Source organism: Mauremys reevesii, linkage group 3, assembly GCF_016161935.1.
Source record: "Mauremys reevesii isolate NIE-2019 linkage group 3, ASM1616193v1, whole genome shotgun sequence".
Taxonomy (NCBI): domain Eukaryota; kingdom Metazoa; phylum Chordata; order Testudines; family Geoemydidae; genus Mauremys; species Mauremys reevesii.
The window spans coordinates 146645958-146790136 of NC_052625.1; the positions used below are offsets into that span (position 1 = coordinate 146645958).

Sequence of the window (144179 nt, forward strand, 5' to 3'; positions counted from 1 at the left end):
AATTGAACCTGGATCTCCAAAGTGCCAGGCCAGTGCCCTAAGCTCTCCTAAGGAAACCTGATTCAAAATAGACTCTCTGATCCATTTGATAACTACTCCTGGGGGAATTCAGCACCACTACACATGTGGAGAATTCATGTCCCCCACAGATTCTCACCCCCACCCCCTGCCTGCAGAAAGTTTTACATAAACTCCCTCAGTCTATGGGTTGTGCTTTCTGAAGGCTAATCCATCCTCATATAGTCAGGGGGACAAAAAAAGGCAGTGGCTATGTATCTAATACTTAAGGTGGATGGAAATCATCTTTTTGTTCTTAGTAACATTTCTCATTCTGGTTCAATTCAATTGGTTTTTGTATTTTGTGTATTTGTATGTGTGGAGGCTGCTAGGGGCAGTGTGCTGGGAGAAAAGCTGAGCCCTGTTTAGGGGGCGGGGCTTGTCTGCTTAGGGGTCCTATAAAAGTAGCCAGCCAGTCAGGCAGCGGCATAGACAGCTGCAGCGGCACAGCAGCTAGCAAACAGAGCTGTAAACAGGGGAGTTTCAGTGGGGAAGGTTGCAGGGGAGACGTAGAGACCGAGGCAAAGGAACTGACAGGCTAGTGAAGGGAGTGGGTGGCGGTCTGCCAGTGTACTGGTGCCTGTTAGGGGTTTGGTTTGTTTTGTATTTCTTGGACTAACAGGTTTTAGGTGGGAGGGCTATGACCGATACAGAGGCAGCAGTGAAAGACACAATGAGGATGACTGAATGTGGAAGCTGCAGCATGTACATGATCCTGGAGGGGGTACCTGAAAAGAGTTTTGTCTGCTTGAAGTGCCGCCTGATAGAGCTGATGGAAGAAAAGATCCGGGGACTGGAGATGCAGGTGGAAACTCTGGTAGAGTTTAGAAGGGGGTTTGAGCAGATGATGGAGCAAAGACATGAGGAGGCTGAAGGGACAAGCTCAGACTTGCAGATGGCAGCAGGACCAAAGAATTCTGAGGGGAGACTACTGGGTGAGGAAAGTGGACGGTGGAAGCATGTGACTAAGAGAACCAGACAGAGGAAAAGATGGGCCAGTGAAGGAGAAATAGAGCTCAGGAATAGGTTTGCAGAGTTGGAAAATGAAGAAGGGGCACAGCAGGTGATCGCTGAAGGTGAGAGGGCAAGGAAAAAGAGAAGAGCTGCTAGTCCTACAGGAAGAGGGGAAGAGTCAATGGAGACAACACCAAATATGAGCCCCAGGAGGATACGGGATGGGTTGCGGATGATTGCAAGGGCGAATAGGAATCGAGAGGACTTGCAGCCAGTGGGAGCAGGGGACAGACCGGAGAATCACACTGTCACCAGGAAAAGGCAGGTCTACGTGATTGGGGACTCCTTACTGAGAAGAATAGACAGGCCTGTAACTAGAGCTGATCCAGAGACAGAAGGGTGTGCTGTCTGCTGGGTGCTAAGATACGGGATGTAGACCTGAGGCTGAAAAGGATCCTAACGGGAGCAGGAAAGAATCCGTTGATTGTCCTTCATGTGGGAACGAATGATACGGCTAGATTCTCGCTGGAACGTATCAAAGGAGACTATGCCAGACTGGGGAAGATGCTTAAGGAAATTGAGGCTCAGGTGATCTTCAGTGGGATTCTGCCAGTTCCTAGAGAAGGGCAACAAAGGTGTGACAAGATTATGGCTATCAACAGATGGCTCAGGCAGTGGTGCTATAAGGAGGGCTTTGGGATGTACGGCCACTGGGAAGCATTCATGGACAGAAGACTGTTCTCTTGGGATGGACTTCACCTGAGTAAGGAGGGAAATAGACTTCTAGGATGGAGGCTGGCACAACTGATTAAGAGAGCTTTAAACTAGGAATTTGGGGGAGATGGTTGGGAGATGTCCAGGTAATCTCCACGCCGGAATTCAACATTGAGAGGGAAGAAAACAAAGTAAGAGATGATACAGCCGGGGGCAGAAGAATGGACATAAGGAGGAAGGGTAGTTTAGATACCAGTCTAAAAGGTGATGCTGGTGGTAGAATGTCTGTGCCTAACCGGGTAAAGAATGTCAGTGAAGCCAAACGGCAAAAATTAATATGTCTGTACACTAATGCGAGGTGCCTAGGTAACAAAATGGAGGAACTAGAGCTACTGGTACAGGAAGTGAAACCAGATATTATAGGGATAACAGAAACATGATGGAATAGTAGTCATGACTGGAGTACAGGTATTGAAGGCTATGTGCTGTTTAGGAAAGACAGAAATAAAGGCAAAGGTGGTGGAGTAGCATTGTATATCAATGATGAGGTTAACTGTAAAGAAATAAAAAGTGATGGAATGGATAAGACAGAGTCTGTCTGGGCAAAAATCACACTAGGAAAGAAAGCTACTAGAGCCTCCCCTGAGATAGTGCTTGGGGTGTGCTACAGACCACCAGGATCTGATTTAGATATGGATAGAGACCTCTTTAATGTTTTTAATGAAGTAAACACTATTGGGAATTGTGGGATCATGGGAGACTTTAACTTCCCAGATATAGACTGGAGGACAAGTGCTAGCAACAATAATAGGGCTCAGATTTTTCTGGATGTGATAGTTGATGGATTTCTTCACCAAGTAGTTGAAGAACCAACAAGAGGGGATGCCATTTTAGATTTGGTTTTGGTGAGTAGTGAGGACCTCATAGAAGAAATGGCTGTAGGGGACAACTTTGGTTCGAGTGATCATGAGCTAATTCAGTTCAAACTAGATGGAAGGATAAACAAAAATAGATCCGGGACTAGGATGTTTGATTTCAAAAGGGCTAACTTTAAAGAATTAAGGAAATTAGTTAGGGAAGTGGATTGGACTGAAGAACTTGTGGATCGTACTGAAGGGTGAACTGTCAGGCTGGAAGGAGGTTACTAGTGGAGTTCCTCAGGGATCAGTTTTGGGACCAATCTTATTTAACCTTTTTATTACTGACCTTGGCACAAAAAGCAGGAATGTGCTAATAAAGTTTGTGGATGACACAAAGCTGGGAGGTATTGCTAATACAGAGAAGGACCGGGATATCATACAGGAAGATGTGGATGATCTTGTAAACTGGAGTAATAGTAATAGGATGAAATTTAATAGTGAAAATCCCAACATTTAGGGATTAATATGAATTTTAGTTATAAATTGGGGACACATCAGTTGCAATTAACAGAGGAGGAGAAGGACCTCGGAGTATTGGTTGATCACAGGATGACTATGAGCCGCCAATGTGACATGGCCATTAAAAAATCTAATGCAGTTTTAGGATGCATCAGGCGAGGTATTTCCAGCAAAGATAAGGAGGTGTTAGTACCGTTATATAAGGCACTGGTGAGACCTCATCTGGAATACTGTGTGCAGTTCCGGTCTCCCATGTTTAAGAAGGATGAATTCAAACTGGAACAGATTCAGAGAAGGGCTACTAGGATGATCCGAGGAATGGAAAACCTGTTTTATGAAAGGAGACTCAAAGAGCTTGGCTTGTTTAGCCTAACCAAAAGAAGGTTGAGAGGGGATATGATTGCTCTTTACAAATATATCAGAGGGATTAATATTAGGGAGGGAGAGGAATTATTTAAGCTTAGTACCAATGTGGACACAAGAACAAATGGATATAAACTGGACACTAGGAAGTTTAGACTTGAAATTAGATGAAGGTTTCTAACCATTAGAGGAGTGAAGTTCTGGAACAGCCTTCCAAGGGGAGTAGTGGGGGCAAAAGACATATCTGGCTTTAAAACTAAGCTTGATAAGTTTATGGAAGGGATGGTATGATGGGATAGCCTAATCTTGGCAATTAATTTTGGCAATTGATCTTTGATTATCAGCAGGTAAGTATGCTCAGTGGTCTGTGATGGGATGGGATCTGAGTTACTACAGAGAATTCTTTCCTGGGTGCTGGCAGGTGAGTCTTGCCCACATGCTCAGGGTTTAACTGATCGTCATATTTGGGGTCGGGAAGGAATTTTCCTCCAGGGCAGATTGGCAGAGGCCCTGGAGGTTTTTCACCTTCCTCTGCAGCGTGGGGCATGGGTCACTTGCTGGAGGATTCTCTGCAGCTTGAGGTCTTCAAACCACAATTTGAAGACTTCAGTAACTCAGACATAGGTTAGGGTTTTTTTTATAGAAGTGGATGGGTAAGATTCTGTGGCCTGCATTGTGCAGGAGGTCAGACTAGATGATCATAATGGTCCCTTCTGACCTTAAAGTCTATGAGTCTATAATTCAGCTGCATGGTGGACTGGCTGAGCTGATCCAAATTCTTCCAAGGAAAGGGCCCCTAAAGGTAAAAGTATTCGAGCAGATCCCCCAAAACTGGGAATCCCTGTTGTAGAGCTGTTCACAACAAAATTCAGTGACAGGTGCTCCATTTATTTATTTGGGGCATGTATTCGTACTTTGCTGTGTTGGCAGTTGCCACTTCATAGAACTTTCTGTTGGACTGTGCAATTCCTGCCCTCCTGTTAATAGGAAGGTCCTAAATAACTCTGCTCTAACTGCCCCAGACAGGCTAAGTTGGCCATGGACTTGGAGTAAACATCCCCGTCATTGCAGCGAGACTTACTTCAGAAGGGTTCAGAAATGTTCCCAGACTCTAAGTCTCTTGGTAGTTTATGATGGGAGTACTTCTGAAGCCTACCCAGAAAAAAGAATATTGCTTTTGCTTGCTCTTGGGAGTCGGGGGGCCTTGCCCATGCTCCACCCATGCTCTGTCCCAGGCATCTCTCACACTATGCCCCCTCCCCCAAGGCTCCCCCGCCTGCTGAGTATCTCCTCTCCTCCACCCCCACTTCCCCATGACCGCCTCTCCCACCACTTGCTGAGTCCCTCCTCTCCTCTACCCTCCCTCCCCCAAGACCTGCTGCTCACCGAGTCCATCAACCCCCGCCCCTCCCTTGACGCTCGCCGAGTCCCTCCTCCACCCTCCCTCCCCAGAGACTCACCACCCTCCAAGTCCCTCTCCACCCGCCAGGTCTTTCCACCCACCTCCCTCAAGACCCTGCTGCTTGCTGAGTCCCTCCATTCTCCCTCCCGCCATGGCCAGGGGGCCCAAGGCGGGTGGAGGGACTCAGTGAGTGGTGGACATTAGGGACCTTGGGGGTGGAATGGAGGAAAGGAGGGGGTTGGGACTTCGCAAGCAGGAAAGCCCGGGCAAATAGGGGTAGAGGAGGGGAGGGAGTTGGGACTTGGCATGTGGCGGGGGCCTCAGTGGTGGGGGGAGCAGGGATGAGAAGAGGCAGAGCATGGGTGGGGCCATGGGGGAAAAAGTGGGAGGGGGCCTCAGGGGCAGAGCACAGGCAGGGCCACCACAGCCCAGGCATCCGCACTCTCAAGACAGCGGGTCCGTGGCTATGCTGCAGGGTAGGCTTAGCTGCCCCTGGCCTATTGTACCTGCCGCCTATGTCTATATGGAACTCAATAACCTGTTTCATTGGCTAAGAGGGGAGGTTTGTTAGAATAAAAGAGAGATTCTCTATAGAGCGGGGGAGGTATTTTACTAATACAGGAAGATTTCTGTGGGGCACGTGACAAGCTTATAAATAAACTGTAGATTTGATTTTATTAATACTTTTTTTGTGTGTGTGTGTTTAGGGTTTTTTGCATTGGCCAAGTACAAGTGGTGTTTTGCAGAGGATTGCTGGTGTTACAGTGATTCTTCCTCTATCTCTTTTTTGCAATGGGAGCTTCAGATTATTTCATCTGGCTCTTGCTCTTTTGAAGACCATAAAACAAAAAGATCAGCTAGATTCATGAGCTATTTGTTTAGTTTTAGCAGAAGGCAAGGCTACAGTTGATTAACTTTGCTCTCAGCAGAGAATATTACTGTTGCCAATAAGAATTATTACTTAAGGTTCCTCAGAACATTGATAATAATTAGGCCAGCAAAAGTGCATAAACAGAAATGAGAGGAGAAATTAGACACCTACTGCAGCTAAAAGTAGGGTTGCCAACTTTCTAATTCCAGAAAACCAAATGCCCTGCCTTGCCCCTTCCCTGAGGCTCCACTCTGTCTCTTCCTGAGACCCCACCCTCTGCTCACTCCATCCCCCCTCCTTCCATCACTTGCTCTCCCCCACCCTCACTCACATGCTCATTTTAATTGCAAGGCCCAAACAGTCATATTTATTGTTTTGACAGATGTATTATGCAAAGTTCAGGTTTTATTTGTTACAGGATGCTAGAGTTGGCAGCAAAATAGTCAAAGGGTAATTTAAAAAAAAAATGAAATATCAAAGGTTTTCATGATTCTTTCCCTCCCCTCTTCCCATTTTTTGTAACCAGCTCCATGTTTTTTGTTCACTAAAGTTATTGTAATTTTATGTGTGTGTAAGCAGAGTCAGGAACATCTGTGGGGTACACAGAGAGAGGGCAGCAAAATTTAGGAATGTGCATTTGCATTGGGTAAACCCACACACCTAGCATAACACACAGCAGCATGGGAAGGTTATTTTCACACGGTGGAATCCCCAGTGGGGGGGGAAGGAAGGAGGGGGCTTTTTTTTTGTGAATGTGAATGATGAGACTGCTTTATGACAGAGATGATGAATCAAACCAACCTACATTACTGCTAGACAAGGGACAGAGGACAGGGTTCCCCAAAAAGTGGAGAGAGAGAGAGGCTGGGTGTGTGTGTGTGATGGTATGGGCCCCCTTTTGAGGGCCTGGACACCATTGCACTTCCTCTCCTCTCTCCACTGTTAAGAGCAGAGCTAATTTTGAACCATAGGCTGCTGACCTGCCTGAATTGTTGGGCCATGTGGTGGGGGGGCTCTCCTACTACAAGTTGAAATCACTAGGCTGAAAATCACTAAAGAGCTAAAGCTTACTAAGCTGAGAGAGCCTGCAGATCTATCAGCAGAGAGCAGCAGGAGAGCAGGAGCAGCAGCAGGCAGAGAGCAGCCATGGAACAGTGAGCAGTGTGTGGAGCAGTGTGGGTGACAGCTGGCGTGGTCTGACGGGGCTGCTGGAGGAGCTGAGCTGGAGGGGTGGAGCCAGTGCAGTGGAAGGCAGAGCAGAGCAAGCAGCGGGGCAGGCGGGCAGTCGGCCCTGGCCCCTAGGTGTGTGTGCCCTGTGTGTGTGACCCCCCCCCCCCCCACCCCAGGGGGGGGGGGGGGCAGATAAAAAACTTGTGAACTGGGGTGGCACTGACCGGAGACTGAGACTTTGGGTTGTTTGTTGTTGGGGGTTGGTGGATTGAAGAACCTAAGGACAGACAGTGCCCTTGGAGGAGGTTTTTTTTGTTTTTGGTTGTGTATAGTCTGTGTGTGTGGTGTCTTCCAACGTAATGCCACATTGTTTCCTCCCTTTTTAAAAATTTTTTTTTGCTAGACTTCAGACTTCTTGCAGCAAAAGAATTGCCTCCTAGCCGCGCCGGGGGGGGGGGGGTTGGTCCAGGTCACACTGGGGGGGGGCTCCGGTTTTTTTTTGTGTTGTTATTGAAACGGAACCCCTGGATACTGAACCCGGCCCTTGTTGCTGCCAACTCAGAGGGGCAGAAGGGTTACATGTGGAATTAGGACCACATGTTATCACAGCTGCAATGGGTCCATTAAAGGCCCACTCCTGAAGCCTAAATACAAATCCATAGAACACAACCACAGACACCTATATAATTCAATCTGTAGAAACTGACTCCTACACCTACATGCAGATACACATGTGTACACATCTAGCATGCACTAACACACATACTTCCACATTATTTATTATTACAATTTGTTTTTAGGGCCTAGAGACCTCAACTAAGATCAGGGCTCTAGGATGGTAGGTGCTGGACATACACATAAAAAGAGAGAGTCTGCAACAAAGAGTTTATAATATAGCTAGACAAAGGTGGGGAGAAATGTATGATACATTGGCTCTTCTGCAATTACTAGTCAACAACATTCACTTTTTAAGAATTACATATCTCTTAGAGTTCCCTTCTCTTATCAATGAAATCAATTTGCTTGTGTGCAAGCCAGCAAAAGGAATAAAGAGTTAGGTTTCAAATTTTATTCACACAGGTATATACACATGTGGCAATATACGCACCTCCCTACACAAAGGCACACAGTCTCTTCTACACATACAATGCATGCATGCACACACTTGCCTACAGAGACACTTTTCCAGGGACTGCCTAAATCACCCAGCCAGGAAGGGAGGAGGATGGGCTGGAGGGGAAAAGATGAGGGGGTGGGGAAATGGGGATTGAGGAGAGAGGATAGAGCGGGAAAGAGGTCAAGGAGGAGGGCAGTGAGGAAGATGGGGATGCAGGGGAGTTGGATGCAATAATGGAGGATGGGGATGCTGGGGGGATTGGGATGGGGAGGGATGCAATGATTGGGGGATGGGCATGCAGGCCCCATTCCCAGCACTTGGAGATGGGGATACACATCTCCAACTCCTGGATGCCAGTGATGGGGCAACAGACTGAAGTTTGCCACAGGGCATACGCCGCAGCTCTAGCACAGCCACACAAGAAGCATGAGGAGAAGAGGGCCAGGCAATAGCGGGAGAGGCATGTGCCACACGACCTCTCAATAGCCACCTGCTGAGCACTTGAGTGGCGCTAATTCCACCTTTCCTGCCCTGACTCAGCCAATGGGACCTGTGTGTGGGGGAGGGGGGTAGGGGGGGCAGCACATGGACACACACACACACACCGGTAGACTGTAAGGCTAGGAGCTGGACATGCTGGTTGCTTCCCAACCTGGGATCCGCGTGGTCTACGGCATAGCAGCTAGCAGGGAGCCTGCCAGCCCCGCTGTGGCACCGTGTGAACCGGACTTTTAACCACCTGGCCAGCAGTGCTGACGGGAGCCACCTGGATCTCTTTTGGACCTGGTGTTACAGTCCAAAACAGGACACCTGGTCACCCTAACTAAAAGGGAAAAAATTACTTTGAGATGTAGACCAGGGCTGATTCTAAGGGTGGGTGAGTGGGGTGGTCACCCTGGGTACCAAGTTCCAGGAGGTGCTGCCATTATGCTTTTGGGGATTTTTTTTGTTGTTGCTGTGCTCTGATTGGGCAGAGGTACCCAAAATGGTAGAGCTCTTCCTGATGTTGACTGAACCTTTCAATTAGGAATTGATAAAGTAATTGTCATTACTTTTTCCTTCATTCATTTCAGAAACTTATTCTGAGACTGCCCCAATAATGACAAAATTACAGGACAATTTTTTTCTCACCTTAAGTCAGGTGACTTAGCCCCCATCTTTTTATCTCCTCCTCCTCCCTAAATTTGCTCTAGCATATAGGCTGCAGAACTATATCTCAGAGCTGCTCTAAATGATTCTTGGTGGCTGTGGTCCTTGGGTACAGCTTTAGATGGCTGGAGTGTTGCAGCATTCTAGCTATGTCCTCAACCTGCTCCTCTGCCACAGGCCTCAAGGGAGGGGGGCAGAAGAGGCATCTGTCAAATCCTCATTTGACAGATGCACCAGATTTATGGCCCCTTTGTATTGGCAGATGGGTGCAAGGGGATTATGAACATGAGAGAGAATTTGGCCCAATATTAGTGAGAGAAGCTGTTCAATGTCTACCTTTCCTTCATGGGCAAGAATCTGTTAGATGTGACTGTTCAGAGACAGAGCAGTGTAAAACCAACAGGTGGAAACGTTTGAAAAGAAGCTGGTATAGAGGGGATATTTTCACTCTCTGATGTAAGCAGGTACACAGTAATACTAAATCATATGGTACTTGTAGTTTACTGGATAGATGATAAATCTTTGACAGTATGCAATATATAAATAAAACATTGGTTTTGATTCTTTGTGTTTTTAGTCATCTGATCAAATGCTCAGCTTTCATTCCTGTTTTTATTAAAAACAATCACAATGAAAAAAACTTCAGAGTCTAACACATCACCTCATTCTCTGTCAAGTAAGGGTGGTGTGACAAAGTTCCTCCTCTACCTTGGTGGGTCCTGTGCTTATTGGCAGACTTGCTCACCTCAGTGATCTTCCCCCACAGTCTGGATCAACTCCTCCTGTGTCTGATCAGGAGTTGGGAGTTTTGGGGGGAACCCAGGCCCACCCTCTACTCCAGGTTCCAGCCCAGGGCCCTGTGGATTGCAGCTGTCTATAGTGCCTCTTGTAACAGCTGCATGACAACTACAACTCCCTGGGCTACTTCCCCATGGCCTCCTCCCAACACCTTTATCCTCACCACAGGACCTTCCTCCTGGTGTCTGATAACACTTGTATTCCTCAGTCCTCCAGCAGCACGCCCTCTCACTCTCAGCTCCTTGTGCCTCTTGCTCCCAGCTCCTCACACACACTTCCTCTCCTCCTCACCTGACTGGAGTGAGCTCCTTTTTAAACCCAGGTGCCCTTATTAGCCTGCCTTGATTGGCTGCAGGTGATCTAATCAGCCTGTCTGCCTTAATTGGTTCTAGCGGGTTCCTGATTGCTCTAGGGCAGCCCCTGCTCTGGTCACCCAGGGAACAGAAAACTACTCATCCAGTGACCAGTATATTTGCCCTCTACCAGACTCCTGTATCCCACTGGTCTGGGTCTGTCACAGTGGGTAAAGACCAAGTTGTTAGTCTTTTGTGATGACACACAAAACTAATATCCTACTTGATGCTCCTATTGTAAAAAACACCCAAGGATCATAAAGGGGCAGTAAAAATGTTTTTCCTTTGCTTGTTTGCCTTTAAGTACTATAAATTCCTTAGGCATGGATATACATGTTAGGGGGCTTATTCCTTCACCCTCTCACTTCCCTGGTCCTTCTCGCATGAACAGAGAGCAACAATAGCCGAAGTCCAAAGGCGCAAACAATTTCATGTTTATTGGGGTAAACTTCCAGCAAGCATGATTCCAGTTTCCTTCCTTAGTGTCCCCCTTCCCAGCTCTGACACCACAGAGCCTTGCCTGTGTCCCTGTTCCTGTTCCCATCTTCCCCTTTTAGCAAGACATGATTTTGATTCCCCCATCCCCGGTCCCTGTTCCCATTCTTCCCCCCCACCACCTCCTGATTGACTGCAGACTATATAGTAAAACCTGATTTTTGCTTAGCTATTCCTTAACCAATCATTTTACTGAAATTTAACTAACCAATCCTAACATATTGTAACATGGTTATTTAATCAATTATACCCCACTACCTTCATTGGTTTACACCCAACAAAATTAGTTATACAGCAGACAGAAACAATCACAGAACCAGACAGAGACCATGCAAATAAACGTACAAAACAATACAGACGTGAGGATTTCACAACTACATCTATACAGACATAAGGGTTTTCCAGCTGTGTCTATTGATAAAGTGAGTTCTTGGCAGACAGGATGCTATCAAACTAAGTTTCCTTTTAGATCATCTAGGCTCTTCCCTCTCTCTGGAGGTGATAGGAATATCAGGACAGGATTGTATTCCTAACAGCCCAATAGCACCTTATTTCAATGTGACTAGTTTGGAATGTGAGGATGTGACCGTTCACTTCCCAGTTTATGGCTGCCTAACTACATCTTAGCTGAAGGCCTTAGCCTGTCACAGTAAGAGAAGGCCATTACACAGATAGTGATCTTTGATTCTTTCTTTTATACCTCTATAACTAGCTATGTGATAAGAATACACCTACATTCTTAAAGTATAGGCCTTTGCAGACAGGCCTGAATATCTATATCCTAACAATACACACACTAGTGGGTGAGAGTCTGGCTGTGCCGCTAAGGGTATGTCTACATTGCAATTAAAAACCCATGGCTACCCCAGGCCAGCTGACTCAGGTTCACAGGGCTTGAGCTAAGGGGCTGTTTAATTATGGTGTAGATATTTTGGCTCAGGCCCGAGCCCTGGGATCCTATCAGCAGCATGATCCTGAACATCTATACCACAATTAAACAGCCCCTGAGCCCAAGTCAGCTGACCTGGGCCAGCCATGGGTGTCTAATTGCGGTATAGATCTATACCAAGTACGGTATCACAAAACTCGCAGCTTGAGGAGAGAGTGGAGGCTATGGTAGCTTTGATTCATACTTGTGCCTTCCTGAGCCTTATTTTTTTCAGTAGTTGGAGGTGCTCCCAGCATATTTAGGCAGCCCCGAAGGACCACTCAAATTGTGGCAGCCTTTCCAGTCTCCCCAGTTGACCACCAGTGCTGCCAGGAATCTCAATGGCACTCTGCTATGGCCACACCCTGTAGGGCGGGGCTTGTGATAGGATCTGCAGGAGGCAGATTTATGGCTACCTTCCACAGTGAAGCATAAAAGGGCCAAAGGGCTGATGAGGATCTCACCCAAAAATGTTATAAGCATAACTCAAATGTGTTGGATCTCCAACCTCCCCATCCTAACTTTGCAGACTCTCTATGTCATGAGCTATTGTGCAGATCCTCCAGCATTTGAAGATTTTTGCTGTCATGGAGATCTCAAAATATTATCTTGCCAGTGAAAGTCTTCTGATAAAATGTTCCCTCTTCCTCCCTCCATTGTTTTCCAGATGTTATTTGCACTCTAAATCAATATTTTGACAATTATCCTCCCAGGTCATATGGAAAAGACCCAGAATCTACAGTCTTGTCATGGTCACCCCCATCTGTGCATGCACACACAAATAAACTTTGAAAGCTAATTAAACCTCTCTGAACTGAATTTTTCTCTCCAAATGGATGATAAATACACTGGTTTCCTCAGCCTGAAGATTCTCTTTCTTCAGCTTTGTTGTTGAGGGGAGTATCCTTAAGAGTTTAAATTACAGAATTGGTGCAGAAAGAAAAGCTCGTCAGGGGAGAGAATGTTTTTCCTATGAGATAATTAAAAAACCGTGCATTATAAAACTCAAAGTTTTGAGAAGAAAGTGCCCCACATACGTCTCAAACTGAAAAAAGCAGTTCATCTGCTCCAAACTAGCAGACTTATTACTAACCTCAAATACAAATCTGTACAGAGTGCTGTTTGGAATGGCCAATTAAAGTGACAGTAGGGTGACTTATTGGCTTTTCCACTCCATTGTTTATCATTCTTTCTCAAAGGCTTAAAAATAATCTTTTTTTTCCATACCAATTATGTCCTTTTCCATTTGAAAAACAGTGATTTACACACACAGCTCAAATTAACCTGTTTCAGCTGTTTCTGTTTTGTAACAAGTACTGATGTATCACCTTATCACATCAAAATCTCTCTGAACCAAACTATATCATCCTAGTTCTGGGAACAGTATTCATTAGTTAACTCTTTTGCAAAGAAAGCATAAAACATTGGGCTTTTGTGGGAAACCTACAAACTAGAGGCAATTAAAGTAAGTCTCTAACAATCACGGTAGTACCTTTCCATTAAAAGATTCTAACAACTGTAAATGAGATAAAACTTCTGCATGTAAACAAACTGCCACTAGCTTGTTTGCTGCCACATCTAGATTCCGAGGCACCTAAAACGTATCCCAGCAAGGTCTGAGGTACTTCTTGGTCTCATTTTTCATCTGGTCTGCTCAGTGCATGGTCTTTATAGTCATTCTCCTTTTTGTTATTGCTTACTACAGTGTAACATGCTGTATACTGGGCTGTGAGCAAGTACTGAGGATTCAGTCCAGCTCTTCAAAGAACTGACATGTGTTTTCCTTCTATGTATTACTATTACCCCAAGTCTTACTGTACTCATCCTTAGTGTAAATTGCTTGATTTTTTCACAGCACTACTTGCCTCTCCAAGTGATGACTATCTCAGCTAGTCACTTGAATTCCTCACCATACAAAAAAAGAATTGCTTATGATTGAATTCAGCTGTGCTTTGATCTCCTCATGATGGTCATCAGTGTTCACAGGACAGCTGCCAACACACCCATAGGAAGGCCACCTCTGAGAAATGTTATTGTCTGAAGCAAAAGAAGTTGATCATTGGGAAAACAGTATAAAAATGAACTCCACAGAGTGTGCATGATTTATACCCGCATGATTTATCCAGGTAAATGACTTCTGGCAAATGTGACCTTTGTGCAGTGGAATACAGAAGGCAGACCACACGGGCAGAGGTGCTGACTTTGTGGGTGCTCTGGGGCTGGAGCACCCATGGGGAAAAATTAGTGGGTGCGCCGCACTCTCTGACAGCCAAGATCCCCTCACCCCCCTGCCCCACCTTCTCCTCCTCCTCCCCTGAGCGTGCGCGTCCGCGCTCCTTTGCCTACCTCCCAGCGCTTCCTGCCCAGCCGCCACCAAACAGCTGTTTGGCAGTGTTAGCGTGCTCCAGGAGGGTGGGGGAGGAGGTGGGGAAGAGGAGGAGGCGGAGATTTGGGGAAGGAGTTGTTGGTGTCACTAGGCATAAATCTAGGTAACTTGGAAGGATGGCTCTGGGCCTATGTGAACCAAAGTACCTCTATGTGAAGCACTTCTGTTAGCCTTACTAAACTTTTGTAACCTCCCATGCTATGTGCTGACTATTAGCAGCTGCAAGGCCGGTTGGCACTAGATGCAGCCAATACTAGATAAGATAGGCGGAAAGCAGCTGCTGTAATCAAGGTTATATGCATGAGAAAGTAGCCCTCACGGTGGGAAAGTACAGATAAAAAAAAACAAAACAAGGGGGTATAAATATTGGGACCCCACCTGCGTGCGGGTGTGCAGGATTTGAGATTGCTATTTCTCCCTTGCACCTTATTTGGGCTCAAATAAACTTGGTTTGCTTCTCCACCCTGGTGTGTTAATTAGCGTGACACACACCGGGCAACGAACCCCACTGTTGCCCCCCTCGGGCCCTCTGGGCCGGCAACAGAGTTGGAATAGGGGCAGGGACTTTGGGGAAGGAGTTGAATGGGGGTGGGGCAAGGGTGGGGCCTCATGGAAGGGGTGAGGTAGGGGCTGGTCTGGGGATGGGGTGGGGGGTGTCAAGCACCCATGGGAAAGTGGGGAAGTCGGCGCCTATGCACACAGGCCACATTAGCAGGGTCAGATAACACAGTGGTAAAAATCCTTGTGCTTACACAACTGGTAGCATTGGTAGAGTTGCAAGTGTCAGGTTACCTATACAAATAATATAACACCCCACCCTGGATCTTATGTGTGAGCTATTGTTTACGTGATTAACATCTTCATCAGCAATTAGCAAGGTTAGAAGACAACACAATTGTAAAAACACATGCACCCTGTTTGTTTACACTTTAGCTGCCACTGTTAGTCTCCAATAACTTCAAACAAACAAAACCCAACAAATCTCTTTTTCGGTGGTGGGGTGGGGTGGGGAGGGTCTGACTCGTGATTTTGGATCTTTGAGGTTGGCAATGTGCTGCTTCTCCTCCTGTACATTAAAGCAGGCTCTCCTGGGAGCAGGGTGGCATCTCCCCGTCCCTAGAAAAGTCCTGCCGGTGCCCATGGCACCTACAGCAATGAAACGTCTGTATGCTACTTATGTGCACTGAGCATGCACAGTTCATTTGAGCATGCTCAGTACATCTGCTGAAGCCACTGCTCTTCACCCTGCCCTTATGGCCATAGGATTCTGCTGACTGCTTTTGACAGGGGTTAAAAAGGGGCAAAGGGGGTGAATTGGAGCAGGGGGGGCGTGGCCACTGTCTGAGCAGGGGGTGGAAATTTACTGGTCTGGGGATCAAGCAGCTGAAGGCAGCAGTAGGAGAGAGGCTAAAGGGAAAATCAGGAAGGGGGAGGAGGCAGACTTAAGACCAGGAGGGAGGCGCTGGCAGAGGGTGTCAGAGGGCAAAACCCAGCACAGGCAGGAGAGCAGGGGGTAACAGTTATCCCAGTGGCACTGAGACACCACTGCTTTGCAAAATAGTTTGTTTGGGGGGCAAGGCTTTTTTATTTGAGCAAACTGTTTTTTTGGTATGTTCACATGAACTGGGCATGCTTAGTAACAATTGCTGAAGCCACTGCCCTTCACCCTGCCCTTATTAGCCGTAAAAATCTGCTGACTGCTATTTACAGGGGTTAAAAAGTGGCAAAGGGGGCGAAAACTTTATCTGAATGCATAGAGTCTCTGAGCAGTTTCCCAAGTTGTCTTTGCTGCTGCTGGGTTTCCCTGAATTTTTAATTCTATTTTTTTCTTCTTATTTTTAGAGCAGATGTTTATTCTGTTGGATCATCTGACTTCCACTCTGATTGAATTTCTGGCCTATTGTCAAAACTTTGTTTTGAGTCAATCTACCAGTGGTGTAAATATTGGTGGTCAGACCAATAGTCCGCCTAATCTAGCATCCTGTCTTGTGACAGTGGTCAACGCCAGGTACTTCTACGGGAATGATCAGACCAGGCAATGACTCAGTGAACCATCCCATTGTCCACTCCCACCATCTGGCAATCAAAGAATGTTTTAGGGACATGCAGAGCATGGGCCTGCATCCCTGATTATCTTGGCTAATAGCCAATCTATTTATCCTGAGGGACTGATCTAATTCTTTGTTCAACCCATTCATAATTTTTCCTTTTAATATAATGAACACATATCTGCAACCTCAAGATAATATGAAGATACACCTATCTCATAGAACTGGAAAGGACCCTGAAAGGTCATCAAGTCCAGCCCCCTGCCTTCACTAGCAGGCCCAAGTACCGATTTTGCCCCAGATACCTAAGTGGCCCCCTCAAGGATTGAATTTACAACCCTGGGTTTAGCAGGCCAATGCTCAAACCACTGAGCCTATCTCCCCCAAAACCTTTATAACCACAAGAATTCTAAAATCATGAGTTATACACCCTCGAGTCAAGACATTTTAATAAATAAATGATATTTTTGTGCCTCTTTGATCCTGAGCCTGTAGGGGGCAGTAAGGCCAGTTCCAGTGCCTTGAGCCTAAACACCTGAATGAATCTTAGTCTGCCCTCATATGCCCAAACATTTTATATACCTAAGGCCATATCTACAGTTTAAGTGTGGGTTGACTCAAGTTATGTCACCATAGAGCTACTACCGTTACTATGTCACTTTTCTGCATGCCTTCTGGACTCCTTGCCTCAGCAGTCAGGGTACTCACTAGAAGCACTTGTATAGATTCAAAGTGAGGTGCACCATGAATAGATATCCCACTGTTCACCCACTGTATTTTGGGAAGCTTTGGTTTGGCAGTGTATGCTGGGTACCAAACAGGTCAGACTTCTTATAATGCATTGTTAACCATCCACTGAACTAATTTAATGAGGTTACAACAAGGTTTTGCAAAATGGAGTAAGCATTTTAAAATGGGGTTTTAGTTACAATATGGAATCTTATTAAAACAAGTGTAATGAACAATTTAAAATGTTGGGCGGCAAACAGGAGTTACAATGTTAGAACAGTCAAGTTTGGTTTGTTCATTTGATAGTAATTAAAGAAAAGAAACAATTTCATTCTTCAGCTCTACATTGACCTGCAAATGATCCTTCAATCCAGAGATATTGAATGGGTCACACTTTATGTAATTGTCTCAAGACTATATAATTTTTTTGAAACAATCTGAGCTGGTGGTTTCAGCATCTAGCAGAATATACTACACATTACAATTAACATTAAACTTATCAGAATAATGAAAAGAATAATTGGGGGCCCATCCTTTAAGAATATCATACCAATGATGTGTTATAATTTGTTCTGCTTGTGCAGATACTCTCTATATTTTAGATCCCTTACGTAAAATAGCCAAACTGCGTGTCTGAACTTGGGCCTGTGTAATTTCAGTCAGTTGGATAATTTGGTTATTTTTCTTCATTAGTTAGTACAGACTTGTCCAATTGACCCACAAAGAAAAGTTAACCTTTAGAATATTACTGGTATCCAGTGCGTTAGTTCTTTTATCCTCATGAATTGGGAAGTAATGGGTTAAGGTGGGAGTTTTTAACATAGTTTATATTACACATCCATTGCTGTACTGGTGGTTCTTGCCACAAAAGCTCCTCTAATCCAATGGCACTGTAGCGAGGTCGAGACTCACCAACCTCCTGTTGGTCGTCTCGGGAATTAGCTCTCCAGCGTACAGATAGCCTCCTACTGGCCAGTGTCTCATCTGCCGTGGGCACCCATGTCCCTGCCGGACCCTAGTGTCCTTTACCTTGGGGCGCTGCCCCCGCAGTAACCCCTTATTCTGGGTTTCCCCTCCCAGGGGAACCCCCAACCCTCTAAACCCACCTTGCCTCAGTGGCTACTGCCTGTCATCATCTAGCCCCCACTCACTGGGGAAGACTGCAGTGTAATGGCCACTCATCATTGGCAAGGGGTTATGACCTGCTGCCATTGTAGCTGATTCCTACAGAGAGCAGTCTAACATGCTGATGGTGTGAGAAACTGCTGCCTGTAGGAATTAGCTTTTTCACATTGCAGTGTTACCGGTAGCACATCCCTATAGTTTGCAATTTCATAGACAAGTGTGTGTATGAAACTGCAATCTGTAGGACCATGCTACTCGCAGCAGCGACAGGTCCAACTTTGCTAAAAAAGGTATTTCAAGCAGTCTCACATGTAAAACACAACCTGATAGCGTTCTTTATCAGTGTAACAAGCCTACAAGCAGTAGATGTGGTATACCTTGCCTTTAGTAAGGCTTTTGATACTGTCTCCCATGACCTTCTCATAAACAAACTATGGAAATGAAACCTAGATAGACATAATGATAAATAAGATGGGCATAACAAGTGGGGTTCTCCAGGGATCAGTTCTGGATATGTTTCTAGTCAAAATCTTAATGACTGAGATAATGGCATAGGATTGAGATAATGGCATAGAAATATGACAACAGTTTTCAAGCATGTACAAATAAAGTAGGATCTATTAAAAATCTTAATGATTGAGATTATGGCATATAAATATAACAGTTTTCAAGCATGTACAAATAAATTAGGATCTCTTTACTCTAATCAAAATCTTAATGATTAAGATAACAGTTTTCAAGCATTGTCATAAATATAAAGGGAAGGGTAACAACCTTCCTGTATACAGTACTATAAAATCCCTCCTGGCCACAGGCACAAAATCCTTTTACCTGTAAAGGGTTAAGAAGCTCAGGTAACCTAGCTGGCACCTGACCAAAAGGACAAATAAGGGGACAAGATACTTTCAAATCTGGGTGTGTGGGGTGGGAAGGCTTTGTTTTTGTCTGTTCTTTGTCTGTCTGTTCTGTGTGCTTGCCGGAGACAGATCAAGAAAGCAAGCTATCCAACTCCATTAGCGAAGGAATGCGTTAGCTTACTTTTATTTTGGCTTGTGATTTCCTTTGTCTAAGAGGGAGGTTTATACCTGGTTTTGTAACTTTAAGGTTTTGCCTAGAGGGGAGATCCTCTGTGTTCTTGAGTCTTTTGTTATTCTGTAAAGTACTTACCATCCTGATTTTACAGAGGTGATTCTTTTACCTTTTCTTTAATTAAACTTCTTCTTTTAAGAACCTGATTGGTTTTTCATTGTTGTAAGATCCAAGGATTTGGGTCTGTATTCACCTGTACCAATTGGTGAGGATATTATTCTCAAGCCTGCCCAGGAAAAGGGGTGTAGTGGCTTGGGGGGATATCTGGGGAAGGTAGGGCTCCAAGTGGCCCTCCTTAAATGTTTGTTTAAATCACTTGGTGGTGGCAGCATTACCTAATCCAAGGTACAAGGAAGGATTTGTGCCTTGGGGAGTTTTAAACCTAAGCTGGTAGAAATAAGTTCAGAGTGGGGAGGGAACCCTGACATGGTGGCAGAGTGGCGGGATCATTTTGAACCAGAGATCATTTTGAACCAAAAGCCCAGTAGGATTTTTAAAGAACATTTTTTTTTTTCCTTTTTAGCAGCTTAGAAAGCAGGAGCTCAGGGCAGATAGAGATCTTATCTCTCTTTGCCTGGAGGCAAAGGTATCAGGTCCTTGTAACAAAGGGATGTTTTTAAGCTGTGAGCAGCTGGAGATTTTTGTCTTCTAACTGAGGGCAGGGTAGTTAACTTTCTACAAGGGAATTCACAAGCAGTTTTTTTTTTTCTTCTTACTCCCGGGATTAGCTAGGATTACAGAAAGTGACGTCCAGAAAAAACTGGAATTAGCTAGATTTGAGGCTGATGAGAAACAAAAAGAACATAATAGACAGATGGCCAGAGAAGAAGCTGCCCACAAGAGGGCTAGGGAGGCCTAGAAGCATGAACTGGAGTTAAAGAGGATAACGGCTAAGCAGAATGTACCAGACAACCCTAGCAATCCTTCTCCAGGTACCACTTTCCATCCCAGAAAGTTCCCCACCTACAAGGGAGGCGATGATATAGACATCTTCTTAGAAAATTTCGAAAGGGCCTGCCTTGGGTACAACATCTCTACAGACCAGTATATGGTGGAGCTGAGACCGCAGCTCAGTGGACCCTTAGCAGAGGTGGCAGCTGAAATGCCTAAGGAACACATGAACTTTTTAAAAACAAGGCCAGAATTAGAATGGGGCTAACACCCAAGCATGCCCGTGGGCAGTTCCCTAAGGTGGAAACCAGACATGTCATTTACCTGACACTCCTACCACATTGTGAAAAATTGGGATGCCTGGATATCTGGAGCAAGTGTTAAATCTCTGGAAGAGTTGCCCTTCCTAATGCAAAAGGAGCAGTTCTTAGAGAGTGTTCCTGAGGAAATAGAAAGGTACATCCTAGATGAGAAGCCCAAAACTGTAACTGAGGCGGGGGAGATTGGAGCCAAATGGTGGAGGTGGCAGAAAAGAAAAAATCTAGTAGCAGTTGGAGCGAATATCAGAAGGGGCAACCTGAAACAAAACCCTACCCCCGGGGGCAGCCCAAGGCCCTACCTACATCACAAGGAAAACCCCAAACCCCTTATCATCCCACCACACCAGTCTCTAGCAACCCACCTTGCCCCAGTGACCAGTCAGCTGGGCGATGTTTTAAATGTAATGAGCTGGGGCATATAAAGGCCAACTGCCCCAAGAACCCCAACAGATGCAGTTCATTACACCAGAATCACACCAAAGGTCCCCAGGCCCAGATGCCTCCCAGATACCCTCAGAGTGAAGGGAAACCGTGAGTGTGGGCAGGAAGAAAGTTATTGTGCGGAGGGACACTGGCGCACAAGTGTCAGCTATACACCAATCCTGTACCAATTGGTGAGGATATTATTCTCAAGCCTGCCCAGGAAAAGGGGTGTACAGGCTAGGGGGATATTTGGGGAAGGTAGGGCTCCAAGTGACCTTCCCTAAATGTTTGTTTAAATCACTTGGTGGTGGCAGTGTTACCTAAGGATTTGTGCCTTGGGGAGTTTTTAATCTAAGTTGGTAGAAATAAGCTTAGGGGGTCTTCATGCAGGTCCCCACGTCTGTACCCTAAAGTTCAGAGTGGGGAGGGAACCCTGACAAGCATGTACAAATAAAGTAGCATGTTTTTATAGAAGGTGCTTCTTACAATCTATACTAGGGGTAGGCAACCTTTGGCACGCGAGCTGATTTTCAGTGGCACTCACACTGCCCGGGTCCTGGCGGCTCTGCATTTTAATTTAATTTTAAATGAAGCTTCTTAAACATTTTAAAAACCGTATATAACTAAAAATTTGTTGAATGTAAAGTAAATATTATAGACTTATAGAAAGAGACCTTCTAAAAACGTTAAAATGTATTACTGGCACACAAAACCTTAAATCAGACTGAATAAATGAAGACTCGGCACATCACTTCTGAAAGGTTGCTGACCCCTGATCTACACGTATCAGTGCTACAGATAGCACATTGCTACACATAGCAATTTCGAATACAGCATAAGAAACTGCTACCTGTAGGCATTTGCTACATCAGGACGCAGCTTAATACAATAGCCGCTTCTAACAAGCTATAGGTAGCGGAAAGTGCTACCGGGGGCACATTCCTTCGAGGAGCACAGCAGGGCGGTCAAAGCGCGCTGCCCAGCCCTGCACCGCCACGCGCACCCAGCCCCGGTGCCCGCCCCCGACCCCTCGGGCCAGTCACTCCTGGCTCCCGGCTCGAAGGCGCTGGCCAGAGCGGTGGCTACAGTCAGCCAATAGGCGTGCGGGATACACAGCGCTCCCGCCAATCCCGTGCGCTCTTGTTTCGGTGTGGGCACTCAGCAGCCGTTCCCTGTCCTGCCCCCGGCTCTGGGCTGTAGCCGTGGCCGCCGCTTCGCACGAGCGGCCTGAGCCGTCTGGCAGCCTGGCCCCGAGTGGGAGTCACTGAGGATGAGTCCCCGCGCCGCGCAGCGCGCGTCCCGCCGACCCTGTCCGAGCCCTGTCATCTAGCGACTGGTGAGGCGGGGCAGAGTCCTGCCGATGCGGCCGGCGGGGACCGGTTCCCGGGGCGGGCGGGCGCGGGGCAGAGAACAAGGCGAGAGGCAGCCAGTGGGCGGAGCTGGCCCGGAGGCGGAGAGGGGGCCCGAGGGGAACGGGACGCGAACTCCCCCAGGAGACAGAGTCATAGGCGGGTGTGAGGGGACGAGACTCGGGGGAGGACGGAGAGCCAGCGGTAGGGAGGGGCGGGAGGAGAGCAGTGCGAGCTCTCCCCTGGCAACCCCCTCGCCACAGGAGCCTGAGAGGGGAGTTGCGTGCCCCGTGTCCCAGACACATACCCCTGCCTGGCACGGACGCTTTGAAACCCCTTAAAGCGACCAGAGAAGGGATCTGGGCAGCTGATCTTATCCCGACAGACAAACAGCCTTGAAAGTCCTCTTCCTTTCATGGGCTCTCGCGTTATTTATTCTAGACCTTTTGGCAGTGGCCTCCAGTGATGTTGGCTTCAAACCCGGTGTACAGAAACATTCTTGGCGAAGTACCAAAGCGATGAAACTTTTTAATAGAGTTCAAAGAACCGGTGACCTTTCTGGCTTGTCGTGGTGCTCCACCACCTTTTCTTTAGTGTGGTCTCACTCCTCTTTCCACTGAGGAGATTGGCATAGCTGCCAGTCTTGATACAAATCACCCACCTTTTTAAATAATAATGCATTTCAGATAAAAGTTTCCTAATAACAGATATTTGGCAGCACGTGTACTGAATCTATTTATGAAATGCACACTTTAAGTGGTAAATCCACCAAATAATTTTAAATTCAATGAAATGTTGAAAAAAGTATTGTTGGTTCACCAGAATATATTATAAGCTGTGAACATTGTTTGACACACAGAGCTAAATCAAGGATCCAGCATATGGTTCCAGTAGGGGGAAGGTGTGTGTGTGTTTGAATACACAATATTAAGTCTGAATAATTTTGACCATTTCCAAATGCACCACATGCAACATTCCTTTTTATATTTAAAAGGCTTCAGCATCTGTATTTTATTAGTTCTGACAAATGGATTCAATTTGTGTAAAATGGAGTCATTTCAAGATACTTTGGTAAAGTCAATTAAATAATTGTGCTCCATTTTGATGTTTTATTTTGTTATGAATTAAGTACAGACCTTTCTCTTTACGGTATTCATTAACAGTGATGAGATTAACAGCGTGACTAATGAACATTGAACAAGTGGGCTAGAGCTGCTGGATTTCCTTCCCTCCTCCCTCCCTTCTGCAGCAGTAAAGACAGAGGAAGGAGAAGTTATGTCAAATTAGTTGCATGGTGCCAAGAACTAATTGCAGCATGTTATCCTGGTGTTTATGTGTTTGGGTTATGATTTATTTATATGTGATAGCTTTGAGTTAGAGCAGCTCTACATCATGATAAAAATGTTCCAATGTAATGTCAGGACATGCACTGTGATTATTTTTTTATTTCTTTTATTTATTTTTGTGCCTGTTTGCAACTCTGTTCATTTACAAATGGGGTCTCTAATTTTTCCCCAGATTTGGTGTCCTTTTTTTGAGGAAGTTTCAATAGCTACATGTGTAATGTTCATGTTACTTGATGTTGTTTGAACAACCACTTATACTACCCTAAAGAGACCGTCAGGACAACACTTCTGTGTAATGAAGTAGTTTGATGGCAATCATACTATTATAATATGGAAGACAATTTTAAAGATTATGCAAACACTTTTTAATATTAAAAATGAGCTAAACATTAAGACCTTTTCTTTGGACCAGAGAGTATCAAAATATGTTCATTTTGAAATCATTTTATTTGAGCCTGAATTATTCACTGGAATAATTATTACTTTGGAAAGAGTTTACAATTATAGTGAAATACTAGAAAATGTTTTGAGAACTAAAACCTAGCTAAATTAAATAATAATAATAATTATTAGAATTTTAGAAGTCTAAGACACTTAAATAAAAAAGCAAATTGATGGGAGTCTGGACTCATGAAGAATGAGATTTAGGTCTGGGTCTTGATCTCTTGCTCCTTAGGTTGGTAGGGATTTGGAACATTGCAGAGGCTATCAAGGAGAAGAGCAACATGCTGCTGTTCCTTTCCTTGAGGCTAGATGTTCTGCCTCTACAGCATGCCCAGTGTTTGCCAAAATAAGAGAGAGAAATTTAACTACAAAATAATTAAATGCCAAAACATTTCATTAGTGTCTAGCCCAAAGTGTAATGATCTTAATCTTTAGTATACTGAAATGTTTCTCAAGTATCGGGGTAGCTGTGTTAGTCTGGATCCACAAAAACAACAAGGAGTCCGGTGGCACCTTAAAGACTAACAGATTTATTTGGGCATAAGCTTTCGTGGGTAAAAAACACTTCTTCAGATGCAATGTGAGATGTTTCTGCCATCTTCCAAATTATAACAGGTGTGCTCTCTATCCAAATTGCTTCAACTTTTTCTTCCTTCTCTAATGTTAAATTATAAATGACTTTCACCACTTTGCATGAACAGGAAGAATTTGAAGAGATACTGTTTATCTACATGTAAGTTATTAATATTTTCTTTAATCATGATAACTCTTAGGTTAGTTCCGAAAGTCATCTTGAATGTCAGACCTGAAGAAGAGCACTTTGAAAGCTTGTCTATTTCACCAACAGAAGTTGGTCCAATAAAAGCTATTTCCTCACCCACTTTGTCTCTGTAATATTCTGGGACTAACAGAGCTACAATAATACTGCAAACAGAGCTTCAAACCTCATTTTCTGTTCAAGAATTCTAGTGCATTCATTGAAATATTGTTTTAAATGTTTCATCTATGTACTGTGTGGCTTGTTAGATGCCCTGCAGATCATAAATGATACTGTAACTTGTGCCTAACATAAAACAGAACTTATAATATTTACCTGACACTGCTACCCCAAGAACTAAATTGTCTAGCTAATCTCTCACTCTCTCTTTTTTTTGTTTTTTTTAAACATATAGTGCTCATTGCTGTGTTATTTAAGCATTTATTAGCTAGGGTGAAAAATAATTGTGCCACAGTGCTCCCAAAACCATCTCCCTGCAATTCAAGAGAACAAAAGTTTGGTGATATTTGTAATATTGTCAATCACTTTTCTGATTAATACACTCATGGTGTTATGCTTTCTTGCTTCACTTCACATGGTCCTTTCTCCCCTCCCCCCCCCAATGTAGACAGCACAATGTCGATAGGAGAATTTCTCCCACTGACATAGCTACCGCCTCCCGGGGAGATGGATTAACTACACTGATGGGAGAAGTTTTATTAGACGTGTGAAGACAAGTCCTCAGAGTCTTTGCTGTGGGTGAGGATTTAGAAACAGTCCCGCAGTATAAACTATAAAACATCTTCATGATACTCTTGCTACTTATTCTTTTTAAGTCCTCCTCTCTTTGCTGCAAGCTATTTTCTGTAATGAAAGAGTATGTTAAAATTGGAAGTAGTTCTTCAAAAAGAGTTAACACTGACAATCCAGGCCTTTTGTAACAACAAAATGTTTTTTTTTTAAAAAGGCATGGGGTTTTAGTTTTTATTGAAAGAATAAAAAGCTCAATAATTGCAGGTTTAAAAAAGGCTAATGTTATAACACAAATTAAAATAAGGGTTAATAATGATCAAAAGAGAAATATAGGCAGACGTCATAGGACAGAAAGAGAAATAGACCATGGCTTCTGCACTATACAAAAACAGAATTACAAAACAACACCACACACTTGTGCTACTTCCCTGCCCTCTCTGTCCATTTCCGATATGTTTTCTGTTTAGATTCTGATCCTCTGACTGGGAATCTATGTGGGTAGACTCCTACATCTGTGCAGAGTCCCATTGCAGTCAATAGTGTTTCACATAGGCATGAGGATCAGTTGCTGTATTGGGGCCTTAATTTATAAACTCTTTGGCTTGGGGACCTGTTATGTTTTAAAAAAAAATTCTGTAGAATTCCTAACCTGTTTTTGAGCACTATAATAATATAACTGTTTGCTTTTATTGATCTATTAATATTTGCCTTGGAGATGTATACAATCTTGTGCCTCATAAAACACCCAAGAGGTATATTAATGCACTAATAGTGCATGCAGCCCTGTTTGTAATGCTGTAATAAAGGAGAGATGAACTGACTTGCATGAAAATAATTCTGTAGTGTCAAAATTCTGCACTTTTGCAGCAAATGTAATCTGAATAGAATTAGTTTAATGGTTTCAGAGTAGCAGTGTGTTAGTCTGTTTAGTAACTCACTGTTTGTCTCTTGGTTTCTTGTTATGCAATGTTGTACATGGCTTCCTAGCCATGTAGTTTTGCTTTCCTTTTTTAATACCTGGTCTGTCCACAGTAAGGCTGTATCTGTCTCTGTTGATTTTTCTGCCCCCTCTTCCCTCCCCCCCCTTTTTTTTTTTAAATAAAAATTTGGCATCTTTTCCTGTTTTCCTTACCCTATGTGCTTTCTTATCTCAGGAGTATCTCCAACAAAAGTGTCTTTGCAATTGGTGCTATTTGAAATGTGCTTGGTCATAGATCTTTCCATATGTGGGCTGTAATATAAAAGCTGGCAATGACATTATAGTTTGTCAATTTTGTATTAATGCCATCATATGGCATGCAATGCTGTGTACAGTCATAGCACTAATTATAAACTTTGAAGAATTCTTTGGAGCGTAGTGAAGGAGAGGGAAAATGCAGGGTTATCATAGTCATGTCAGAGCTAAAGCTTTTTATATGTATATTTTTTCCCTTTATCATTTTTGAACCAAGGTCCAATATTAAAGTATGACATTAATTATAATACTTAGCTTTTCTATAATTCATTTCATCTGTAGAACTCAAAATGCTTTATAAAGGAAAGTAAGTATTCATAAGAGAGCACTTATTTCTGTATCTGTGCAGGGTGTAGTTTCATATTTCTAGTATATCATTTTTGGCAGCTGTCATGGTTCTCAAACACCTCTTCCACTTCCTTGGAATAAGGAGGTAGGCTGGTGCCCATTGAATGAAGACTTCCTTATCAATATCTAATACTGGGTCAGTTCTCTTATGCATATCATTCTAGAAAGAGCGACTGTGACACACTCCCATATCAAAGAGGAGGATAAGGGGTGAGTTGATCACACCCTATAAGTACTTATATGAGGAACAAATATTTGATAATTGACACTTTAGTCTAGCACAGCGGTCCACAACCTTTTTGAATGGTGGGTGCCAGACGAAGGACCGTGGCGGCGGTCGAGCATCCGCCGAAATTCGGCGGCATTTTGGCGGATGCTCGACTGCTGGTCAGGACTGCCATGGCGCCCGCAGGCACCACATTGGGGACTGCTGGTCTAGCAGATAGATGTATAACATGATCCAGTGGCTGGAAGTTGAAGCTAGACAAACTCAGACTGAAAATAAGGTCTGCATATTTTGACAGTGAAGATAACTAACCATTGGAACAATTAACCCAAGACTGTGGTGGATTCTCCCTTACTGGCAATTTTAAAATAAAGATTGTGTGTTTTTCTGAAAGATGTAATGTAGTTCAAATAGTCTGTGTTATACAGGAGGTCAGACTAGATGATCACAATGGTTCCTTCTGGGCTTGGAATCTCTGAATATCTAGTGCAGAACTGAATTTGTCTGCACCTCAGGTCTAGCACTGGGTCTGTTTGTCGAATGTCCATATAGTGTGGCATATAGATGATGGTGAACAAATGTAAATTGGATTGCTGCAATTTCTTTTGATTTATGAAATATTTCTGAATGTTACTGTTAAATAGAGCAGAGTGAATAATTCATAGTGAATAACTTACCAAAAATGTACTCCGTTCTTGAATTTTCCACAAGTAGTTTATTTTTATTAAAATTACTTGCTATTTGAAATTATTTAGCAAATATGCTCTGTACAAGTTTGGTCTGTAGATTAGTTTATTTCCCATAAATTTGTTGTATTTAATATTTGAGGGATTATTTAACTTTGGGCACATTTCTCATGAGATCGTTTGGATTAATACTGTTTATTTAGAATCATGTTTCTGCTGCAAGTCACATTTGAGCTCAGAATTCATTTTTTGCAAATGTTCTATAACAATTGCCTCCTGTGAGTATTTCTGCCAGTAAGATGATGAAGAGGGATAAGGACAAGGATTGGGAATCGGGATATCTGTGTTCTGTTCCAGGTTCTTCCACAGTGTTCCTGTGTTGATGTTGGGCAAAAGATTTAACCTTTTTCCTGTCTGTAAAGTGGTGATATTACTTCCCTACCTCACAAAGTGATGGGCAGCTAAGTTAGTTAATGTTCTGGGATATGCAGAGCTGTGATGAATGCTATAGCTCAGTGCTTCTCAAAGCCGGGCTGCTGCTTGTTCAGGGAAGGCCCCTGGCAGTCTGTCAGTTTGTTTACCTGCCACGTCCACAGGTTCGGCTGATTGCGGCTCCCACTGGCCGTGGTTCACCGCTCCAGGCCAGTGGGGGCTGCAGCTGGCCCATGCCACTTCCCGCAGCCCCCATTGGCCTGGAGCGGCAAACTGCAGCCAGTGGGAGCCGTGATCGGCTGACTCTGCGGACACCGCAGGTAAACAAACCGGCCCAGACTGCCAGGGGCTTTCCCTGAACAAGCGGCGGATTGGCTTTGAGAAGCACTGCTATAGTTTATGAGGTGCTAACACAGCTACTTTAAGTTTGTTTCATATTTGAGTTAATATTCACAGGACTCATTGATGTATTATTAACCCAGTTCTAGTGAAAACATTGTACTGGTCCTTTTGGGATATACCACTCACATTTCTAGGGGATTTTCAAACCCAGGTTTCATTCATAAGCTAAAAAGTTGTAAATCCTAGATGTAGAGGGCCAAACACCATTCACTTCTGTCACCCTGTTAAAATGAGGGAGTTGCACACATGAAGCTGGCTCAGAATGTGACGTTTATGCTGGAGAAGGTTGATGTTTTAAAGTTTGTATTTTGTGTTTTTTTTTTTGTTTGTTTTTTTGTTCAGCTTGAATAGGAGTTCAAATTCAGATTGAACAGCAGTTTTAATTTTCCTGAGTGGTGTATGTAGGTCACTGACTATTCTAATTGATTATGTACTTATCTGAATGTTTGGGATTTTTTTTGCTTTTGAATGCTGGTTGTTTGTACTTTATTTAATGTGTGATTTATTCGTTTAAAAAACAAAACACAATACTATAGTGTCTGGCAGCCATGAATATTTCCCATAATTAAGAATCCTTCTTAGTCTCACTGGTCAGATGCTTGAAAATGAATCATTTGAATCTTGAAATTGAAATTTTTTCCTTACCCACATTTATTTTTTCCTCTGTGAGAATAAATTTGAGTCCTTTGCTGTTTAGTTTTTTTAGCAATCTTCCCCCCTTCCCCAAACATGTTTAAAGAATGACATGTATTTTGTGTGTGGATGTAGATTATGGCCCAGTTTACCTTTTAAAATTTTTACTCTCCTTTTAATCCATACATTATTTAAATCATTTGGATAACCAAGGGGGCTGTTGAGTGATTCAGCCAACTGGAGTAACTGTGGGGCATGATTGAGAAGTTTCATATTTTTTAAAGGAATCAGGTTGGGCTTTAATGATCTATGGCGACATCAATGCAATAGATAACAAAAATTGGGCCTACCAAAATTCTGTTCTATTAAAAAAAAACAAAAACAAAACAACAACCCCAAACCCACAAACAAGTACGGTCTTGGTATAAAAGTCTATTGAATGTTGCATAATCCTTATTTGTCTCTTTTTTATCCCTTTTCTTGCAGGTCTCCCTCGCAATTATGGAGATTTAGAAGAATTAGACAGTGTGGAGGGGGAGCCCCCCTCCCCACTCCTTTGATTCTTGGAATTTTCTATGGACAATAACAAGATTTTTGTTGTATAAAATGGAAAAATAAGACTTTAAAATATAACTTTATATTTATAAATATTTATATTTTTTGATTAAGTGCCAAACATAACTGCATGAAGATTCTCATGGCTGCTGTATAAACTGAATTTAAGTACTAGGAGTCATGAATTTCCTGCAGCACTGTATTGTGTCATAAAAAGGGAGTGCCTTAGCATTCATACTGGTTGCTCCTCTTAATGAGGGAGCTGTTTCAGAAAGGTGAGAATGAATTCTATCCTGCCTGACTGCACTCTGAAGTGTCATTCCCTGCAGCATGCTTTAGATATTATTTCTGTAGTTACCAGAGGAAGCGAAGGCCAGATCAAGGCTTTTCTCTCTTCTTACTGCTACAATGCAGCAACCCTAAAGGATACCTTTGGCAGGAATGTCCTCCATCTTGCTTCATCCTGTGGTAAGAAAGGCGTGCTAGATTGGCTGGCAGACACCAAAGGAGTGGATTTATTGGCAAAAGACAAGGAATCTGGATGGACAGCTTTGCACAGAGGCATCTTTTACGGACACATCGACTGTGTTTGGTCATTGCTGAAGGCCAGTATCTGACTTTATGTATTGCACACTAATTTTTTTAATATGTTTGGGATGTGTGATGCTTGAACTTGTATCAAAATGCCTTTTCCTATATCAAAGTTTCACTCAAGATGTGACTTTTAAACCAGGGTTTCTCAAACAGGGGTCGCCGCTTGTGTAGGGAAAGCCCCTGGCGGGCCAGGCCGGTGTGTTTACCTGCTCCGATCGCAGCTCCCACTGGCCGCGGATCGCTGTCCCGGGCCAATGGGAGCTGCTTGGCCCGGCCCATCAGGGGCTTTCCCTACACTAGTGGCGACCCCTGTTTGAGAAACCCTGGTTTTAACTGATTGAGCTAAACTAATACAAAACTCTTTGTGGACACCGCTTAATTCAATTAAACATGAACTTGTTTTAGTTTAACTTGATTCCTTATTTTTAATAACAATTAAGCCAATTTGCGACTTGGAATATAGACAGGATCTCAAGTGTTGGTCTTGTAAGTGACTCCACAGGAGCTGACCCTTAGCCTGTGAGGAATCCTGTTGAAGTCAATGGGCTGCATGTATTTCCATTTGCTTGGAAACTCTTGCAGGGTAGAGATCTTAACAAAACAGTCTGGGTTTAGATTTGGCACCAAATTTTGAATTTCTGTGAAAATAAGCGTTTACCAAATATACTAATGGAAATGTCTTCATGACACTAAAAATAGTTAAATGGAAACAGTACTTAACAAATCGGGTATCTGCAGCTCAAATATTTGTAACATTTTATTAGTCGTACATGAAAGTGAAATTAATTAGAAGCTGATTGTAATGTTGGGCTTTAGCTCTATTCCACTTACCTCTTTAGCCAATCACTGACCAGATAGATGCCAGGGATCTCTGCCCTTCTTACTTAAGGTATTACACTGGCTGCTCATTGCTAGCCTTATCTGTTCTCAACTGTCAGACTAACAAAAATGGTTGTGGCTCCAACAGTTTTAATTTTAGAAGTTTTGGTGTTTCTATAATGCTTGTTTCACGTGCCGCTTTACTTTCATCTTGAGCATTCTTTCCTAGGAACATTTTCAAGTAGTATGTTTCTCAACACTTTCTAATGACCTCTCGTTAACTTTTTAGAGTATCTGATATTCATTACTGGAGAATTTTAAAACTTTTTCAGTGTAGGTGGTGTCCCATACTCCAAGCTGCTGTTTTTTGTTGTATTTTTTTGTGTGTGTGTGGTGACTGGCTTCTCTTTGCCCCTAGAAACTGTATAGCAATAGCTGCACTAATTATATATACACTTCTTCCTTTGACATCATCTTCGGAACTGCTAAAATGAACTCTTTTAGGGAACTAATCATGTTAGATCAGTCCAGTAAATATTTGAATAATTCATCCAAAGATGAAATCTGTTAGTCTTCCAGTGTTAGAGACTGCAGCCTCTGCAGGAATGAACAAAAGACCCCAAAAGACAGTTTGAAGTGCAGACCTACCTCTGAAGGATTCTTTTAGTTCAGAGTCCAGATTGCTATGTGTTTGAATATGCACAGCAATCACCCCCTCGCCCCCCCCCAAAAAAAAAACTTTACACAGCCCCCATCTTATTAGTGAAAATGACTTGATCAGCTGTCCTTTAAATAAAAAATAATAACCAACAGTGTGTGTGTTAGCTTCTATGTTAGTGGGGTGGTGTATCTTCAGCCATTGTTTTCTTTCCTGTTTTGTTTTTTCCTCGCACGCCTTCCTATTAGTAAACCAATGTTCATAGAGAAAATATTCTAATTAACAAGTAAACATAGAGTATTTGTAAATTATTAAAGAGCAGCGCCACTTCCATCACAACCACTTGCTACCATTGGTGAAGGTGCCCAACTGTAATAATAATGCCTAGCTCTTGTATAGTTCTTTTTCATCAGTAGATCTAAAAGCACAATAGGGAGACCTGTTTGCCTATTTTCAACTGTTGGAGTCAATGCCAGTTCCTGTGTTTTTTCACTCTATGCAGAACAGTAGTTATTGTTGAAGCTTGTCCAGTTGAGCCTTTTTGTAGACCTATTTTGGTATCGTAAGTGCATTTCACTTGTCCCTGATTATTATTTATTGAGATTAAATCCATCTTTAGAATGTCCTGGAATGTAAAGGATTTATTAGCTTCTCAAATGTAAAATTACACTGAGGTCACCTAAGAATATTTATCATATTCATTTCTTTACTAGCTGTGAAATGAGGAGTGATAGTAATATTCATACCAGGTGTTTTTTCCTCTTTCAGCGTGGGGTTAGTTTATACATACAAGATAAAGAAGGCTTATCTGCCTTGGACCTTGTGATGAAGGACAGACCAGCCTATGTAGTATTCAAGAAAACGGGTAGGGCATCATATGAATACAGAGATTCCTATAGGATGTGTACTGCTATCAACATATAAATGTGTGTGCATGTGTAGACAGTACTATCTGTTTCTAATTATGCCTGTACTAATGGTGTAGTACCTACAGATGTGATACAAAAGATGTGGAGGCAACATGGTCAGTTGGTAAGAGCATAGAAACAAAACCTTCTCTACGCATACACATTCTGTATCTTTTGTCAGAAGAGACAACAGCACTTAATGATGGCAGAAGTTTAAGTCCTAGGGTAAATAGGGCTAAATAATGTTCTGGAATGTGTCTCGAGAACTTGCTCTGAGTTCAGTATTGGTGCATCTTCATTCATTGCTGGCAGTTAGTAGAGCATGTGCTACTGTAGATAAGGGTGAGAAATTCAAAGTACCTGTGGTATTAACATAGGTTACACTAGGAGGGATTCTATCTGATGTTCTCATCTTGGTTCAGCTATTTTTCAATAGCTGGACTAGAGTAAATTGATGGGATTCAGTGACTTAAAAAGAAAAAAATCTGATATTGAATTACATCCCTCATGGTTTTCACCAGTGTTAATAGATTAAATGAATTCCCTGTATCTCCTAGCAGCCAGTTTTATAATTTTGTATCCCAGTTTTTTTAATCTTCAAAACACTTTAGTGCAACTTTTATATAATTTTAAAAAAGTAAACTAATTCTAGTCACTGACAAGTTATTGTTATATCTAAGTAATGCTATCTGCTAGTTTGAGTACATCAGCACTTTCTTAAAAGACACTGTTAAGTTTAAAATCTTCTTTGAATATACTTCCCCATCTGTGTTACTAATATCCCTTTGAATTATTAAAAATCTAACCTGCTTTTTCCTATTTACGCTCCACTTGTGCTTTACCCCCCATTTCAGTCAGCTTTTGGACAACGAAAATAGTTTTGTCAGTTTCCTTTGCTAGTCAATTATTTTTGATTGCTGTAATATTTCATTGCACAAATATAACTTAGTTTTTTTGGTATAAGAAATGTAAGCAACCTAAATTATGTTCTATTTATTAAACACTATTTCATTATGTTTTGATATTTAGTTGATTTTAAAATATTAGTGATTACTTTATAATCATGTTTTGTATCTTTAGATAAAATATAAACTTAGTGTTGGATCAGAACTGATTTGACTTTATCTGTTAGAGGAAAATTGCTAGGTTAAAGTTCACATTCTAGTATCTCCGTAATTACAGCTGAGAGGGTACTCTTATTTCCACAGCTCTAACCTATGTAACTTTAGCAAAAAAGAGTCTTTTGAGTTGAAAGTTCTTATTGTTGGTCTAGATTATAAATTAACTGGGAAGATTTGAAGAAAATCTATTTAGCAGTTTGAGTCCAAACATGATTTTTTTTTTATATATATATGTGGAAGACAAAACTTGCATACCAATTAGGGTAGTTTGTGCAGTTTTGTATGGCAGACTTGACATGTAAATAGCTCTTACTGATGAATGTGTGCTCTATGAACTTGGACAAATATTATGAGAAATATATATGAACAAGGGACATAATATACAGGACATGCAATATGAAAAAATATTGATTAATCATTCTAAATTCTCAAAATAATCTTTTATAAAATATACCTTTAAAATAGAATTTATCTTGTTTCTTCAAATTTTATTTTTAAGTGGAGTAACATGTATACTGTTCTAGTTCACATTTATATCAGAGGTGGAGTTAAATTGATGCAACTCACACACAGATGTAGTAGATATTGCAGATGGAATTTGTCCTTTGAATTTTAGATCCCACAGATGTCTACACTTGGGGAAACAACATAAATTTTACCTTGGGTCATGGTGGTCAACAGAGCAAACATCATCCTGAATTGGTGGATCTGTTTCCTAGAAATGGAGTCTATATCAAACAGGTATTCTGAAAAAAACAGATTAATAACCCATATACCATCATGAGTAAGATTCTTTTTCCACCGAGAAATAATCTAAATATTGGAGCTGATCTTGCCACTCTTTCTCATATAACAGTACTGTTTTAGTCCTTGAAACTGCTCCTGGGATTAAGTGCTCCTGGGTTATTTTCTCTTCAGTGCACAGATCAATGGCTCCCAACTCTTTTTGGATGTATAGATACCAGGGCGATGATGTAAAATGTTGGATTGACTTCAGATTTGAAAGCCATAATAAATTCCTAGCTTTGTAAATGCAAACTATATTTTCAGCAACGGATGATAATATTAAATAATTCCATGCAGGAGCATGGTGCATTTGTAGTTTCCAGTGCCATATAGACAATGAATTGAAGATGGACAGTGTACTAGTTATAGATAGATTGTGTTGTGTCTTATGTGGATAGACTGTCAAATGGATGCTCATGGACTGTCACAGTTCCTGCAGCCTCTTCAGCCAATATTTGGAAGAGTTTGGATGGTGCATATGGGCAGTAACCATCTCTGCTGTCATGCAAAAGCAAAACTGGGATGTTCCATTGTATTTCCTCAGTGAAGGCAGCATATTTACAAAGTAATTTACAAAAAGAATGCTAAAATGCTACCCCTCAAACTGTAACCCTCTCTATTTTTTTTCAGGTGGTGCTTTGTAAATTTCATTCCGTGTTCCTTTCCCAGAAAGGACAGATTTACACTTGTGGACATGGTCAAGGAGGACGCTTGGGTCATGGTGATGAACAAACATACCTGGTATCTTTTAAATATAGTCTAGCACAAAAAATCTTGTTTCAGATATGGAGTCTCAGAGTTCATTAAACATCTTCCCAAGTGCACCATCAAAGTTCTAATATTTTGTTCAGTTGTAGGTTATTTTTAACAATGACAGTCTTTGTTCAGAAATTATTTACAAAGGAAGAATTTTTATATTTTAAAATGGATTTTTATTGAAACTGATCAGTACATATTTTTTCATTTGAGTAGTACGTAGTTGCATTATGCAAATCAATTAATACAAACTTTAGAATTCAGTTTGGTGCTGTGTGTGTCAGTCTTCATGAAGACTTCAGGGCTATGTACTGACCACCAGCAGTATGTACTTATTTTACATGAAATGACATCATTTTAAAATTTTCTGAGAAACCTGAGAGTGGAGCAATTTGAGAGAAATTGCAAGTGTATGTATGTGTGTGTACATGTGTGTATATATTAAGTTGTGTGATGTAAAGACATTATTGGCTAGCATTTGGAACAACCACATGAATTATGAATGGCAAAGCCATAAATGATTGATTTAGGTCCCAAACAATGCCATCATTTGATCACTTCACCTATAATTCTGTAGATGTCGCACATTTAAAAAAAATAGTTGTTTTTTTCAATCCCTCCATTTATAATGCCAAGCTTCTTTAGTACTATGAATCCAATTTACAGATGTCTGATGGAAAGCCCTGAAGGCCTTGATATTTTTGAGATTGATACTACTATCGAGAAACCTTATATATGTAATTGATCTTAAACAAAAAAACGTGTGTGTGTGTGTGTTTTCCACCCCCAGCCCCAATTTGAAAATTGGCTGAAACAGCATTTCTAATCAGGGCTAGCAGCAAGTGGCTTTTGGAAAGCTGTGATTCTCCTCTTTTTCTGTGGGATTGAGAGATATTGGACCTCAAACCCTTACGGCACCACTGTAATTTTGGAGGAAAAATATGTTTTTAGGAGAAAGAAGGAAGCCTTTTTCTATCAGGGTAACTTCAAAAAAAGAAACACACATGCACCACTAATTGTGACTATTGAAAACTGCTCAGATGTTTTGGAGCTTTAGATTTAGTTCCTGAGTAGATTGCAGGTGATCTGTTCTAAAGGTACATGCTAAAAGTATTTTGTCATATTAATCTTCTTTCCATGTGGTATGCAATGTGTAATATATCAAACAATAATTATACAATTCTGTACCTTTTAAATGAGTTTTCTTTTGCATTTCTATTTTTGGTGTGGGTTTTTTGATGTGATTTAGTGATGGGGGTGTGTACATGGTTTTTTAAAAAATTATCTCTCAGTATAGAAATGAGTGTTTTAATGTTTTCAACACTTGGTCAATCTGTACTAGGTTCCAAGACTTGTGGAAGGTCTAATTGGCCATCAGTGTTCCCAGGTAGCAGCAGCTAAGGATCATACTGTTGTTTTAACAGAAGATGGATATGTTTACACCTTTGGCCTAAATACTTACCATCAATTGGGTATTCTTCCTCCTCCTACTAACTGCAGTGTTCCCAGACAGGTAATAACTGCTTAGCTAGTACTTGGACCTTTTCCTCACTGAGAGTGAAACGTTAGGATCATATTGATGTCTATATGTAAAGGTTGTAGGGATAATTCAGTAGAATATGGGGTCAGATAAAAACATCTTCTCCAATTCGTTAGCACATAATCTCAATGTTAAATAATTCTGTTATGTAATCAGATGATTTTCCTGTCTGTACTCTGTTTGGATTCTAAGCTTATAGAACAGGGATGGCAACCTTCGGCATGTGGCCCATCAGGGTAATCCACCAGCTGGGCGCAGACATTTTTGTTTACGTTGACAGTCCACAGGCACAGCCCCTGTAGCTCCCAGTGGCTGCGGTTCGCCGTTCCTGGCTAATGGGAGTTGCGGGAAGTGGCGTGGGCTAAGGGACGTGCTGGCTGCCGATCGGGAACGGGGATCAATGTATCGCATCTAGACGAGACATGATACATCGATTCCCCGATAGATCGATCACTACCTGCCAATCTCGCGGGTAGTGTAGACATACCCTTTGTCATTGGTGGAACAGTGTCTCAGTTAACTAACTTTTGAAATGAACTTTGCTTTTTTTAATACCAAATCTTCAGTTTAATTTAATATGGACTTCAGTTGATAAGACGTTGATTTATGCACATCAAATTTATTTGCTTGGGATTTGACACTTACATGAAAATCTTTGTTTTTATATGTAGGTTCAGGCAAAAAATCTGAAAGGTAGAATGGTTATTGGAGTGGCTGCAGGCAGATTCCATACAGTGCTATGGACTAGAGAAGCTGTATATACCATGGGACTGAATGGTGGCCAGCTTGGTAAGAATCAAATAAAAATTGTCCTTTGAAAATGTTACTCAAAGTAAAAGCTGTCATCTTTATGAGAAAAGAAGCTTAATTAATGTTGGGTTATACTTGTCATCTCCTTGCTCCAGACCACACTCTTTTTAGTGCTGTCAATGATTATTTTTATGCTTGAGGATAAGAATGGGGCCAGTCAAATGTAGCTTTACTGTTCAAATTTATTTGGCCAACTTTCTCTTCTGCGAATCTTGTGTGGCCTATCACTGACGACTTTCAGAATACAGAATGTCATTGTTTAAATTTAGAGAGACAAGGTGGGTGAGGTAATATCTTTTATTGGACCAACTTCTGTTGGTGAAAGACACAAGCTTCTGAGCTACAAAGAGCTGCTCCTGTCTCTTTCAGCAACAGAAATTGGTCTGATAAAAGATTTTACTTCATTTACCTGGTCTCTCTAATATCCTGAGGCCAGCACAGCTATAACAACACTGCAAACTACATTGTTTAAATTTGTAATTTGCCAAGAGGAGTGCTTGTGTTGTGCACAGCACTGGGCACACTGTTGGCACTTCTTTATGTTCTATATCCAGCTTTTTCCTATCTGTAAATATGCTATTGGGATTTGCCTCAATTTTTCATCCTTACTAACTTTTTAAAAGCAAGATACATATCTGAATGTGCATTGTGGCGTTTTTTGTTTGCTATTTTTGCTAAGCCATTACTAGAATTGTCTTTTTATTCTTGCTTCCAGAATAAATATTGATTTGATGCATTAAGACGATAGCTTATTAAACATACCACATAGCAGTGAACTTCATTTATAGTTAAGGGTCTGTGTGAAATGAAATATTTTTGACATTTTAACACTTTAGAACCTCAGACAGATATTGGTGTTTAGACTGAGTTTCTCTTTCTCCAGGTTTACATCTGTGCAGATTGAAAAGTTTTGTTAGCTAATCCTGGTGCTTTGTGTTTACATGCAGTAGTATACTGACACCATGAAGCTTAGGCACTTCTCTGGAAACTGCTTTTATTCTCTCTTATGTAGGAGCAAGGCAACAGTAGTTAAAATTTGTATATTATTGTTGGGGAATAAAAAACAACCTTTATTGATGAGAAAATTGTCATTAACAGGAAATACTTAAAAAATATCTCATGTTCTGTTCTTAAATTTCAAGTTCATAGAGTTTCCATGCTATTTCGTGGCCCTCTTATTACACCCTAATACAATTTCTGCTGGTCCAATAAGTGGGATATGCAGTAGAATTCTTGCTTCTGCTAGACCAGGGGTTCTCAAACAGGGGGTCGTGAGGTTATTACATGGGGGATTGCAAGCTGTCAACTTCCACCCCAAACCCCGCTTTGCCTCCAGCATTTATAATGGTGTTAAATTAAAAACACTTTTTAATATATTTATAAGGAGGGGTTGCACTCAGAGGCTTGCTATGTGAAAGAGGTCACCAGTAAAAAGTTTGAGAGCCACTGTGCTAGACCAATGTGGCTCAATCCTTTCTGTCACGTCTCCTGCTACAGCAGAGCCTGATGTCATAAGCCATGTTGTCAGTACAGGGAAGGGGGAGAAGGTATGGTGGTTAAATTACAACAGTGTTGTTGAAGTGCAGCTTTGTGTAAATTCTCACTCTTTCAATAACTCTGTCTTCTAACCCCCGCCAGTACATAAAAACAATAAGACTGAAACAGTTATTTATTTTGGGGGTATATTTAACTTTGCCAGTATTTATATTAATGTCTGACTTGCACAGGTCTTTATCATTTAGACATTTTTTAGCATTTTAAATAAATTTAAATCTATTTTAATAGTTATTAACAATGTTTACTTAAGGGACTGTATCTATGTCTCTCTCTATACAGTACTACCAAAGTCTTGATCAATTGAATTTGGAGCCTCTTAAGCGTTCTCTAGAAGGGGCTTTAGGCTCTGAAATTTTCTCCACACAGTATGGTTGCCAAAGCCTGGATTGGTCTACCTGCCGGACTTGCTCACAAAATCCATTTCTTTTCTTGAGTATTTGGGAAGAGATGGGCTTAAAGGGCTGTGGAGGAAGTGGGATGAAGGATTAGTGAATATGATAGCACAAGGAATATTGTGATGGGTATTACTTATATAAGGACAGTCAAATTAGCAATAACGTGGAAGACCTTTTTTTTGCTTGCTATAAAATATTGTTTGAAAATAATCACGTAGAGTTCTGGATATATTCTGGAAAAAGGCAAACAAAATAAAAATTTATTTATAATCTCTGAGTATCTTCATCAAGGTGACTGGTGATATGCTTAGAGATATCGTGTGTAATTAATAGCTGACTTTTAGTAATGTCTAAAAATAGTTTTCTTAAAAAGTAGGAAACAGGAATGGGATTGAGTGTCTGAATCCTCCCCTTTCACTCCCACTCCCCATTTAAAAAAACAACAACAAAAAAACCCACACCCCAAACAAACCCACTCTGCAACTAGGTACAAGAGCCTTTACAGAGAGGCGTGTTCAGTTTCTGAACAGAGTCAGTTCATGCAGCAGGAGCTGGTTTGGCACCTGACAATAACTAGTTATGGATACATGGAGGTTGGGTTGATGTGATGTCAACTAATATCACGGTCTTGCCATAATCAAATAAAATTGAGTTTGTACAGTATAATCTGTCCTGCTAATGAACTTTCAGTTTAGTGTGGTAAGCAAGATAAATGCAGCTGTTGTTGTGTGATTGTAATGGCTAAACATATTTAATTATCTTTCTATGGTCTGTGATTGTGTAGACCAGAAATCCATTATCTTTTTTTCAAAGCTTCATTTTTTGTGATACTGTGACTATAAATGACAAGTACCTCTTTTGATTAGTTTCTGTCTAATAATAGTGAAGATGAGTGGTAACGTAGAAAAATTAAATTTTAATTGGCTTTTCAGGATTATTTATAGGAGAGAATGGGGAAGTGTTTTCAGAATCAAATGACAAATAATTATGAATCTCAATAACATATATGGGGGGTTTGTATTTTGTTGTAGGATATTTGCTGGATCCTAATGGAGAGAAGTGTGTAACTGCTCCTCGCCAAGTCTCTGCTTTGCATCATAAGGACATCACCGTGTCCTTAGTCGCTGCAAGTGATGGTGCTACAGTATGTGTTACTGAAAGAGGGGATATTTACTTGCTCACAGACTATCAGTGCAAGAAGATGGCTTCCAAGTATGTATTTTTTCCTTTAAGGGGAAGTACAATACTAAGTTAGTTTCACTGTGTTTTTTCTTTTTTCAAACTATTTTGGAAGAGATTTGGAGGAGGGATGTTCGTGTTCAAAAGTGATATATACTTGGTCACCTTTAAAGTTTCTTCTTCCTTGACTTCTTGAGCTTGGCTTGATATAATAGTTTATTTAGTGGAGGCATTGAAGGCTGGCCTTGTTTCTTTAATAAATGTATTTTGTATTTGTAGGTGTGTAAAATCGCCATATGCTGATAGCTGAGTTAAAATACAACCGTTAAAAAGGCTTCAAGAAATTAGAGTATGAATAATTGGATACTTTCAGTTACTGAATATTTAAACGAAACAAATCTGTGGAAGTTGCAGATGCAGGAAAATCAGATGAGGGGGAAAACATTAAGAGAAGTTTCCTTTTGTTCTAGCCAAAAGGTTTACTCTTAATTTTTTCTTCCTGCAGCTGTCATTTCTGAATCCTCAGTCTTATTTCTCAATTTGATGATGATGGAGAAACTTCCATACTTATATGTAAACCCTTTTAAAATCCCTTCTAATTAAGGACAGGGAGAAGAAAATAGTCTCAAAATTTGTCAGGGTTTATTTACTTTAAATCAAAGTGACTTAAATCACTGATTTTTAGTTATTTTCCTAAAGAGGTTAATTCTCATTGGTTAGTATAATCATTAAAAATGTAGATTTGCAACCAAATGTAACCTTTAAATTATAGAATGGGTACCTGTGCTAACCAGGAGGTTTTCACTGTATCTATACGCATTTATTTAAGCAATTATATAGCTTAACATATATTTATTCAGATTGTTAATTTTGCACTTTTTTATGTTAAAAAAAGATCTAGTAAAGAAATGTGTCTAACTTGGATTTGTGCCAACATAAATTTAGATGGACATTGGAATTCAAATAATACGCACAAAAACAATATTTTAAGAATTTTATTTGACCTGTAATGTGCCGGGTACATAGGACAGTAAGTTTTATAAAACTGATTTAATAAACAAAGGAGATATTAACTGTAGTTACTGAATTGATGGATTTTTTTTTTGGTCACCATGGGCCAGATTTGTGAAGTTTCTTTGGTGTCTTAAAATGCACCTAAATCAATGGGAGTTAGGTGCCTAACCTGCTTAGAGACCATTGGGATTTTCAACAGCACCGAAGAACCTTCAAAACCTGACCCCTGGTGACCAGAAATAAAGAGTTAGGAGCTTAACTGGTTTAGGTGTATTTGAATATCCTGTATCTTAAAGTGCCTCAAAACCTTTGAAGATCTGGATGGTATTGTTCAAGTTCAAGAATTAGTGGATCTGATCCTCCACCACATGGCTTCTATTAATAGAATGGAAGAACAAAACAAGCTTTCCTGCTTTTTAAACTCTCAATTGGTTTCTCAACTTTAAACTATTCAAAATGAAGAAAATAGGATCTCTGCACCTGCTAGCTGAACTGAAACCGAAAGTAATTAAGGAAAAAGCTTTTCTGCCCAACAAAATGAAAAACATTTGAAGAAATACATACTAGCGTTCGTTATGTGGCAAAAACTGAAAATAATATAGATACTTAATGCAGCCCATGATATTGTGACACATACATAAAGTTAACCTCAAAAGTTAAAGATGTTTTTCCCCTGAGTTTTGTATACAAGTAAAGCAACACCCTTTGACTCATTTAAAACTTGAGGAGGGCTTATTACTGCATTATTTTTTTATTTACTTAAATGATTTTAATAATTGTCATAATTTAAAATTTTATTTTAAAACAGGTTTATTTTTTAAAAGAAAAGGATTTAAATTTAAAAGAATCAGATTTTTTGTTTTTTTAAATCAATTTTATCCACCCAGAAACTTGATGAATTCTGTAAGGATGAAGTATAGATTTTTAAATAATCAAGTTTTAATTAATGGGTGATGGGTATGAACTATTGAAGCTAGAGGAAGATGGATTGTTCAATGTATAAAGTTCAGTGTATTGCATTCTAATGTTTTCAGGAGTCTGTGTCAAAACTATAAGTAAGGCTACGTTTTAGTCTCAGGTATTTTTAGTAAAAGCCACGGACAGGTCACAAGTAGTAAATAAAAATTCACGGCCCATGACCTGTCCAGGACTTTTACTATATACCTCTAACTAAAACTTGGGCCAGGGTACTCTGGTGCGCAGCTCAGGACTCCCGCTGGTGCTGGTGGGGGGTGGGGGGGGAGGAGCAGTGGCATGCGGCCCAGGACCTTCGCTGGTGGGGGGCGGGTGGGCTGCAGTGTGTGGGCCAGGACCCCCGCTGATGCTGGGGAAGGGGGAGGAGGGTTGGTGGGGTGGGCAGGCTCCCTACCCAGCTCCAAATGGCATGTCCCTGCATCTCCTAGGGGGAGGGGTGGCCAGGGGGGCTCCACATGGTGCTTCCGCCACATGCGCCAGCTCCCACCCAGGAACTACAGCCAGTGGAAGCTGCGGGGGAGGTGTGTGTGGGTGCGGACAGAGCATGGAGCCCCCTGGCCCCTCCACCTAGGAGCTGTAGGGACATGCCGGTTGGAGCTGGGGAGGCCTCCCTTCCCTCCTGAGACAAGCGCCATGCCCCCCCCTTCCCGCCCCACTGCAACCCCCTGCCCTAGTCCTGAGTCTCCTCACACACATCCAAACTGCTGCTGCTGGTTCAGTTTAGTCATCGTGTAGAACCTTTGGGTGCCAGTCTGCCTACTGGGAAAGGCTAAGGGGAGTCTTTTTTACTTCTTTCTATTTGGGTGAGGTTGGTCATATGGATCAGAACAAAAAGGAAAGATGAATTGGTAACTAATTTTGTTGTTCTCATACTGTGCTGTGTGATTTTTTTTCAGCAGAAGAAACTTAAAAAAAAAAAAAAAAGGCTAGTGTGCCCTAGCAGTACAAGACAGTGTAATTCTATCCCAGGGTCTTGAGCTTGAGGTTTATTTTCATATTTTTTGACTTGTCCATCAGTTCTTTACAAGAGGAGGGTATTCTCCCTGTGGTGATGAAGATAACCTATTTTGAAGAATGGATGGACATGAGACAACTACTGTCTGTCTCAAGCCATGAGAATATTCTGTTTTTGAGGACTGGTAAACGTACCACAAGGGAAAATTAATCACAATAACAAACTATGTATGTTACTGTAGCTGCTTTTTAAAGTGATTCTCTAAATATAAAATCTCAATTTTTGTGACACTTCTATATACATGTTAATGGATTTGTAGGAGAAATATTAATGTTATTGTTGCTTTTGTGTTCATTCAGACAGCTTAACCTAAAAAAGGTTCTTGTTAATGGGGGATATTTGGAATACAAGATGGATCCTCAACATCTCAAAGAAAATGGGGGTCAAAAGACTTGCATTCTTGCCCTGGATGAAGCTGGACGAGTAAGTTGTCTGCCTAATGTATTAATTATTTTGAAACAAGAGATATATTGAAGGGCTAGGCAAATTGAGAACAGAACCACTGGGGCTCTCCAGTGTATTTTAACTTTTCTGCGTAGAATTCTCTTTTTGGTATGGGAGAAGGATGGCATCTGAATTCTGAGTGGATGTCATCTGTCTGAAAAATTCATCGAAGTTAACCCAAAGAACAGTTATCTAAGAGCTCCTCTGCCCTGGCTTGTACTTTCTTTGCAAACTGTCTTCTCCACTCTTGCCATCCCTTCTATTTCATCACAGAATTGACTGCTTGTTCCACATCACTTTCAGTCTGTTGACAGCAATGTGAGTGTGTCATTGGAAAAAGAACCTGATTGCCTGGATATGATATTGAGGGAATTAATAGTTACTTAAGTGTGGGCCACTGGTTTTTAGGTCTTTAATTTTTTTGTTCTGTGTTCATTGTTTGCCTCAAGTGTGGGATGTTACACTTAATATTTGTCAGATGTTGGTCTAAATTGTCATGTTAAGAGAGGCCAATATCATTATCTGAAAATGTCCATCTCTCTTGTACGCAGCTGCCAGTGTTCCTCTAAGATGCAGTTGATACTCTTGCACGAAACACTACAACAGTGTACAACAGGCTAGAATCTGTTTGTCTCTCTTTTGTTTCCGAATGTGACTACAGCCCACCTTAAAACCATTACCTTAGAGATGCAATGTATAGTATGTCTGATCACACTTTAAAAATTACATGCCATGCCCGATGAATGGCTTAGTATATATGCTAAATTGCGGACAATTGTATGTTCTCGTTAGTGTGACAATGCAGAAGAATTTACTAAAGCTTTCCATAATACAGCAACTCTTCCTAGGAACCCTCAAAACTCAAAGCATCCTCAGTTAGTTCATTGCAAGTTCTAAACTTGCGGCACCATCTAGTGGTGTTTGTAAAGTTTTTGTTTAATGAAAATGCTGCATGGAAAAGAACTCTAAAATTGTGTTAGCACATGAAGAATAAAGAGGACAGAACTGAACTGGTGTTCCTTTCTGCATTTTTTGGTCTTCATTTTTGCTACATGACTGAGCTCTTTTTATAGGATAAAGCAGATTTTTGATAGGTACATCTAGTCTTTCAAATTAGATGGTAATATTTTGTCAAATGGAATTTATTTTGTCAAGACGTTCATATGTGTGCACATGCATGCTGTAAGCCATGTGACTTGTAAAGTTACTGTGCCTGTGGGATCCAGTGTGGCTGCAATATCTTCTAATTCCTAGAGACGTTGGGCCAATATGAACCAGCATAGCTCTGTTTATTTCAGTGGTGTTATGCCAATTTACGCCAGATAGTGTGCAAATAAAATGGAAACTGGTAGTTTTGTGAGTATCAAGGTTGTCTTAGGCACAAACATCGCAAATGACTGCTTGGAGGGAATGGGGACCCTCATGCTTTTCAGCACTGAATCGACAGTTGGTCGTCTGGCCTTATCTCCCCTCTCCTCATGCAGTACTGAAGGAAAAGGAAACTTGCTGCACAGCTTCTTCCCTTGGTGACATTACCCAGGGTACAATCTGGACCGATGAACAGCTGTATCCCCTCAGTTATCCAAGGCTTGGGTGCATTTTACACTGCTTTGCTGTGAGAGTTACCACTTTTGGTCTGCTCGCACACAGCCTCCAGCATGTAATTTACTCCCAGTTATAGTATATTAGTGCTGTTACCAGTCACTTTTGAATTACACTGTAGAGGAACTCCCAGCAAATTCCCAGTCCCAAACTTTCCCCAGAAATGTATGTCTTGTACTGCCCAGCTCTGCTGAACAATACAAGCTCATATAAAGTCTGTAATTTTATTAATAGAAAATGATATGCACAAATTCTCTTATCCCAAATGGAGTTTCCCAAACACTTCAATCCAATCAATCATACTGCTTCAGATAAAACAATAAAACAAATTTATTAACTATAGAAAGATAGATTTTAAGTGATTACTAGTAATGAGGCATAAAAGTCATTATTGGTTACAAGAAAATAAGTTAGGCATTAGTTGCATATTGCTTTTAACAAGCTAAGTGAATTCAAAACATAGATTTCTTTCAACACATGTTTCAGCAAGCTTACTGATTGAATTTCTTGCAGTCAGGGTCCCTCCCCCAACCTAATGTCTCTTCATTTTTCTTCAGGTGTTGTTGATGCCATAAGTAGTGAGAGTTCAGGGCATCTAATCTCCCTTCTCATAGTTCTTTCTCTTCTTTAAGAAACATTTCCACCTGAGGTTCAGGTGGCAAAAAGTCTGTGTAGATGGGAACCCCAAACTGCTTTTTTGTCAAGATGTAGATTTTTTTTTCCCCACCCACACACCCTCTTTCCTGTTAAAGAATGGTCACTTAATCATGAGATGGTTCATTTGATTCTTTTGACACTTGCTGAGGTTTTGGTGAGTCTTTTGTCTCTGGGATTTGTGACTGCTCCCCAGATTTGTAACATGTCTTAGTAATACCATAGAGAGGACTCTTATAACTTCACATACAGTGGTGCCACACACATTTTACCAGGACAATAATGATCAGCAAATTGAGTTTTTGAATGATACCTCACAAGCCATACTTTGTACAGAATTTATCATAGTCTTGTAAAAGAGGTGAACATAGAGGTACAGATTGTCACATCTGCCCCTCTCCCCCACCTGCAGTTCTGTAAATCTATCCTACCTATAATAATAATAATTAATAAAAAATAATAATTGGAGTTACCTATCTCTTAGAACTGGAAGGGACCTTGGAAGGTCATAGAGTCCAGCCCCCTGCCTTCACTAGCAGGACCAAATACTGATTTTTGCCCCAGATCTCTAAGGGCAGGTCCATGCTCACCGCGCGGGTTGACGCGGTGAGTTTGACTTCTCGGAGTTCGAACTATCGCGTCTAATCAAGATGCGATAGTTCGAACTCCCCGCGCGCTCCGGTCGACTCCGGAACTCCACCACCGCAAACGGCGGTGGCAGAGTCGAGCTTGGAGCCGTGGAGTTCGACCCCGCTGTGTCTGGACGGGTAAGTCAGTCGAACTAGGGTACTTCGAGTTCAGCTATGCTATTCGCGTAGCTGAACTTGCGTACCCTAGTTCGACCCCCCCCTTAGTGTAGACCAGGCCTAAGTGGCCCCCTCAAGGATTGAACTCACAATCCTGGGTTTAGCAGGCCAATGCTCAACCCACTGAGCTATCCCTCCTCCCAGAGGTAATCTTTGATCATAACCAAATCTCTGATTCTGCTTTGTAATCTTGGTCTGTATAAAACAAAGCATTTGTGGGGCCACTGAACAATCAAAGTGCTGAAGGAGCACTCAAGGAAGAGAAGGTCGTGGAGAAGTGAAATGAATTCTTTGCATTGATCTTCACTGAATTGAATGCGAGGGAGATTACTACAGCCAAGCCATTCTTTTGAGTTGACAGATCTGAGGCACTGTCTCAGATTGAGGCGTCAACGGAGGTGGTTTTGGAACAAATTGATAAATGTAACAGTAATAAGGACCAGATGGTATTCACTCAAGAGTTCTGATGTAACTCAAATATGAAATAGCAAAACTATTAACTGCAGTATGAAACCTGTCACTTAAATCAGCCTCTGTACCAAATGACTGGATGTGAATGCTGAGTTTTATAAAAGGTTCCCGAGCCGATCCTGGCAATTACAAGTCAATACCAGGCACATTGGTTACAACTATAGTAAATAACAGAATTATCAGACACATAGATGAACACAGTATGATTAGGAAGAGTCAACATGGCGTTTGTAAATGGAAATCATGCCTCACCAGTCTATTAGAATTCTTTGAGGCAGTCTACAAGCATGTGGACAAGAATGATCCAGTTGATATAGTGTACTTGGACTTTCAAAAAGCTTTTGACAAGGTTGAATGCCAAAGGCTCTTAAGCAAAGTAAGCAGTCCTAGAATAAGAGGGAAGGTACTCTCATGGATCAGTAACTGGTTAAAAGGGTCATTTTTCACAAAGCAGAGAGAGAAATAGTGGGGTTCCCCCAAGGTTCTGTACTGATACCTGTGCTGTTCAACATATTAATAAATTATCTCAATAAAGGGGTGAACAGTTAAGTGTCAAAATTTGCAGATGATACAAAATTGCTCAAAATAGATAAGTCCAAAGCTGACTGTGAACAGTTACAAAGGGATTTCACAAATGAGGGTGATTGGGCAACAAAATAGCAGATGAATTTCATGTTGATAAATGCAAAGTAATGTATATTGGAAAACATAATCCTAACTTTATATACAAAATGTTGGGTAGCTGTTCCCACTTAAGAAAGAGATCTTCGAGTCATTGTGGATAGTTCTCTGAAAACATCCGCTCAGTGTGCAGTGGCAGTCAAGAAAGCTAGCAGAATGTTAGGAACAATTAGGAAGGGGATAGATAAGACAGAAAATAGCATAATGCCACTGTATAAATCCACGGGACAACCATACCTTTAATACAGCTTGCTGTTCTACTTGCCCTATGTCAAAAAAGATACATTAGAGTTGGAAAACGTGCAGAGAAGGGCAACAAAAATGATTAGGTGTATGGAACAGCTTCCATATGTGGAGAGATTAAAAAATTGGGACTGGTCAGTTTTGAAAAGAGGCGACCAAGGGTAGATATGATAGAGATCTATAAAATCATGAATGGTGTGGAGAAGGTGATGATAAGGAAGTGTTATTTATCCCTTCACATAACACAGGAACCAGAGGTCACCCAGTGAAATTAATGGGCAGAAAGTTTAACAAAAACATAAGGAAGTACTTCTTCACACAACGCACAATCAACCTGTGGAACTCATTGCTAAGGGATATTGTGAAGGTGAAAACTATAATGGAGTTCAAAAAAGAATTAAATAAGTTCATGGAGGATAGGTCCATCAGTGCTATTAGCCAAGATGGTCAGGGACGTTATCCCAAGCTCTGGGTGTCTGTAAGCCTCTGACTGCCAGAAGCTGGGATTAGATGACGGGATGGATCACTCAATAATTGCCCTGTTCTGTTCATTTCCTCTGGAGCATCTGGCACTGACTACTGTCAGAAGGCAGAATATTGGCCTAGAAGGCCGTTGGTATGACCCAGTACAGTCATTCTTAAGTTTTTATCTTCTTAAAGTTTAAAAAAGCATTGAGGTTTTTTTGGTGTTATTAGTCTGATAGTTAAAAACAGGCATATTGTGTTTGTTAGACTATCTTTGTTATTATAAAATAATAGATATCTTTTGAATGTCGTCTGGTGTTAGAAGTAAAGGAACTAGAAGACAAATGTACCTAAATAACTAAGAGGTGGAATCTACTTGATAGGAATTGCCCTCATTAAAGACTGTTATACTTCTGGTTCTCTTTGAACAAGATATTTCATTTGGGTTCTATTGAAGTGCAAGAAGAAAGAGGGAAAGTACAGCTGGAATCCCAATTTCTTCATAATCTAGCTACTTCATAGTAATTACTTCAGTTTCCTGCTGCTTTATTCTAAAAATGCAGATAGCGACAGTAGACTCCTACCTTTTTAGAATGGTACTTGAAACTAAAAATTGTAAGTAAGAACATCAAAACAAGGTAAGTTATCTAGTAGGGAAGTGTTTTTAAAAAAAAGCCTTAATGGGCCGATAACTTTTGATATCCAAGCATCTTCCTTTACTGCTCGCAGTGAAATAAATCATTCATTCCAAATAAACTTGCATTATTAATTCATAATCTCCCCTCTGTTCCTCAGTAATTTAAAGATGACATGTGCTTCTGGTTTAATAATGCTGTAGTGCACATCACTGTGAGCTGCTTTTTTCTGTAGGTTTCTAAATTCGCTAAACACTTCCCTCCCCCCCTCATTCATATTTTAGGTGTTTTGCTGGAAGTCATCCAACAGTCCTATGAAGCAGTGTCGATGGGTCTATGGCCGCCAAGTCTTCATGTCTGATGTTGCTTTAAATAGGAATGAAATAATGTTTGTCACACAGGATGGTGATGCCTTTACAGGAAAGTGGGTAGAAGGAGAGAAAAAATCTTCTGAAAAGAAAGGTTAGTTCATAGTTTTTAAGGTATTTTTGAAAGTAAATGACTACATTTTACGACCTATTTCTAATTCAATAAATATCTTTACATTCCCTATCTCTCCTCTCCCACCCAATATTTGTAATTTTTTTCAGGTTTTGTATTGGGAGAGGGAATTTTCCCTTATTCAATCTGCCTGATCTATTAGTAGTATTTGATGGGCTATCTCTACTTCCTTCATGACTGACAGATAAATAAAAGAAATAGGAGAGACTTGGCACTGTTCAGCTAGTTTAGTTTTTTGCTATTGTTTTTTGTTTGCCCCGCCATGTTCAGTTTAACTTGTCTGTCTCAGTTGTCAGTGACCTTCTGGTGCACAAGCTGTATCCTGAATAACTCATGGTGAAAAGGGTCATAGGTGTCCAACATTTATGTGAATGTTAGTGATCCTGAAATGTACTGGATGTACAGCATTGGGGAAACTAGGTCCTCCTGTCAGTAAAGAATGGATTCAAGTGAAAAGAGTAGGTGCTTCCTCACATTGCCCTGCTAGGGTAACTTAATCTTCTTTCATAGAGACTGCTAATATAGATCAGCAGGTAGTTTGTGGGGGAGGGATAGCTCAGTGGTTTGAGTATTGGCCTGCTAAACCCAGGGTTGTGAGTTCAATCCTTGAGGGGGCCACTTACTGATTTTGCCCCAGATCTCTACTTGGTCCTGCTAGTGAAGGCAGGGGGCTGGACTCAATGACCCTTCAGGGTCCCTTCCAGTTCTATGAGATAGGTATATCTTTATTTATTTATTTATTTATTTTTTTCAGTTTCCAAAACAATTCAGTTCTTGTATTCTTAGCTGAATCCCCTAACTAAGGGTCCCAGTATTAGGAAGTTGTTTGTTTTTTGTAATTGGAAACACCTGTTCCATAGGAATTGATTGAAAAAATCAGCTCTGTTCACATGGACCAACTGAAAGTCCACAGATGATAACTGCTTTGTCCCCACCAAGCTGGGTGGGTTTGGATTTTTATGGCCTATGGATGAATGGCCATATCACATTTCCAGGACCTTAATTTCCAATTTATAATTTCAATTTTAAGCCTCCAATCTTCCATTCCTTCATTGCAAGGTCTTCCCTTCCCTTCTCAAAACTCTGAGTTAACCCACCAGTTTTCCTTTTTTGCGTCTCTACTTTCCAAGAAGGTCACATGTCATGGTAATTCTTCCTTCTCATCTCTGTTCTCCTAGCCCTGTAAAGTGTCAGAACAAGGGAATCTGTTTAATTTGGACCTTCCACATAGCAGCGTATGGTGCGCTGGTTTTACAATTCCATAATGCACTAAAATATCTTAATTTCTTGAAAGATGTTGAACCAAAGGCCTTTGTAGTCTTGGGTTCACTCTGCCTGTCCTTGTGCTGGACTGATGACCTTATAAAGGCAGAAAAATTTTCATTTTGTTTATTGCTTATTAATAGTGTTCTCTGCATTCTACCTAAGACTACAGTTTAAGAAGCACATAATTTTAATATCTTTTTAAGCAGAAATGGAAAGAAATATCTTAGTAATATTTCCCAGTGTTCATTATTCAGAATTCACCTGCCATAAATTTATAATGAATAAAAGTTTTGTTTTGAAATTTTCCAAATTGAAGATATACTATGAAAATACTAAAGGGACATTTTGTGTTCTATATCTTACTGATGTTGTAACTGAAGTACAACATCATGAAAAAGCAGAGTATGCTTCATTTAATCCATAGCCATGCCATCTTGTGTGTGATATCGCCACATCTCATAAAATGAGGAGGTTTGAGTTGGATGAGTACTTACTGGGTGGGAGATCTCCCAAGTCTAGGGGTCAGAATCTAGGTATGCTTATCTCTTTAGGCGTGCCGTTCCTGATTGAAGTCAATGCTGTTTGGGCCAAAGTCTTCAGTCTGATCTCAGTTGTAACTCTGTTGAACCCAACTCAGTGGACTCACACCAGCAATTAATTTTGTCCTTTGTTTTATCAGTTAAATCTTAATTAGTTTGACCCTTCCATTGTTTTCCAATATCTCTTTTTTTAACAGAGGTTGTATCAAGTCTTCAGAATTCCTCATATGATGTGTCTTGTCACTATGATACAAACAGTGTATATGAAAGAATTCGACTTGAGAAGCTTGCTTTTGTCCACAGAGCTGTTAGTGTTACCACAGATCCTAATGGATGTAACTTTGCTGTTTTACAGTCAGATCCTAAAACAAGGTATATTTCAGATATCTATGGCTGTAACTTCAATTGCTGAAAATACTGAGGGGGATGTGGGTGTAAAACATTTTTCTGTTCCATTAACAGTCTTGTTGTGTCTTCAGTTTCAATCAAAATTTCTGCTTTACAGAGAACCATCTTTGACTACTGCAGAGATCATAGTAAATATAGTCATCTTGGCTTAGCACTAATTTGTAGACAACCATGTAGAGGTTGTTTAGGCAAAAAGCCATTAATTAGGGAATGTCTACACTAGGAACTTTGCAGTGTAGACACATATTACAGTGACAGGGTTCTTTTGTTGCTGTAGTGAATCCATCTCTCTGAGATGGCAGTAACTATGTTGACAAAAAGAACAGGAGTACTTGTGGCACCTTAAAGACTAACAAATTTATTTTAGCTAAAATAAAATGCTAAAATAAATTTGTTAGTTTTTAAGGTGCCACAAGTACTCCTGTTCTTTTTGCGGATACAGACTAACACGGCTGCTACTCTGAAATATGTTGACAAAATAATTCTTCCATTGGTCTAGCCACAGTGTACACAGTGCTTAGGTTAGTTTTAACTATGTTTTAGAAGTGTTGTTGTTTTTTTTCCCCACCCTGCACCCCCACCCTTGAGTGACGTAGGTAGACCTAGCTAAGTTTTGGGTGTAGACCAGCCCTTAGTTTATACAAAGGCAAAATGTTCAAGCCAAACACTTTTATAATCAACTCCCCTTTAAAACCTACCTTCTCATGTACTTTAACTCTCCATTCCATAAAGTGTCATAGAAATCCTTCTTAACATACAGATTCCTTATTTCTCAGAGATGCCCTGTAATACAAGAAACTGAAAGGCAGAAGTAATCTGTTTTTTAAATTAAACAAAAACTTAAATCTTTGAAATAAAGTTGGAGTAAATGAAACATTGAAAGATGCACTGCTCCTTGCACTCTCATATTATATTTTTAGAATATCTAGCATATTGTTTAACTTGAATTTTTGTTCTGGACTTCAGTATGCAGCATGTCAAAGATTCTTACATTTCTGAGTTACTTTAAGCACTTCCTTGCAGGAAAAATGACATGGGTAGCATGCAAAGTACTAACACTGCTGATAACTTCATACAAAAATGTCTGGCTTAATATTTATGAAGAGAAAAATGTCACAGGAGATGTATGTATATGTAATATTGCGTAATATCTAGCTTTTATATAGCACTTTTCATCAGTTTAGGAATTTTCTTTGTATTAAAGAATACAATGAAACTTTGAATAGTAATGTAGAATAGCCAAAAATTTAGGTTCTTCATTTAAAAAAACCCCTTCATGATAGAATTTTAAATTCTACCAAATAAAAAATAACTATTTGTCTTTATAGCCTATATGAAATTCCAAGTGTGTCGTCATCAAGTTTTGTTGAGGATTTTGGCAAATTGTTAGGGGAAACAGATGAAATGGACAACATCCATGATGTGACTTTTCAGATCGGCACTAGGATGATCCCTGCGCACAAGTACATCTTGGCCATGCGTTCTGACTTCTTCAGGAAGCTGTTCATTTCAGATGACAATCGACTAGACTCTCCAGATGTCTATCGTAAAGATGAAGATGCTGTAGGATGTGATCTCTTTATGATAGAGAAGGTTCATCAAGATTTGTTTACATACCTTCTGCAGTTCATATACATGGACACTTGTGATCTTTTGACTCATGGTTACAAACCAAGAATGTTGTATAAGGAAAAAACAGAAGACTATCAAGATACTCTAATTTCTAACCTTAACAAAATGAGTTTCAGTGGAGATGTTAATGGAAAGTCTGCATTTGAGGTTTACAGAAGTAATCAAGTGCATGTAGTAAATCAAAGAGAGAAGAACAAACCCAAGTCTTCTAAAAAAGGCAAAGTTGTTGGTGAAGAAGTCAACCCCATAAAAATGTTGCAAGGTGCTGCAAAGAAATTTGGTCTCAGCAATTTAAGCATAAGGTGTGTTACAATTTTTTCTTTGTCAGCATCCACTTTAGTTGGTGCTTGCTTTTTCTCCCTTTCTGACCATATATAAGTTTGTCTAGAAAATGGAAGAGTTTTAACTACCAATGTAGTTTGGGCTGACATGATTCCCAGTTTGTTTCTATTTGCCACTTGCCCACATTTCACAGACCCACAGCACCTCTGAAAAGGAGCTTATGAGGTCAGATTATTCTGACACTTCTCTAGGAGAAAGTGTTAGCAACCCTTAAGTAATGCAACTGAGGGTTCTATGAAAAAAGAGAATTATGAGATTGCTCTTCAACTAAAGCAATGTGTTACGAACTGAGCCAATAGGCCTTCTCTGGTGCAGAAAGTTCTGTACATCAGCACTAGACTCATCTTAATCCTATCCTGGGAAACTTGTACAAGATCTATACATTCTACTCTGTTTTGAGATGGGGACTTCCTGTGTTTGAGTTTAGATGCAAATAATGTAGCTTTCCAGATTAATTCTTGCCTCAGACTGAGCCATATGTTTTTCATACTTTGTGTGATGCACATAAAGTCATGGCTCTCATCTGTGGTTGATGCTGGTCTTTGCATGGGTGATGCTGCAGACTTTGCATTAAACAATATGAAGCAAAGAACTGGAACCCTGTTAACTGATGCCTTGTATTTCTGATAATATTACAAGATGAAACCAGTGGAGCTGAGATTGAACATCTCTGCTATTGTACACATTTCTGCATGATACTATTTTTCTGTCTTGTCTCTGTACCATTATGAAAAGGATTGAGGACAGTAAATCCTTGTAAACCAATTCCCCCCACTCTGTATTTTTAACGTACTTCTTTGTTCAACTTTCTCAGCCATTCTGTGGTGGTCATAAAAAGGAAGCAGTTACCACAGTTGGGTGCACATAAAAGAACAGCGAGGGCAGAGCCCAGACATTTTAAAAGCAAAAATGTCCCTCAGCCTTCTAATAAAGCTACCATTTCTGTTCGCCCAATTTACAAATTAACCCTCATAGCATATCTCTAACACTATACATCTCTCACCACTCAAGGTAATCAATATCTCAAAGTATGGCCCAGAAGAAGCAAACACCATGTGGATGGCTGAGCCTACTCCGGTATAGCCCACCTGTCACTTGGACCAGGATAAATAAATAGGAGTAATTAAGTAGTAGAGAGAAGCCTAGCAATCCATTTTCATATACCTTTCATATCTATGCTGAAGCATTGATCAGTTTCTTAATAGATTTCCTAGGTTTCTGTCACATGCATTTGGTGTCCTTTCATTTATGGTCACAATGTTACACTAAGTGGTACTAAATTTCAAACCTATTTTTTCTTATCAATATAGCTATTATCAGTAATATATAATAGTTGACGTTTGTAATATTTATGCCTTACAGATTGGATGGAGTTAAACTAGAAAATGGAAAAATTAATGTTGTCAACAGGAAAAATGGAAACAAACCAAAGTTTAACCCCAAAAAATGGTAAGTTTTTTTAAATCTAGCTATGTCAAGTCTCTGTGTGTATCTGACTGTATTTTTTAGTACCTATCACTTCATTTTGAAATAAGTAGACACTAAGCAGATGCAGCCAAAATTTTGTAAACTGAATTTTTCTGCAGCCTGTTATTACTTGTGTGGGGTGTGTGTTTGTGTATTTCACAGTTAATGGTCGTTGGAGAGAGATGCTTTGTATTTACCTGTACACGCTTTTGTAATCAGAGATACTGGATTAGTACGCTGAACCAGATCTCAACGATTGTGTTTGTTGTGCAGTCACATTTTCCATGGCTTCATTTATATTATAGAATAGTAATGTCAGAAAAAAACTTGTGACTTTTCCAGTCTGACACGGTCTGTCTGTTGCAGGACTACACATTGTTATTCCTACTAAAGCCATGTAGATTTTGACTTTTGCAATTAGAAATTTACAAGGTTGCTTAATGAGAAGAATCTCTGAAATACTTTCCCATGAGGGGAAATTACCTGAATTTTTACCCTACTGCTATTTATATCTGAATTACTTGGTCCTGTTAGTACTAAAGCTTAATTCTTTAACTTATGTTGGAATAGGCTATACTTAGGGCCCAATAAATTTAACGGCAGTGAAAAACGTGTCATGGACCATGAAATAAGCCCTTCCCTGTGAAATCTGATCTCCCCCATGCTGCTGGGAGTGCCCCAGCCCGGGGGCTCCTAGATGCTAGTCCCAGACTTGTCCTTCCTCTGCACGGCTTTTCTTGGGGGGAGGGGGCGGAGGAGAGGATAAGACCCGTCTCTGAGTGCCTCCCCCTGCTGCAGGAAGCTCTGGGCCGGACCGTAGCCTTGGAGGTTCCTGCAGCTGGAGGAAACTTGGTGAGGTGGGTTTGCTCTCCCCCATGCTGCTGGGAATGCCCCAACTGGGGGCTCCTAGCTGACAATTCTGGCTGGGCTGAGGGGGCCAGGACTTGTCCTTTCCCTGCATTGCTGTTCTTAGGGAGGACATCAGACCCACCTCTGGGTACCTTTCCCTACTGCAGGAAGCTCTGGGACTGGGCAGGAGCTCCAGCGATTCCTGCAGCTGGAGGAGGCGGGTCCAATCTCCCCTGTGTTGTGGGTGCCCTAGCAAGGGGCTGCTAGGCACAGCCAGCTGGGGAGGGACAGGACTTTCTCTTACGCAAAAGCAGGCCTGCAGGGAATCTCTCAAGGTGCAGGTAGCTCTGCCCCCCTTAACCACCCCCACTTGCTTCCTGTCTGTCATTTTGCAGCTGCAGGGGGGAGGGGTCATTGTACAGAGAACTGCCCCTCCCCCTACAGATGCAATTATTAGCTTGTTTCAATAAAAATAGAATCATAGAATCATAGAATTCAAGATCAGAAGGGACCATTATGATCATCTAGTCTGACCTCCTGCTAGATGCAGGCCACATAAGCCGATCCACCCACTCCTTTAGCAAGCGACCCCTGCCCCATGCTTCGGAGGAAGGCGAAAAACCTCCAGGGCCACTGCCAATCTTCCCTGGAGGAAAATTCCTTCCCGACCCCAAATATGACGGTCAGCTGAACCCCGAGCATGCGGGCAAGACTCTCCAGCCATACCCTCTGGAAAAAGGTTATATCATATCATTGACCCATTGTACTATTTACCAGTGTGGCACTTAATTGACCTATTGACTAAGCCCGTTATCCTATCATACCATCTCCTCCATAAACTTATCTAGCTTAATCTTAAAGTCATGGAGGTCCTTCGCCCCCACTGTTTCCCTCGGTAGGCTGTTCCAGTATTGCACTCCCCTGATGGTTAGAAACCTTCGTCTAATTTCAAGCCTGAATTTCCTGACTGACAATTTATATCCGTTTGTCCTCGTGTCCACATTAGCACTGAGCTGAAATAATTCCTCTCCTTCCCTGGTATTTATCCTCTGATATATTTAAAGAGTGCAATCATATCTCCTCTTATCCTTCTTTTGGTTAAGGAAAACAAACCGAGCTCCTCAAGTCTCCTTTCATACGACAGGCCTTCCATTCCTCGGATCATTCTAGTGGCCCTTCTTTGTACCTGTTCCAGTTTGAATTCATCCTTCTTAAACATGGGAGACCAAAACTGCACACAATACTCCAAATGAGGTCTCACCAACGCCTTATATAACGGGACTAGCACCTCCCTATCCCTACTAGAAATACCTCGCCTAATGCATCCCAAGACCGCATTAGCTTTTTTAACGGCCACATCACATTGCCTACTCATAGTCATCCTACGATCAACCAGGACTCCTAGGTCCTTCTCCTCCTCTGATACTTCCAACTGGTGCGTCCCCAGCTTATAACTAAAATTCTTGTTAGTCATCCCTAAATGCATAACCTTACACTTCTCACTATTGAATTTCATCCTGTTACTAATACTCCAGTTTACAAGGTCATCCAAATCTCCCTGGAGGATATCCCGATCCTTTTCCGAATTGGCAATACCTCCCAACTTGGTGTCATCCGCAAACTTTATCAGCCCACTCCTACTCTTGGTTCCCAGGTCAGCAATAAATAGATTGAATAAAATCGGACCCAAAACCGAACCTTGAGGAACTCCACTGGTAACCCCCCTCCAACCTGACAGTTCCCCCTTCAATACTACCCTCTGAAGTCTCCCCTTTAACCAGCTCCTTATCCACCTCTGGATTTTCATTTCGATCCCCTATTCCAAGGTTGTCCCCTACAACAATTTCCTCAACAATTTCCTCAACAAGGTCTTCGTTACTCACCAATTTACTCACCTTGTTACTTTTCCAATTTAACCAGTAATTCTTCATGCGGTACAGTATCAAACGCCTTACTGAAGTCCAGATATATTAGATCCACCGCATTTCCCTTGTCTAAAAAATCTGTTACTTTCTCAAAGAAGGAGATCAGGTTGGTTTGGCACGATCTACCTTTCGTAAATCCATGCTGTAATCTATCCCAGTTGCCATTGGCCTCATGCTCCGGAACCACTCTCTCTTTTAAGATTTTTTCCATGACTTTGCATACTACAGATGTTAAACTAACAGGCCTGTAGTTACCCGGGTCACTTTTTTTCCCCTTCTTGAATATAGGAACTACATTAGCTAATCTCCAGTCAAACGGTACAACCCCCGAATTTAGAGACTTATTAAAAATTATCGCTAACGGGCTAGCAATATCACTCGCCAATTCCCTTAATGTTCTAGGATGAAGATTATCCGGGCCCCCCGATTTACTTCTGTTAAGTTGTTCAAGTTTGGCTTCTACCTCAGATACCGTAATGTCTACCCCCATATCTTCATTCCCATCGGTCCCTCTATCACTATTCCTTAGCCCTTCATTAGTCTCATTAAAGACCGAGGCAAAATATTCGTTCAGATATTGTGCCATTCCAAGATTATCCCTAATCTCCACTCTGTCTAAAGTTTTAAGCGGTCCCACTTCTTCTTTCTTGGTTTTCTTCCTATTTATATGGCTAAAAAACCGTTTGCTATTGGTTTTAATCCCCTTCGCTAGGTCCATCTCCACCCGTCGCTTTGCCTTTCTCACTGCTTCCCTACACCCTCTGACCTCAATAAGGTAGGTTTCTTTGCTGATCCCTCCCATTTTCCACTCCTGGTACGCTTTCTGTTTTTTCTTAATGACCCCTCTAAGACGCTTGCTCATCCAGCTCGGTCTAAAACTGCTACCTACGAGCCGTTTTCCCCTTCTCGGGATACATGCCTCTGACAACTCCTGCAACTTCAACCTGAAGTAACCCCAGGCGTCATCTGCCTTTAGATCCCTAAATATGTTAGTCCAGTCCACTTCCCTAACTAGTCGCCTTAATTTAGTAAAGTTAGCCCTTTTGAAATCGTAAACCCTAGTCTCAGATGCACTATTGATTATCCTCCCATTTATTTTGAAACGAATTAGCTCATGATCACTCGAGCCAAGGTTGTCCCCTACAACAATTTCCTCAACAAGGTCCTCGTTACTCACCAAAATCAAATCTAAAATGGCATCCCCCCTCGTCGGTTCAGCAACCACTTGATGAAGGAATTCATTAGCTATCACGTCTAGGAAAAGCTGAGCCCTATTATTATTACTAGCATTTGTTTCCCAATCTATATCTGGGAAGTTAAAGTCCCCCATGATCAAGCAGTTCCTATTAGTATTTACCTCCTTAAAAACATTAAAGAGCTCTCTATCTGTCTCCAAGCTAGATCCCGGCGGTCTATAGCACACCCCAATCACTATCCCGGGTGAGGCTCTGGTAGTTTTTTTCCCCAATGTGACCATTGCCCAGACAGACTCTGTATTATCCATTGCATTGCTAGTTATCTCATTACATTTCACCTCATAATTGATATTCAATGCTACTCCCCCACCTTTACCTTTGCATCGGTCTTTCCTAAACAGCACATACCCTTCCATACCTGTACTCCAGTCATGGCTACCGTTCCACCATGTTTCGGTTATTCCTACGATATCCGGTTTCAATTCTCGGACCAGGAGCTCCAGTTCCTCCATTTTGTTACCTAAGCTTCTTGCATTGGTGAACAAACATCCTAATTTTTTCTGTTGGGCTCCTCTCACTCTTTTCACCCAACTCGGTAGGGACACAGTACTTCCAGTATGACGATCTAGTATCCGTCCCCCCCCCTCTTCCTTACACCTAACGGTCCCCCTCTGGCTATATCTGTTGTTATCCTGTTGTTCTCACTCTCAATGTATAAATTTGGCGTGGAGAGCACCAGGACCTCTCCCAACCGTCTCCCCCCAGTGTCTAGTTTAAAGCTCTTTTAATCAGATGAGCCAGCCTCCCTCCTAGAAGTCTACTTCCTTCCCTACTTAGGTGGAGCCCATCCCGTGAGAACAGTTGTCTCTCCCCAAAAGCCTCCCAGTGCCCATACATCCCAAAGCCCTCCTTGTAACACCATTCCCTCAGCCAACTATTAATCGTCACGATCCTGTCACCCCTTTGGCGCCCTTCCCTAGGGACAGGTAGGATCCCACTGAAGATCACCTGAGCCTCAATTTCCTTGAGCGTCTTACCCAACCTAGCATAGTCTCCCTTGATCCTTTCTAGCGAGAATCTAGCAGTGTCATTCGTTCCCACATGAAGGATGACCAAAGGGTTCTTACCTGCTCCTCTTAGGATCCTTTTCAACTTCAGGTCCACATCCCGTATTTTAGCGCCCGGTAGACAGCACACCCTTCTGTTCTCCGGATCGGCCCTGGTCACAGGCCTGTCCAACCTTCTCAGTATGGAATCCCCAATCACGTAGACCTGCCTTCGCCTGGGGACAGTGCGGTCCTCTAACCTATCCCCCGTTCCCCCTGATGAAGATGAAGAACTTGAGAGAATTTTTTGATTGACACTTTACAGCAGTGAATCGCACTCAGGGCTCAACTCACTGACTGGTAGATATGAACAGTGAGGTGGTTTTGTAGAATAGTGATCTCAATTGGCATCCTACCGGAAGACAGGTGAAATTACAAGTTTAGAACGAGTGTCCAAAATAAATAAAAACCCTCTAAAATCATTACTGCAGCGGATCACGTGAAAGAATTTGGAAGCCAAATTCTACATGCTGATGGTGACAAACTATTTTGTACAGGCAGAAAGAGGGCTTCGGATAGTGCATTGCTGGTAAACGAAAAGTTAAAAAACAAACAAACAAAAAAACAATTTCATCTCTTTTTAAGAAGATGACAGAGAGCTCTGAGACCCATCATGTAGCTTGAATGGAACTTGTGGAATCGTTTGCAAATGCTAATATCCCGTTGGAAAAACATGATCGCCTAAAATGCCATTTGCTTACCAACTGCAAATAAGTTCCGACAGGACTACCTTCCAAAGGTTTTTGCTACACATTTTGAAGAGGCGAAGTATCAAATTAACTCATGTGAGTCTTTTGCAGTTATTTTGGATGAGTCCACAGTTGAGCAAGACAACTATGTACTGCATGTTCTGTTTGATTTTATTTCTGACAAGGCAAAAGATGTACAGACAGAAAAGCTAACAGTGCTTGCCAGCTGCGTTTACTTGAATGCTGTTAACTATGCTAGAGTTTCTCAAGCGATGATTAAAACCATTTCAAAATATGGTGTGAACTTTGTCAAAGTATCTGTTTCAGAAGTGAAAATGCAACTTACATGATGAAATCTTTCAAATCTGTTCACCAAAGTCTAATGCCAAATGCTTTCCATATTACATGTAATGCACATATAATTTGTCTTGTCAGGGAGCTGTGGAGATGTGAGTTAGGTAAAGTTGATAAACTGGTCAGCTACATTAAAATATCTTTAAACACTGCCCTGGCCGCAAACTGTGATACAGGCAGCACATTGCGCCAATGACTGAAATCAGCGAACAAAAAATTGAACTTCCCCCAGAGCTGGTAATTACTTGTTGAAATTCCTGATTTGAGGCTGTACAATACCATGCAGCTCACCTGATGTACTACTCTGAGTTCATCTCAGAAGAGCTCACACTGACACCGAAAATGCAGGTTTTAACAGAACTTTTAACTCTTCTAAACAGTGCTCAGCTGAATGAGGAAGTTCAGTTCGTTGCCAAGAATGCCCCAGGACTGATGGATTTAATCACTTGATTGGAATCTTGACATGTCACAGTCCTCCAAGCGTACAACAAAGTGGTGGATGTACTGTTCTGGGCTGAAGCACAATCAAATGAAAATCATTCTGACAATGCTGAGTTAAATGCCAGTGCTCAGCAGGAGTTTTCTTGCATGGCCAAGAAGCTCAGACAATACTACTGCTATGGGGAAGAGTCAAGCAATGTAGCAAAAACTGCTCAAAAGTTTCAACAACATTCAGCAGGGTTCCTAAAAGTTGTGTGTATATTTGACCCTGCAGAAATGCACCTGTTGATGGTGGATTTATTTTGTCTAATGCAATATCTGGCTTTGACAAGAATTGTAGGTTGGAGATTCCTGCTTACAAAAATATCACAAAAGAAGCGGACTGTAGTTTGCCTGTGCTACAGTTTTGAAACTCAGTGGAAAGCAGAATCCCCCCATCTCACAAGGCTAGCTCGGCGCTATCTGACAATTCCAACAAACTCTGTGGATGTAGAGAGAGCTGTGTCTAAACATGAACAGGTGTTTTCAGCGTAGAGACGGAATGAGGAAAGACACAGTTGCTGCATGCTCCATGTTGACGTTCAGTTAATGACGTTAGGAACCAGAACTTCTTTTTTTTCGCTTGCTTTTGTTAACTTAAGGCAGTGGCTACCAATGGAGATCACTACCCTACAAAACCATATCAGATGCCCATATCTACTAAGCAGGGAGTTGAACTCTGAATGTTATTTGCTGCTGTAAAGTGTCCATCAATAAATTCTGTCAAGTTTTGACAGACCTTTATTTTATTGAAACAAGCTAATAATTGCATCTGGAGAGGAGAGGAGACCTCACCCCGTAAAGTGACTCCTTCACCTGCAGTTGGAGAGTGATGGGGGAAGGAAATGAGTGCATGTGGCGGGAGGTGCAGAGCTTTCTGCAGCTGGGAGAGGTTCTCAAGAACAGCCGTGCAGAGGAAGAGGAAGTCCTGTCCCTCCCCAGCCTGACCGGGACTAGCAGCTAGGTCCTTTTAGGAAGTTCCAGAGCTCCTGCCCAGCCCAAAGCTTCCTGCAGCAGGGAGAGGTCCCTGGAGATGGGTCTGGCCTCCTCTTGAGAGGGGCCATTTAGGGGAAGAGGAAGTCTGTCCCTCCCCAACCTGGTGAGGACTGGCAGCTAGGAGCCCCTTGCTGGGCTGCTCCTGGCAGCACAGGGGAGATCATACCCACCTCCTGCCTCTGCAGGAAGCTCGGCTGCTGCTGCCTTCAGACCACAATCTTGAGAAGCAATAATTGGAAGATAGAATTGATTTTGGAGGAAATCCTCTTAACTAGTTAGCTTGGCTTTTGACTAGCTTGGCTTTTTATTTAATTTTTTAATTTTTTTTTAAATCCTTTTAAGACTGCTAAGAAGTCTTGTTTATGTTTACCATCATAAAGGTAAGTAAGTGTATTGTGTTTCTAGTTAAATATTTATACTTTCCCTCTCATCTTTGAGAGGACAAGAAGCCTAATCCTGTCAAAGCTGGTTTCAAGCACAAAAGAGAAATGAACTGTTTATAGAGTTTATATTTGCTAATAATTTCAGGATTATAACTGTTCTAAATGTCTTGTAGTTCATACCTCTGTGATGTGACCATGAAATCTATAGATGGAAAGGAATTCCCTTGTCACAAATGTGTACTCTGTGCAAGACTTGGTATGTATGTAATATCTGTAGATTCTTTTGTTCACAGTAACTTGCCTCTCTTATGATGTCTCAAAATGAGCTTTTTTTTTTTCTTTACAGATTACTTTCACAGGATGTTAAGCAGCTCTTGGATTGAGGTAAGGTTTCCATTTGAAAATGTGTGTGCTGCATTAGTTGTTTTTCATTAATGTAAGTAAATGAAGATTTTCCTCTCTCTCAGTGAGATTTTTGCCATTACCTGGAATGTAAATTAAAATACAGGTTGTGTAAAAATCATAAGAAAATGGTAAATTTTAGTAGAAACACTAATTTTGAACCATTCAGAAACTGTATTAAATAAAAAAAATTAATCATAAATATTATGAGCCATGGTAATTTTATGTAAAAGCATACTTTGAGTTAGTAAGTATATTGCTATCTTAGAAATTTCTACTGCAACTAATCTGTAGTATTCTAAAACCCCCTCAGTGAGTTTGAGCTTCTAGTATCCTTGGAGGTGTGTTAAACTTCCTTCCTGCAGTAGGTCTTAATAAATGACATGTAGATAATATTAGTCTTCAAATAGTGTCCCTGTGAGTGCTCCACTTCAGGTGCGCTCACACCCCATGTGCCTTTTATCAGAGATTTTTTGATAGTAGTGCCTGTTTGGGCTGCACTTCCTCGTGCCCTGCTCAGAGATTACATATGACTATGTGAGCGAACTGCCCTCAGTTCCTTCTCACCTCCCTTGGCCTGAGATGGAGGGTTAGTGTGCCTTACTTTCAAAGTCTCTTAGCCTAGTTTCCCTTCTTTATTTTATTGTTTTTCTTCAGTTATTTTATTTACTTTTGTATTTTGGGATTTAGGGGGATTGTCTCTTTATCCCTTTCCTCTTTGGGCAAGGGGTGCCTTCGCCTGCTAGATGCCCCAGGGTATGCCAGGCTCACTTCAAGCAGTGCATCTCTTGCTGGGAGTCCTTCCCAGTTAGTGACCTGCATTCTCATTTTATCCACTACTTGGGAGAGTCTCATATCCTGCAAAAGTGCTCCATTTGCTCTACTTTTTTTAAGGAGAGAGCAATTAAAAATCGGGAGCTAAAACTGAGGCTCTTAATGATGGAGTGTTCCTTGCAACTGGCCTCAGGTCCAGGCCAGGAGACACCCCTCTCCTCCCATCTGCCCCCCAACCGAAACATCGGTAACTGAGTGAACACAGTGCCCTGTCAATTTCAGCACATTCACCTGTGTTTACCCAAGGTAAATTCATGAAGAAAACCATAGAAAATTGAGTCATTTTCCCCAGAAAAGTCCATCTCAAAAAGACCTCAGTCCCTGTGGAGACTGCTGTGGAGACCTTGTGTCCCACCTTGGGTATGGCTGAGGCTCCAGACATTCTTAGTACCAATCCTGTGCCTGGGGCTGTGGGCTCAGCAGAGAAAAAGGACAACAAGCATGCTTTGTATTGAGACCTTCGGTGCCACACAAGCAGGACACTGCATCATGGGAGCATTCCACCACTAAGAGAACTATACCCACAACTCCTGTATAGTCTACATCTAAGTTGACCACTAAGATGGCCTTGGTACCCGAAGATGCCATGTCTCCAATATGGTCTCAGAGTCCCCCAAGTCATCCTCACGAGCACCGACTACTTTGGTCAGAACAGACTTGCCAAAGCAGCATATAGCGTCGGTACTGATAACTGAATAGGGTCCCATCCTTCAAACCTATCCAGTACTGCAGGAGTTGAGATTCTTGAGAGATCTACTTGTTTTAGAGGAACCAGAGTTTTCCTTGTAATTCCTTGTAATCACCTTTGATTTTAAATGGGCAGTTTTTGAAATTGTACTCTTCTTATCCCTTTTTCCTTTAGGCATCCTGTTGTGCAGCTCTGGAAATGCCAATCCATTCTGACATACTGCAGGTTATCCTGGATTACATCTATACAGATGAAGCTCCTGCAATAAAAGGTGCTGCTAATATATTTGTTTCTGGAAATTGTAGAGTTGGGTACATGAACAATTGACAGCGAGTTTTTAAAAGCAATAAATTTCAGCTTGATCTCTTTCAAATAATTCTGCTATTTTCATTTTAATAAACAAGGAAGAGACACCTGAAGGAAGCAGAAAGTTTGGATATTATGCACTACAGTGTGAACTCTTTCAAATTAGAGACATTCGTGTGATATGGGGGAAGTGGTACAGTAAGTACCACAATTAGATGACATTTTTTACTAAAAAGATACTGTATTGCCTTTTGAATCATATGTATTATTTGGTAAACCCCTAACAATATATCATTTTATACTTTGGAGTTAGTTGTGGTTTTACCACGTGTTGTCTTCTCCTCCCCCCCCACCCCCCGGCCTTTGTTTTGCTGAAGACACCATGATCTGCTGCTTTTCCCACGTTCACCTCCGTGTTTTCTTCTATGTTGCCCCTTATACATAAGAAAAACTCCTTCTCTACAAGATTTGCAAAGCCACTACCACCTTGTCCTATTTTAAATCCCACTTCACAAACTACCTCTGCCATGATGCCCACAAATAACAGTGGAGCAAACTGGCCTTCGTTGGAACTTTTCTGAAGCATTTTTCTACTTTCCCAGTCATCTTTCTCATGCAATTTTTCTTTATTTTCCAGACTCTCAAAATGTGGAATTTATTTGTAATGTTCTGGTGGTAGCAGACCAACTCCTTGTATCTCGATTGAAAGAAATGTGTGAAGTAGCCATTACTGAAAAACGTGAGTGTTTTACTATGTTTCTTAATGAAGTGGCTGCATTTTTTTTGTTTTGTTAAAATAAACCCAGTTGTTTAGACGATAAGGGTTGAGCTTTTTTTGTGAGTTGCAGTATGACACTTCTTAACTCTGGCTGTGGCTATGGAAAGGAAGGAATGAATCTCCAGTTCATGTCACTGTTCTCTCTTGCCTGGACATCTGTAGCCACACCCCCTTCAGACTGCCCAACATTCTAGAGCTAAAGTAATCTTCTTGGTGTGAAACTTCAATCATGTCACTTCACTTCAAGTATCTTTACTTCTTGGTCTCTTACCTCATCAAATTCAAACTCCTTGCCCTCACTTTTTTAAGGCACTACACAATTTGTTTCATGTTTCTACCTAATTCCCATCTCAGCTATGGGAACATGTTGGAGTTTAAGCTTTGTTAACAATATAAATTTATTAATGTTATTGTTTTAACCTATGTTTCTCACTCCCTTTGTCTGTTAGCTCCATTTCCAAAGCTGATCTGTGTTTAGATAGTCCCAGCTATGAAAAGCCTACAATCTTTTCTATTTCTGTAAAGCATCAGTCAAATTCATGCTACATAAGTGTTGCCTTGGGTGGAGTCAGAGCCACTTAAGCATTAGTGCTTCTGTCTAATGAACCAGGAAAAGGGTTTATTTTTATTCTTTTTCATAACCTGATTTTCCCCCATTCATACTGTATATCTTGAAGTAATAAGTGATTACAAAACAAAATTGCAGTATGTTGTCTAGTTAAGTCCGTGATGTTTCTTCTTTCCAGTTACTTTAAAGAATGCTGCTGAGCTGCTGGAGTTTTCAGCAACATACAGCGCTGAACAGTTAAAACTATCCTGCTTGCAGTTCATAGGACTAAATATGGCAGCCTTGCTTGAAGCGAGGTAAGAGTGGATGTAGGTGTTACAGTATGCAATACTGCAAAAGTGTGGAACTGTTGGAAGAATTATCAGGAAATGTTACATGAGTCATAGTTGAGAATATAACCAAAAATCCTCAGCTGCAATGGTATTCACTTGTGCTGAAACTACTGTTCACTATCTTGCAAGTTATGTACCTGTTTCACCTGTACACCAACACATAATAAAGTGTTACTTCTGTAATCCTGAGGCAAAAAGAGCCTGTTTCAAAGCCCATTGAGATACGTCAGTAGGAGTCTTTCCATTGATGTGGGCTTTGAATCAGGCCTAAGAATGGCGACCTGCAAGGTAGTTCTGGAAGACATTTCAAAATGGTTATAAGTAGGGCTAGGTGAAATTTTTGAGACAAATAGTTCATTCGCTGAACAACCCTAAATGTATCATTGTTTTTGCCTGAGATTTTTGTATATAAAAAGGTTTTTTTCCCCCAAGATCAGCTTCAGGAAACTGTTTGTCCTTCCATCGCCCTCTCTAACTTGAGCCGAGGAGCTAGGGCACTTGCCAGAGATGTGGAAAACACAGGTTTGAATCCTTGCTCTGGAGTAGGGACTTGAATCCCTCCTCTGAATCAAGCAGAGAAGATTTAAATCCACACCTCCTACCTCCCAGTGGAGTGCCTTAATCACCAGGCTATTGAATCGTTCTCACTCTGTCCCTCTATTTGGCCCAATTAATATTTGAGTATTTATACAAAGTTGGAACAGCTTCAAGAGCAGAGATCGAGAGTAACCTACTCTGGAATAGCCTAGCACCTGGCTGGGAGAGATGTGAGTTCAAGTCCATATTTCAGAGTAGGGATTCAAACCTGAGTTGCCCACATCCCAGGCGAGTGCCCTGAGCTTTGGGCTACGTATTAAAGGGGGGAGGGGAGGAGAGGGTTGGGGGAACGCGTAGTTCTTGAAGATGGACCAAAACAAACTTTTCCAATTCGCTGACACATGCCAAACATTTTTGGAACAGACTATTTTCTGTGATTCTTTTCCATTTAAACTGGACACTAGGAAGTTTAGACTTGAAATTAGATGAAGGTTTCTAACCATTAGAGGAGTGAAGTTCTGGAACAGCCTTCCAGGGGGAGTAGTGTGGGCAAAAGACATATCTGGCTTTAAGTCTAAGCTTGATAAGTTTATGGAGGGGATGGTATGATGGGATAGCCTAATTTTGGCAATTAATTTGGCAATTGATCTTTGATTATCAGCAAGTAAGTATGCCCAGTGGTCTGTGATGGGATGTTAGATGGGATGGGATCTGAGTTACTACAGAGAATTCTTTCCTGGGTGCTGGCTGGTGAGTCTTGCCCACATGCTCAGGGCTTAACTGATGGCCATATTTGGGGTTGGGAAGGAATTTTCCTCCAGGGCAGATTGGCAGAGGCCCTGGAGGTTTTTCGCCTTCCTCTGCAGCATGGGGCACGGGTCACTTGCTGGAGGATTCTCTGCAGCTTGAGGTCTTCAAACCACAATTTGAAGACTTCAGTAACTCAGACATAGGTTAGGGATTTGTTACAGGAGTGGGTGGGTGAGATTCTGTGGCCTGCATTGTGCAGGAGGTCAGACTAGATGATCATAATGGTCCCTTCTGACCTTAAAGTCTGAGTCTATAATTTGCTGGTTGAACCAAAAACCCAGTTTACTCAGCTCTAGTCATGAGCATCATGTTGGTATTTTTTACATACATGATAGTTGTTGCAGTTTCAGTGTGAACAATTTCTCTTTAAAATAATTGCTTTATTCACACATAGTAGGTTTATAATATGTTACAAGCAAGTAAATGAGATTAAAGCAAAGCCCTCAATTTTTATTACCGGCAACAATAATTTTACTTAAAGGGTTTTATCTTCACCATATCCCAAACAAACTCGTTGTGTAGCAAATTGATTAAAAAAACAACAACAACTTGCTTGTTAGAAGCTACTTAATGCCTTGGATTGTTAGAATATACAAGGTGTGGCAAAGGAGCCAAATAAGTAGGCAAAAGGTAGATGAGAAAGTACTTAAACATTTGATGATACAGCTAAAGTAGGATGTTAGTGCCTATCACCATAATATCTAATGCTATCACCTCTACATATGTGTACCCTGAACTGTGATTATTTGAATCCTGTTGAACAGATGTCCTTCAATTTGAATCAAATGGTAAATGAGACCAAGGCTATAACTATGTGTCTTAATTTAGGACTCTGGACGTCTTAAGTGATGAAGTTTTGAAGGACCTTTCTGTGTCTTACAGAAAAATGGTAAGCTATACCTAGTTCAGTGAAAAGTGACTACTTTTAAAATGAACATTGAGTTAAGCTGATAAATATGTGCCAACTGCTCATCAGGTGGGTGGTGGGACGTTAATCCAGAAATAAATTTAATCTGTATTTTCTTAATTCTTCTTTACTTCTGAAATTTTCTGATAGTTACACATTTATTGCCACTGCAACATGCGTAATTCTGAGTTCCATTAATACTAGCAGTCATATGCATTTAATGGTATTAATGGCACCACAAAACGTATGTTCTAAATTGGATTTAGTGAACAAACAAGTGTCAGGTAATTCTATGCAGAGGAAGAATTTGTGGTGCGTGGGGAAGAGGTAACACTTCCATTTTTTAGCAGAATTGGTAGCTTCCAAGAGCATCTAATTCTGCTTTCCTGTTCTAATATTAGTAGGGCAGTGTAGGAAGAATTAATATTAAGTGAAATAAAAGAAATGAGTGAAACTTTGCTAGTAAGCAAGGCAGAGTCAGCATACAGTATAAACTATTTTTCTTCTTTCATACTTTAATGGTAAGAGATTGTGATGTGTGCATAAATCTGTGCCATTGGGAGGGATAGCTCAGTGGTTTGAGCATTGGCCTGCTAAACCCAGGGTTGTGAGTTCAATCCTTGAGGGGGCCATTTGCGGAACTGGGGCAAAAATCTGGGGATTGGTCCTGCTTTGAGCAGGGGGTTGGACTAGATGACCTCCTGAGGTCCCTTCCAACCCTAATATTCTAAGTATTCTAGTCAGTTTAAATTAAGTGAGTTCTGAACCTCTGTTTTCTTTAAAAGAATTCGAGAATGTGTGGTGTGTGGATCTGCAAGTGTTTGTGTGTATGGGTTTTTTTTGTTTGTTTGTTTTTTAAATTATAAATTTCCTTGGGCTTGTAGGCTGTAATGCATACTAGTGATATTACCTGGATTCTAAAATTATGTATTCAAGTGATTATAATCTGGTACAGAGGTTCTCAAACTGGGGCCCGTGGACCACCAGTGGTCTGCGGATAGTTCCCTCTAAGGTGTGCACCTGGGTGGCCGCACACGAGAGAATGGAGGGTTATCCCCCTAATTAGTGGAGCCGCACAGGCGTTGCTCCACTAATTAGGTGCCTGGACCCTGGGGAAGATGCACATATACGGTGAGCTAGCAGCCTTGTGGGGGGAATAGACGGTAGGTGGAAGGGGGCAGTGGGGTGAGAAGAGGGAGTGGGGGGAATTTGGGACGTGTGGGGCTGTGGTGGCCAGAGAAAGAGGCGACTTTCCCTAGTTCCAGGTCTGTGGCTGCTGGGGAGAGATGGCCCTCCTCCCCAGCCTCAGCTCTGTGGCTGCTGTGGCGCGGGAGAGACCTCCATCCTTCCCAGCCCCAGCTTGAGGGCTCCTGCGGTAGGGGAGAGAGGGCACATCCATCACATTAGAAAGGTAATACTACTGATATTAAAATATGAGTTGTGTGCTGTTATTTCTAGAACAAAAAAAGTTGTTGTTTAAGGGTTTTTTTTGTTTTTGTTTTTATATAGTGCTTTTATCCAAACTGCATTATTATAGTTAGCTAGCTAATGGTACAAACAACATTTGGAAAGATCATTAAGTAGTCCGCCGAGACCCTTAGCAATTTTCAAGTGGTCCGCGAAAAACAGAAGTTTTGAGAACCACTGATCTGGTACTTCTGCAAGAAATAGTATGCTTTCTAGTACACAGTTTTAAGAGGAGCAGTGTAACATTAACTTTTGATATCACAGATTCCAGCTATGGTCAGGAGAGTGATTACTCCATATCAAGATGGACCTGACATCAGCTCTTTGGAGCCTGACGACAGAGAAAACTTTGTCTTCTTGAAAGAAGAAACGAATACAGAACTAACATCCCAGTGAGTCTTATGTTTTCTTTCTTTGATTGCTGAAATAGTTGGCCTCTAGTTCTTGGAATTCATCACTCCAACAAGTGAACTACACATAGCAGTATCTTTTTTTGTTGGATACCAATTAGCTCTTTTCACAGCTATAAGTCAAGAGCATTGGATAGAGTTAAAATACAAAAATAGAAGAAATGTGGAAGAAATGCAGGTTCCAGAATCGGTTTTCAAAGTCTTTTCAGTAATGAAGTACTCTCCTTCCATCTTTCTCAGTTAAAATGGGTTGAGCAAGGGTGGCAAAAAGAGCAGTTCAGAATGATGTTTAGGCTGAGTGAAGATGAGGGTAGTTATGTAGGCAGCAGCTGAGTTATGGAGCTCCTTGAAACTAAATATAAGCATAAACTTTAAATGCAGTGGGGATAATCCAATGAAGTGATTTGAGGAGGAAGAGGAGATGATGTCAAAAGGAGAACTCCTTTGATTGGGAGTGGGGTGGCAGTGTTTTGAGTGGACTGTAGTTGGAATAGAAAGATGAGTGTAGGTGGCTTGAGAGGAGAGTGTTAAAGTAACCAAAGCGTGAGAAATAGTGAGTAAGAGGGGAATTAACAAATTTTAGAGACTAGAGGAAGAAGTGGCAAGATCCGGTGAATCTGGCTCTTGAGATTGGAGAAGATTTGAAAATGATTCCATGTGAGATTGTGTAGCAAAATGTATAATGGTGCAATTAACAAAAGGGTTCAAGAGTGGAAGGCTTTGAAGGAGACATGATAAACCCAGTTTTAGACTTGCTGAGTCCAGGAAGAGGTGTCAGAGGCAGGCACAGATCTGTGACTAGATGGAGCATGAGAGATCATGGGTAGAAGAGGATGCATTTGGCAGTAATCCGTGTTCAAGTGGTAGCAGAAGCCATGGGAACAAATAAGATCACCAAAGAGAGAGGAGAGGACATCTATTTAATATTCTATGGAAAATCTGCATTTAGAAACAATGTTTAAGAAACCAAAATTAATGATAGTTGAGGGCTGGAGAAGTCTACATCTGCTGTACTGTATTAAAGCTCAATGTAAGAGAAATTTTATCTGCAAATGAGCCTCATACTACAAGCTTTAAAATTTTTTTTCTTTTTTTCCATCTAAAATGTAAATAAGCTTTTTCCCTTTGATGTCTGACCAGACTGACCTTAGGTTTTTCAGAGCTCTCTGTGCAGTGAAATGTGGTAGACTCCTGCTAGTTCCTTTTCTCCTCCCACTCATTCTGACTGGTGGCACTATTAGTAGAATTGTAGTAGGTAAAGTCAGAGTGCACCTAGATGTATGGAGTTCTGTGCGGCCACTACAGAGGAGTTGGGCTCTTGTTGTCCTATTGTAGCTTATGTATTGTGAACGTGTGGTTATGCAGGTGGTGTCAGAGAGAGGGTTTTGGATTCTTCGACCAAGGGATGTTGTTCTGGGAAGAAGGATTGCTAGGAAGAGATGGCATCCACCTAACAAAGAGAGGGAAGAGCATCTTCGCAGGCAGGCTTGCTTACGTAATGAGGAGGGCTTTAAACTAAGTTCACTGGGGGATGGTGATGGAGTGGGATACTAGGAGGAAACGCAAGGAGGCGGGTACAAGATGGGAAGCCTCCTGATGCATACTGAGAAAGTAGGGCAAAGTTGTCTTAGGTGCATGTACACAAACGCAAGAAGCCTGGGAAACAAGCAGGAAGAATTGGAAGTCCTGGCACAATCAAGGAACTATGATGTGACTGGAATAACAGAAACTTGGTGGGGCAGTTCACATGACTGGAGCACTGTCATGGATGGCTATAAACTGTTCAGGAAGGACAGGTATGGGAGGAAAAAGTGGAGGAGTTGCATTGTATGTAAGATAGCAGTATAATTGCTCACAGCGCTAGTTTGAAACTGGAGAAAAGCCTGTTGAGAGTCTTTGGGTTAAGTTTAGAGGTGTGAGCAACAAGGGTGATGTTGTGGTGGGTGTGTCCTATAGACCACCGGATCAGAAGGATGAGGTAGATGAGGCTTTCTTCAGACAACTAACTGAAGTTTCCAGATCACAGGCCCTGATTCTAACTGGGGACTTCAATCACCCTGTGACATCTGCTGGGAGAGCAATACAGCAACACATAGACAATCCAGGAAGTTTTTGTAGAGTGTTGGGGACAACTGCCTGGTACAAGTGCTGGAGGAACCGACTAGGGGCCATGCTCCTCTTGACCTATTGCTCACAAACAGGGAAGAATTGGTAGGGGAAGTAGAAGTGGGTGGCGATCTAGGCAGAAGTAACCATGAGATGGTTGAGGAAGGAAAGGAAGAAAGGAGAGTAGCAAAATATCGACCCTGAACTTCAGAAAAGCAGACTTAGACTCCATTAGGGAACTGATGGGCAGGCTATTATGAGGGGGCAAGGAGTCCAGAAGAGCTGGCTGTATTTTAAAGAAGACTTATTGAGGGTGCAGGAACAGACCATCCCGATGTGCAGAAAGAATAGCACATATGGCAGGCGACCAGCTTGGTTTAACAGAGAAATCTTCAGTGAGCTTAAGCACAAAAAGGAAGCTTACAAGAAGTGGAAACTTGGACAGATGACTAGGGAGGAGTATAAAAATATTGCTCGAGTGCACAGGGGTGTAATCAGGAAGGCCACGGGACAATTGGAGTTGCAGCTAGCAAGGGATGTGAAGGGTAACAAGAAGGGTCTCTACAGGTATGTTAGCAACAAGAAGAAGGTCAGGGAAAGTGTGGGACCCTTACTGAATGGAGGAAGCAACCTAGTGACAGATGATGTGGAAAAAGCTGAAGTACTCAATGCTTTTTTTGCCTTGGTCTTCACAGACAAGGTCAGCTCCCAGACTGCTGCACTGGGCAGCAAAGTATCATAGAATATCAGGATTGGAACGGACCTCAGGAGGTCATCTAGCTCAAAGCAGGACCAGTCCCCAACTAAATCATCCCAGCCAGGGAAGCTGAGTGCCTGGACCCTCAGATTAAGAGCCTGACGCTCTACCGACTGAGCTATGTGGAGGAGGTCAGCAGCCCTTAGTGGCAAGGGAACAGGTTAAGAACTATTTAGAAAAGCTGGACATGCACAGGTCCATGGGTCCAGATCTAATGCATCTGAGGGTGCTGAGGGAGTTGGCTGATGTGATTGCAGAGCCATTGGCCATTATCTTTGAAGATTTGTGGCAATCGGGGGAGGTCCTGAATGATTGGAAAAAGGCAAATATAGTGCCCACATTTAAAAAAGGGAGGAAAGAGAACCTGGGGAACTACAGACTGGTCAGCCTCACTTCAGAACCCAACAAAATCATGGAGCAGATCCTCAAGGAATCCATTTTGAAGCACTTGGAGGAGAGGAAGATGATCAGGAACAGTCAACATGGATTCACCAAGGACAAGTCATGCCTGACCAACCTGATTGCTTTCCATGATGAGATAACTGGCTCTGTGGATATGGGCAAAGCAGTGGATGTGATGTATCTTGACTTTAGCAAAGCTTTTGATATGGTTTCCCACAGTATTCTTGCCAGCAAGTTAAAATAGTATAGATTGGATGAATGGACTAAAGGTGGATAGAAAGCTGGCTAGATTGTTGGGCTCAACGGGTAGTGATCAACGGCTCGATGTCTAGTTGGCAGCCGGTATCAAGCAGAGTGTCCTAGGGGTCGGTCCTGGAGCCGGTTTTGTTTGACATCTTTATTAATAATCTGGATGATGGGATTAATTGCACCCTCAGCAAGTTTGCAGATGACACTGAAAAGGGGGGAGAGGTAGATACGCTGTAGGGTAGGGATAGGGTCCAGAGTGACCTAGACAAATGGAGGATTGGGCCAAAAGAAATCTGATGAGGTTCAACAAGGACAAGTGCAGAGTCCTGCACTTAGAAAGGAAGAATCCCATGCACTGCTACAGGCTGGGGACTGACTGGCTAAACAGCAAAGGACCTGGGGATTACAGTGGAAGATAAGCTGGCCTGGTTGCTAAGAAGGCCAACGGCATATTGGGCTGTATTAATAGGAGCATTACCAGCAGATCAAGGGAAGTGATTATTCCCCTGTCTTTGGCACTGGTGAGGCCACACCTGGAGTTTTGGTCCCTCCACTACAGAAGGGATGTGGACAAATTGGAGAGAGTCCAGCTGAGGGCAACAAAAATGATTAGGGGACTGGGGCACATGATTTACGAGGAGCGGCTGAGGGAACTGGGGTTATTTAGTTTGCAGAAGAGAAGAGTGAGGGGGGATTTGATAGCAGCCTTCAGCTACTTGAAGGGGAGTTCCAAAGAGGATGGAGCTTGGCTGTTCTCAGTGGTGGCAGATGATGAACAAGAAGCAATGATCTCAAGTTGCAGTGGGGGAGGATATTAGGGAGGATATTAGGAAACACTGTTTCATTAGGAGGGTGATGAATGGAATCGGTTACCTAAGGAGGTGGTGGAATCTCTATCCTTATCGGTTTTTAAGGCCTGTCTTGACAAAGCCTTGGCTGGAATGATTTAGTTGGTGTTAGTCCTGCTTTGAGCAGGGAATTGGACTAGATGACCTTCTGAGGTCTCTTCCAACCCTAATATTCTATGATTATGTCGCTTTCATGTGCTTCAGTTAACTCCTGTATTTTTGCAAGTAGCAAACAGGAATCATGATAATCATGGAATCATGACTTGAGGCTTACTGAACAGAATGTGTGAATAATTAAAAAAAAAAAAACTTTTCAGCAGTTGATTTTGAAGTGCCTTACAAAGGAGGTTGGCATCATTATTAAACTTTACAAAAAATATGGAAACTGAGGAACAGAGGTGAAAGTGACTTGATCATGGTCACCTAGTAGGTTATTAATAGAGCTTGGAACAGAATTAATGTCTCCTGAAAGTCTGGTGCACTATCCACTAGGCAACACTACCTCCTATTGCACAACACTATTTACATATTTTCCAGCAGAGTATATCTGTGGAGAAGAGTAGTAGTGACATTTTATGATAAGTGTAAGAACTGAGAATTCAAGAATTGTTCAATAATAATACTAAGCATTTCTATGCCAATTTCTGTCAGAGGGTTTCAAACCACTTACAAACAGAAATGAGTTTAAATGCCACAACTTTGAGATAAATATGCATGTTCCCCATTTTCAGTATCTGGAAACTGTCACTATTAAGTGATTTGTGGAGCTGATTAAAAATTATCAAAAAAATTTGATGCATTTCTTTGGGAAAATTTGTCTTGGTCAGCTATAGTTCCTTGTATGCAAAGGAAACTAGGAATAGAACAGTTCTTGGCTCCTAGTACTATTTTTTTTAATCACAAAACCATTTTTCCTCCTTTGTCTCTCCTGTCGTTGTACTCTTCTTTGCATATGATCTTTGACTGAAGAGTGTGTATGCATAACATCACTTGCATATCTTCCTCCAGTCTTAGATAACTTTTTTTCTAGATTCGCTCTTGCTGCTTGCAGTATTCCACAGAAGCACTGGTAATATTAGCATACACAATGGTATCAACTAATACTTGATGAGGACTTGCATACAGTTCTTCACAAAGTATCGGACGTTTGGAAGACCTACTGAATCCTGCAGTACTTCATAGGGTCCCAGGAACCAAGCTGTAGGAAACAATTTTTATTTTATTTATTTACTGGCTGCATTATGTATATATAGTTTTAAAAAGCTGCTGATCTAGAACCTTGGCAAACCTGTGTTCAAATAATTTATTAAACATCTGTTTGAATATTCTAAAGTTTTTCTCTTTGGAAAATACTTATGGAAGAAGTAAGCACCACTTATGCAAATAATGCTGCAGCATACCACATTTAGCACAGAAGAGGAACGTAACAAAACTTCCAAGTTTTGACGCATCAGAATTGGGTTATTGCTTTTAAAATTCATATTACGCAGTTAATCAGTAGTCGTGTTCCTGTTTATCTTCCACTTGAGGCTTCAGAAATGGTTTAATTAAACCCTTATTCGTCCACCTAGTGGATGTTTCAGGAGAAATGAAGACTAAAAATATGAATATATAAAGTTGACTTTAAAAATCTGTTTTACATGTCACTATTGTGTAGGAGCCTGGATAAAATAGGAAATATAGGAAAAAGAATGATTGGCTAAGATTAAAACTGTATAATGCAGTGTAATCACAAAGGTATATTACATTTGATAATTATTGCAATAGTGTAAAAAGTTTTTTGGCTCTTTTTGGGAGGCTTGACTTTTTGTCTTAAAGTCTCTCAAAGTACCTAAGCCTTATCAGTACAACTGTTTCATTGTGTCCTTCACTTTATTTCATTCTTGGACCTTTACACATAACAATTGTAATAATGTACTTTAAAAGGGCAAGAAGTTCTATGAAATAGGAATATTGTAGTCAGTTATGGGTCATGTAACTCTCTTAAAGCTTTAATTTTTGGTACAGTAAATAAAAGCTGTTCGGATTTTTTTCCCCCCACTTTTTCCAGTTGTTTGACTAAGGATAAGCATCCTGTCTACATGACTGTTCACAAGCTACACTACCAGTGTAATAACGTTATTTTGGAGTCCATGTTTGTACTGTAGAGCAACACCCTACTTAGCTATCAGTCATACTACTGTTTAACAGAGTTAAGAGTAGTCTTATTAAGACACCAAAGGTTATCATTTGGTTCAGTGAACTCATTATTGTACCATTTCAGTAGATCGCACAGATCTTGTTCAATGCTTCCCTGAATATCTGCGTAGGTTGCATATGCTTACTCAGTGTGGCTCTCTGTCTCTCACTAGTGATTGGGCCACAGAGAGGTTTGAATCTACTAATGGCTTTAAGCTCACAGACTTAGGTGTTTTAGCTTAGGCAATCAAGACACATAGTTTTAGATCTAGAAAGTTGAGCAGGGTAGATAAAAATCAGTGCTTGCTTAAAAAAAATTTAAATTTTTTAAAATCAGATTTTTTTAACTGTTTAAATTATGATGTTTCTTTAAAAAAAATCTGTTTTAAAATGAAATGTGAGTTAAATACAAAATGTTATATTCCAAATTTATTATAGTCTCTCAAAACATTTTACATTAAAAAAATAAATATGCTAAATCCATGAGTCTCCATCAAAAACTTTGAGTTTAAAGGCTGCTTTTCTGTATAAAGAGAGAATCAGGGGAAAATGTCTAACTTGTGAGGTCAAGCTTTATAATTATGGTACAGTAGGGGTCAGCCTAAGTAACGTAGGAGACAGTCTCTTGGAAATGAGACATAGATGAGTAGAAACCTACGCTCCATTCACTTTCTCTTAAATACATTTGAAATTTTCCCTAGGCTGACCTGAAATAATCAGTTTAACTAACTGACTACAGTTAATCTCTGTTTAGTAAATTATTTAGTTGTAAATGTGGAACATGTTTTAATGAGAGCAGTTTATGTATCCAAAACATTTATGGTGGTTTTGTTTAATAAAAATAATTTGTGTTTGTTTAAATTCCAGTTTCCATTAGAATGCCGCTTGACACAAATCATGAGCAAAAACTTATATTATATAAATAAGCGACATCATTCACCATTTTCTAACCTACTAAAATGTACAGTTAATAAGAATCTGAAAATATTAAGCTATATAATTACTTAAATAAATGTATATAGTTACATTATACCATCCTAGGTAGCAAAAGGATGTACCAAATCTAGTGTAAAGGCTCTATTTAGTTGTAAATAAACATGTTTTAAAGGTGTTATCAACCAATGAGAAAGGACCTTTCTTTAGAAAATAACTGAAGAACAAATGGAAACGTTGACTAATATCACTTATTTAAATTGAGGCTTTCTACTGAGTGATGTATATTACTTTGATTTAAATTAGTCAACTATGGATCTGAGGTTCAATCTCCATTGCTGTGACCCACCCATAGGCATTTTTTTGACTCCAATCAAGTGTCTTTTCTTACAATTATTCTTTCACCATCTCCATTTACTCATATCTTACATATAAGGAGTGCTAAATCCACATGCTAGTTCAAAAGTCCATATCTGGTTTAATGAACGTGTAAGTGTCAAGACTGTCTGAGAAGAAACGCTAAATATTAATCTTGATACATCTACCTCACCAGTAGTTTAGTTTGACTTGTCATGCTCATGCACACACACTGGATGCACTATATATAATCATAACTGCAGCTAACAACCCAGTCTATAAATAAGCTTTCATATTATCTGAGTGATTAAAACATATTTACTTTATTTCTAAAGACACCTCAAATATAAAAATGTTTTGCATAGGGAAGCTCTTCTCAAAAAGGCAAAAACAAGGGCTAAAAAGAAGCCACGAAGACGATCGGACAGCTCTGGAGGATATAATCTTTCAGATATTATTCAGAGTCCACCCTCTACAGGTTAGTGGCAAATGAACTTTTCTTTCAGGCATCACAAAGTCTAGCATCAACTTCAATATGAAATACTATACTTCTGCTATCTGTTCATCTTTAGAAGAATTTCTTACTTAACACACCACTTTTTTTGTAAGTATCCAGTATGGATTATAATGTTTGTTTAATGAATTATAGAATTAAGTGATACTGTTTTTTCTTCTCTTTTTAAAGGGATTCTTAACTTTGGCCCCAAACTTAATTTTTAGGAAAACAAGCCTTTTATAAAACTAAGACTAAAGGGCATTTTCCCTTTTTTCTTCCCCCCGTAACTTAAATATTCCCCTGTAACATTGGCAGCCCAAACATTGAATCACTGCTTGAGACCCTGAAAGAAAATGACTGGAAACTGATTAGCCTGTTTTTCATTGTCAAGTTGGTGAGAAATAGAAAAAGTAAATACGTACATTCCTTTTTCAAACAAATAGTTTGTGTGAATCAGATTAGAGAAAGGAAGAGATGGGGAAGCTATTTTATTCTGCACAATGATGCTTGAAAATTGATGGTTATCTGCAACTGTATAGGATTATATAATGAGCTACTCTTTTTAGTATTATATTTATAGTTTATAGTTTTATAATTGTATAATGTTCAAAATATGATGCAACCTTCCAGTTCTGTATGTTTTCTTATATAACCATTGTATAACAATCCTGCTTTTCATGATATAGTTCTATGTTATATTCTTATCCAATACATTTTAGGTTTAATAAAATTGGATAAAGTTAACTCTGTGGAGTCACTTCCAGAATTGCTGACATCTGATTCCGAAGGTAGTTATGCAGGAGTGAGTAGTCCCAGAGACTTACAGTCCCCCGACTTCACAACAGGATTTCAAGCAGATAAGACTGAGGTATTTTGGTTCCTAAAAATCTACTTTATTATTATCATCATAATTATCTTACTTTTCTGTGTGTATTTTTAAAAAACCCCGCAAACCTTGTTTTTTTGTGTGTGCCTTTTATAAAGACAATTTAGTCACATTCTCATCCTGAAATAGTTTTAAAGTGCTTGTTTGTTTGTTAACATAAACAAAAATCCTCTGTGGTTTTAATAGATAGTGCTGATATTTTGTTTGTGTATGGTATCAGTTTTTAAACACCATGTTTCAGTATACCCTTTTTGTTTTTTGAAAATTTCAACTCTCTGATGTCTTAGTTTTATATTGTTTAAAATCCCTACCTCATTTTTATCTCAAAAGAACCTCTGATTTAGCAAAATAAAGCTAATTTTCTTAGCCTGATGTATTTGGTAAAAAGATTACAGGAGAAGGTAATTTTCAGAGGGTAATTAAAGAGATGATTGATTTATAAAGAGAAATGAAGTTGACAAGAATTGAGACTAATGCAAATCTGTGTGCATGTTAGTCTCAGGTATCAAAATTGTTATTTTAGACCTGTAACAAATCTCTAGGAGTAGTATTACACTAGTTTATCTGTAATGTATTTGAACATAGTTCTGAGGTCATGTTTTTTGATGGATGTTGTCAATTAAAAATAATATAAATAACGCAAATTGAGCTGGGATTAATTAAAATGCATCTGCTGCTTCTGATATTTCCTGTAGATCCTCTTCATGTATACTTTAATATTTACAATTTATGTCACTTCTAACATCACCCTTTTCTAAATGGGGAAAAAAACCTGTTTCAGTCGAATTCTTTTATGTTTCAGATGAAAGACAAAATGTATGTTCAGAGTATAAAAGCCCCACATTCTAATAAAGAGATGAAATTATGTGAGGGATCATCAGCACTGAAAAAGTCTGTTCCACAGTCCATTCCCTGTATTAAAAACAACTCTGCAAGCTCTCCAAGTTGGGTTGCTACCTCTTTCAGGTACAGTAAAATGTATTGTAAGTAATTAGCTGGCAAGTACTGTGCTTTCCATTTGGTAAAAGATAGTGAACATTAGTAGTTTAATATTCTTGCTTCTTTTCAAGGTGAAAAATTAACGGTGTTTAAATTGATCATATGATACCAGCAACACTTGACATTTGGCTAAGGATGCTGGCTTTCCTTTTGCAAATTGATATGCTTGCTTTCTCTTGAAGAACCATTAGATATATCTTAAAAGGGACACTGTCTCGAAAGGCTTTTAAATTTTAAAGTAGCTCTTCCTGTTAATTGGATCCTTTACTCCTCCATCCTTCGATTAAAAAATAGTACTGCAGTATTGTGCAGTTACAGTTCATTTTGCAATAGTGTTACTGCAGCAATTGTGGTTGTCACTGTAGTGTACCTTTATTTTGATGGGGATGTTTGACAAACAGTTTTAACATTATTGCATTTATAGGCAGTTTAAGGTCAAATTTGTTAGCTTCAGCCTCATACAGTAATCAAAATCGATTCCTAATGTAGTTCTTCTAGTATTTTATCTACAATGATATCACTGAAGGTGTGTGTCCCCCATGTGCATGAGCTTGGATTCTTTTGTTCAGCAGCGTCTGTTGGGTCTCTGCCTGTGCCCCCCTCCTCCCACTTCCAAGGAGGGCATAAGGAGAAAAGAAGCCCCAGACACCAGTCGTTTCCTTACCACACATAGCAGTGAGATGGTGTGTGCTATCTGACTGCTTCCCTGTAGCTTTCTTAGAATGGGTTTAGTAGTTAGTTTCATTCCCAAAGATGGGACTTTTTGTTTTGAAGTCTCACATTGGCATCAATGTGGTGGTCTGTTGGCCTAAGTTAGGTCTCCAGGTTTTAAAATGTACCCTGCCTGTGAGGCAGCTATGCCTTAAAACGATAGACAAGAGAGGTATTTAGTATGTTCAAGGGAAGGTCATAAATGCTCAATTTGTAGATATTTTTCTTGTGCAAAAAGCCTGTGATGCCTGACTGAAATTATTTTTTATGGAGAACTCCATGAGGATGATTCTGACTGAAGTCCTGCCTCGAAAGCAGTCTGCTGCTGTTCTGAAGTCAATTTCAAATTAGTGCCCCAGCTGCAAGAGATGCTACCTTAGGAGCTAAGGGTTCTTCTGGCACCAGGAGGTCTTGTGCTTCTGTGAAAGCTTATGCTCAGATAAATTTGTTAGTCTCTAAGGTGCCAGAAGTACTCCTGTTCTTTTTGTGGATATAGACTAACATGGCTGCTACTCTGAAACCTGTAATTATAGTGATGGATACAAGGAGCTCAATCTGCTTAGCTTAACAAAGATAAAGTTAAAGGATAACTTGATCAGTCTGTAAGTACATGGGGAAGAAATATTTTATGATGGGCTCTTCAGTTTAGCAGACAAAGGTGTAACCAGATCCAATGGCTGGAAGTTGAAGCTAGACAAATTCAGACTGGAAATAAGACATATGTTTATTGGTGATGGTAATTAGCTATTTGAACAATTTACCAAGAGCTGGTGTGGACTCTCAATCACTAGCAACTTCTAAATCAGGATTGAATGTTTTATCTAAAAGATAAAAGGTTAGCCCAAATGGGAATTAATTCAGGGAATGACTATGGCCTGTGTTATGCAGGGCAGACTAGAAGATGATCACAGTGGTCCCTTCTGGTCTTAGAATCTGTGAATACATGCTATACATTAACTGTGCCCTTCATCAAAGGTATAGATTTTCCTAAGATTGAAGGTGACAGGAAAAAAATAAATACCTTGCAGGTACTTCAGAGCCTGCTAGTGAACACACATTCAGTCTTGAGTGTGTGCGTGCCTGGTGCATAACTACAGAGATGAGTCACTTTTTATGAAGCTGATTAATGGTGACTTCAAGATGGTAGCATTTATTTTAATTTAAGTGGAGAAGTGACACATCTGAGTGAGGGGAAAGCCTGTCAGGGTCCAGATGGAATTATATTATTTTCCATATTTTGCAGACCTTTTTAAGGTCACTTAGAATCTAGATCACCCCAATGGCTAAGGTTGACCATGTCTCTAAGAGAATAATGTAATACTTCTAATATAAATAAGTTATACATATCAGTGTACAATTCAAAAGGAAATTGTTTATCTGTAATTGTGTTCAAATTCACTTGGTGGTTGATTCCCACACTGTCTAATTTCCAAATTACTGTGGCTTTCTGAAGAATTTGTCTGAGCATTACTGGTTTGCTTGACACTGCCCAAAACATAGTGCCCCATTTCAGTGGCTCTTACTATCTAAAATACAGACACTGATAAGGCAGGAAGTACTGGGAGATCTTTAGGAAAGTGTTTAGAAAAATGTTTTCCTCCCCTTTCCTTTCATAGAGTGTTGGAGTGGAGAAGAGATTTGTCTGATGTGGGTTTGCAGGCCCTGTAGTAGGACTGAGTCTCTTAGAGAGATTTGAATGAGGCAAGTGTGGGATCCTAGCACATTGGGATTGGGAATACAATTCATGTTCATCTGACAGCATGGAAAGAAAGAAGGCACACACATAGGAGTAGAAGAAAACAGTGTCAGTTTCATTGCCATTTCCTTCAGAATGAAGGGATAGAGGGAGTCCAAAAGATATAAGGTGAGTTGTAAATAATGGTATAATTCTGCAGGTCTTTGAAGGGGCAATACATTTTGAAATTGATCTGGCAGACAAGGTGAATCCAGTGTAGGGATTCTAAGAGGGGAATGATGTGGTGTGATGGGAAAGGAACAAAATTCTAGTTGCAGTTTGGAGGGAAGGGGGTTTATATGGGTAACACAAGTAAAAATCTTTGTTGCTGTATTCTGATGGAATCATTTATTATACCATAAATATTTTCTATGTATAATATGGTAGAAGCACTCCTAACACACAACTTTCTCTATATAATTCAGAATGAATTGGATTTAATAACTGCAGTGAAGGCAATTGTTTGGAGTTTAAGGTGGGAAACTGAGTCACAAGTCCATTCAATTTAGGCTTAATCACTTGTTGCCTCTATACAGTTTCAGACAGAATTATTGTTACTTACGATGTGTGAACATATATTTATGCCAGATAATAGACAAAATGATAGGGGGCCCAAACTACCACATTCTGGTAGTTCTCCTATACTTCCTGATGGCTGCCTCTGACTTCTGATCTATTTCTTCAGTCCCTTTCCTTCATTTTTTGGTCAAATATTTCTCCAATTTGGTCCTTGTTCACTTGAGTCATTTTTATACATGTATTTCTTCATTACATATTTTTTACCTTTTCCCCAAGCAGCGTTAAGCATTTGTTTTAGGTAACCCATACAATACATATGTGCAAGCTTAAATTTACACAACTTTTGCTGCTTATAGAATTTCTTTGTCATTCTGTTTCTGTGTCACCCCGCCTCTGGGTTTTCCCAATAAAAGGGTTACAGGTGTCTGTACTTTTACCTAAAATCTTCCAGCACAACATGTTACCTTTGGCCTGTCAGCAATAATGTAATTTTAAGTAAATCTACAAGAGAGAAGAATTGGCAAAACCACACTCATGCCAGCTAGGCCTTGGCCCAAGTATTAGCTTATTCATTATCCATAATTATAAATGATTAAGGTATAACTAACAAAGCTCTTAATCTTATGTAGCTGTTCTTCATTTTTATATTTCAGTATCATAATTCAGTATGTGTGTTATACACACATAGAAGTGTAACGTCGTGGGTTTAAAAGTGCCATGACCTCAAAGTGTCAGTATTTTATCTTCTTTAAACATGGGTTTTCAGAGACTTTTTCACTCAAAGTCCAACCTTATGTTCGTGAATCATTACATAAAGCTTCATTAGTAATTTTCCTTATGTTGTGTTTTGAGGGGCATCTTAATTTTAGGCCTTAATAATTATTGTTTCCTAACAACATGCTCACTAGAACTGCTTACATTAGCAATGTACATGTGGGACATTAAACTATAAATAACTTACCATGTATAAAGATTTTACATAGAGGGTTGGCCTGTCACTATTGAAATACTGAAAGCTTAATTCCTAACCATATACAAATACAAGATCAGATTTCAGATACACAATTCCCAGGCAAACATAGTCTCTTGCTGCAGGATTGCAATGAGATGGACTGCTTCATGTCTCTGTGTGGCAGCATTGTCTGATGGACGCATAATGCTGAAGACAGCCTGCTGCCTCATTCAGTGGGATAGACAGTATCCCTGTAATATACTTTTGTTCTTAAATTAGTTGATACATATTCCCAACTGTAGCTGCATCTCAACATAGTTTTTAAAACCCAAGGTAATTCCCAGACAAAAACTATCAAAATCTGTACACAAACCCTAAATGAGAAACTGAAAGAGTGCTACCAAGTGATAGTACATATCTTCAAGTCACTAAAAATATTAAGCTTAAATCACTTTTTTTTAATTTTTTACCTTTTAAGGGCAGAGTCACTGAGACACTGAAGCAGCCTACACAAGCCATTAAGCTGCTTTGCATTGCCAGAGGAGCACAAAGCAGCAAATTAAGGGTCGCACTGACTTGCAGTTGGTTTGGAGGCTTGTATTAGACTATGCTGTCTGAAGGGAGGGCAAGGAGAACTCTGTAGGGGGTCCCTGTGTTCCTCTGATTTTAAAGGCTTCCCGCATGCTCCTGCCTCATTTCCCCTGGCAGTGATGTCAAAGCACAGTGGAACCAAGTCAGCAGTGCCATGGGGAACCTTTCAAGCAGTAATGCCCTAGGTTATCCTGTGGCTGTGGAACTTTTAAGGAGCTTTGACAATTGGGCCAAGTAATCCTACCAATGAGAACTTTTCACACAGGTGTCCAATTTCTATCATACCACTGACTCATTAAAACAACTAGCATTGTTACATACAAATCAGCTGTAAAGGGATGGTGGTGGCTGAATTACCCCATCACAGTGGCCTCACGTAAGAGTTACTGAGCCTGTTTGTAGCCTATATAATTGTAGCAATTAATTTAAGCTATCATACCATAGCTAATTTCTTCAAATGTAGCATATAACAAGGTTTCAGTTTTAACTATAAGGAAAGTTTGAAGTGTCTGCATTGTTCTGCTAAGATCATTTGGAGAAAATGATAGATACTAAATTTCTTACAATTAATTTAATACAAGATCTTTTATCTCATAAATTTAAGGATTTACAAGTAAATCCTTAGAATGTTCACACTGTACTCAGTCAGAGTAAGTGCTGTAATTTGGGAAGGGGGAGGGATAACAAATATTTTCCATACAAAACAATAAGGTTTAATTGTTTCTTTAAGTGCAAAGTGGAATTCTGCCTTAACTGTGGAGTCGTGACCAGTGTCTCCATAATACCTAAGTTACTAGCTGACTACTAAACAAGTATCCTAGTTTTAAATATCTTATTTAAAATGGCTTTTAAAAAGTAATCACACTTTACTTCTTGTTTCACATTGTAATGAATCTTGGAAGTATTTTTGTGTATTCTGTATATACACATATATAAAAAGTTTTTTTTTGTCAGAAACATTCTATTTGAGGTTTGCCATAATTGGGGAAATAGACATATGATGGTACCCGGATGTATAATTTAAGTATGACTTAGAAGATTTCAATGAAGTTTGGAAACTCTGGAATGTAAGTAAAAATGAATGCCTTGAAAGGTAACTTTTTATTTTTCATTCAGCCCTGCCAGCCCTCCTGCTGTGGATCTAAGAACCATCATGGAACTTGAAGAAAATATGCAGAAGCATGGAACTATGCCAAAGACAAATGCAGGGTTGGTAAAAAACCAATATCTATAAAAAAGGAGAGATGTTGAAGAATAGGCCATTATGGAGTTACTTAGTGGTTCAGATGGTTTAAGATTTAAAAGAAGAAGAAAAAATCTTGTTCTTTTTGTGTTTGCACAGCTTTGTTTATTCATTTTGTTTTATCATTTCTGTGCATGCATTTAAAATTTACATCTCTGTCTGCAGTGGCCTGATTCATGTAGTTAGTGCAGAACCTTCTGTTGGACTCTGGAGATGTAAATGGAAAGATTAGTAAAATAACAGATCATATGTGGGATCAGTGGCCTAGCTGGCCAACCTTTCTGCTCTCTGTCCATCCCCACTCAAACATAATCTAAATTTCCATCTGGTTGCTCTCCAGGTACCATTTGTTTCACACCACCTCCTTCATCCTGTCTGGGTGCATAGTATTTTCCCAAAGAGTACCACTGGTGTGGATGGAGGAGATGATTTCAATGCAGACTGGACATTTTGCAGGACTTTTTTTGCCCACATACTAGCCTGAATGACACCCATCTGTGGATTTTAGGGAGCAAACACAAGACAGAATTAAATAAGAAGTGCGTTTTGGAAACAAAACTCATGGTAAAGCAAGACTTCAGACCAGAAACACTCAACAAAACTGCACATACAGAAACAAAAATTGAATTAGTGTTTTTTGAAGCATCACATGTGGCAGTGCTCAGTGATTCTGCCTTAGTCAGAGAATGGGGAACATCCTGGGCAGCCTCCACCATCTCGCTATGAGGAGCAATGTGACAGTGTTTATGTCTGGAGGAAGCTCTCATTCTTTGTATGCCCAAGCATGCAACTGACTTCCCTTCCACCCTTAAAAAAAACAAAAAACACCCAACATATAGACTTTTAGCGTTTCAAGTGTCCTCTGCATATTCCACTTTGTTCTATTCTATTGGCACTTCTGGTGTCAAGATGTAGAATCTTCTGAAGAGCAGTGGCCCTTGGGATGCATCCCACTTTCCCATTGTGGTGGACTCTGAAAGTACAAAAGGGGAGAGGGACCCAGTTACCCTTCAGTTTCTTCTTAACAGCTGAAGTGTTCAGAGTTTAGGTTTGCAGTATCCTCATTGGATGGATATATATATTGTGACAGGGTCAGGCCAGATGGCTACAGGAGAGTGATAGAAGGCAGATATATTAGCTCCAGGTTAAGTAGGTCCCCTTTCCCTGGGTAAAGTAACAGGGAAGGTTCCAGAACAATCAGGAACTTTCTGGAAACAATTAAGGCAGACAGGCTCATTAGAACACCTGCAACCAATCAAGAAGATGCTAGAATCAATTAAGGCAGGCTAGTCAGGGCACCTGGGTTTAAAAGGGAGCTCACTTCAGTTTGTGGTGCATGTGTGAGGAGCTGGGAGCAAGAGGCGCAAGGAGCTGAGAGTGAAAGGGCGTGCTGCTGGAGGACTGAGGAGTACAGGCATTATCAGACACCAGGAGGAAGGTCCTGTGGTGAGGATAAAGAAGGTGTTTGGAGGAGGCCATGGGGAAGAAGCCCAGGGAGTTGTAGTTGTCATGCAGCTGTTACAGGATGCACTATAGACAGCTGCAGTCCACAGGGCCCTGGGCTGGAACCCGGAGTAGAGGGTGGGCCCAGGTTCCCCCAAAACCTCCCAACTCCTGATCCAACACAGGAAGATCTCTGAGGCTAGCAAAATCTGCCAATAAGCCCAGGACCACCAAGGTAGAGGAGGAACTTTGTCACAATATATATTTGCCTCTGCCCTTTCAGGACTTTTTTTTTTTTTGTTAAATTATCAGTCAGGTGTCCTCGTTTAAAAAAAGAAAAGGTGCCTGATTGACACTGGTATCTGGACCCCCAAAGTGAGAGAGCTGCCTCTGACATCTCTGCTATGAGGGGAGGCTCTATAGGCCCAGTTGACTAAGTTTGGCATTAAGTCTAGCAATGATTTAAGAGAACTGCTCTCCTAAATGGCTCTTCATCTGCCTTGAAGCAGTGTCCAAGTCCCTGGCTGACTAAGCTCAGTTATGTTCTAGCATACTCAATGAAAAACAGAAGTCCCTAAATTAGTCTGGTTCAAGTTAATTTGGTGCTGAAGATTTTGCAGTTCACTCTAAACCACATGCTAGAAGTACTCTGGTGCCAGCATTGGCAATGCTAGGTCCTCGGATCCATTCATGTCAAAAGTCCGGTGCTGATAATCCAGCTCCTTTAAATACTAGTGAACTACTCGTTTTGAAGTTTTGCCTGATACCAATAGTACTAATGTCCTTAGTTTCACCAATGACTTTGGTGAACCATTAGTTGAATTGGCTCTCTATCCAGCTCTAGTGAAAATAGATCAGATCTAGATAGATAGATCTATCTGAGTTAATGTAGTTTGATGTCAACAATGATAGATATTTGGCAGTCTGTTTCGCTGTCACCTGCCAATGATGGATCGTTGGATCTGGATCCAACGATCCTATATTGTCCATATATCTCCTATATGTCCTATATCTCCTATTTATGCATGATCAGCTGCACATTGACAGGAGCCTCTCAGTTTCCAGAGCAGCTTGTGTGTGTTTGGAGATTGTGGGGAGTGGACGCAACTCCTGACACCTCTGCAATGAAAGTCTCCGTTCCAGTCATATTGGGCTTCCTGGTGCTGCATTTTTGGCCCTTTAGCCTCAAACCTATTCTGCTATAGTGCTAGAAAGACCTCTATGGGCTTTCATCCTTCCTTGGACTTGGTCATCTGTACTAGGTACCTCAAAAGTGTGTTCATATTTTTTTTTTTTGTAAACTTACCCGACCTGCACTCAGGTAGTCACAGTGGCCAATGGAAAAATACTTAACTTCGTAAGTTTCAGATTTTCAACTGAGAATATATCCCAGCTAGGGTACTCACCTTTCTTACTGGAACCTGGAATTCTTCTGCCTTCCCTCTGATTCCATTGATTCAGGAGGTCTGTCTGGAGGTCAGTCACAATGGATCCAAAAAGTTGTCAGTAGCCTGAATTGGTCTTGGCTGTTTCATCTTCAGACATCTTAGGTCAGATGTTTTTTAGTACCACGAATTCTATTTTCCATTCTCCTTGTTCTTTGTCTTAGAGTTGAGGGTAAAAGTATCCATCTGAACCTGAATCTTCTCAAGATGACAGCCTGACTTCTGGATTACTGAGATGCTTTATGGGGAGGTTTATTCTGAAGTCTAGTAGATCCTGTTGAAAAACAAAGCAGACAAAAACCTGCTGCAATAAATATCGAAGTTTCCCCATTTCAGTAGCTGAAGAGAGTGAATCTGAGATGCTCTTCTCTTGCTTTTGATATATTACACTTTGAACATTTGAAGAACTGTTTTGAGTTCTACCAGACTGAATTGTTTGTGATGTCAGCAACTACTGTCACATGCATGGGGGAATTGTACAATCCTCTAGTTTATGGAAGACTTACTCCATCTACTAGTAATGCTACTTGAAACATTTGCTTTGTTGTGATATCTGAGACAAAGTAAATTTGACTTCCCTTTTCAGAAATACTGCAGTGGATGGATTTATTTGAGCTGTCCTTGAGTTATTCCCTCTGGTGCATGACTCTCCTTTGCCATGAGATTGAAATCTTTCCTTCACAAAACTCTTAGGATCTTTGCGCTGATTCACATGTGCATGTCATCTATGCCATGTGCTATGGAAAAGGGCATTCCTCATAGCTTTAAATATGGCCAGGTTGTTGGTGAGATGCAGTCCAGAAGGCTGAGTTTGCATAAGCTCAGTTCCATATGGAAAATGTGGTCCTGTGCATACCTTCACCACAATTTCCAGTTTAAAAAAATATCATCCCTGATTTAATCTTTCAGGCCACTAGGCTGTCTGTAGTCTCACAAGCATCTTTCTCATGCCTTTTATGACTTGCCTAGGTATTTGGTCTCCTGAGAAATCAAGGTGTACTTAACTAAATGAGAGTAGTAAAGCATCAGATGGATGCTGATTGTTTTCATCTTTTTGCAAAAATGCTACATGGGCATAGATATGTGCTTTCAGCAATCTCTCTCTCTCTCTCTGTCAGACTTAATTCAGGAGAGGAAATTTCAGTCACTAACACTCCTGACCTGTTGTTCAGACCTGATGTTCATTTTGTTAGTTCTGCAGACAGCGTTCACCTAGGCTCTCAGCCCACCTTCCATAGAATTGTACTGCTTTCAAGTCTTCCGCAAGTGGGACTTTACAGAAGGAGGAGAGAGATTACTACCAGCAGCTGTTGCTCTTTGATTGCAACTGCATATTGACACTTCCTGCCTCCCTTCCCCTTTTCTTTGGAGTCGTGGGAAAGAATTTCCTGAACTAGGGAAGGAACTGATGGATGTGTGGGCTAATCCTTACTTTTTATGCTCTAGAGATCCTTGCAAGGGCAGGGAGGGAAGGGAGAGTATTCTCAAAGGGCATTGCTCTTCACAAGATTCTACAGCTTTACACTAGAGGCACCAGTGCTTCAAGTGTGAATATATAGAGGTTACACTCGAATAACGGTTGCAAGTAAATAACCTGTCTTTTGAGGTTAGTATTTTAAATTCAATTGTTTTCTCTTTTCCAATTGTCATTTTAATTCATAGTAAACCTGCTTCTCATGGAATCAAGCTTTCTCAGAAGCAAAGAAAAATGATTGCCATGGCGGCTAAAGATAGTGGCTCAGTTACAAACAGCCTGGAGACTACTTCAATTACAGCCACGCCACCCACACCAACGAGAGTTACAAAACCAGGAAGCGCATGGTATGCCATCTTAGTTAACTCAGTTTATTTGTCTTTGTGTTGATGGTTCCCTTTGGGCAGGTTTTTTTTTTGTTTTTGTTTTTTTTTGTTTTTTAAGATGACATAACTTCTATTTAGTTACAAGAAAACAGTGTTGTTTCTACTTTTGTACAGTCAGCGTTCTTGAAAATTTTAAACAGGAGTTGTTGTTAGTGGTGGTGATTGTGGCTCAACATTCATATACCCTAAAGGCCACAACCAAGCTGGGCCCTGTCATGCATATTGTAAGTATGGTCAACAGTATCAAAGACATGATAGACATAAGAACAGTCATACTGGATCAGACCAAAGGTCCATCGAGCCTGGTATCCTGTCTACTGACAGTGGCCAATGCCCGGTGCCCCAGAGGGAATGAACAGAATGAATCATCAAGTGATCCATCCATGAACTTATCTAGTTCTTTTTTTGAGCCCGGTTACAGTCTTGGCCTTCACAACATTCTCTGGCAAGGAGCTCCACAGCTTGACTGTTGCCCATTTAATTTCATTTGGTGTGACCGCCTAGTTCTTGCGTTATGAGGAGGAGTAAATAACACTTCCTTATTTACTTTTTCTACACCAGTTATGATTTTATAAACCTCTATCATATCCCCTGTTAGTCCTCTCTTTTTCAAGGAGCACTATAGCAATTTAATATCACAATCATTAGTTACTATAATTACAATCTTTTTTCAAGTATAGCCTAGGCACAGTGTTTTAACTAATGTCAACTGTATGGAAAGTCTGAAGAATTTGTGGTGTTCCATTATTAATAATGATTCTGGACAAAGAAAAGACTTGACACAGTATATCTCTTAACATTAATTTGAAAATCTGTCTTATCACAGAAATTTACTGTTTTGCATTTTATCAAATAATTCTGGATTCAGAGTAAGTGCTGTAATTTTGGGGCAGATGCAGTTTATTTTTCATACATAACAAAGTTTGAGTTCTTGCTTCAAGTGCAAAGCAGAACTCAGTCTGAACCCTGGAGTTGTGACTGATGCTTCCATAATGGAAGAGCCAGTGTTTCCAAACTGCAGGATTTGGAGTTTATTGAACTTTTTATATAATGGTTTGATGGCATGGGATTACCAAATTAGACATAAAAATCCTTAAACTGACATTTAAGCATGTTGCAGTGAATACAGTACCTACATTAGTGAGATTTAATCTGGTACATAATGTACATTTTGACAAACTGAGAGGTTTTTTTCAAAACTTACTTTCCTCATGGTCCAACAAAGGATGAATTAAGCTTTGTAGGATGTTCATCCAATTTTCCCCAGAAGTTTTAGTGGCTGAAGTTTAATTTACTGGCTGGTGGGACCTGACTTTTAGTCAATTCTTTTGGTTAATTGGTGTCTTTTATGTTAAATGTACAAGCACCTAGAGATTGTTGGGCACGTTTTTAATAAATCAGTCTTTTGAAATATTTTGTATAGTGTGATATGCAGGCCCAGGTATCTTAAGTGAAAAGGCCAATGCATCTTCTACTGAAGGATAACTTTCTGGTTTAATTTTCATGTGGCTACATATGCCTATAAATGTTCATCTACAATATTCCTCTGTGCCTGCTCAGATGGAAAATGTCGATTAAACCAAGAGTTAAAGTAGAGAATCAGTGAGAAATCTATAAATGTTTCAAATAATCACCTAGCTGCTGTATAGGGGAATTAACTTGGTTAAGTAAAGTTTAAACTTCAACAGGCAAACTGTAGATTACTACTGGTTGCTTTTGCTAGTTTTTTTTTTAAAATGTATTAACAATTATCATCCACATTGTCTATTTTTCTATAAAAGTACAGAACAGTAAGGATGGGTGCATCACTTAACCATGTGGAATTATGGATCGTTTGATCCAAAATGTAGAGTACATCTGGTGGCAAACTCAGCTTTCCATGCGTGCAGTACGTTGAGAGCTATAGAGCTTTTGTGTTCCAGTGAAAGGAGATACTTGTCTTGGAAATTCAGCAGTTTTACTGGCAAGAACATTTGCCAGAAGGGTGTGGGACCTTCTGGCACTTTCTTTGGTTGATTAAAAGACACAGTCTAACTTATACCATTCTTTTCTTTTATGCCAAAAGAAACCTCCAATTTCACAGTTTGGGGGATTGAAGCTAAAATCAAGTGCTTTGAAGACTGGTAGAGAATAATAAACTTTGTAAGGAACACTTTTATTTTGAAAGACTCTCATGTCCCACAAGAAATTAAACAAAATATTGGCCTTATTTGGATTTTATCTATAATATAGTTCAGATATATGTGTGTGTGTGTGTGTATGTGTGTGTATGTATAGGTGTATATGGTTCAGATACCTAGAGTCCATCAACAATTAAAACTTGATATTTTATTGCAAAAGTATGCTTTGTGCATCATAATGTATTTTAGTACTTTGAAGTCCATACTGGTGTGCCATCTGTTATAAAAGTGCCTTCTGTAACACACCAAAATGTCAATAGCTGTTCTATAAAGAAACTTCACACTTGTTTGTGTACAGCCAAAATTCCAGAATAAGATTTTTTAAGTTCCTTCCATGCAATTAAAACATCTTTTTTTTTTTTTTTTTAAAGCAGTCTGGTCAAATTAAATTAGTGTGTTACAAATTAGGTGGAAAGGACCGTGCACAAAGCAAGACGAGTTTAGTAAAGATATTGCATTTAAGCCATTCGTTTTTTGTTGGCTAGGCCATAACTCTTTCATAAGCTTCATTTTGTTTTTACCTAAAATGACAAAAAATAGTAATGCAGGTTCTCTGCTGTGCCCAGTTGCCATTGGATGTAGTTGTGGCAAGGAGGTGACATGGAGCTAGTTAGTTAAGTTCTCTAATTCTCTAGTGGGTTTTGCACTGGTCCCAGAAGAGGCTTCTGTAACCTCTGCTAGCTAATAATGGACCACAAAGGACTGTCTTGGGGTTAGCCAGCATGTTCTGGTCATATCTCCCTAACTCTCATATGCCAAGACTTCAGTGGGAGTGGAACAGGTGCAGGCTGACTCTGCACACGTTATGTCAGGGGAATTCCAAGCTGGGGACTTGCTTTGCTCCCTTTGCACTGCTTGAATCACGCAAAGGAAGAAAAGTGCATCAGAGAATATGTGAGTAATAGCTTAAAGTACTTGCAGAGTAAAATTGAATTTGGCTGAATTTTGGCTGAATCCTGAGGTTAAGCGTACATCAGGTTGATGAAGTACACCTCTACCTCGATATAACACTGTCCTCAGGAGCCAAAAAATCTTACCCTGTTATAGGTGAAACTGCGTTATATTGAACTTGCTTTGATCCACTGGAGTGTGCAGCTCCCCCCCCCTCCCCCCCCCGAGCACTTTTACACCACGTTATATCCAAATTCATGTTATATTGGGTCGCATTATATCGGGGTAGAGGTGTAGTATTAAACTGTTCAGTTCCTGACGTGTTTGAGATTTCCCTGAACAGTGCTTGCTATTTGGTTTTCTAGATGTTTAATTTTTCTTGCTTTGGTCATGATACAGGTTTATATTTCACCCAGTGTTGCCTTGGTGTAGGTAGTATTCTGCATTAAAGAAATAATATTTAAAAAGTAAAAAAATTATGGCTTTTTTTTTTATTCACATGCTTAACACGACTACTCGTGGTGATGAGTTAAGCATGTGTTTAAAGGCATGCAAGATTGATGCCTGAGATCCTGATAGGAGGGAATCATATAGTAAAGTTATGATAATTCTCTTTTCTCCTGTAAATAGAAATAGCTTTTGAGTAGCGTGTTAGTCGTTCTTCTCCCTTCCCCTAACTCAAGGATAGTCAGTAAGTGGACCATGGGCCAAATTTGGACCGCCAGACACTTTTGAATAGACCCTGAAATCTTTGTATTTACTTATCATTATTTTTTATTTTCTCTGGAGTCTGGGCTTTGACTATATCTTGGACCAAGAAATTTGGACCTCAGCATAAAACGGACTATCTCTGCCCTAACTTATCTAGAAGGCTGATTCTTTATCCTGCATTAGTTCTGGAGATCCATAATGAAGGGGCAATGGACACATTGGGGTGAGCAGAGGGAAAATGGGTGGTATGCTTCATGGTAGGAATTAATTTTCCTCATCTCAGTTACTTTCCCATACTACACATCTATTCTTTTTTCCTCAACAAAATATTTATTTTAGGGAGAGTACCCAGCATAGCACGTATAATGTAATGTAATAGAGTAAGGATTCTACTGAAACTTGTGGACTAGGGTTTGCCTATATTTGCTATCAGGGTTTTGCAAAATGAAGCCTTTTGTCTTCAAAGGAGTCTGCCATCTGTGGTCTAGTAAAATTGACACTACAGGCATATAGCTACATTTGACATTTTAATCTTGTTTTAACAACTGTTAATCATGTTAGTGAACACAATTAATTATTTCTGTTATAGACAGAACACCAGTGTTTGTTTGTTGTATTAACCCTAGATTTTAGCAATTAAAAATTACTAAATATTCATGTGTAGACATACCCCAAGTGAATTCCTTGAGCTATATTCACAGGAAAAGATCTGACAGATACATTGATGTGCAAAATTATGATATTTGGTGACATAAAATCGTGTGGATCTCTAGCCCATGTTTAACACGACTCACAAATACAGTCTTGAAAAAATGTAGGTCTAAAATGTTGAAGCTTTTGTTGTTGCTTTTAAAGGGCATCTTCAATCCATTCAGCTTTGCCAAAGTCATTCCGTGATCTTGTACTAGAAGAAGAAAAATCTGTCAGTGCAGGTCATTCTCCGGGCATCGTTGTCAAAAAAGTTTGTTTTAAAGGAATTGAGGATCCACAAGCTCAAAAGGCCGTAAGGTAAGTGATATTTCTGTTGCACAGCGTCTCTTCCCAGTCATTACTCATGAGCTAATGCCTCCACCTGTGGAATTTGGAGGCAGTCCAGTGGTGATTCTGAAGGATCCAGGACTAGGCTCCACTCTTTAGCTTAGGCCATCAGATTTTCTGCCTCCTGCTGTGGAACAAATTGGTGGTTCAGTTTCTCCTGACCATTTTCTTTTTAAAACTTTTGTTTTTATTCATTTTCATGCAGTTGCAACTTTATTATAATCCTCCTTCTCCTCCCATCCCCTAGTAAATAGCAGCATGTTGGTTTCAACCACATGGATCTTTTGCTGCAGCTCCTTCCTGACAGACTTCTGTGCACCTACTCAGGTCTTACGTGAGCTGTGCTGCAGACACCCGGCTTATGAAGCCTTTGTGAAACAGCACTTACAAGCTCTGCAGAGGGTGAATTATGCCTCACCTGTTGCCAGTCACCCGACCCTCGCACTGCCAGGGTATGGGGCTCAGAGTCTGACTGGCATGTTAGGTCCCTATTCTGCCTTGGGAAATCGCCACTCTAATGCAGAAAAGACCAATCCAGCGCTATTGAGCTTTCAGTGAGAGAGTCTAAGGATGAGGAAGAAACTACCAAGCCAGCTCAAGGGGTAAATCCCACAACAGACCTGGGCTGGAGGGAGAGAACCCCTTGAAAGGATCAAGTTGTCCTCTCCCCCGTCCCCAGAAACTAAAGGGCCCTCAGGTCCCAGGATTGAGCAGGGCTCCAACACAGCTTCCCTTCTTCCCACTGGGAGTTGAGGAATTCTCATGATACTCAAGGGTAAGTCCTGCAAACCCCTGAGCGTCCCTAAAAGGCAAAAGGAAATGTGTCCTTCCCATGGTAGTAATTAATATTGTTAATTAGCAATTGGGATGAAAATCGTGGTTAAAACCTTCTTTTGCTTTCTCACCCTGTGGTAGTGTTTGCTGGCATTTTTCTCCTACATAGTCTTTCTCACAGTGCCCTGTACCAGGCTCACCGCCCTCTCCCACTCTGCAACATGTCTGGGCCTGCAGAGAAGGCTGTTCTTCCTATGCAGCCCTGCCTCAGGCTGTAGTCTAATGGAAATTGTATCAGTCTGGCTTTAAGCTTAAAGACCCTCGCTCTGCCAGGGAAAGGGATTCAGATTTCAGGAAGCAGCAGAGTGGGAATTGTGCCTTCTGATCATCAGCCCTAAACCCTTGCTTTGCCAGGGAAATGACCTCAGACTCTGAAAGGTAGGAAAGGCTCTCTTCCCCCACTCATCAGGCTCCACATTAAAGCCTTAGGAACACTTCAGGCAGTCTGTCACAGAACAGAGGCACGTGATCCAATCCCCAGGAAGCTGCACCTTCATGGGATTATAGAGGGGCAAATAAGAAATCCCTTCCCGTCCCTTCATAATGATCCTGCTTAAATCCCAGAGTGGTACTAGGCTGCTCCTATGGTACTTCAGTGCTAGCCAGCCTGAGGGAACCAGCAGGCCGGTTTGCAGATCCCCAGGCACATCTAGCCAGCTATTTCCACAGTTGGATCTCTGTACCAGTACCACTCCTCTATTGTGTGGTTGCTGTGCCAGGATGAATAGTGTATTACCTAGATAGCCAGGGGAAGAAGTACCACACATGCTTTAGAGAAAAAAAAAACAAAAAACCAAACAGTAGCTTGCAAGGAACTGATTAATATTAATAAAATATCTTCCCTTTCAAGTATTCTTATGTATATTTTTCCATTAATGCTTCCAGTGAGTGCATCGTAAGATCCAAATAAGGACATCTGATTAAACCAAATGTTCAACTAAAGTGTTTGTATAAAAATAAAGACTTTTTATACATTTTGGGAGCCTAACGTTGGTGTAGCAGTAGCTCCACCAGGGAAAGACAAGTCACACCTTCAGAAGGGGACTGCCTTCCAAAACCTGCCTTAGACACTGCACTTTCAAAGCCTCAGCTATACCCTTTCAGATTGTAGGTTTTTCATGTATTTAGTAAGGAAAGCCTACTTTGTGGCAAACAAGTGGCTCATTGTCTAGAGGTATAGTTTTTGATTGGACTGAGATGTCTTGGGTTTTGTTCTGGTCAAACCCTTGATGTGATTTGTGGTGATAACTTGGTAGCTACACGGAAGCTGTGTTATACCCAGGAATAGCTGTCACTCATGCAAAACTGATATCTTGTGCATGCAAACGTGAGTAGCTATTGGAGGACACATTAGAGAAATTAGTAACTGACATTGCAGAGAGGCATCAACCCTCACTATCAAAGCCAGCATAGAAGTCGATTAGTTACTACCAACACCAAGTGTATCCAAGAAGGTGCCATTACCCTGGCACAGGGAAAAATCTGGAGTAGAAGCATGCAAGAAATCAACAAAATCCTCATAATGATGAAGACAAAAAAAGTGTGTGTGTGTGAACCACAGTGCTTGTACAAGAGTCTTCCTTTTGATCTACCCTCTGTATCCATTGTCTTAAGTGGCTGGTGGTAATCACAGCAAGGCACAGGTCACACCCAACTTTCACTCTTGACCAGTGATACTCAGACTGAGGCTTGTGAGCTGCAAGTGGCTCTTTAATGTGTCTGCTGCAGCTCTTTGCAGCACATGATATTAAAAGACTGTGTGCTTCAATTATTAACCAATCAGGATGCTTTTACTATGTTATTAACCAGTTACGTTATTAACTTGTACTGTGTAATTAACCTGTCATACTGTTTAAATATGAATATATAGTACTATAGTAAATGAAACAATTCACACTACTGTGGCTCTTTTGGGTAATGTTGATCACTAGTTTAGTTCCTGAACCACTGAGGTCTGAGTATCACTGCTCTACACCCTTGAATACTCACTATGGACACAAACATACTTGGAAGATAAATTTCCAAAAATCTCATCTCAGAGAGAGAGAGAGAGAGAGAGAGCGTGCGAGCGAGCGCGCTTTTAGTTAATATTGACACCTCTATCAGGATGTGTGTCATTTTTTATTTTATTTAAAATAAATTTATTAAAAATTAAAAAAGAAGCAAAACCCACAAACATAGCTACAGAGGATTGGACCTTTCAGGTCCAGTATCCTGTCTATGACAATGGCCAGAACCAGCTGTTTCAGTAGAAGTTGCAAGAAACCTTAGGCAATTACGGTAACTGCAGAGAAAACCTCCCCTTACTTCCCATTAGGGTTGGCCTGGGATTGAGACACGAGTGTTGACATCTCTTCCAACCAGGGAGTAACTAGAGGTCAAAGCTTCTCTGTGGCAATGAAATTAATGTCCTGGTTAGAGAAGAATCTGCTACCTTTCAAGACAGTTCACATAAAGAATACAGGAAAGAAGAAAAAGTAGAGTTGTGGTGTCCTTGTCCTCTACTGGCTCAGAAGGCACTTTGGACTTGCTAGGTAGCCAATAATGCCACATTGTAAACAACAGACCTCTTGAAGCAGACACTCTTTCATTCAAACCAGGAACAGTTAACAACTTGGGCATCAGAAGTGAAGTGTAATTCAGCATGGATTCTCTATTAAACTCTGATATAGTTTGGTATCCACATAACACCAGGGATTCATTGATCTGATCAAATTTACATTTCTGGTGTGAGGGGAAACAGAAAGCCCAACACAATGGGATCCTGACCTCTAGATAGGATAATAATACAATTAGAATAATAATCACAAAGTTCTAGTGATCTCAGCTACACTAAAGTTTCTCTGGGAAGCTTGGTTGCTGGCTACAAGAAAGCACCTTAGAAAGGTGGGTACCAGCCATACTGGCATTTTGAAAATAGGCACTTTGGATCCTCTACTTAAGTATCAGGTGCCAAGTTTAATTACAATGACAAATTAGACAAGCCTGTGGCAGACCTTTCCAGTCGCCATTACCTTGGAAAAGCAAGTTTTACAATTAGTTCTTATATCCATAACAAGAACCACATTGCCTTTGTCACGGGGAAAAGATTATTCTTATAGCTCCAGAACATTTCTGTCCAAAGTAAGTTCCTCTTTCCACAATTGCTGGAAAATAATTATCCCGTGGTTTTGTTCTAATGCTTTGAAGGTTGTGATATAAATAAGCATTCTTAGAGCTATAAAGATACATACTCCATATGCTTGAGATGTATGCTTGTTGTACCCTGTTCATCCCATTCTGTCCAAAATGCCAAGGCCTTGCAGCTCAAGGTTGCTGCAGGCAAGATGTAAAAATCCTACCAGTTGGTATACTAGGCATCTGGGAAACTATTCACAGAAGTCTCTAGAGGCATTGAGGGAAAAGTGTTTGAGCCTCATCCGAGGAAGATCTTCAAGTAAGTTTCCTTTCCTCTAAAAAAGCATTCTTTGGTAGAGGGTGCTACTGGATTACTTCTCACACATAACTCCATAGTTTATAAAGCTCTTGCTTTATATGGGGGGAACGCCTGTTGCTTCCTATTATTCTACTAGAATAATTAAACTCTGCTTATCCTTTCATTTCCTTCCCTACTTCTGGAATTCACTGCTCCGTACTTCCAATGAATAATGAATTAGGAGAGAAGCTGTGCAACAGAATGTGACAGTTCTTACCTGATAATTTTCTTTCTCTTAGCAGCTTCTCTCTGAATTCAACCCACCAGGGTAATTGTATAAATGACCAGAATATAAATTTGAAAATTGTCACTAAAAGAAGTTCTAGGCATATATTATCTTAAAGTATATTATCTTAAAGTTAATTTAGTGTGATAATTGTCAGGTTACCGTACATGCTACTAATTGGCTACAAGAGCATTTCTACAACTGTGGAAGAACTCTTCTGGTGGCCTGAGCTGAAAGGCAGAGCTTCGTCCTGGAGCCTCCAGCAGCAACTCTGGGCCAACTCTGAATTCCACAAGTTGTGCATTCCATAGTTAGCCCATGAGTAATTAATTCAGAGAGAAGCTGCTGACTGACAAATTTTTTACCTGATAATTTTCTATTTCTAATCTTAAATGTATAGCATAAAAGTTTTGCTTTCTTCATTTTAGGTAGTCATTCTAGAATAGTACATTAACATTGATCTTCATTTTTAAAAATCACTGCATCCATTTTTTAGAAAAAGCTGCTAGCAGTTATTAGTTATGAATAGAAACCAAATGTTCTTTTTATTTGTATGCATCAGATTTTCTTACCTGCCATGCAAGCATATGAACAGCACATGTAGTATTAATATTAAAATTAAAGCAGTTCAAATATTTACTATCATGTGGGCAAGATCATCTGCTAATACTTGTATTCAAACCAGAGATGAATTACAATATGCATGGAGAAAGGGGGGAGATAGTGGTTTTGATAGCTCCAGTTTTTGTTAATTACTAATTACTATTCCCATTTTAAAACTGTCTGTGGATTTTCTTGCTTGATTTCACTTATAGGTTGGAACCAGTTTTCTTGGCGACTCGCTGGAATTATGGTGGTGGGTTTTGTGATTATGATTAGGGCTCTGTCTCTCCACGACCTCTGTGACTTCTGCAGCAGCCAGCGTGCTTGATTCCAGGGCTCTAGGACCAGCTGCTCAGGTGGCACCAGGGATAGCCACATCGGTTGTTGCTGGAGCAGCCCTGGGGCCAGCTGTACCGGCCGCTGCTGGAGTGGCCCTGGGGACCGTCCACAGCAGCGGCCTGTGTGGCTGGCCTCGGGGACCTCCTGAGCAGCAGCCCTGGGAGCAGCCAGAGCAGCTGCTGCTCAGCGGCCCCCAGCAGCTGGTGCCTCTTTCCCCGTCCCCTACTCCCAGAGCAGCGGCCCCCCAGCTAAGATTTAGTCAGGGGTATTTATCGTACAAGTCATGGACAGGTCACCCATCATTAATTTTTGTTTATGGCCTGTGACCTGTCCATGACTTTTTTTACTACAAATAACTGTGACTAAATCATAGCCTTAATTATGAGGTTTGTGAGTTAGCAACTGGACTGAGATGACCAAACTCTCTCTTGTTCACTGCCTCTGAAGTATAGTATCTGTATACAGTCATCTAGCTCAAATCCCTAGTGTGAACTGGTCAATGACAAGTTAAAGAATCTGTATCCCATTAATCCCTTATGTTTGGTTTCTTTAGGGCATGAGTATTATACAAAAATTAAATGGCCCAATAAATCTCTATTGAAGGCAATGGCAAAGTTCTTTGTCTGGGCCTAAAGTTAGTAACTCATAATATAACTCAGGATTAAATTCCTACATCAGCCATACAAGGAGCATAAGCAGTAATGATTAAAACTGATTGTGCTAGATGTAATTTTCATGGCACTCTGACTTTTTTTCCATAGTCTGTTTCCATTTTTTCTTAACATAAAGATGTGTTTAGCAATTATACTGCTATGAAAGTAGTATGACTCAAGTATAAAATATTTTTTCAAAATACGACCTACCTTAGTGAACTTAGTTTTTTTTAATGTTATAGCTGTTTTGCCCTCTTTAATTGCTTTTAAACTATTGACATCTATTTGACAACTTTTTTTAAACTAAATTTTAACTTTAATCATTCAGAAGTGAATCCTACCAATTTGTGGTAAGTTAAATGATCAAATTTTAAGAGATTAGCTTTAAAAACAAAAATAAAAGCAATCAGTGAAACACTGCAAAGGTGAGATATTGCGAAGCTTAGAAATAATATAGATTTTAAGTGGGTTTTTTTAATGATTGCATAACTGCACATCTTGTTAACTGTGAAATTCAGGTGACCTGAGTTGATTCTGTTCTTTCTAAACAGACGCTATTTAATTAATCTAGAATTTTATATACAGTGTCAATATAAGGCCCCAGACTTGGGACTTGAGCTTTCTGCCCTGGGCCCCAGCGAGTCTTATGCTGGCCTTGCTTGGCGGCCCCCCTGAAACCTTTGTGGGGGGATAGCTCAGTGGTTTGAGCATTGGCCTGCTAAACCCAGGGTTGTGCGTTCAGTCCTTGAGGGGGCCACTTAGGGATCTATGGCAAAAATCAGTACTTGGTCCTGCTAGTGAAGGCAGGGGGCTGGACTCAATGACCTTTCAAGGTCCCTTCCAGTTCTAGGAGATAGGGACATCTCCAATTATTATCTTTAAAAAAATATTTGAATGGGAACTATTTGGTTCAGAAGAAGGTAGGATACTAGGAATTGTAACTGAAAGTCCTATATCCTGTCTAGGTTAGTTTTGAACAAGTCATTATGGTCTGGTCTGATACCTCTTGAGTTGTCCTTACTAAATGAGTTGGTCATAGTCTTACCCAGTTTTAATGAACGGGTAGTCACATCACCAGAATCACAACTAGCACTTCTGTTACCTGATTCAGCAGAGATGACTTCTTTTTTTTTAAAAGGAGGTATTGAATGGATTTGGAGAGTGAGCTATCCTCTTTCAAGGTCAGTCACACTGAGGGAGCAGCCTGAGGAAGTTTGCCTTGCTGCTACTCTGACTGTTCCCCTACTTTGAATACACTGAGACGATCCATCTTGAGGACTATAAATCAACACCTTCTAAAAATCCTAAAACACATATTAGACAACAGTTGGCCTGGAACTTACCTAGAGACCTTCCCACACAAAAATTTGTAGATTTGACACTTCCATACACTCTTTTCACTATCCTCTAACCCGATGGTTCTCAACCTATTTACCATTGTGGGCCACACATGTGATCCACAATGTGTTATGTGGGCTGCATCCAATTCTACCTGTATAGCCCTGAGGATGTCACATGGGCCACAGCTGTGTGTGGATTGGGCCACAAGTGGCCCATGGGCCGCAGGTTGAGAACCACTGCTTCTAACCCCTTGTTATTTGATTCCACTTAAGACGCAGTATTAACATGTTAAACCATTAGATGCACAGTTAATCTATTGTATGCACTTATTTAATTTCAGATTTCTTATCCTTAACAACCTAGATCCAAAATGCTTAAAATGTGAAATATCTGACCACCTCGTTAATTACTTGTAAAGATCACAGTAGCAGTGGAATAGATGATGGTTGTGCATTAAATACCTGTATAATTATCCTCTGCTTATCTTTTAATTGATCACTAGAGTGTACTGTGACATTACAACTGCTAATTGTGATAAGTCTTGCTCTGGAAAGAACTTCATTATCTAGACTGAGTCATACTTGCTATGACCAAGTTGATTTTGCTTTACTACTTTATAGTGGTCCTGTGAATACTTTGGGCAGGGGTAGAAGGGTACATGCATCTGACTTTCATTCAAAGTGTCAACCTGCTACATGTTTCTCAGAAGCTTTTGTCTTCTGAGAGGGCTAGGGGGTTTCTGTTTACATAGGTGTATAGAAGATAGAGGCTCATTTTTAAAAACTGAGAATTGGGAATACTTGAACATCTCCCTAGCTTGGCAAAGATGATGCTGACAAAAAGCCTACGTCTGCATTGTCAGTCAGGAAATTTTACTTAAAGGAAGTTACCACATGCTCTTGTGTGGTTCTTAAAAATGCTAATGATTTTAGAGTTCTCGAGTACCTGAATCGAAGACACCATTGTTTCAGCTCAGAAGATTGGACAGGATTTGCTGTGGAGACCATCAGTGTTCTACCTTAGTAGAATGAAGGCATTGTTGAGCAACACAAGGCTCTTCTTTTCCGTCCTACAGCTGGAGCGTGTATCTTCTATTCCTACTTTCAGCTCCTGACTGATCAGAGTGAGAGAGACCCAAAGTGAGAGCAAACAAGTCTGACACACAGGAATGTAGAATGCTACAACTGAGCCACTGAATCAGAAATAGCAAGGTTTTTATGAATGTCGAGTTGAAGGAATCAGCCCCGGTGGTGTCACCACAAGCTTTAACTTGGCATTCATTGTGAGACTGTAGAGTTTTAACTGACTACAAAGTGTGCACTCCTTCAGCTCATGAGCCTAACTGTGGTTTAAGTTGGCCCATTTTTGTTGCTTCTTCACCTTACTCAATGATTCACCTAAGTTCAGATGAATATTGCAGTTGAGATTTCATGATCAATAAATTCTGGTGTCTGAGTGGGAAAGATCTATCTGCAGTTTTTTGGATCACTAGGCAATTTGTTGATCTTGTAATGTATTTCTATTCTTTGGGGGAAATGAGTTAATTTGGATGTAGCCTTTGTTGAGAGATGTCTGCTTATTTATACTTCTTAAAAAAAAATAAAAAAATCACCTTCTCACCTTCTCCCAGCAATAGGAGTTATGCTTCTTGTTGTCTGTGAAATTGTGTTCTATGGAAGAAATCCCAGACAGAGAACTTGAGAACTCACCAGTCACTGGAGTTCTATTAGGAATTTTTCTATGAAATTACTGAGACAATTTGTGGCTATTTAATTACAGTATGTTATTGTGACAAAGTTCTGTCCTTGACTCTGTGGGTCCTGAATTTCCTGGCGGATTTTGCTAGTCTCAGAGGCTCACTGTGACCCTCCACTTAGTCCTTCTCTCTCTAGAGGCAAGGGTCACAGTTTACTGAGCCATTTTCATCATAAGCCAACAACAGAGGTGAGGAGAAGCAATCCTCCCTCACACAGTCTCTGTTGTCTCCCAGTCTCAGTGATTAATCAGGGAGGGGAGGTGGGAGCCCAGGCCCACCTTCTACTCCGGGGTCCAGCCCAGGGACCCTAAAATTAGCAGCTATAGTAGCTGACTTTTTGGAAATAGGACATGTACAATTCCCTGGCCGACTTCCCCACAGCAGCCCCCACTCAATATCTTCACCATTACCTCAGGGCCTCCTTCCTTGCACCTGATATGGATTTGTACTGCTTCATTCCTCCAGCAGCATAGCTCCTAACACCCACACCTCACTGACTAACTGGGAAGCTTCTAACTAGTTCCAGCCAGCCCTTGATTGGCTTCAGGTGTCCCAATCAATCCACTGCTTTCTAGAAGGGTCTTAATTGGCCCCAGGTGTCGTGATTAACCTGGCGCAAGTGCCATTTGGTTACCATGGTACCAGGGATTTGTTTAGCCTGGGGCTAACATACCTGTTCCTCACTACTTTACTGTAGCCATCTGGCTTTGCCCCATCACATTATGTAGAAATGAAAACAATTGAGAGTTGACTATACCAACACATTAAAGCACATTAGGTGCTGTAGAATAACTGAAAAATAAATGTTGAACTTTATTTAAAAAAAAAAAATCTTGCTATAATACTTCTCCCATGCTTTTAAACTGCATGTTGTCAGAGGTTCATACAATTTAGAGAGGGCTTAGATTTCCCATTTTAGGTCTCTTCCATTCCCCTGTTAGTGCAGGATTAGTCTGGTCAGCACATATTAGTGTGTTTCTGTCTGGTGTAGACTTAAATGTACCAAATGGTTAGTTCTCTTGACAGATTTATACAGAGTAACACATCTTACTGTCAGAATTTATTTTTTCTTGATATTAAGCTTGTTTTTTTCCTGTTTAGTTTCATTCCATGAACCCTATTTTTACACCCTTTTTATGTATATTCATCAGAATCTAGATCATATATTTGTGAGGGAAAGTACTTGGGTATGTGTGCTGAAGATTCACCATCTCTGGCATTGAATAATCAATACTATACTGACAGAGAAATAATACACTAGTGCTATTGCAGTTAACTTAATGCTACCGCCACCTCTTTCAAGACAACGATTTTAGGATTGGAGATCATATCATTCCCAGCTTTATTGTGAACTGGCTTATACTATGCTTATATTGCAATTACACTGCTCAAATCTTTAAATACAAAACATTACATAAACATATTATTTAGGCTGCAAAGTCAGGCACTCAGAAATTAGGAAATGCAATAATTAAGGTTGCCTGTGCTGTAAGTCCATTACAGTTCTAGTAATCAAGAAGCTAACTACGGAGCAGGTACTCTACCACTACATCACATTCAAAAACCTTCTGTCTAGAAGTCTTGTATTTAATTTTGGATTTGCTACTATATTACAATACAGTGAATGTGCAAAGAGAACTTTTGTCTGAATTCATTTTCTGCTGGGTCACCCATATGCTTCTTACTAAAGTAGTTATTTGAATAGGAACAATATAGGAATATGTTTTAGTAACTGCTCACTGTGGGCTATCACACTGCAATTTGCGAAGGACACTCAATTCACTGATTTTTTTTTTTTCTCCAGTGGCTTAGGATTCCCCTCTCCAAGCTGTTCCTCTCCCCACAGTAGCATGCTTAGTGCAGTAGAATAAGTCTGAGGGTTGCCAACAATCCTATTACATTCCAAGAGAGTATTGAATCAGCAACTTTAATGTTTTTTTTCCTCCCAGATGCACAATCAAAGAAGAAGATCGTGTTTCTGATTTACTACAACTGGAGAGTCATAAGTAAGCTTGATTTCTGACATGAAAGATTTTGAACCATGTTTTCTGTTAGTTCTTTATACTGCTTTTGTTTCAGAATGTCAGCGATATACTTCACTGTGTAATGTATTACCTTGCAGTCCGTGGTTAGTGACATCCTTAACTAGCTCTACTGCGATAGCACCTATCACGTTTGCAGCAATTGTAGAGGAAGAGCTCCAGCAAGAAGCTGCTCTTATCAGGAGCAGAGAGAAACCTTTGGCTTTGATCCAGGTAAAGAAAGCTATATTTTTTTCACTACCTCTTTTAGAGATGACATTTTAGAATTAATTATTCATATTACAAGAACTAGGGGTCACCAAATGAAATTAATAGGCAGCAGATTTAAAACAGATAAAAGGAAGTTCTTCACGCAGTACACAGTCAACTTGTGGAACTCCTTACCGGAGGAGGTTGTGAAGGCTAGGACTATAACAGCGTTTAAAAAAGAACTGGCTAAATTCATGGTGGTTGAGTCCATAAATGGCTATTAGCCAGGATGGGTAAGGAATGGTGTCCCTAGCCTCTGTTCGTCAGAGGATGGAGATGGATGGCAGAAGAGAGATCACTTGATCATTGCCTGTTAGGTTCACTCCCTCTGGGGCACCTGGCATTGGCCACTGTCGGTAGACAGGATACTGGGCTAGATGGACCTTTGGTCTGACCCGGTACAGCCGTTCTTATATGCTGCATAGTGTCTACCAGCTGTTAAAGCATAACTTCAGGCTCATTTTGGGAGGGTATGGCTAGCCCATTTTGGGAGGGTGGGCAAACTTTTTGGCCTGAGGGCCACATTGGGGTATGGAAATTGTATGGCGGGCCATGAATGCTCATGAAATTGGGATTGGGGTGCGAGCTCTGGCTTGGGGTGCGGGCTCCAGGGTGGGGCCAGAAATGAGAAGTTCAAAGTGCGGGGCGGGGGGGTGCAGGAGACTCTGGCTGGGGCTGCAGGCTCTGGGATGGGACTAGAGATGAGGGGTTTGCAGTATAGGAGGGTGCTCCAGGCTGGGACCGGGGGATGAGGGCTGGGGCAGGGTGTGGGAGAGTGGCTCAGGGGTTCAGGCTCTGGGCGGTGCTTGCCTCAAGCGGCTCCCGGAAGTAGCAGTGTGTCCCCTGTCCGGCTCCGAAGCGGAGGCATTGCCAGGGGGCTCTGCTGCATGCTGCCCCGTCTACAGCGTGTGGAGCAGAGCCCCTTGGCTGCTCCTACACGTAGGAGCTGGAGGGAAGACACGCCTCTGCTTCCAGGAGCCAGGCAGAGCGGCCCCCGACCCTGCTCCCTGGCTGGAGTGCCAGAGCAGGGCAAGCCCCAGACCCTGCTTACCAGCGGGAGCTCAAGGGCTGGATTAAAATGGCTGGTGGGATGGATCCGGCCCGCAGGCCATAGTTTGCCCGCTCCTGGGCTAGCCTGGCAGTATTAGCTGCTGGGGCTAAATTCCATGTTCCCCAATTTTCTTTGCTTGCCGGCATGGTTTGGAGTGTGTTGCCTTCTCCCATTTTGCTAGAGCCAGTCCACGAGTGTTTTAGAATCTGTTAGGACGTATGGCCCCAGGACCTGCCTATTTTTAAAGCCTGTCCAGCTAGCAGGTTTTTTTAAAAGACCTACCATGCAAAAACATATCTGTATTTGAATGAAATTAAGAATATTCATTGATTACTGATGTGCAGGATGTATAATTATTCAGGGCTATTAAACCTTATTGGTAACAGTAATTTGTTTTTAAAAGTAACATTGTTATACAGTGAATAGTTTCCGTCCCCCATGAGATGATTTCTTCTAGACCTGATTATAAAATGCTGACTTCTCCTTCCCTCCCCCTCCTCTCTTTCTTTCGTCCTTCAGATTGAAGAACGTGCTATTCAGGATTTGCTAATCCACTACCAAGCTTTTGACAACCCTGATGAATTTGTTGTAATTGAAAGGGCTCCACAGGGACCTATTGCAACACCTTTGTGGAACAAGCACTGAAGTTAATCCATCATGAATTTCATGAAGATGTGTCTACTTCAGAGTTTTTTACTTTTATTACACGTAGAATTGGAGTGGGGGGAGCAGTCTTGTAAATTTAGTATCAGTGTTAAAATGCTGCACATAATCAGCATGCATCTGATTATACTAGAGAGAGAATGCAAACTATAATTTGTTAGTGTCCATTATTCACACCATATAATGTATGTATGTTTTGACAACAAACTGTTTACCATACCCTGTGTTAATAACATTCTATATACAATTGTAGATTGAAAATACATTTGCTTATATTAAGGTTTAATCCATATTAGGACAATAAAGTTTTTGTTAAATTCACAGGTGATGGAAAAAAGTAGACGCTAATTTTGTGATTATTGTAAAACTGACAATTTAAATTATGCATCTTTAAAATGTGAGCATTTAATCAGGATTGACAATGACAGATTAGAAATATCCCAAATTTATCTTATCTTAAATTTCATCTAAAAATACAATTTGGCAATGCAGTTTTTCCTAACCTCTGATATGTATGTATGAGTACTGGTTCTCTCATCTATTGTGACTAGTACTTTTGACTGTTGCTCTTCGTGGTGAGCCTCTGTGCTGGACTTAATGTGCTCTGCTACTACCTGCTTCCAGTTCAGTTGTGTGTGTTTTTACACTGTTGTTAGGTTGACCTTTTGAGCAGCCCAAGCTCTGTTATGGCTTAAAACAAACACAGTTCAGTGGGATGTGATATCACTAGTTGGATCATCCATGATGTATTCTGGTAAATTGGTACAATTTTAGAACCACCGTGTTAAAGTACAATATATTTAAAGTGCTGAGGAAATGCAAAACCTGTATGTTAAATATTAGAGTTACAAAGATGAATGCTTAACTGTGGATTTTGAGAATGCCTAACCTGCAAAGATTTCATGGCTGGCTTTTCAGTATTGTGTGTTCAAAAAGTTCTTTGTGCCTGGTTTCTCTGAACAGATTTATAACAGTTGTTTAATAGCCTTATGTACAATATGCTGTCTTGTTGGTTTGTGTTTGGGTAGTTAAATGTGGATTTACCTGTTTCAGTAATCTCAGCGTTTACAGATCCTGGGCAAACTGGAGAGGAAGCTTAGAGAAGGTATACCCAGATGGATGTACAAAGCAATCACTGTGTGATAAATTATTTGAGTCTTGGAAAACAATGTAGCTGCATCTAATGGCTTCAGGTGAGCTACAGTTTAAAAAAAAAATCAAACAAATGCAATAAAAATTAAAATCTTGATTCAGACAAATTTGTGTACTTAATTTTTGTATGCCATTGTATAAAAATTGACTTTTGTGGCAATTAGAGTATTTCTAAAAGTATTTTCATTTCATATGGAGCATGAACAGTGTGGTTAATACAAGATACAATTTCAAGTAAACACCTGTAAGGGGGAGGGGATTGCTTTGGAAGATCTCAATGTGTTTAAATACTCATGCTGAATATTTGAAGATTTTTCTAGTGCTTCAATTCCTCTTGCTGTTTAAAGTTTTGTAAAACAACTGTATAAAGATTTTTTTTAAAAAAGCAATTACTACGTACAGTAAGAAATTGATTTAACAGCTGTTAGGTTTTTTCTAGCCATTATCTTATTCCATTCTCAAATGTAAAATGATAGGTTTTTAAAAAATATTCATTGTTTTGCTGCATCTTGGAAAAAATGTTTCATAATTCCTTTTTAACAAACCGTTAAAATGATTCCAACCCTGACTGACTTTGAGATATATTTGATGCTGGCAGACTGGGTGCCAGCTCATGACAAGGCCCAGGACTTACTTCACTGAACACTTACAAATGCATAGCTGGAAACCAGTCTAATTATAGAACATACCACCTGTTTGTTTGGGGTGTCTTCCCTGCTTTTGACAGTCTGCCCTGAGGTTGGCACTCAGTCATGAGCCGTTTCAGACAGTGCGAAAGTCTAATTGGTATATCTTAAGAGAGATGGATGATATCAAATCTCTGGGGAACTTCTGATTTCTTTTACACTCAAAGTTCTTATGCAATGTGTCATTGATAATACTTAATTTTGCACTCACGTGGTATGTGTATATGCTTTCGTGAAATTGAAAACACATCTTTGGAACAATTGCATTAATGTAGTTTAAATTTTACAGCCAAAATCTGAGGAAAAAGCTTTGAATGAGTGTCTACTTGGACCAGGGGCGGCTCCAGGCCCCAGCACGCCAAGCATGTGCTTGAGGTGGCATGCCGCGGGGGGCGCTCTGCCGGTTGCCGGGAGGACCTCCCGCAGGCGTGCCTGCGGAGGGTCCGCTGGTCCCACGGCTTCGGTGGAGCCTGCGGGAGGTCTACCGGAGCCGCGGGACCAGCGAGCGGCAAAGCGCCCGCCCCCCTCCCCTCCCCGCGGCATGACGCCGTGCTTGGGGCGGCGAAATGTCTAGAGCCGCCCTTGACTTGGACAATATATGTCTTTGATTTAAAAGTACAATAAATAAAATTAAAAGTTGGCAGATGGCTTGAAAAATTTTGAAATGTCATTGATGTCAGTATTTCAAAGTATAGTGGGTAAGATCAGGTCATTCATATTTGATACATTCTGGAGGCAATTCACTGTACTTACACTCTCTATGAAATTTTAAATGTAATTTTAAAAGCATAATCTGAAGACAGAAATTCTTCAAAAACATGTGAGATCCTTTATTTATAGGTATGTGATTAAAGAGTTGTGACTGATAGGATAGACAAGTGACAAAAGCTAAAATGCCAAATTGTCCTGATACAAATATAATGCCATTAGTCTGCAATATATTAATTCTCATGTGCTAATATAGGACTTTATTCTGTTTTCCTAATTGAGGTTCATGTCACCAAAAGTTTGTATTTAAATATTTAAGAAAGGTATTTTAATAGGCCAGTCCTATTTTGTCAAACAATTTTATATATGAATGTTTTAATTTCTTGAACTAAACAATACATCAGTATCAACCCAGTGAAATAAATTTGAGATTATCAATTCAATCCTTTTTTAAAAAGCATCTCCTAGGAAATGCATGCACTAGTTTTCTCTTGAGGGAATTTTACCTAAATAATCTTAAAAATTAGCACCTTCTCTTTAACAATACTTTCTTTGGTTGTAATGAATAATATATTACCAACCAAAGAAGAACTAAGAAATAGTTATATTAATGACAAACAAATTGGTAGCATACATGTATAAAACTTATTTAGAATGACAAATCCCAAACCATATTAAAATGTATGTTAACCAAATACATATACATATTTTCATTCTTCCAGAAATAATTAGGAAACAATTAGTTTCCCCATGGGGTAGTTTATCTGAACGTTCTGATCTTGTTAACTGATAGCAACTGGTAATTACTATCAGTTTTGGTAACTATTAATATTGGAGTTACTCTAAGCTGGGAGAACACAACTTGAGAATATAATTAACATATTACATACAAAAACCTTCATGAAAAGGACATTATTTAGGTTGCAACGTTAAGCCTTTGAAAGTTAGAAAATGTCAGAATTACAATTGCCTGTGTAACCTGAATTTGGCCCCTTTGTGCATCCAACCTCTGAACTTAATGAGGCCAGGGTCTTCTGGAAAAAATAGCATGTGATCATGTAATTAAAGATCATAATGCACAGGCACAAGGGGGGTAAATGATGGTTGCACAAGCAACTGTAACTCTGGCATTTCCTAACTTTCAGATGCCTCATATTGCAAGAGAAGTTGTGACATGCAGAAGATCAAAAATCGAGTTGTGTGTAGAACCCAGACTTATTGACTCGTAGTTATGACCATGCTCTCTTCTGCAAATTATTTAAAAACACAACAACAAAAACCCCAACCAGAGCATTCTTTGAATACATGGCACCTATTCAAAACAATGAAAAATTTCAAGGCAAGAGTTTTAATTTTAGCACTCTGTGTCAGATTCCCATGTAGCTAATTTTAATAACTTGAAAATTAATTCCCAAAACCTTGTTAAGTAAATACAAATCCTCTATATGTATTGTCTATACAGTATACTAGCACTTAATTCCAATTTTTATCTAGCTATAGCAGGAAGGAATAGATTTAGATCAGGGGTTCTCAAACTTCACTGCACCGCAACCCTCTTCTGACAACAAAAATTACTGCAGGACTCCAGGAGGGGGGATCGAAGCCTGAGCCCCACTGCCCCAGGCTGGGGGGAGAGGGCAAAGCCCGAAGACTTCAGCCCCAGGCTCGGGGTGGCAGGGGGGAGGTTGTAACTTGAGCCCTGCACCCAGGGTTGAAGCCCTTGGGCTCGAGCCTGGGCCCCGGGCAGTGGGGTCAACCCTCAGGCCCAGACTCCAGCCCTGGTGACCCCATTAAAACAGAATCACAACCCACTTTGGGATCCCGACCCACAGTTTGAGAACCGCTGATTTAGATTAAACTGTTCCAAGCAAAGCTGCAGCAGTTCTGTCATTTGCAGTAGCACAACACTCTGCAAAAAATGCCTGAACTCTGAACTGTTAAGGGAGCCACTGCACCTGTTCAACAACAATTATGCCTTGTTTGAATTTTTGGTGTGTTTCCTGTAAAGATAAGTATAAAAATCCTAACTTTATGAAGAAATGAAATGCAAAATCTAATTCTTATAATCAGGTCTAGTAACTTTTCATAATAACCTGACTTAGTACAGCCAGGAACTTTGCAATTATCTTTTTAAACTATTTTACCAAAACATAATGGCTGTTTATCAAATTTGTCAAGTTCAAGGGTTAAATTTCCAGATGTTAATGTAAATTGGTATCTACAAAAGTCGCCTCATTGTTTACAGTGAAATGAACATATGGCATTTTGGTGTGTAATTTCAAAACTCCTCATTATGGCTTGTTGGCATAACAATTGGGAATTTAACAGGCTTTGTATTCAATATACACCAATATCAAGTTGCTGGGTGGGATTAGTGTTTTGAGAAGGATTAGCTGAAGTATTTTATTGCTTTGTCTTCTTCATTATCTCAAACTTCAAAGCCACTTCCCTCCCTCCCTCCAAAAGGAGGGGGAGAGGGGCTGATTTGAAAGCAATACTTTCACTTCTCATGGAGACAATATTATGTTTAAACAATTTTAATTTGTCTCTTTTTATACTGCTGTGGTAACTCCAGGCTATTGAAGTTTCCGGCACTTGATACCATACAGCATTGTACTGTAAGTCACCTGCTCTAAGGCCTTTCAGGAATATGGCCAGTCTATTACTTTGCAACACAGGATAGATTAGTTAAAGAGAGAGGAGACCAAACGAGTGACTTCAGTCAATTACCTGTAATTGCTGTAGTCTACAAGTAACTTTTGTTGTTCATGAGTAGACTCTATGGGGAACATGCAGGAGAAAAATCTTATTATACATACCATTGCTTTAATTTCACAGGAGGGAGACTACTGACCACTTATGCTCATTTAACTTCTTGTAGGAACCTATTGATGGCACTAACCCCTGTTGTACTTTAACTATACATCTGTAGTTAAAGCAGTATAACCCCTTCATTGTAGATGCACTTATACTGGAATAAAATTCTTATACTGGTATAGTTCATTCCCATGGGGAAGGGCTATAAGATATATGAGGGTAAACATATACACTGGTATAACTGCATCCATATTAGGGTTTGTACCAGTATAACTATTTCAATGAAGAATCACATCCCTAACCAAAATAGTTTCACCCTTACAAAAACCATTTGATGACTAAGTTCAAAACACAAGGGTTTGGAAAGTCCTGGCTCCACTGAAATCAATGGTAAAACTCCAACTGATTTCAGTATGGCCTGGATTTCACCAATAAATCTTATTTTGTCTCCTGAGATATGCTAACAGATTAAGAAAATCTATTGTCAGTCTTTTCCTTTTCTGGAGGTGGAGGCCTCAGTAACAATGCATATTGAATAACATAAGCATAGTTGTTAGTAGTTCCTTAGACTCTAAAGTGGAGGTAGCGGTGAGGTTGGGGAAATAGCTCTCTAGAGACAAAAATGGGGCACTGTCTGTCTTTTTTTATTTTATTTTTTTCCTTCCAGTTCTTAATGAATAGTTTACTTTTTCCTAAATATTTTTTATGTTGTTCATTGAATTGCTGTAGGAAAATTAATGGAAGGAATTCCACTTCCTAGATAAGTTTGTTACCACAACCACTGTTTGATATAGCATCTTTTTACAATTAAAAACCTTAGTTTATAGATATTAAAATTTCCCTATATGGCAATGAGTCTTGTATGTTAAGCAATCCAATAATACTGAACTGGGACTCGATTAAAACCATGCTTGACCACTTGAGCTATTCCATTGTTCTTAAATGTCTTGGGGGAAGCCACAAGGTAAATGTGGTGCAATGTCTTCACATTGCATTTGGATGTTGCCGCTGATATTGCAACAAATATCAAAGGATTTTATTTCTGACTCCAATGACTACAGTGGATTCCATTTTTAAAAAAAAGTTACCAATAGTTTCAGCAAAGTAGTATTAATAGATTTTAAGGCCAGTAGAGATTGTTATGATCATCCAGTTAGATGCATAACACAGGCCATAGAATTTCATCAAGTGCTTCTGACTCTAAACACTCAGTACTGAAGAAGTTGATACTGCCCTCATCTGCTGTTGCTTCTTCAGAACTGAAAGTGTTGGTACAGCAAGAGTCAGAAAATCCCAAATGCTCTTTGGTACTACAAGCTTAAATATCCGGGACTCATCAAATATCTGCACAAATTCACCTGACATCGCAGGAGTTCATATGCACCAGAGATCTATTTGTTTCTGAGGAACTAGAGTCTCCTTCGTTGAGCTCAAGACTCCCAATACCGCAGCCTGATTTATCCCTGGACCTCACTTTTCACTAGTACTGCCTACTTCCCTGGTGTATCAATATTCACTGACAGATGGACAATTCCTCTTCCTTGGAATATGAGGAAGAGAGTTCTTAAGACTCAGTTCTCAGTACAGGGCTCTGCTGGCTGACTGTCCACCTTTGATTACCAAGAACGTGCATAATCAAAGGATACTTCCAGGCTTTTACCACCATGATTTGCCAAGTGTCCTCTCTGGTATGAGCAGTCCTGGCAGCCTCCTCCATTCCCATATTTCAGGACTGGATGAAAAGAGTGGCAGTCACTCTACAAATTCCATTAGAAGAAGTCGAAGATACCCAGCATAAATTACTTGGTGTACATGCACCGTTGTCAGTCTTTTCTACAAATTAGGTGCTATTAAAACCTGCCAAAATGATTGGGCAGACTCCTGCTACTCCCTTACCTGACAGCTAAGAGGGCAGATTAAAAATATTATGCCCTGGCTAGGGCATTGGAATTTTTATTTTCTCATCCTTCTCATTCTGTGATTGTGGAGGCAGTGAATTAGCATAATAGGTAACACCATTCAATGGTAACCCCACATAGTAAGGACCAGAAGCACTTAGACTTTTTTGGTTCTAAAAGTATTTCATCTGCAGCCCTGTAATTCAAGATTGCTAATTATCAGGCGATTCTGGCAAAATATAACCACACCAATTACGCAAAGTTTAGCCCTTTCAGTGAGCGTTTACCAAGGGGAGAAATTTCAGGATAGTTTTGTGGAGGGGCAGATTTTGATGAGAACCATCTTGCAGGCTTCTCTTAGCACAGCTGGTATGGCAGCTAACTCCATCTCCACTGCCATAGTTATGTGTAAATCCTCCTTGCTCCAGTCCTTGGAATTTTCACAGAAAGTCCAAAGCACAGTAGAGGACCTTATCTTTGATGGATTGAAATTGTTTAGTGACTCTATGGACGACTCCCTTCATTCTTTGAAGGACAAATTCTTTGAAATTTATGGCGGATTGGTACATCATTGGCTATTAGCCAGGATGGGAAGGGATGGTGTCTCTAGTCTCTGCTTGCCAGAAGCTGGGAATGAGCGACAGGGAATGGATCACTTGATTATTACCTGTTCATTCCCTCTGGGGCACCTGGCATTAGCCACTGTCAGAAGACCGAATACTAGGCTAGATGGACCCAGTATGGTCTGACCCAGTATGGCCATTCTTATGTTCTTATGACTCCAGACTCTTCATTCTTTGGAAATATGTATGTGTGCGGATAAAAAGAGATGTGGTGGATCTCAGACAGCACAGAGATTGTGACCATCCCACCTCCTGAACGATAGCAGAGCTATCTAAGAAAAAACCCAGAATGCAGAATGGAAGGTTCTTAACTGTTACTGCTACCTTGATGCAGCAGTTGTAATCTACCAAACATTTGTTTTGGATGCCATGGATGATGGCCAGGAACACTCTTATGATCCAGATCTTTTGTTACACATCTTGCTCTTTCTATTCTCCCACATTTTGGGGATTGCTCTTCCATTTACACAGCTCGTGGGAGCAGATTACCTCTGAGAAATGAGTTTTGGAGGTTATAATTTTGAGGTACTCCATCCACTTCCACTCCATACCTCTTTCACACATCCCTTTCCTGTCCCTTTTCAGGGACCCATCTCATTAACCTCTTCTGAAATGAGGTTTTTATCCTTTTAGGTAGGAGCCATGGTACCAGAACCTACTCAGTACAGGGGAGACAATTTTATTCCAAGTACTTTTTGGTTCCCCAAAAGAAAAGCAGATGAAGACTGATTCTAGATTTAAGGATGATGAATACCTTTGTCAAGGCTTAGAAATTTAAGGTGGTGATACAGCTATCATTCTATCCCTGTGTCCAGAGGACTACTTCATGACCCTGGACCTTCAGGACACATACTTTCATGTCATGTAACAGCATTCTCACAAGAGGTTCCTACAGCTTGTGGTAGGTCAGGATCCTTACCCATATCGAGTCCTTCCCTTTAGATTGTCTACTGCCCCCAACGTGTTCACAAAAGTTATTGTGTAGTTGCTTGCTTCAATGATTGGCTTCTCCTGGGACACACCTATACTGAAGTCAGAATTGCTCTAAACATGCTCATGGTTTTATTTAACAGGCTGTCTTCAGGTCAACACTGAAAATCCTTCCTCTTGTCTGTAGAAAGACTAGAGTTCATAGAGGCCTCTTTGGATGGCACCACATCCAGAGGTTATCTACTAGAGGACAGATTCCTCACTCTGTGACACTAAATTGAACAAATTCAACTGAGAGCTCAAGTTACTGCCAGATTGTGCATGCAATTCCTCAGACTCATGGCAGCATGCACTTGGATCATGCTACATGTTCACCTACACCTGTGTTGCTTCCAAGCCTTTTTCAAGACAATTTATCCCTCACCAGAGACTGACTAAACAGTTTGCATTCTCTTCCCTGTCACATACTAGTCTCCTCTGACTGGTGGAAGAATCTTGACAAGGTGTGTTCAGGGGTTCCAGTCAACTACTTCCTCCCACTATTGCAATTGTTTCTAACATGTCCATCCTTGGATGGGGGAGCTCATCTGCAGGATTATACTATCCAGGACAGGTGGGACCTTACACATCAGACATTCTGGAAATCAGAACAGTAAAATCGCTTGCCAGCACCTTCACCCTGGGATACAAGATCAAGCCATCCATGTAATAATAGACTACAGGGGCAGTATGTACTATATAAATTGGCCTGGGGGAGCTAGTTCTCCCAAATCCTGCAGCCGGATGCTGCTTGGGAGTCAACTCAAGTGGCGCACCCGTAGACACATGACTCGAAGGAAGGAGAAGTTCTTTTACATTGTACCATAACTGGAATTCTCCAAGATGTCTGTCCTCAACCATGCTCCAATACCCACTCTCCTTCCCCTCTGTTTCAGTGCATTGTCTCTTTGGGCTTTTGTGGTGGAGCAGGAACTAGGGCCAGCTCCAGCTTTTCTGCCACCCCAAGCGGCCAAAAAACAACAACAAGAAGAAAAAACGAGCGTCGGCACTTCGGCAGCAATTCGGTGGCAAGTCCTTCACTCCCTTTCCTCCTCTTCGGCAGCACTTCAGCGGCAGCTCAAAGAGAAAGAGAGGGAATGAGGGACCTGCCACCAAATTCCCACCGAAGACCCGGATGTGCTGCCCTGATACCAGACGGAGTGCCGCCCCTTTGTATTGGCCACCCCAAGCACCTGCTTCCTTAGCTGGTGCCTGGAGCCGGCCCTGGCAGGAACGGAGGGCAGTCTGTCTCTTGTAGCTCTATATTTCTTCAGTATGGGCCATAAGGATGGCTAAGGTGCATGTGAGGACTAAATGAGCACTGCTGCCAAAAAATCTCCAGTCAAAGGTGCATGGAGCTCATGTGTTCCTCAAGTGGAGCACCCTTAGGGGGACACATCTTGAAGAATTCCTGTTACTGTACAAGGTAAAAAACTCCTTTTCCAGTAACATAGAATACAGATATTTCCAAGCACACTGTCTCTTTATTTTGTTTGTATAAAATACTTTACACATGTTGAAACATAATCTGTTGGAATACTCAATTTATTGCAACCACTCTGAAGTGGAGAATACACATCCGGGAGTAAACCAAGTAACAACCGCCTCTCCTCTTACTCAGCAGGAAACAATAGTTTCTCTCTGCGTTGAAAAGTTCTCAAAGAAATGAGAACGTAAGGGAAATGAACCTAAGAGTTTACCTCTGGTGTTCAGTCCTATGATTTCCTCCCATCTTTTTCTCATTTCTTTGAGAATGTTAAAGATGGGAGAGGGGACTATTGAACCATAAAGGTAAAACATTTGAGGCTGACTCCTCAACTGGTGTAAATCAATTGACTTCAGTTGAAGACCTAATCCATTGACTCAGTTAAGTGTAAGTTGTATGATACCAATGGGCCTGCCTTCCTTTAGTTAAAATCTCTTTTCCATCCTACTTCTAGAGGAATGTGTCCAGTGCATCTTTTGGTCAGTGATAGGGCTGAAAGAAAACTACTGCATTTTCCATAGGAAACTCTCTGTTGAGAAAACCCCTAATATTGTATTATGTGCCTTTAGCCTTAAACATAGTTTTCCTGCCTCATCGCAGCTACATCTGATTTATAGGTCACTGTCTACCAGCATTAGAGCAGTTTTACTTGTTAGGATCACCTACATTCTAGTGGGAACCCAAGCTATTTGCCCCTCTTTGTTTTCCTGCAGTCATGACAAATTATCAGCTGTACTATCTTGCATTAGGACTCATTTTTAGGGCTATTTTTTGTCTTAATTTCATACCAGTAGCTTTGATCTGGAGAGCACCGTGCCCCATCTGCTAAACGTCCTTGATCACAACCCAACTCTTCCTCCTCACCCAATGATAGTGGTTGAAACAATAAATGGAGAAAATGGCACTTAAAAAAAATTGAACTAGAGAAGTGTTTTATTTCACACACACAGCTTTGATCCTACACTGTATTTTGTATAAACCTTTATTGCAAGGAAAAAAATTACATAAATCCGTCTCCTTTTCCTGTTGTCTATATTTTAAGATGTTTTCCAGACATGCTTACCCACTCGTGCACACACAGAGGAGGTAAAATTGAGTTATAAGACTATAAACACAACAAAGGGTGCTGATCACAACATTGGTAACCCTGAGTTTTATGTGTAACTTTACTAACCACTGTGTCTGGGTGTTCATATAGTTTAAAGAGTGCAGTACTGTTTGCAAAATATTTATATTTGTTTCTCTTTAGCTTCCTCTGTTTACATGGTACATTTCTGTTTGCTGGAAAATAAGAGAGCAAATAAAATGATGTTTTTTCATACATATTTTCTCAATAATGCTTTTTAACAAAAAATGCCTTTCATCATCTTGTGCAAACACCCCCCCCCTCACAATCAGAGCTCTCACCCCTTCCCACACCCCAACCTCCCACCCCAGCCTTGTGAAAATGAGCCGGTGGGGAAGAGCGAGTGATGAAAGGAAGGGGGATGGAGCAAGCGGGGGTGGGGGAGACTCAGAAGCAGCAGAGTAGGGGGCAGGCCAAAGGTGTTTGGTTTTCTGCAATCAGAAATTGGCAAATCCTAACACGTACCTCTATATCACCTCTTCTACAGGAAGGCAGAATGCTACTGGAAAGCCATCTAGTCCATCACCTGTCTCCTCAGGTGCACTGAGCACTGATCTAGGCCTCTGTTTCCATTATCCCAGGCAATACTGGCTGATGAGGGACTGCTGCTCTCCTTTAAGCAGAAATTCAAACATTCTCCTCCTGTTTTCTGCTTGGGATCCATGTGTGGGAGTTACAAGTCTTTCACCTGTGACCCTTTTGTCCAGAGGTGGTGGCAGAAACAAGGGTCAAGTTCACAAGATTTAGGGTAATTCATGTCAAATAATTCAACGGGACTCAAGCCCTCACTTAGAAACCCGGGGAAATGAAACACACCCGCCCTAAGTGCCCTTAATAGGCAGAAATTCCCCACTTGCAATCATTCCAAAATTGTACAAAATAAAGAATATTCAGGGAAAAGGAACAGTCATAAACTTGGGGTGGGGGATCAAAAGAGATTATCTATGCAAAGAGAGAGTAAAATACCCTCCTCCCCCTTTTAGTAACTTTGACAGTTGTCTAACTCCCTTCCCACCCACCCAGCTGTGAGAATGGCCTACTATCCCTTGACTGCACCACCTCACCCATCCACGCTTCCTCCCGTCATTTGTAGTTATGGGGATTCTTCAGGAGTCACTAGGGTTGCCAATCCTCCAGGATTGCCCTGGAGTCTCCAGGAATTAAAGATTAATCTTTAATTAAAGATTGTCATGTGATGAAACCTCCAGGAATATGTCCAACCAAAATTGGCAACCCTAGGTGTCACTGGACAAGTTGTGGATAGGTAGTCTATGCAAATAAAGTGCTCTGTGGCGGTACCTTTCCTGCATGTCCTTTTTCACCAGTAGAGGGAGCAGAGCTTGCCTCTTCCACCTTAATCCTCCCCCCAGTTACTTCTGACCATAGGAATTACACACTAAAGTTTTCATTCTAGGCTACCTTTGCCAATACAGGGCTAGCTCCTAAAGAAGCCAAATGCAAAACTCTTTTTGGACTTCAAGGGTACGTCAACACCTCAGTTAAACACCTGCAGCTGACGTGGGCCTGTGGGGCTTGGGCTGTGGGACTGTAACATTGTGGTATAACCATTTGGGCTCAGGTTGGAGCCCAGGCTCTGTGACCTCATGAGGGAGGAGGGCTCCTGAGTTCCAAATCCAGCCCGAGCCTGAATATCTACACTGCAGTGTTTAGCCCTACAGCCGAATCAGCTGACTCGGCCCAGCCATGGCCATTCAGGGTCCTTTATTCCAGTGTAGATGTACCCCAATAGGAATATTCCACTTCATACCAGCTGTTGTCTCTTTAGCTCCCTTCAATTAGGAAAATAAAGCCAAATAGGATCAAAGCTTTTTCAGTGTCACTATATTTCATAGTTGGTGCTTCTGACATTTTGGGAAGATGCAAGAAGTGTTTGCTGTGTTTTCTGCCACAGACATTAACTATCATTCAAAGCAGCGAGCACGGGGGTGGTGCATGGCACAGCAGATAAATAACGCAGCATACACTTTTATCACTGACAAGCTTATAATGTAAGCAAAGCAGATTATCTTCTAAATGTTGGCAGGTAATTACTTACTTTCTATACTGGGAGAAGGAGGGTCTGATCCTAAGAGGTATTTAATAAAATAACTTCACAAATATAGAACTGTGAAGTGTTTTTTAATTAATGCTTATTTTGAGTTTGCAAATAATATTTGATCCCCAAAGGGCTAAGGAATTAGCTGTTGGTTTTCACACCAGTCTAAATATTTCTAGCACATTTATTAAAATCCTTTTCAGATTCTAGTGTTGATGCTGCCAGCCAGGAATTAGTTTCATTCTTTGGATGTCAAATTCCTTTTAGCCATGCTGGCCAACGGAAAGCTATCGGGACTGCTACTTGCCCTGGTGAGTCTGGTCTTCTGAAAGTATTTGAAACACAAAGCAGAGGTTACAAATGAATCCACAGCTTTATGAATCATATCAAGTGATATGCGTCTCCTTCCTTTTGTCTGTTTCAACCACTGCTGGCTGTAGAAATGCTGGGGCTACAGGCGCCAAGGTTCGTGTGCGTCTTAACATCATGCGTCTTACCAGACCTTTTGTGGGAGTGTTTCTCCATTCAAGAATAGCTTGACATATATTGTATTTGCTTTTGGTAGCTTTATTTTATAGGGTCTTAGCAATTTTAACTGCCAATTTGGCTTTCCCATTTGACTGGCTGTGATATGGTGATCAGGTGATATGACTGGATTCCCATTTCTAGATAAATTGCACAACTTGTGCAAATTTTTCCAATTTTGGTCCATTGTCTGAAATCAGTGTGGGACGACACAGCTGCTGAAATACTATACTGCTGTGTTGGTTCTGAGGTAGCATCTGACAGTTAGTTTAGTTCCCACAAGTCTGAATAGTAATCTGCAGTAAGTGAGGTAGTTTGCGTGGTTTGCAGTAAAAAGTCCATCCCTACTTTACTCCGAGGTGTATTGGGAATGCTGTGTATTTTCACTATCTCTTTTTGCTGCTTGGCCTGCATTTCTCCACATGTATCACAACTGCTCACCAGGTCTCTGATATCTGGTCATTTTTGGCTAGGTTTTGGCATCTCTGTCATTCTGGTTTCACAGTGGTTCTGACGTATTCTTGAGAGAGTTTCTCTTCTCAGTGATCTGGGTATTATTATTTGATAGCATCATATATAAAGGCAATCTTGTACACTCATCTCACATCAATAGTTCCAGTATTCTTGAGAGGCAGATGGGGCCTCTCTCCTGGCATCTGGACATTCTGACAGACCAACCGGGGCACTTGTAAATCTTTGTCTTGTATAGTTTGTTTTTGGATTCTTTCTAGCCCTTGCCTTGAAACTGCCCAGTACTGGCTTGGTTGTTGCTTTCTCTTAGGTTAAGGAATTCATTCTTGTTCGATTGCCAGATTTTCATGCTGCAAGGCTGCTCTGGATAAGAAGTCAGCTGTGCACAACTCAGTCCGTTTCGTGTAGCAGACATCTAAGTTGTAGTGTTGCAGTGTCAGTAGCATGCATTGGAAGTGTTCTGGAGCTGCAAGCAAGGGGTTTTAAAAAATGCTCTCTGGTAGTTTATGCTCACTTTCTACTCCAGTGGTTGCTCATCTTTGAACATACTGGTGAAATCTTTCACATGCAAACACTAGTACAAGACATTTTTTTTTCCAATTTAGGCGCATCTCTTTTCCATTGATGATAGCTTTCATGTCACAGTCTCAATCAGCTGTCCCTTTTGTAGGTATAGTGCCTCAATCCCTATGCCACTGCATGGCATGCCTCTTCATTCTCATTGTAGTAATTCAGAAAGGGATAGTTGGTCACCTGCTCCTTGTTCCATGTGATGGCTGTATTGTGTTGAGGTAACCCTGTCACAGAATCATAGAATATCAGGGTTGGAAGAGATCTCAGGAGGTCATCTAGTCCAACCCCCTGCTCAAAACAGGACCAACTCCAACTAAACCATCCCAGCCAGGGCTTTGTCAAGCTGGGCCTTAAAACCTCGTTTAGAGGCCCCCGTGCTTAGTCTCAGCATTTTCTTTGCTAGGTCAGTAGCTTCCACTGAGAGCCTGTTCAATGATATCCCCACCATGATGGGCCATTCTATCTTCCTGTTCCATCATTAAGGTTCTGTTGTTACATTCTTCCCAACGTGTGACCTTCCCATTCTCCACCAAAATGAACTTGTACTCTATTTTGGAATCTGCTGGTAAGATAACCATGTCAGACCGAACCCATCCTTGTCATACTTGAGTGGTACACAGTTGTGCCACTGAGCAAGACAATCATGGTCACCAGTGACAGCTGAACATCAATGTGAGTGATATAGTGCACATGGAAGTTCATGTGGATAGTCTGTCACCAAGTACTGACTCAGAATATTTTTGCTTTTGCCAAGTCAGGCAATTTTTCTTCAGTCGTGGGCACTTGGTAGTGAGCTACTGTTAATGTGTTGTTTAAATTACTTGAATCTATACAAATATGCAGCTTGCCTGGTTTCTCAATATCCACCCTGCTACTTATCCCACTCAGGGGCTTCTGTGACTTTAGCAATGATGCCTTATTTGACCATATGCTTTATTGTTCCCATTATTTTTTCTTTTAATTCAATGGGTACTCTGCAAGGCAGCTGCTGGTTTGGCAGCATCATTTACAATTTCCAGTTGTAACATGCCTCGGAGACATCCCAGCCCTTCAAAAACATCTTGTCAAGTATCAGAGGGGTAGCCATGTTAGTCTGGATCTGTAAAAGCAGCAAAGAGTCCTGTGGCACCTTATAGACTAACAGATGTATTGGAGCATGAGCTTTCGTGGGTGAATACCCACTTCGTCGGAAAACATCTTGGTAACCTTTTAGCAGCTTTGTTGTAGGGATGCCATAATATAGTGTCTGTTCTTGAGATGTCTTTTTCTTTTGCTTGTATGAATCTTTTTTTCCCAGGTTTAGCATCAGTAGGTTCTCATCCATTCACTTGTTAAGCAGAAAGCCGTGGCTTCGCTGTTGTTTGCACTACGTGAAATTTCAACCTGTATACTTTTGAGGGGTATTTTGCTTATCATTTTACTGTGTCCTAGTGGTGGTATGATCCAGCCATCATGTAATTTTAATTTGGCTTTGTTGGGTTGCAAATTTTACTGTCTTTTCTTGCATAATGCTGAAGGAATCTTTGGAGCCTAGCATGTTCACTGATACTTCTTCTCTATTAGGCATTCAATTTCTCCTTTGTGCTTGTGTGTTATGGTCTTCTCTTTGCATCTGGTGCTAATCTGAGCTTTGCAAACAATTTATTTTTGTTGTTTTGCCGTGCATTGTCATATCTGTGCAGAATCTCATCTGCTGAGTTATTGCTTGCTTCCTCAATATGGTGCTATTTTTCTCTTCCTTTTCTTGTCTAGAAATTCGGCATAATTTTTCTTGCCATAATCATTGCATAAGGCCCTATATGGAGAATATTTTCCCCTCCACAGGTCTTCCTTTTGCATTTTCCTCTGCTTTGTGTCCATGCCTTGCTTTTGCATAGATATTGGTGTGGCTTTTTTCCTTGTATTTTCATTCTTTGCCTGTGCTACTTAATGAATTATCTCTGCCTGCCCCACTTACGCTCTGCATTTGGATGTGAGCTTGCTCACCAGATTTGCGCCTCTACAGGTCTTGGTCGAGTATGGGTTCTCTGAGCATTCTTATTTGAATTCCTACATCTTTTGTCTCTTTTACTAATCTATCATACATTTAGTTAATCTTTTAAGATTTGATAGTCATGGGTCAGACATTTTGTACATTATCAGCATTTTCTTGATTACACTTGCTCAAAAGGTAGCTTTTGCATGGAACATATTTTGTGGGTTGGAAATGCATTTGTAGTGCTTCCAGGATTTTACATGGGTCTTCTGAGTCTGCTGGTAACCTAAGTTCCCTCTAAATTGCATGGCCGTGCAGCAGGCTATCAAGGGCCACACAGGCGCGGAGAGGCCCCTCTCCCTCAGCCCTGGAGTTGCTGCGACGGAGCGTCCCCCAGCCCCAGGCTGCAGTGGCGAGAGAGGGCTCGGGAGAGTCCTCTCTGTCTGTCACAGCCCCGGAGCAGCCTGCACCCCTAATCCCTGGCCCCACCCCAGAGCCTGTGCCCCTAGCCAGAGTCCTCTCCCCCCACACCTAGCCCTAGCCCCGAGCCCCCTCCAGCACACCAAATCCCTCATCCCTGGCCCCACCCTGGAGCCCACACCCTCAACTGGAGCCCTCACTGCCTCACACTCCAACCTTCTGCCCCAGCTCTGAGCCCCCTCCCACATGATGAACCCCTTGGCCTCACCCCTGCCACACATCACCTCCATGTTGGTGCACATCACAAAATTCATTCTGCACATGGAGGTAAAAAATTAGAGGGAACATTGCTGGTAACATGTCCAGCTGTTGTAAGAGCATGTAGCAACTTTTGCCCACTATAGTTAAAAGTGGGGCTTCCCTTATTTATTTTCCTTTTTATCCAGAGCTAAAGAATGTCCATTTGCTAAACACATTCCCTTTCATAGCCATCTGCTATGCCACCAGGATTATTGTTTTCTCTTTATGGGGATTTTTTTTATTTAGCTACATACTTTGTTTCTGATTTCATGTCTCATTTCAGGGCCATTGAATCCAGATCTGAATTGTAGCAATGGCTCCGCCTGAAACCAGAATCCCGGGCTCTAGTTTTATTAGACCTAGATAAAACCATCTCTTGCTTAACCCATCTCTAATTCTTTAGAGATTAATTTAGAAACTGGAGCAAAGGCTTCAAGCTCAGTATATACCTACTGTTTTAAATGCCTTAATGTAAAACTGTATTTAGACAGTCCTCTGGAACCAATTTTAAATCACTGCGATCTTTGCTAATTATGTTGCCCTGCATATTGATGTGTGCAAAGATGCCCAAGGAAAATACCGCACTGGTAGTTTCCTTTCATAAAGCGCTTTTGTTCTATACCACAACTAAGTTTCCAGCAGTTTGTGCTGGTGTTTTGCATTTTTCAGGGGTGTTTGTTTAGGAAATATCTTAATTTAACTTTATAGCTATTTAATTAAGGGAAACCAAGGAGTGCTCAGTAAGAGCAAAGATAGATCAATAAACTAAAACTATCAGATATGGAACATAAAACAATGTTTCATCTCCTTCCAGAAGTAGAGTATCAGCATAGAATCTGAGCCCTGGTCCCTGGTATTTGCATCTCCTGTTATTTTCCACTACCACACTGATTCCCCCTGCAGGAGATGTAACAAAACTAGTGCAGAGGGAATCTAAGCTTTTAAGGGGCCACCTGGAAGTATTACATGGAGAAAAGAAGTAACAACAATGAAGCAATGGTAGCCCGGATTTCCGCCCATCTCAGAATAGTCTCTTGCTCTAGTGGTGGAACAGTAGTGGGCGTTAGAAATGACCGAGCAGGGAGGACTCCACTAAATTCTTCAGTTCTTATTTGAACTGTCTTTTCCTTTGGGGCCTGTGAGACTGTGCTGTAGAAGAGACTTCCTCACAAGATTACTGTGATTCTTCTGCTCTCTGATTGGTTGAGAAATGCAGCATTTTTTGTGGTATTTCAGCAGTCTTGGCCCCAGAAGGAAGCAATAATCACAGTGGTCCCAGAACACAAAGAGTAAACAAGCATCAACCAAACTTGTTTCCATTTCAGAAAAACTCCTATTTTAGCTCTCTTCATGCTTTGGGTAAAGGCCGGGGTCAACTCTTACTCTGTGATGTGCCTTTTCTATCCCTGCTTGTGCCCCCCTTTCTGCTGCCGAGACATAATTACAATTAAGATGGACAGCAAGCATCTCAGACATTTATTTCCCCCTCCCCATCACTTGTGGTAAGCAAGAATTTAGTAGAGCTCCTTATTGTGAAAACATAAATGGTACTTTCAGTGCAGGGTGCAACTTCAGACTTTTCCTTCCCTCTGATATGTTGAATGAACAACTCAGCAAAATGCTCCATCAAAAACATTCTTGAAGAAGAATAACAGAGCAGTGACTAGTGGATTACTCCTAACCCAAAGCAGCTCAGCATTGCTTCAGATAAGCACCATGAAGTTTCTGAACCAGGGAGGCCGCATGACTTTTTCCTCACACAATCACCCTTCCACCCAAACTTTTGAATAGATTCTTAGATTAAGGCCAGGATGATCATTTAGCTTGAGGTCCTACAATAGCTGTGCTTTCACTAGAGCATATCCTTTAAAAAAAAAAAGGGATTTTTTCTAGTTTCCAGCGATGGAGAGTCCACCACAAGCCTTAGTAAATTATTCCAATGGCCAATTACCCTCATTGTTAAAAATGTGCACCTTATTTCTAGTCTGAATTTGTCTAGCTTCAACTTCCAGCCATTGGCTGTAGTTACACCTTTCTCTGCTAGATTGAAGAGGCCTCCAACATGACATTACTGTTCCCCATGTAAATTCTTGGGGGCTGTGATCTAATTGCCCTTTATTCTTCTCATTAATAAGCTAAATAGACTTAAAGAGCTCAATCACTCTAAAGCATGTTTTCTAATCCTTTAATCATTCCCATGGATCTTCTCTGATCCCTCTCCTATTTATCACCATCCTTCTTGAATTGTGGAGACCAGACCTGGAGACAGTATTTCAGCAACAGTTGCAACACTACCAAATACAAAGGTAATATAACCTCCCTGTTGCTATTCTATACACTCCTGTTTATGCATCCAAATATTGCATTAGCCCTTTTGGCCAGAGCATGTCACTGGGAGCTCATGTTCAGTTGATCATCCTGCTTCCCATCCTGTACATATTGTCTACATTCTTTGTTCCTAGATATGTGACCTTACATTTGGCCATATCAAAATACACATTGTTTGCTTGCACCCAGATGATATTTGTGGTCCTAGATCACTTAGGTTCTTTTGAAAATTCTAACAACTTCCTCCCTGAACTTAAATGTGTTTCAGTAAAAGATGGTGGATTTGACAATTCTTGTAACCTTCACTGTGATGTGCCTCAAACAGATATCCTCTACTCAAAGGTTAGTCAGAAGTTAGCAGCAGCCTCCCATGAAACACCCACTGCCAACACTGACATTAACCTGAAGCAGGGACCTTTTCAAAGGCAGTTATTATGAACAAAGCTTCTGCATAAAAGGCTGTGATTACTACACTGAACTTTTAATATTTGTTGTGGTAAGTTCTTAATAACCGTTAATATTCATGAATCATGTAGCTAAGCACTCAGGCTTGCGACTTATTAAGAACACTGACAAATTTGTGAGGAGAAATTCTTTTAGAGTGATTTATAAAACCCAAGAGAGCTATCAAATCTCCACACATCAATTCTTGAAGAGAAAATAATTAAAGAACTAATAGATACCAAAACATAAATCTAGTGCATCATGGTTGACTAGTAAGATTTGACCAGACTATCAATTTTCTCTGCTCTAAAGTTACCTTTGCTTAAAGCATGACCAGAAATGATTTTGAGCTTTTTATTTTATCAAAAAGTGGTTTTTCGTATGCATCTCCACTCTAAATGCTCTTTAAAGCATCAAGAGCCTTGACTTGTTTGAGTGACACTACAGATTCTATACTCTGTGTGCATGTGCATGTATATGTAAAATATATACAATTTAAAAACTTTGAGTTTTTAAAAGCAATGACCAAGATTCTGAAACTTTGGTGCCTCAAGTTTAGCAGAAGCAGGTGGTTGGCACATCTGCAGCATAAATATGGATTTTAGGTGCCAATCCTTCAGGCATTCAGGTTTCAAAATTTTAGATTCTATCAAAAAGTTGGTCCTTATGAATGAAAATACACAGCAGTGTCACCCAGGAAGAACAACAAACGCAAGAAGAAGAAACACAGGATAAAACAATTACTTTATATGTGCTTTTCTCTGTTTCACGTGGATTATAATAGCTACATGAGCTCTCTGGCCCTGAACTCCTCCAGATGCTTGGAAACTGCCAGCCAATTCTCCCACATCACATCTGTTATTGCTCAGTTAACAGATACCTTCTTAACTAAGACACCGAATAATATTCCGGAGACATATTAAGACTACAGCATGAAATATGCCCTGTAGTGCCCTAATGTTTTAATAGCAATAATAATTAATTCTTATAATATGTTGTCATAATAGTTCATAATAAAAACCATTAGTAATTTATTTGACTTGGGATTGAATAAACTTTCCCCAGGTAATTAGAACGAAGGTAATTAGAACTTATTTTTTTGTAAGAAAGCATGAAGTCTTGTAGAGTTTAGACTTTGTAGTGACCTTTGCATAAAACCCAGCAAGAAAGGAAAAAACCTTGTCTAAACCACAGTGATCAACACCCATCCAATTGTATTGTGATATTTTTAGTTTAACCATAGTGCTTGTGGTGATGGTTACCCGAAGCTTTTTCTAACTTTAACTGTTAGCATTTACGGTTAGTACAAACAGACCTATAGCAGTGTGATCTTCTTTTGGATGTCATTCCAGACATTACGAGTGGATCCTAAGTAAAGGATTACATTTCCATGTGATGAGAAAAGTGAGAACAATGCTAAGACACTATTTTAGTCCAGAACCAACCAGCAGCACTTGCAGTTAGTGGCATGGGATCGGCTGTTACACTGTACAATATATGTTTTAATTCAAAATTATTTGACGAGTTAGTACTTAATTTCAAAGAGGAAAGTTAGAAGGGGGGAGGAATAATTCCTGCACAGTAAGAAAAGGACATTTAGCAATATTGCATGAAGCTGATACAGGTGAATTTCAAGAGCAAAAAAGAGAGGTTAAGAGAAAATACTGAAATAACATGGGAGAATACAAGTTTTGACTCAAATTACAACATTGGCTAAATAGCACCTGCATAATAAAGCAGATTAGATTTAGAGATATCATTTTGTATGAAAGGTTCTCTCTCTTTCTGAGGGGTAGGACATCAGCCATATTCCTGAGAAGCACTTATGACTACTCGATCATTTTTTCACTTTAGTCACCTTCCCGACCTTTAGTTTAAACAAAGCCACCACCCTTCCCATTGAAAAGGACAAAAGGAGACTTGTTTTGGAGCCCTCAGTACTGCTGTTTTCTTCTCTTGTGAGAAGTGTACCACAGCCCTGGAAACTGAAGTCCTCGATTTCTCTAAGGAAAGGGTGCAGTATAGGCAGTGGGAGTGCAACTTTCCCCACAATTCCTTCTCAGTTGGCCTGCATGCTGACTTGGAAGGATAAAATAAAGCAGAAATTCTCAAACAGATCCATAGGGTGGATCAGAACCTTAATTAAGGATCCTTCTAGACCTCTGGCCCTCTGATTCACAGTGGTACAGGCTATCTTTACCATTCATAATCAAACAATATTCCTGTGGCAACTGCATCAGTTACTGGCATGGAAAGTCCTATCCTTAATGTGTTTGTCATGGAAAGAAGGAGAGAGCCAGCATTCTATGATCAGCTGGCTACCTTCAGTTTATGAGCAAGAACTCCTGTGGAGCATCAGTGGTCCACAGTTTGGCAACAACTGAAATACAGGGTCATTCAGCCTCAGTCTGGCCCTGAATAAGGGCTTCCGGATTTGGCTCACTGTGTTTTACGCTGGCCATTTCCCCCTACTATTTCCTACCTTTGTTAACATCAGTGCAATGGTGGGAGTACTAGTGCAAACATGGTGTAGATGTTCACTGGCCGTTTCATATTGATGTTTTCTAACCTTGCTCATGGCCGATCTAGATAACAGAGTGATTAAAACACAATCAGGCATGGTGCCTTGTATACCCTAGCGCTCCAAATGCTGTTATCCTTGGTGAAGGTCCATTGGCGTTAGCGACAGCCAGAAAACAAGCTAGAGTAGATTTGGCTGTTGTGATGAGAAACAGACAACAAATAAATATTCTGAGTCTGTCTTTTCATTTTCCCCTGAACATGAATATAACCCCAGAAATATAAACACTTCATAATCTCTTGCAAGATGGGCTCCTGCTCTGCCCTATCCTCCTGTCTCCTTTACCTCTCTTCTTCCCATCTCTTTCCTGTTCTATGTCTTTATCCTAATCCGCATTTCTTATCTCAGCTTTCAGACCAAACTGCCTTCCCTCCCTGTTTTGTCTTTCATAAAATGCTTTAAATGCTATCTGGAGATATAAAAACCAGCGTGCAACTTTGAAAAACGTTTGCTTTTCAGTGAACACACTATCGGTTTCAAATGCCTCTTCTTGTTTCTCTCTGCTGCTCACCCTTACTGCCTCCCCGCAGCCCCAGTCTCTGTGCAAGCACATTTACAACTCTCAGCTTATTTGGCAAAACAAAAGCATCTTTAGTAACGCTGGAGCAGGCGATTGGAATGCCTGGGATTCTAGCAATTTTTATTGCATGTGTAGGGATTTAGTGGTAGTAGTAGTGGGAAAATGTGCTTTGTCTTCTGCAAGCCACCTCAGATGCTTGTAAAAAGGTTTTATTTTACAAAAATATGTGATTGGTGGAAATCTGTCCAACAGGACTTGCAAGTCTGGATGCAGAATATGCTGGCAGCTAAGGTTTATGTTGCATTGTGAAACCCCCTTTTGTCTCACCCATTTTCCATCTGTCTGATCAGTTAGAACTTGAAACTGCTTGGCTTACCATACAGTCATGCAGGGGGACAGTCAGAATTTCAGAGTGATGAGCTTTCCCATTTTAGTTCTTATTGACAATTTGGCTCAATAACAGTTTTGTTTATCTTTGCGTCTGTTCTTCTGCAGCTGAGAAATGATGGCTACCAGCTTCTTCTCCAAAGCCGACATGAACCTTGCCTCAGATACATAGAATAAAAAGCGAAGGTTTTTAAGAATGGCTGGGTTTGTATTTAGTGTGACTGTCATGTCCTACGGGATGGGTGCATCACCTTACTAGACTTGGGAAGGAGCAGCAAAGTTCAGCAGACCAAATTCAACTGAAGCCAATGGGAATTTAACAGAATAAAGATCTCAGGATACATCCCACAGAACAGAGCTACTGAAGTTCAGATCTGGATCCAATCTCCCCAGGGACTGGGGTGATCAGAACCAAGGTTTTGACTCAGACTTACCTCTGATTTTCCATGCTTGAGTTGCTAATCCAGCTCTGCTAGTTACACTAGCAAGATGTTATGCTACCAGTCATCTGTGTGGGCTTTAATGCAGCTCTACACTTCTGAAAGCATCAAAACAATGAGTCATATCCAATTATGAAGGTAACATTCATATGCGGCATTTTAGTTGGTCTTAATCACTGAAGTTTATTTTGAATGTTTTATCAATACTATTTTTGACACAATGTAGAATTACAGGCTGATGTTCAGGCAAACTAACAAGCAATACTCTGTGTCCTCGGTACAATTTTCTATTTGAAGTTATATTAATCTCATTGCAGTTACAGCACACAGTACCAAACTATCAAACACTCTATGTGGGGCTAGTGGAGGGTTTTGGCTTCTTAAAGAGAAAAGCCATAAAGAGGGCTTAATGATAGGTGGATTTTATTATGCACCTGCATGAAAAAAAGAGTCTGATTAGTGTAATAAGTGTGCTCATTATGTGAGCTCAAGACTTCCTCATTTGGGATCCCAGCCTTGCTTTAGCATCACAGATCAGAACACGAATAAACAAATAGTATCTCAGTTAAATGCCTGTCCAAATAAGAGCATTTTAGGATAATCATCATTGCGTTATCTGCTTCTATAATTTCTCTACACTACCCATGGCTCTTGGGTTACTTTAAACATCTGTGTCAGGCCTAGTGGTATGTGGTCCAAGAGTCATCTTATCTCCATGTCAGGTTTTGTGCAGAGAAATTAGAGAGGCTAGTGAGGGATTAGATGCCATGTTCCAGTCCCTTCCCACCCCTTGCCCACTTCCTTACCCATCCCTTTTCAGTTACTGTAGGGTAAGTAACCAGTCTTTGTTTAATTCACAGAGAGTAGAGAGGAAGGGAGGACTAACCAAGCTTGCTTATGCAGGCAGAGTTGTGGGGGAGGGAGTGTCTTGTCTACTTTGCAAATAAACAGGAAGACAATCCTACCTTGGCTCGTGGCAGAGTAGAACACTGTTAGCTGTCATGATTATTTACTGAATATTAGCCATGTTGTGTGCAATCACATTCAGAGCCAATTTTCTCACTGATCACTTGGGCTCCAATAATGTAGCTCACTGAACATGGGTCTACAGCTGTGCCTACATGGTGACTTTTTGCCACAGATTTTGCTGGATTGGGGCCTATGTTAATAGTTGAATTGTAGACAGTAGTAGATAGAAAAATGGGATAACAAGAGCTCAGTAGACAGCAAACCATAAGTGATCTATGGTTCATACAGATATAAAGATGTATATTTCAGACAACCAGGGTTTTCTGGATGCTCAAAAGTTTATCATATCAGATGAGTTTGCCATACTTAGGAGAAGGTAGAAATTCTTCTTGTTACTGGTGCTGCATCAATGTGTGGGCAGCAAGTGTGACAAAGCTCTGAGTCTGTATAGGTGGGTCCCACGCGTCCAGGCGGATTCAGTGGCCTCAGAAGCTCGCTAAGGCCCTCATTATGACCTCTCTTTCTCAGTACAGCTGCAAAGGTCACAGCTTATTGAGCTACTTTCATCACAGGCCAGTATGGAAGGTGGGAAGGTGGAATACCCACAGTCTCTGTTGCTCCTTAGAGGTCAGTAGGTGCAGTTTGGCCTCCTGCCTGGAGGAAAGTCTGCTTTCCCTCTCAAGGGGATCTCTGTAGAGCATAGTGGGGAACCCAGGCCCACCCTCTACTCCAGGTTCCCTAATGGTAATGGTAGCAGCTGTTGGTGGCTTTCGCTCCACCACTGATGCTGCTTTGATTCCCTGGGCCACTTCCCCGTGGTCCCCTTTTCCTAGCTTCACCTTTACCTCAGCATTCAGCAACACTTCCTCTCCTCCAGCTCCTTTCACCTGAGCTTCTCTCAAGAGAACTGGAAAGGAGAGCTTTTAAGCAGTATGAGTGGAACCTTAATTGGTTCCAGCTGTCTCCATTAGCCTAACGGCCTTTACTGACCCTTTGCCAGTTAATTGAGGTCAGGTAACGAGCGTAACTGGTTAAATTGGCATCAGGTGTCTTGATTGGCCTGGAGTAGCCTTGGGTATCCAGGGAACAGGGACCTGCTCATTCTGAGGCTGATATACCTGCCTTCCACTATTCTCTTATATCCTTCTGCTCTGAGTCAGTCACACAAGATATGTTTTTAAAAGATGCCAGGCAAATGGTGCATAGGCTAGGAATCAAGAAGTTCTTCAAGTGATGGTTCCTGTATGTATTCCACACATGGGTATGCATGCGCACCACGCACCTGAGTCTGGAGAGTTTTAGTGAGCTGTGTGTGTTGGTCCACACATGTGCAGTTGTTCACCTTGTGCTCTGAACTGAGGGTATAAAGGGCAGTGTGGACCAGAGCCTCACCAGATCCTTCTTATTGCCACATGGTCTTTGGCAAGAGCAAATGGGACAAATGATCAGTTTTGCTGAAAAAGAGGGGCGTGCTGCCCTGGGGGGGTCATGGAGGAACGTTCAGGGGGGCAAACCAACACATTTATAACTGAACAAAAATAAATAAAGGGAAAAGAACTTGTGAAGGGTCAAGGTATGGCTTTGTGGGACGCCTCCTGGAGGCCATTGAAGTCGATGTAAGTAACGCAGTGTCTACACTGACATTGTGTCGACCTAAACTCTACGCCTCCTGTGGAGGTGGAGTTATTAAGTCGGCGTAGCGGGTGAATTACGTTGGTAGGAGCGACATTTTAGTATAAGAGACTTACAGAGTTAGGTCAATGTAAACTGTCTTCTGTCGACCTAACTCTGCAGTGTAGAGCAGGCCTGAGCAATTGAAAGTGGCAAGGGTATGCAATAGGATTGTTTAAAACTTTTTGGGTGCTATTTGATTTTGTTAACAGCACCTATTTAATGCCAAGGACTAATTAACTCTTTGAAGAGAGGATGGCTTTGTTGAATATTCAACAGCCTGGCTCTTTCAAGTAAGATGTGAAAATACGCAAAAGATCTCTAAGATACCTAGGAGATGATGCTCCAAAACTGACATTCAGGATATTACTGAAGGCTGGTCTACACAGTGTTTGTACCTCTATAACGATATGGGTTTAGAAACTATTAAAGTAATGCAGCCCCTTAGCACGGACACAGATATACTAGTATAAACGTGCTTAGGTCACTTATGGGAATAAACATCCCAGTATAATTACATCCACAGCTGAGGGTTGTACCACTTTAACTATATCAGTGTAGATGAGCCCTAAGGTAAAAAACGAGCAACCACTCCCCCCACCCCCACTCTGCTTTAAAAGCAAAGAAGTAAACAAACAAACTTTTCAGGGCTACTTTTATACATCATAAAGAAAAGTGGAAAAGATGACAGCTACCCCTTTTAAAATAAATAAATAAATCCCAAACTTCCTTGCAAGCTGCTTAAAAAACTGTACCAAATACAGCTGATACCATGCAAGCATTGGTGAAGATGGGAAAGAGACTGCCAGCTGGGTGGTGGAGGCAAAAGGCTGGCAGCTGAAGACAGCTAGCTGAGAGGGGACAGTCTTTAAATACCTGCACCCAGACTTCTCAATGTGGAAAACAAAGGTCACCAAGGATTCCACTTCTGAGCCATCCATAAATCCAGGGGTAAGTAAAGACAAGATTTGTTTTCAGGGCATTTATTTACTCATGTCACATGATTTAAGCAAAGGTCTGAACACTATTCTTCTTGCTCACGTGACCAGCCCTATTGACCTCAATGGGAAAATTCACATCATGTGAGCAGGCTTTGGCCCCAGTTCCATTAGAAAAACATGTTTTATTGCATTCTGAGTAATTCCCATTTGGAAAAACAATGCTTTTCCTAAAGGGGCTAAAATGTTTTGTGAAATCCAATTGCATCTCTGGGGAAACCAGCTAACTGGAAAAACAATTGCTTTTGTTTATGTGTGGATTGCTTGAATTATCTGTGTCTCTTGGCTGCCAGCTGTTGCTATTAGCAGCTATTAGGTGGTTCCAGATGAATTATATTGATGATATACCATGTTATGACATGTTTGAGTGTTGCACTGAGATCGGACTTGAAATGATAAGTGTTATTGCTCAGTGCCTGTTTAGAAAACTACAGACTAAAATAAGGGGAAAATATCCATGGAGCGGCAGGTGAATAAGAAATATAATGGTTTGATCCTGGAAGATGCTGGCTTTAGCACTGTTGAGATGCTGAATACCCTCAATTCCCATTTAAGACAGGTGGGAGTTGAGAGCATTCAGTACCTTGCAGGATCAACATCTAACTGATGGGATCCAGCTGTCTTATTGTGCTTATCACTGTTGGTACACCCTGTAGTTATTGCATGGACTTTATATGCGTTATTCAAGTACGGACGGTTTGTGCTGCCAACAGTTCTGTACTTTCTCTGTGAAAAGAACTATAAAATAGTTTAGAAGCAGAATTCTTATCACTGAAATATTTAGGGATACAATGAGTTTGGTGAAAAACGTTACTAATAAATATATCTAGGGCCAAGTCTGGGCCAGCCCTGTACAAATCTTCCCTCAGACCATATCCATCTTGAAAAAGTGATTGAGGCCAAGGCAGAGACTAAAGCCTGGGCAATTTTAGCTCTGAAGGTGGAAGTTTTAGAAAGTTCTGAGCGTCTGAAAATGGGAGTTTAGAATGGTAACTGTTTTGCAACCTTAATTAAGATGGTTATTGCTGCTCCAGCTTGAGGATTGTTTTTTTAAGGTTAATAACTAAGTTTGATTGTGGAATAATTGTTAATTTCATTTTGGAAAATGCTGAAACAAAACAAAATATTATTTACATAGTAGTCTGTTGTGTGCCTGTTTCCATCTGCTGTAATCTTCTGGGAATACAATTTAGAATTAATTTGTAGCACATGGGAAAAGATGGTTTCAGTGAACATAAACTGAAGGATGTGGCTTATGCTTTAAACCTGATGCATTAAGCTCGATAAATTCTCCAGAGTAGGGACCCTGTCTTCATGCTTAACTGTAAAGGAACTAGTAAACAGCTGCGATTTGTTAATAATAATTCTGCATGTTTTTAGCATGAATTGTCTGACAATCAATATCAGCACTATACAGCTAGATTGTTCTTGGGCATTTAATTAGTGCCTGGAGCACAGATTAGAACAAAATGATATGCAGCTGATCCTAAATTCAAATGGAATTTTGCCTAGATAAAGACTTCAGGATTCGGCCTTTTGTAAGTAAGTGGCCATTAAGTTGTATTGTTCAATTGTTCAAATCTGTATTGTTCAGGGTTCTTATTTCATTCATTTGCTAACATTAGTTGTTCCTCTTTCTCCTGCTAGCCTGATTGTGAGGTGGTCAGGTACTATGGTAACGGGGGCCATATAAGTACATGAAACAGAAAGTCAAAACGGTGCAGTTTTGTCATGTGGACAAAGCCAGTATGTTAAAAGGAAATAAAACTTGGGAGAAGTGAATCGTTAACAAGATCTTATTGGACCTGCTCTATAGTGGTTACTCATGTGCTAAGGGTCCCTGGCCCACGTCTACACTGAGCTTTACAGCAGATCTCCTCACTTATTTCTTCCTTCTCTGAGCACTGCCGATGCCCAGTCATCTAGTAGAATAGATCCTGACACAACCACAATTATCATGTAGTTAGAAATATCTGCTTGATCTATACGTCAGGGTAGACTAATGGAGCATTCAGAGAAGGCGTCTTTCCTGTTACTGAGCTGGTCTCAACACAGGATGATGTTTACTTGCATCTTGTTTGTGGGGAAGGGGCAGAGGACAGTCTTAGCATCCCAATAAAGCAATAATAATGACTTATGTAGGTCTAAATTATACTAGGAAAATTGCAGCAGGGAAAAATACAGATAAATGATTAATCCTTAGCAAGATTAAAGAGGGCAGAACTGAATATTGTCCACTTAATAAGGGGGAAGTTGGAGTTGGTTTCCAGTTCATTTCTGAGAATGTCAAAGATGCCATTAATTTATGCCACCAGTGCCTTATTTTTGAAAGAGATAATGGGAGTAAATGAGTGAGCTCTGCCAACATCAGTTCAGTAGATCCCAGCTCCAATTTGTTTGGCTTCAGATAAAAAAAGAATGTCAAGTATTGTTTAATCAAAGGGAAAACTAAAGCTTATCTGTAATCCTCCATGTTTTCTCACCCTCCTTCCACACAGCCAATAGGAAAGCAGGCTAAGATAGCAACAGAATAAAGAGACTTTGTAATTGTGTTGGCAAAGGAAATTCCTAGTGATCCTTTATTTTCTGCTGAAATGGTCTGTTTCTGAAGAGAGGATTCCTGGAACTTTATAGAGTGTGGAGTTGGAACAAACTGATCACTTGAGACTTCTAGCCCACTTGGGCAAGGACACATAACCCAGCTGGACAAGCAAAGGGAACGAATCATTATCCATTACACTTGATAAACAGTGTTTTGTTGTCTTGGGGAACTGGGTCACCTTAAATCTCTCAAAATGCTCTTGCAATAACAGCATTTGTAAATTTGTCTATTAGCACTTGCCAAGCCGAACCCAGTAAAACCATACCACTTGAGGAAGCAGACCCATTTCTTTTGAATTTCCTTTAGAAGATCTTTTCAGAAAAAGTAACACACATTTTTATGGTGTAAAAGTTTATGACTTCTTTGTGTAATGGGATGGATTCCTTCAAATAGATTAAACAGATGGTAAAGGCAAAATAAAATCCTTTTGTGTTTCTAATGACAGACCTAATTATTCTTTCGAGTGCAATGAAGTGAAACATAGAGCATTCAATCAGCTTTCGTATGATGACAAATGGCAGAAAAGGTGAGTACACCTCGATCCCGATATAACGCTGTCCTCGGGAGCCAAAAAATCTTACTGCGTTATAGGTGAAACCGTGCTATATCAAACTTGCTTTGGTCTGCCGAGTGCGCAGCCCCGCCCCCCCCACGAGCACGGCTTTACCATGTTATATTCAAATTTGTGTTATATCAGGTCGTGTTATATTGGAGTAGAGATGTAGTTGCAAGGGCAGCATCTCTTCAGCTTTGTTTCTTCCTCTGGAGATGTGATTCCCTTTCCTTCTTGCAGAGTTTAATATCAATCTTGTAACATGGTGTTAATCCCAATGGACTGTATTCTGTCATGGTTCTATGCACAGAGCTCCCATTGAAACCACTGAGAGAGCGTTCACCTTAAAAATCAGTGGCAGCATGTGGCCCCAAGATTGGCTACCTATTGTCTGATTAATAAATTTCAGAACAGTACACTTAAATTGGATAACCAGAGAGATGTTTACAGCACTACATTGGAATGGATTTTTTTCTTGAATAGCTGAAGTAGCAAAGTTAGACTGGTCTTCTAAAATATAGTCGTTTTGAATGCTGCTCCTGCACTGCCGTGATTCTTTCCTGAAATTCTCTACAATTCCCTCGTGCTGCTGGGATGCCCCCAGGTAAAAGCTGAATCAGAAAATTCTTATTTGATTATTTATTATTTGCATTACTGTAGCCTCTAGGAGCCATAGTCATGGACCAGAACCTAGGCACTGCACAAACAGAATAAAAAGACAATCCCTGCCTCAAAGAGTTTATAATGCAAATATAAAACAAGAGACAACAGATAGATACAGACAGAAGTGGGGAGTACAAGGAAACAGTGAGACAATATTGGTGATAGGCAGTAAAATACATTTATTCCTGCTATTCTAATTATAACACTCTTGGGTGTGGCTATATAGGCCCCAGTTCAGCAATATACTTAAGCAGGTTTCTAACGTTGAGCCTGTGAAATCAGTAGAGCTACTAAAATGCTCAAACTTGCTTAAGTACTTTTCTGAATTAGGGTCACAGTGCCCAGAAATAGGCTTTATGAATCTTTTTCCAATGTCCCTCACTTTTCAAAACATGCATCCTGCCATACAGCTGAGACGTCTAGCATGGCCCTGTGGTTAAGGAACCAGTTCAGTTTCTGCCTCTATCATAGATGTTTTGTGTGATCTTGGGTAAATTACTGAAACTTTTTGTGCAGAATCTGGATGATAATGCTTCCCAATCTACAGTGTCGCTTAGTTCATTGATTCATAGATTCCAAGGCCATATGAGACCATTGGGATCACCTAGTCCAATCTGTACAGCACAGGCCTTAAAACTTCCCCAAAATAGTTTCTAGATAATAGCTTTTAGAAAAACATCCAGTCTTGATTTAAAAATTGCCAATTCACCACAACCCATGGCAAGTTATTCTAAAGGTTAATTACTCTACTGTTAAAAAATTACACCTAGTTTCCAGTCTGAAGTTGTCTAATTTCAGCTTCCAGCCATAGGATCATGTTATACCTTTCTCGGCTAGACTGAAGAGCCCATTATTAAATATTTTGTTCCCTGTGTAGGTTCTTGCAGACCGTTATCAAGTCATCCTTTAACTTTCTCCTTTTTAGGCAAAATAGATTGAGTTCTTTGAGTCTATCACTTTAAGGCAGGTTTTCTAATCCTTTAATCATTCTTGCGGCTCTTCTCTGAACCCTCTCCAATTTATCAACATCCTTCTTGAATTGTAGTCACCAGAACTGGACATGGTGTTCCAGTAGTGTCATAGCAGTGTCAAATACAGAGGTAAAATAATTTCTCCGCTACTTGAGATTCCCTGGTTTATGTATCCAAGGATTGTATTAGCATTTTTGGACACCCTGGAAACTCATGTTCAAGTGATTATCCACCATGACTCCCCAAATCTTTTTTAAGATCTGCTGCTTCCCAGGATAG

At 40.8% G+C, this 144179-nt stretch overlaps 1 protein-coding gene and 1 long non-coding RNA gene across 3 annotated transcripts in view; both read left to right on the forward strand.

Moving 5' to 3' along the window:
• The first annotated feature begins 21868 nt into the window (after positions 1-21868).
• IBTK (inhibitor of Bruton tyrosine kinase) lies at positions 21869-112247 on the forward strand. 2 transcript variants are annotated; one of them, XM_039529442.1, is made up of 29 exons: positions 21872-22097; positions 29858-30531; positions 32766-32862; positions 34643-34767; positions 35443-35553; positions 36911-37081; positions 37780-37897; positions 40902-41082; positions 44353-44476; positions 50339-50516; positions 52558-52732; positions 54097-54702; positions 56105-56191; positions 64361-64443; positions 64534-64571; positions 66286-66382; positions 67055-67156; positions 67942-68059; positions 70271-70331; positions 72081-72208; positions 80422-80534; positions 81272-81420; positions 82241-82404; positions 88062-88154; positions 92739-92897; positions 97574-97726; positions 108933-108989; positions 109106-109238; positions 110845-112247. In XM_039529442.1, exons 2-29 carry the CDS (start codon positions 30208-30210, stop codon positions 110968-110970), a joined length of 4071 nt encoding a protein of 1356 aa, XP_039385376.1. In that variant the 5' UTR covers positions 21872-22097; positions 29858-30207; the 3' UTR covers positions 110971-112247. The 2 variants fall into 2 exon arrangements, 1 of the variants encoding a protein (XP_039385376.1); XR_005595932.1 differs by lacking the exons at positions 108933-108989; positions 109106-109238; positions 110845-112247 and adding an exon at positions 96797-96941 and having other exon boundaries at positions 21869-22097; positions 97574-97710.
• A 26779-nt stretch (positions 112248-139026) lies between these two features.
• The window catches only part of LOC120401786, a 16178-nt gene continuing 11025 nt past the window's right edge, over positions 139027-144179 (forward strand). The window contains exons 1-2 of the long non-coding RNA XR_005596729.1: positions 139027-139064; positions 142159-142239. This is a non-coding gene — a long non-coding RNA (uncharacterized LOC120401786). The remainder of the gene's footprint in view (positions 139065-142158; positions 142240-144179) is intronic.

Coding starts and splice junctions, on each gene's coding strand:
- IBTK (XM_039529442.1), top strand. CDS start 30,208: ATGAATTCTATCCTGCCTGACTGCACTCTGAAGTGTCATTCCCTGCAG. Junction 44,477..50,338: donor CCCTGGATGAAGCTGGACGA/GTAAGTTGTCTG, acceptor TTCATATTTTAG/GTGTTTTGCTGGAAGTCATC. Junction 80,535..81,271: donor TCAGAGTCCACCCTCTACAG/GTTAGTGGCAAA, acceptor AATACATTTTAG/GTTTAATAAAATTGGATAAA.